We start from the raw sequence: 144,179 nt of genomic DNA, 5'->3' as shown, positions 1-144,179 counted from the left end.
GATACTGTTAGGACTGCAGGCAGATGATGAGGTCTCTGACCTTGTCATGGTTTGAAGTTAAACTAGCTGAACAGCAGGAGGAAAACTATTTGGAAGTGACATGGGTGGAGAAAGGAAGACACATGGGGAGTGAAAGAGACGGTAAAGAAATGGAAAAAGGACAAACCAGGTCTGTGAAGCATGTGTTTGGTGCTGCCCAAGGGTGGTGCTGGGCAGCCCTGTGCTTCATCACTCCAGGACAATTAATCAAGCCTGTTGTTTTGACCCATACCAGACAAGTTAAGCCTGCTTCAACAGCCAGGACTGGGGAGAGGAAATGCTTTTCCTGGCTGACTAGAGAACACCCGACATAAATCTTATTTCGCAGAATTGCCTGCTCATATAAAAAATTTATATAAGACCTAATTGCATTGATGCAGATTGACAGAGTTGTAATTGACACATACTGCTGGCAAATTTGATCCTTAAATTGCCAAATGTTAGGGATGAAGCATGCTTGACACACAGATGTATGTAGTTTCAAAACCACCTCTATTCTTTTTTTCTCTCTCATGTATCTGACACCTTATTCTTTCTCAGTATATCTTATTTTCCCTGCGTAGACCAGTTCTGTAGTCTTTCTTCATGCTCCCCTATATTCTAGCCAAGCTTCTCCCATGTAATTAACTAATCATATTTCTCTTTTGCTAGGGGTAAGGGCTTGTTCTCTGAGACTGCAATCTTGTAATTAAAGAAAGCTCACAATGCCAGTGTCAATCACGCTGCTCTGAAAATGGATAGCAATGACCTCAGTTATGTTCCATTATACAGCACCTTTCAGACTATGATCAGGAAAGTAATACTTTAGGGACATGAATCTGACTCAACCTGTAACTAAGGATTTAAGTGATGCTCAGACTTCTGCTCTTGACCCATTCTTTCCTGCACTTTACAAGATAATAACCATATATGAAGAATGTATGAAAGACTTGATTTTCTATTTTTTTCAAAACATTCTGTGCTAAAAATACCCCTTTACTGAACTTCACTTCTTCACTTCATTTTTGGTTTTGCTTATTAGTATTAAATATATATATATATATTAATCTTATTAAAGAGAGGTTTGGATTTGGTTTGGTTTGTTGATTTTTATTGTTTTCATGTTTTTGTTTTCTGTGTTTGACTTTATACATATCTTAGGAAAACAAGGTAACAGAATTCATTATAAAGTCTTCTCCAATTTTTTTGTTGTTATTCAGTATGCAATAGCTCAGATGACTTTCAGAAGAATTAAGACCACAGTACATTATGTAGTGTGGCCTAAGTTCATGCCATTTAACTTGAATCATAAAGTAAGCTTGTAGTTATTAGATAAATAAAGGCTATTGACAGGAAATTGAATATATAACCCAAATTAGTCAACATATTTTTCCTTATAAAATGAAAGAAGTAAGAGAAGAAGAGAAGTGGGATTTGTTATTTGGTAGTGCGTCTTTGATATAGGATGGATTGCTTTTTGGAATGTACGTTTTCTCTTTAAAAGATCATATAAGAAGGTAAGGTAACTAGTTTGGACATGATATCTAAATCTTACATGCTTGCAGTTAAGTATGATGATTTCTCCTCTTCAGCTGTACAGTGTAACAAGGACTTACTTAAGTCTTGGTGAATTGACACCAATATCCAATATTTTTAATATTACCAAGGTAGTATATTCATGACTGGTTGTCCTAGCATGACACTTTCTATGAGAAGATTTTCAGCTGCACATAACTTTATCAAAATCTAACATCTTAGGCAGACATTTCCTGCTCCAGATGACAATCTCCAGCTGATTCATTTTGAATAATTTCTGTCAGACATATCTAGATGTGTCTGAGAAGGATGCCACCGGTAAATTTCTAATGTTCTAATAATAGTGAAAAAGACTCTTGGTATTTGAGGAATCTTACTGCTTCCATACTTGGGAGCCGCAGGGACTTGCAGATGTGTTCTTACTGGTAAGATACCCACTGCTGGCAACTCTTACAGTGAAGAAAGAAAGAGGGAGGGAAGGAAGGAAGGAGAAGGAATGAAATAATCTGCCTGCAATGAGGTGTTGTATCTGGTAGGTGTCATTAGTGGCTCTAGTGCTTACATATATGACATTGTTCTTTCCAACTCTCTCTCCATAGTAGTTACTTATTATTCCTTAGTAGTTTCTTATTATGCCTATGCTTAAATCAGTTCACCATGTACAGTACTATTTAAGCTTTGCAGATTTTGGGTAATTTCATACCCTATTGCATATGCTTTGTACCAAGACTGAAAATAAATAGCATTTCCCAAATCTCAAGCAGATTGACTTGGCTGGAAGACCAGAAAATGTAGTTTTCCACTCACCACATGTGCCAAAGCATCCAATATAATTGCTGCATAGATGAAATCCCTATGGGAGGATGTCTGTCTCCATCTATACTCCATCCCTAATGACATTTATGTTCTACGTAATGGAGCACAGAGACTCGATCTGAGAGTTCCAGGTTTCAGGCACTAAAATGCAGTGGCGTGACCTGGGCTGGACTTTCAGACAGCTTTGCTATTAAAGTGGACGTGGACAGGGCATGGATTGGGCACTGGCAATCAGTGGCTCACTTTTCAATTGCTAGTGTTATGCTCAAAATCTTGTGGGCAGGAGAAGAAATAGTTTATATTTAAAGCCAAAACTTTGTTATTAGTATAACTGAAATCTCATCAGTTTAATCAAAGAATTTTTATTAGTCCAGATTTAACTACTGCAGGAAAAGGAGAAGAAAAAAAAAAAAAGGAAGAAAAGAAAAAAGAAAAAAAATGACTATAATACCATTACAGAAAAAAAAAACCTTCAATAATAACAAGACAGTTACAAGTGTTATACATACACCACCTAGCATCTAATCCTTTTACCTGTTGTTAAAGCCACCTCTCTGCTGTCACTCTAAGTCTTAAGGTCTACAGCTTCAGCCAAGGAGATGAGTAAGGCAAGCGATCAGTCCTTTCCCTGGGGGAGTACAATGTTGACGATGTTTGTTCCTCCTCACTCCAGGATCCAGTGGATGTCATTTTCGTTATGTTAGAAAAGATAAGATGAAATTCAAAATACATGGTGCATTTTATATATGTTAGATATGTTTTCTTTGTTCTTTTTACCACTCTTAAAGCTGGTTTTCTCCAGCTTTCAGATCAGCATTTCTTTTACTGACAGCTGGTAAGCTTTCCATAGCATTGGCATCTTCAGTGTGAGTCAGTGCCACTCTTGTTATCATCCCATGCTTCTGTGGTATAGTGCATCCTTTGCACCTGTTGTTGAGGCCCTTGAGATCATACCAAGCCTATGTTCCTGTACTTGAGACCATTTTGTTAAAATCACAATTATTTCATTCTACACTGAATAAATACTTCCTACTACTATCAGTGTAAAAAGTTTGGTTATACCATGCAACAATAAACACACGGAAAACAAAGCAGACGTAGGCAACTGGTCATCAGAAAACTTGCTGCTACAGCCAAGCAAGCTAAAAGAAAGCTTCAGACAGAGCAAGACAAGTTAAGACAAAAGTAAGTCTATACAAACCTGGCAGTATTGTATTTTCTGGGATAAATGGAGATAGATTAGCATGCTGCCTGCCAGGTTCAGCCTGCTCCATGTTCAGGCGTGGTTTAGGGAACAGTGTGGGCCAGCAACTGTTCCCAAAGACAATACAGATGCAGCCTCTTTGTTTTGGGGGGTTTCTATTTGGGTGGTTGTGTGAGTTTTCACCTATATGTGTGCCAACTCTGGCTCTAGGATCATAGAGTAGTTGATGTACAATTTTGTTTACAAAAAAAGACATACAGCCTCAGGCTATTTTTGTGATTTGGTTGGGTTTGTTTGTTTGTTTGCTTTTTATTTGTTGCACTGTGGTAGTAGATCTGTGTTGTGCTGTGGATATGCAATTTAGTCCTGCACCCTGTCATGCAGACATTTCAGAACAAAATGGTCATTCCACAGAGCTTTCTCAGAAAACAAAGCAAATAAAACCCTGACATTATCAAAAGATACTTTATCATGTATTTTCTGTTCCTCCCATACTGGGATGCATAAAGGAAAAAAAAAAAAAAAAAAAAGAAAAATATATTATTTCAGATGGACTGTCTTTTAATGTACTAAGTGATCCTTCCCCAACCAAAGTAAATTTTACCCTCAGAACTGTTGACTTTGACTCCCAGATTAAACAAGCCAGAGTTATGTAAATTTTCTTTATTGGTTTGTCCTCCAACTCCTGCATTTTTGGGACACACATTTTTGTCATTTGAGCATGGCACAATGATGACTAAGGCAGATAAATCCAAAGTTGCTACATCCATAAAACATTCCCAAAAATGGGAATTTGTTAGCTTGGGAGTAAAGACTGTCTAGTCACATTAGTGTGATGCTTTTGTGAAGTCACGCCTTGTTTCTTTGTGCTCTGTTTTGGGCATGCTTGCTTTGGGATGGACACCAGTTATGGTACAGCGGGGATATGGGCCTCCCTGAAAATCTTTAATCTGTTCTCCACAACAAATGCTACTTGAAAACGTTGCTTTTGAATATTTATTTTTCTGAATTGTATCAATTTCTTACCAGATACATTTATCATGTAATTTGATCTTCTATCAGTTCTGTTCTCTCTAAACACAATACAATTATAAGTGAAGACATGATTTTCTAAAGAAAGAGAGATGATTTCTTTTTTCCTTTTGTAAAAATCATGTAGAGATGGGATCTAAAATGCCTAACCCAGCTAGCTAACTTAAGTTGACTGGATTTTCTTTTAGAAGCCCTCAGAGGCACCTATCCTTTCCATTAACTGTATAGGAAACCATGGTACTTGCTTTAGAAGTAAAGGCCCATTAGACACTTGTATTAAGTATACTGAATATCATCCATAATTTTTTTTTTATAACTCATTCATACAATATAGGTGACAGGCTGCATTTTTAGTGATATGTTAAAGATGTTTTCTAAGTTTCCTCAGTATAGGTTCTATCTTCAGATGTTTAGGTGCTTACTAGAGCTTCTAGGATATAAGTCAATAATATATTTTTTTAATATTTTTGAAATTCATCAAAGTCCAAATATTTGACATGAGTCCTAGCATAGGACATCAACACAAAGTCTAGCTTATATCCTTTTATATTAAATCACTGTATACACTAAATATTTTTTGGTAAATATTAATTTTTTAGGTGATGGAAATAAGTGAAATTTTTGATGGAATTTCTTGATGAAAAAATTAGGATAGTTTAAGGTGGATGGAACACATTATTAATGTTTAAAATAATCTTCATCAATAAGAGAATTGGTTCAAAATCAGCAAAATAAATTCAACAAAAAGCTGATGTGAAATACCTTGCTTAGGAAGGAGAAATCAATTACACATACAAAATAGAGTAGCTGACTAGGCAATACAACTGCAAAATAAATAAATAAAAAGAGCCAAAAGGGGCTGCTGAATACATCAACAGAAAGATGTTGCAGAAAAGGCAAATCTCCTTCTGTAATATAGTAACAGTAATGTTGAAGGCAAGACAATTATTGCTCACTATCTTGTGCTAAGGGAGGTTGCACCTAGGGTACTATGTCCATTTCAAGAAGATGAAGATAAATTGGAGAGAATCCAAAGGAGACTGGAGGAATGATTAGAAGCTGGAAAACATCACCTCTGAGGAAAAGTTCTAAATAATTAGATTTGCTTATTCTAGAAAAGAGAGAATGGAGGTAAGAGAAAAAGAGGAGGGCTATGAGAGAGACATGTGAGAACAGCCTTTAAATATGCAAAAGGTTGCAGAGATCAATTGTTTTCCAAGTCCACTGAGTTTGTGATACAAAAAGTAATTTGCTTAATTTATGGGGGCGTGAGTCAGGAAATATGTTTTGTGTTAAATATTAGGAAATGTTTTCTAACTGTAGGAATAATTTTGTAGGTTTTTTTTTCTACTTTTTTTTTTTTTCCTTTTTTTTTTTCCCCACCTTCTGGAGAAAAACAACAAAACAGAGTTTCTTCAGGAAAGAGAAAAATCTGTTTTCAGAGAAGTTGGTTTCATTCTGTCCCAATCTTTCTCCTGAAAATGCAATCAAACCTTTGAAAATATGGAAAGAGATGACATGATTGATCACAGTACTAAATCACGGAATCACAGAATGGCTGAGGTTGGACAGTACATCTCTAGGCAATCTGTTCCAGGGCTTGGTCACCCACACCATGAAAAAGTGTTTCCTGATGTTCAGAAGGCACCTCCTGTGTTTCAGTTTGTGCCCTTTACCTTGTCACTTGACACCGCTGAAAAGAGTGTTCATGTTTCTCCTATACTGGGGAATTGAATATAGTACTCCAGGTGTGGTCTCACCAGCACTTTGTGGAAGGAAAGGATCACCTCCCTTGATCAGCTGGCAACAATTTGCCTCATGCAGCTCAGGATACCATTATCCTTCTTAACTGCAAGGGCACATTACTGACTTATGTTCAACTTGGTGTCCACCAGGACCCACAGGTTTTTTGCCAAGCTGCTTTCCATCTGTGTGGCCCCCAACATGTCTTGGTGCTGGGGTTGTTCCTCCCTAGGTGCAGGACTTTACATATCTCCTTGTTGAACTTCATGAGGTTCATGCTAGCCCACTTCTCCAACCTGTCCAAGTCCCTCAGGAATGCATCACTCACTAGCATATCGGCCACTCCTCCCAGTTTTTTGTTATCAGCAAGCTTGACTCTGCCCCGTTATCCAGATCATTAATAAAGATGTTAAACAGTAATGAACCCACTATTGCCCCTGGGGATTTATTTCTAGTTTATGGTCTCCAAATAGACCTTGTACCATCAATCACCACTCTGTAGGCATGGCCATTCAGCCAGTTTTCAGTCCACCTCATCGTCTGCCCACCCAGTCCATACGTTAACAGCTTGTCTATGAGGATATTACAGGATATTACAGTGTTTTACTGAAGTCCAGGTAGACAATATGCACTGTTTTCCTGTCATGCATCAGGTTGGTCATTTCACCATAGAAACTTATCATCTTAGTCAAGCATGACTTCCCCCTGGTGAATCCATGCTGACAAATCATGATTTTCTTGCCCTTTCATGTGGGTGAAAATAGTTTCCAGGATTAGCTGTTTTATCACCTTCCCAGGGAAGGCTTTGATCAAGTATTTATGAAGTTAGACAGTTTCCTATTTGGAAGTGATTTGAGGAAATGTGTCAGAACTTCCAATAAAAATTCCTGATGGAAATATATTTGATCCAGGTTACTTATACAATTGCTAAAAATTGTGAGCTACCTCATCTATTTTGAATGGAAATGTTTCTGGTTTTGGATGGAGGTGGGAGCATCTAAGAATCCAGCAACTGCATCGGGGGACTGGTAATCACATACCCCAAAGCCAAAGTATTAGCTCATTTGTGGATCCAAGTACTTATAGATTTTTGATTTCCTGCTAATGCTCAAAGCAAAGGGAGAGCCTTATCTGAACTGAGAGCTTCATAATTTGGGCTCCTAGATTCAATTTATTTTTAGTTAATTTAAATAATTATTATTTTTTGTTTTGTTTCACTTAGAAAGATCTCCAGTTTTTCTATAAAGGGAATGGATTGAGAAGGGGGAGTCAAAAGGAACACATGAATTTGTTGCATTTTTTTTTTTGTTTTGCAATATTTGTTGCATCAAATATTATTACTTTTATGCTCAAAGTTTAGTCTATATTGAAATGTTATGACTAATCAAAGGAAACTGCTCTTCTGCATCACTGAGTCTGTTAAATACTTCTAGTTGTAGAAAGCATTAATGTGTATGTTTAACTTTATCCAGTCAACATGTGTTTAAGAAATGGATTGTTCACTAGATGGTATTTCTGCATGACTTGTGGAGCACACTGAAATCCTCTCTCTGTTCTCACATGTCTTCTGCTTCTCTCAGAGGTCAAAACCAACATTTTCTTCAACTGTGAGCACATAGTCATGCTTACCTTGCTTTGTTCCACACGGTATTTCAATATGGAGGTGTATCTGCCCATTTTTGGTTTGATTAATGCTGTTACAAGATAGATCAAGAGCAAAAACATTTTGTAGGGGGTAGATGTTTTCTGAAATATAGGGAAAGTGGAGTTTGAAAAATGTTTACATCAGTACCAAAACACACAGTCATAGAATGGTTTGGATTGGAAGGGACCTTAAAGACCATCTAATTCTAACTCCCCTACCATGATGGTTCCATTAGACCAGGTTGCTCAAAGCCCCATCTAACCTGGCCTTAAACGCTTCCAGGGATCTGTTCTTACCTTTTGTAGTTGTTGTTGTTGTTTTCTGGACAAAGTATGTAATTGTTGGTCAGGGCCTTGGGCATTGATGGGCTTTACTGACCCCAACTAGCCTTGCATGGGATATCCCTAATTCCTGCCCATTGGGATCCCCTCCCCAATCCCCATAGGTTTAGGGGCTCCAATTTGGTTCACACCCTGTCCCTTTTAGCTCCTACTTGGGCTTTCTGGATGGATTGTTGCCGTGGCTCATCATTGGCCATGTCTAGGACCATTCGTGGACACTTTTACCAATGCATAGCTCTTCTTGCTGTGTTCAGACCCTGTGGGACTGTGCTTGAGGCCACAGTCCATTCTGGGTGTTTCCAGCCCTGTCCCTAAAGGAGCCCTGTCCCTAAGGGAGTACAGTTATGGTAGTTTGGCAGGGTTTTACTACATATACATTTTTCTTACGATTAATGAGTGTACATATGCCAGAAGTAAGTGCTAAATCCTTCCTTTTAGCTTTATACTTCATAAATCCTATACCTGAAACCTTTCACTATCAAGGTAATAATAATAATAAATAATAAATAAATAAATAAAACAGAAACTTTCTCTGAGTGGTCAGCTAGAAAATTCTCTGTAATAGGAGGGCAGAGATTTTAGTCTCCTCCAGGATACTCAGGACTGTCTCTTCCCTGGTCTTTAGCCAGGCTAGGATGGATAAAGAGCACAGTGTGTTTAGGTGAGCCTCAGAGTACAAGCCCTCTTAGCAAACACTTGTTTATCACACACTATGAGACATTCAGTTTACCCAAGAAGTCATCCAGACGTACACAAAAAAGCAATTTGCAGGGCCACCTGCACTTCTACTTAATAATTGCAAATCACCAGTGGTACTACCAATATTCAACTGCAAATCAACAGTTCTGCTACCAGACTTCTCAGTAGTCACTTGCATTGCTCTTGAAAAACGATTGTTGCCTTAGCTAACTGGGAACCTCTGGGATTAGGAGTATAAATATCACAACACAGCTGAAGAGAACGCTTGCTAGGACTTTCTGCACGTGAATTATTTGCAGAACAGGCATTGACTTGGGAATTAAGGATGCCGAAGAAGGCCTTTAACAACAGTCGTGTCTATTTAAACTGTCTTCCATATAGTATCTGAAATGTATTGATTTATTCAGCATAGCAAATAAGTTCTCTACCCATGGCCTGAAAACTACGCTTATGGAACAGGGCTTATAAGGGTGCCTTTTTATTACTTTGTGAATAGTTTTTAACTTTTTTCAGAGCTCTAATAATGTACATGTAATATACATATATATATATTTACTTAATATATGCTGTATGTTTCAGGTAAGAAACAAACTTTGTTGCTTAGAATCATTCAAACTGCTATTACCATATATGTGCTTCATCATGTATTCCTGATCCAAAGGTTCTTACTGAAATATCTCTTTTGGTGCTCCAAGACAATCCTTCAAAAATCCAAGAGATCATCCTTCATAACCAGCTTAATATTTGAATTATTTTCGAAAGTGAAATATATGTACTTCATTGAAGCTGGACAGAAGAAGCTTAGAATGTGGTCTAAAAAGATTGTAAAAAAATACAATAATTTTAATTGATCAGTAATTTAAAACATTCTCTTTGAGAAATAAGTAGCAATAATCATAGAAAAGAGCTACTTAACAACCTACTTTGCTCCCTGTATTTGCCTTGAAGGAAAGCCATTGAGTCCATTTTTCTCAATCTAGTGATGTTTTTATTTCTGCTTTTTGTGAGGTCCAATCTGAGAAATCAGGACCTGTTTTTAGATTTTTTGCACCTCCCTTGATACAGCGAAGAAATAGTATAGAGGGCTACATCTGAGCAAGTCAGTCTGTCTACTGTCACCAATGGAGAAACATAAATATTTTTAGGGTATAATTAATTGACCAAAAGTAGACATCTACTTTAGGATTAAATGAATTTTACCTTGGCAATACATAATTATCTCTATTGATTTTATAAGAGGAAGCTGATGTGTCTAATTTAGATAGGGATATTTATATTTGGTTAGGCAAGTTACACTTAGCATTGAAGGGAAAAGAAAGCATTTTTTTTTTCAATCCCAGAAGAACTGTGAGCTTTCAATATTTTTTTTCCCTTTGATGAATGGGTTAAAAAAGGATAAAAAAAATAAAAAATAAAATAAAAAGAATCAAAATTTCAGCAAATGTGCATATTTTAGGGAAAAGAAAAAAAAATACTAACCCAAATGACTTGTGTATTCCCCTTTTAATTATTCCTTTAAGAAAAAAATAAATATGATTTATATTAAAGAGAATTTGATCTTAGTCCAAACACAAAAATAATACAAAAGCAGAAAACGTAGGGAGTTAAAGATTCTTCATACTAGTCATTTCTGATATTAAAGTCATTTTCCTTTTGTTGGCAAGTTCATAGGCTATGCTCCTAGAGTAGAGGTAAATATTAAATTTAGTTTAAATCTGAACAAGCTTATTCAAAAGACTTGATCCAGTATTACTGTGGGAAGTAGATTGGCATGAAAAATAAATAACTATTTTTGGTAGTAACAGAATTTCCATTCATCTTTGCACATTGAAACCACAGCACTACCAACTTCACAAATGAAAATTCAAGAATCCAGAAATAATATGTAGTTATAGCTGCATAAAATTTACACATAAGGTCTTTCCATATAGTGCCACCTAAAACTCATAACTATCCTTCTCTTTTCTGTCACTGAGCAAGCCCTAACTTTGCTGCTCAGGGGAACATGTTGCAAATTGCTTCCATGTGGAGAAACCCCAAGCCCTCAGGACAGCTGCTGTGAGCTGGCCCATGTCCTCCCTGCCCAGTGCAAACACCCTCAAGAGGAAGCCAGTCACATTTGTGTGTCACACCACAGTTGGTCCTGGTGTCCTTTGGAGTTCTTGGTTTTCTTATTTCTCTTTTTGGTTAAAGGGAATGAATAAATAAATAAATAAAATTGATAAGGTTATGTCAGAGCTCACCCTAGCAGTGTTGTGCAGCATTGTATTTGGGGGCGTTCAAGGAAAGGTTGGACGTGGTGCTTAGGGACATGGTTTAGTGGGTGACATTGGTAGCAGGGTGATGGTTGGACCAGATGATCTCGAAGGTCTCTTCCAACCTTAATGATTCTATGATTCTATATGGTATGCCTCAAGCCCTGTTACAAAGGAGGAGGGAAGAAACTGAGGATGGGGTTGGCTCAGATGATTTTTAGAAGAATGTCATTGTTGGAGAAAAACAGGTGTGATACATCTCCATGTTGTCTATTTGGAGTGAGTATCATGGTGACTTTGTCTTGGTTTCTTCTCAGAAGAAGTAATTGGCTGGCTTCAGAAGGGAACCCAAGAGGGAACTGTCATGCATGGAAACTGGGTATTTGAGGAACTAGACATTTAAAGTCTAGTTTTTAGACTAGCAACCAAAAGTGACAACACCATATGTCACTTAGCTCCAAGTGACGCTGCATCAAAGCTATGCAGAAGCATTTCTGGGCTGGGATGGTTCCTGTGCACCTGAAGGCTCCCCTCGCTGCTCTCCCTAACCCTCACCTCACCCTAACTGCAAGCTCCCAGAGAACAAAACAGAAGATGGAGGAGGGCACTGTACTCGGAGGGGTGGCAAGATATGGTTCAGGCAGTGGTGTGTGTCAAATGAATCAGAGAAAGCTGGGCAACCAGAAGAGAAGGTCTGAGGGACAGGAGTCCTTTTCAGCTGTTGTGCTAGCGGGTGCATTGCTGACTGCTTTCTCATCCTTTCTGTTGGTTGCAGAATCAGCTGGAAGCAGGAACAAGGATAATCCAGAATATTTACTCCTGTGCCAGGCCCACTCATCCCAGAGAAATGCAGAAGGTGGTTGCACCTCAGCACCACACCTCTTTTGGTATTCTCTGTTGAGCACTACCTCAAGATAAAATAGAGATGAGAAAACAAATGAATGAATCAACTAAACCCATCAGACCTGAAACAGTGGAAATGTGAAGGTCAAATAGGAAATAGCAACACAAATACATTTTACTACAGAACTCCAATCATGATATTAAAAAGTCAAGTGAATGTGCAACAAATGTACAGCACACAAAACACAACCATGAGGTAACTTTATTTCTGAAAATAGACCAGGCTGAAGCACTCACATTTTTTAGCAATTTTCAGTTGAGTCGTGCAGAGGTGACTGACTGTGAAACTAATTATAGAAATCTGAAGAGCACTGACACCTGTGTGAAAATGAAATGTGGGTGACATTTTGTCAAAGTGGACAAAAAAGCTGAGATAATCTTCTGACTGATCTGAGTGGAAGAAGCAGCCTTTTCATTTTGGTGGGGGAAGATTAAACAAGCTTGATAAGAAACCAGAGATGAGATGCTATTTTCAACAAAACACACAGACATACACAGACAAACCTGAAAGTTTTAGAACATGCTCTTGACAAAACTGTTAGAATTTGCCCAGCAAAATGCTATACCATTGACTCTGTGGAGGACGAACAAAGCTCTAGCAGTGCTGAAGTTCTGCAAGGGAACACAGAATATTGCAGGAAAAAAAAAAAAAAAAAAAAAAAAGATCAAAGGCAGAAAATCTTGCAGAGTTCAAAGTCAGAATTCACACTAAATTGCATGTGGAGATGCAAATTACCTCAGATTTTGAAAAGATGCAAGAACTGCAGTAGATTACACTGCTTTGTGAGAGTTTGCAAGTGCAGGCAGAGTTCTCACAGCATGGTCAAAGAGGATGCCAGCAGTATCATTAGTTCAGATGTTTTTTTTCAAAGCAATAATGGACAGAACTGCAGCAGAAAATGGCTAATCTATCAACCAGAAAGTAAATGTATCTTTTATTAATCCTAAATTGGACATGGGGCACAGATTTATACTCTATCACTCTGTGCATGGTGGAGCGGGGAGGGGAGAGCTGTGTTCTGAGCAGTCGTCCTGTCCCATGTTTACAAAGATACATGCTACACTGGGCACTGTTAATGGAAGGCAATCATTCTTCCCCCCCCCCACAGCAGTACACCTTTGGATACACAAGCAGAGCCAAAATGCTATTAGAAAGAGTGCTTTTGGCACTGAGTAAAAAGCCACAAGCCTTATGATTAAAACTTTGCACTTAGGGAACTTACCTGCCAAAGGGAACATGTAAGCTAAATATATGGGTAAATAATGAACTGGAAAAAGTACAAGTTACACCGACTCCATGTGTGTGTGTGTGTATGATCATTTTTGAGTGGAAACAAGTTAAACCTCTGGTCTCATCAGGGAATCAAGTGACTGGGAATTCAGGGAATAAAAGCAATTGAGGATAAGTTAATTTCTAAGAAATAAATACTCAGCAGAATCAGGAACAAAACTGGCAGAGCTTAAATGTCCTATATTTAATGAGTTTAAAGGCTGATGACATGAGTGTATTTAATAGATTAATTATAACAACAATAATAATAAAGAAGTTACAGCCATTCATCTTCTGTATATACACTCCATATATTAATTTTTACAGTCCACATTTAACATTCCCATTCAGAGGCACTGGCTCTTATTTTTGTCTCTGATCTGTGGGTTGTAACTCTTCCTCAAATCCAAATTCACCTACTACATAAGTAGTTCGCAAATAGACTTACTGTCTGGGAGGATTAAGCTCTTAAAGAGCTGGAGAGTACCCTCCTCAGGTGGTATGTGGGCAGATTGTTCTTCACGGGATGTGGGTAGATCAGGCACAGGAAGGAAGGACAAGGGACACCCTGGTTCCCTTGCAGCTATTATTTTTTCTCTTTCTAAAGATGGGGTATACAGATTTTGAGCTCAAGCATGGTTCACGGGTCTTGATGTATTTATACCTGCTCTGAAGCTTACTCTTCAGCTCACAGCTTAGGGTTGTTTGCAGTTTATTCACATTGCAGTTTGGATTGCATTGAGAACCTGAAATGTTTCACAGGAAAAGGAAATGTGTTTTTGATGGAATTGTGTGGTTGTATAGATGAAGTTTGGAAGAAAAGCATAACTAATGTCTCTGAGGTCTCTGGAATGACTGTGCTACTTTTTTGAAGTAAAACAACCAAGATTGCAAATCCTTGTGAAACAGAAATAATGTGTTCAAGAGAAAAATGAAAAAAAAAAAATACAAAGGCATTACTAGACTTAATATCTAGGCATTACAATGGCAGACACAATTCAATAAATATAAATTTAAAGTCACGCACAAGGGAAAAATAATTTAATCTTTACATGTAGAATGAGGGACTCTGAGCTGATCATTACCACTCAGGAATTATATCTTGGTATTATAACAGATTTTTCTATGAAAATATCAGCTCCACTGTCCTTAGTGACAAATACCCAGCTGGAATAGTATGAATTATTAAGAATAGAATAGAGAGCAAAACAGAGAATTTATGATGACATATGAGATACTATCTAATGTCAATTATCAACATTAATAATATAATGTATGTTGACACTAGATAGTGTCACGTTCCTATATAGATCCTGCTCATAGCCTGGTTTGCTATCACCAAAATTATATAGCAAGGATCTACAAAATTAATGGAATGGCAACAAAGCTGCTAAAAAAGCATGGGGTTGCTAAGTAGGTAAGCTATAAAATTACTGAGCTTGGTCTTCTGCCTGTGAAAGACTTGTAAGGTCCGAGAGAAACCTGGGACTACTGTCTGTAAGGTTATGAACAGCACACAGAAGACGAGTTACTCACTACCTACTCCAAGGCAAAATCTGGGGAGGATTGGACATTAAACAAGGTAGCAAGTCACAGATTCTAGGTGGTTCTCAAGCAAATGCAGAGATGCAGTGGAAATTCCTATCACAATATGCTGAAAGTTGGAATGCTTCCAGTTCTGGTCAGTACTGAAAATAAAGCTGTGAGCTAGGTGGAGTTCGGTCTGATCCACAATTGGTGCTCTGTGGATTTTAATTTCTGCAGATAGATGGCAAGTAAAACCGAGGCCTTGGTAAGTTGTATTCACCACAATGCAATGTAAGAACATAGGGGTGGGATTCACCCGTTATGCTGTGTGGGTGTCATCATTTGAACAGTTTGTTTAGGTTCCTGTTATAGTCAGTGCAGAACTAGTCAATACGGCTTACGGAATTTAAGTTGTGATTCATCTGGTCAAAAATCATTGCCTGTTTTAAAAGGAGATGTGTTCCAAATGTGATAGATTGACTAGCTCTGACCTGATGGAAGCTGAGTGATATGTTCAGACAAAGAAACTCATATTGTAGATGACTCAGCCAGTCAGCTGAACTTTGAGACATCCTAGACTGGCAAACCACAAAGAAATGCATGCCTAACACAGCTAAGACAACTTGGTAGCATGAGTACATAAAGATATTCAAAAATAGAGTATGCAATTTCGTTCAAGAGAACAAAAGGTGTAATTACACAAATGTCTGTCTTGTCTTACAGACATCCAAAACTATGACAGTGAGAATAAAATGTAGTTCTTCTTAACCTTCCCAAAGCACAGTATTTTAGCACATACTTGTTACTATGATATAAGGTAACTTGAGTACCTATAGTTAGGGACATTTGGAATGGGAGGAAAGAGGAGTAATAACAAAACAACAACAAAATCCAATACTCTTGAATAAAGGAGTTTCAGCTTTGTTACGCCTGTAAGTTTGAGGGATAATGTAAGAGTTGATGAAAAGCACTCACTAAATTGGGAAGAAAAAAAAAACAAACGCCTGTTTATTGTTCCCCTTCCTGAAGTTCAGGAATATAAAGAATAAGTTGCCCATACCAGTGTGAAATTCCACTATTAAGGATTTTTCTCCCAGAAGACAGATGGGAAGATGACTGTGACGCTTTGCTGAGGGTTACATTATATATGGTTGATCAGACTGAATTGAAACATTGAAAAGAGCTAGTAGCTAGTAGTAGCAGCTAGCTACTTTTCATCCTCTCCAACACCTGGGTCTACTGAGCAACATTGTCCAAGTCCCTGCTCCCTGGGAATCCAGCAAGCAAACTTCACATACAAATAAATAGGTAGACAGACATAATACAAACTATATTATATAAATTAAAGCATAAGCCAAAGTACAAAATGTTTCCAAAAAAAATGAAATATCCTTTGGGAAAATGAAAGCAGAAGAGAATAACTTTAGATTTGATTATGGGAATTTGTGATGGTTCATTAGCAAGGGAGAAGTAAAGTTGTGTTAAAAAATATTCCTTTTTTTTTTTTTTTCCTTGAAAACTAAAGGTAATGTTGTTTCATATATTCAGGTCTTTAAAACAATACTGCAACAGAAGAGATCATCTGTTTTCAAATATTCTGGGAATGTTCAGATTAAGGATTTTTGCTTAGAACAATTCCCAGGTTTATGGTAAAACTGAAAGTTCAGACGAGGAAAGGATTTATTCCATTTGCCTGCCACTATGAGAGTGTTTTCACTGCCTAAGTCCTGATGGCCTTGCCATCTCAAAGGACTATCAGTTACGTCTGTGTACCTAGTGAAGTTAAGTCAACAGTTTACATACTAAATTAACAAAATGTTGGCAAGAGGAAAAGTTAATCTAGTGTTTTATCAACAACAATAACAACAAAAAGGTTGAAAACAAGAGAAGGATAGATTCAAGTCATGCATGCAGGATATTTTCCAAGTTGTCCTGTAAACTGTTATGAATCCCCCACCTTTTTCTTCCAGTCTTTTCATAGTAAAGACAGCCCTGCAAACTCCAGCTAAAGCCAGTTCTGTTGGTTGTTGTTATATTGTTGTTGTTGCCTGTATTTTACAATCACTGCTAATATTCTGAACTCAGAACTTTTCATTCTGTAGTTGTTTACGTCCTACTTTCAACATCATATTTGCATACAAATATGTGATTTGGAGGTTTTATCAGATTATATATAGATGTTATGCCTGCAATTGTTTTATGGTATAATCTACTAATCATATGGCGGTGTTTAATGCAACAGGAGTGCTGTGTTGTCCTCAGGAGTATTCTATTAGTTGCACTCATGGTAAAGGCATGTAATACCTGCTCTATTCAATTAGAAACTCCTTAATGTATCTTTCCATGAGAATATAGTCCTACTGGGTATTGATGCTGCTGAGGAGCATTCAAAATATTTTTAATATTATGCACAAGCATAACCTCCCACCACCACTGCCTCCATTGCCCTTACATAAGTCTGTAAAGGGACCATTAAAAATCCATTAAGCTTGTTAGTTAGCACAGCTTTCAGGGAATCTTGCAGCAAGTTTTGCTTTTTCAACACTTACAGGCTTCTATTAAACACAGCAATCTTTGAGCTATAAGGGTTTACTGGAATGGCCCATTAAGTGAGAGTTTTCTAGGGGGGATTATGTCTGGGAGAAAGAAGAAGATCAGAGTTATAATTATACAAAAGGGTTTTGGTTTCTGCATTTTGTTTTTAAAGTAAAAGTGATTTCTGTTATCTCAAGAAGCCCTAAAGCAAAAAGTTAAAGAGTAAAGGGATGGTGTCATGATTAAAGTATTTATTAGAGATTCAGGAAACTGGTTGCAATTGGTTGACTTGAGATTTCAGAAAAAAACAAAATCACTTAAGATGCAGTGCTGAATATCTCAAAACGTATGTCTATTTAAAGCAGAACTGTAGTTGTCAGGGTCTCTTAAAATCTTTTTTTCTTTTTTCACTTCAGAGTACAGAGAGTACAGAGTTAATAATAATTCATTTTTTTCTTGTCTATTTGGGTATTAACATTTTTAGGGTTGGGGCAGGCTTATTTCTGACCTCTAGTTTCTTATATGATTCTAAACAATTATTAATAAGGAAAAATCTTACCATCTGGAAAAAAAAACTTTTCACTTGCTTCATTGGTATTCACATAGAAGTCTATCTTAAAAAAATCATTGGACACTCATTTCAACAGCATATGCAGCTATTCTTGTTCTGTCTGGCCATTTAGTCTTGCATTTTTACAAGAGTTTTTTTCACTGGCAATCACTGCCCTTACATTGTGAAAGGAGATTCATAAAGACTCATTGCAAGCTATTGTGAAGATAGATTGGTTCCTCTGTATGAGGTCTAGCATTTGAATTGTTTGTTATTTCTGGGAAGGCATCAAATTCCTGAGAAGGCATCGAGCTGCTTATGGGAATATGTGGTACTTGACTGGAATAGTAAAGTTTCACTTTTTTGTTGTTGTTGTTTAGAGAATGATAGCTATCTTTAACTTTACTTTGCATAAAAATCTGGATAACAATTTCCAACTTTAAAAAGGAATACAATTATTTGAATACAGTGTTTTCAAATAGTTGAGTACTTCCATGTTTTGCAAAAGGAGCTTGAGATTTGGCGTACGTACAGTCCTGAGGTCAGGAAGATGCTTTTTACTCTCCTCATGTCCTCAATCCATTCAGGTTTGCTGAATCATAAGCTGCCAAAAATCACTATTCCCCATCTGTGCTTTCCTCACTAGAGCTTGCTAGATGCTGTCTGCTAAAATCCGTCAGCATGCTATCAGTCCTGCCCATGCACCAACCTAGCATCTTGTTTAAGTATGCCACAAAGATGAAGCTCCAGATGGGATCATGCAAAACTGGTTCCCTTCCAGCTGCTCTTTCCTCATTTAAACAATACCGTGGGTTCATACGGAAGGGAGATTGGGCAGATAATGACAAGAGCATAAGTTCAAGTTTTACTTTTTTTCATTAAGTTGCTTCTCTTAAATCTGTGCCTTTCTCACTTCTTATTATACCTCATCTAAAAGTTGCACAATCTGGAAAGTGATCTCTAAAGTGGAGAAGCCAGGATGAAGCAATGCTGTTCTGTCAAAAGAATTCGCCAAGTCTTAACAAGTCTTGAGTACTTTTCTGTGTTGTCTATGCAATGAGACTGTACATGCATATAAAACCTCAAGCGCAAATTTCAAACCTCAGGTTTGATCATCTTATTAAAAGGGACATTTTTTTTTAAGGCACAAAAGGCAGGCAGTGATTTATTATCTTTTCACATCCAATTGCCTGTAGGCAATTCAGATACCTAAAGAACATTCACAAGAGGCCAGATTTGTGCATGTAACATTAATTTTCATACGTACTGACTGTTGAATGCTTGATGTTGCAAATGTGGTAGCACTGATTGGAAGCCTCACCTAAAATGCAATATATTTCATATCTATCTGTGCCTGTAAATGTTTTTGAATATAATGTATTCCTCTGAATGGTGTCCTTTGCAAGGCAAGTATGTCTGTGTTGCCAACTGCCAGTATTTTTGTAGCAGCACAGCCACTCAGCAGACATGGTCTGTTCAGCTGAAGTGAAGCTGAACATAGAGGCACTAGGAATGAGAAGGAAATATTTGTAAGTTCAAGGGAATACTAAAGATGACTCAGGAATCTTTTCTATCCTTTCTCTTTGGCACTTCCATGAATATACAACCTGCTTACACAGGGACTTGCTTGTTTCTTGCTTTATTCAGTAAAAAGAAAGGAATCTATATTTATGGGAATGGTTTCATTTCCTATAGTATTCTATTGTGTGCTATACTGTTCTGCAAGCCTGATGGATCTGACAAACTGCAGTAATGGAAGCTGATAGTGATGAACAGTGGTAAAAACAAGAACCCCAAGACTGATCAGAAGAGGGTGCTGTAATTCTGGGAAGGTCTTTCATGTTCTGTGCCAGAATGCAAACAATGCCTCAGCAAGATTCTGGAGGATGCTGCCTTTCAGCACAGATGTAATATTAAGGACTTGGCTATCTGTAGTAGTAATTAAGAGACAATAGCACTTTTCACAGTAAGACAAAGATTTCCTGAATAAACCTGCATTTGGCCACTTGTGTTCTGCAGATAGAAGCTCCCCTACCAAATCAAATTATGGAATTCCTTCCTTTCCTACCCTGCAGCAAACTACTGTGTATTGCTGCTCTACAATACTGAACAGCTGTTCTTGTTCATCCTACAGGCAATTGCATGTGAAAAGATAATAAATCACTACATTCCTAATCTTGAAAACACGTATGCATATTTCAGTCATAGGAACCATGCTGGGTGAATCCACACTGCTAAATAAAAGACAGTAAGGGATCAAAGACAAGCACTGACCCCTGGTGATTTACATTGCTTAATTATTCTAATTCACTCCAAGAAAAATCCAAGATGTATTTGACTGTTGACTCCAGAGACTGCTCCTTCCAAGGCAATGAGGATGAAGCTGGATCAGATTTGATTTTGTCTGCCCTGTGTTGTCCTTCAGCACTGCTTCACGGCCACTGCACCTTCTAATATCCCTTGTCATGAAACATCCTAGAGGAGACTTTTATTTTGTACAATAAAAGCATCATGTTGCTGGGATGTAATACAAACTGCATGTTATTTCTGACAGCTTGTACTGCAAAGCACATAAAATCACAATGTTTTAAGGCTACATAGGCTCCACCTGTGCCCAGAGATAGTCTGGAGACAACTATCATGCAGTTTGGACACTGGCGATCTGTTCTAGAGTGAATAAATCCCAAGCAGTGTGGGAGTGAGTCAGCTTAGCTCTAACCTGTGACAGTATGGCTGCATCCAGAAGCACATTGGCTTCTTCTTGGCCCAAGGATCACTTTGTCTATACTGACAAAACTTAACTTACAAGTGAGTTAGACTCACTTATCCACATCCAAAAATTGTTTCAGAGTTCTAGTTCTCCCAGATAGGTTAAAATCCCTTTACAACTGTAGTTAGAAACTGACAATATGCATAAATGTGGGGTAGTGCCTCAGTCTATGCACTTTTATGAACAGAGGGACTATTAAAAGTTATGCCATCAATGGAATTTTTAATTCTGGGAGTAATATGTCTTAAAGGATTAAGAAAGGATGAGATCTGCTAAAATAAAATAATAATAATAATTAAAAACAAAGCAAACAAAAAAAACAGTAAAATATGGGTGCTTATCTTTAATTAATAAAATGTGAAAGGCAATATTTTCTAGTTCTGAAGCTTAGTGACACAACAGAACAGGACATGCACAATAAAATATCCTTATCCTCACTAGCATGATGACTCTATCCAAACTCACTGCTAGAATAACCCTACCTGTACCAAACCCAGTTCTTGCCCCAACATTGAACATGAGTCTGCTTGTTCATCCAGTCCAAAATTGGGCTGGGGTGGAGTAAAAATTTAACAGTATGGACAGTCATGTACTGTTGCATGGACCTGAGTGCATGGACTGTTGCATGGACCTCATCCTACATAATCTGCTGGTTTAGGTGTAATTTTATTTTTCTCTGTGTGTGTTTGTTTGTTTTTAAATAATATCATGTGCTGGTCAGCTAAACAAAAACATCCCTAGAAATTAGATTTTACAGATTTTTTTGTTTGTTTTGTATAATGTTAAGATTATATTCATATTTGAAATACAAAATAAGTTAATGAATATACTTTTTTCCTACTGTAATGTCTGTATTCCTTGCTCATCTACTTTCATACAATATAATCAGCAGAGATTGGCATCATACATCTTAGAAGAACCCATGAAAAGCTTTCCAGGAAAAAGCTACCTAAACCTCTGAAGGGGTGTGTTAGTTTGAAGCCTGGTCTTACCAGGAGTTTTTGACAGTTCAGAAACTGTTTATGCTGGTTTTTCTGGCACTGCTGCTGCTTGGCTGATTTAATATTTGCTGTTTTGCACAAGTCCAGGTAGATTATGTCAGTCGTTCTTCCTCTATCCACCAATTCTGTAACCCTGTCATAGGCCACCATATTTTTGTCAGGCACAATCTGCCTTTAGTGAAGCTATGTTGGCTGTCACCAGTCACCTTATTTTCCATGTGCCTTAACATAGTTTCCAAGAGGATCTTCTCCATGATCTTGCCAAGCACAGAGGTGAGACTGACTGACCTGTAGTATCTGCCTTAACACCTTTATTCAGATTAGGAGTGTGCTCACTGCACTTTGGTTCTCACTAAGGAAATCAGAAACTATACTCCTTTTAGATTAAAAAGCAGTGAGACCTGCTGTCTCACTCAGCAAACTATGCCTGGATGTCCTGCATTGCTAATGTAGGTATGTGGTAATGTAGGCTACCTGCTACTGTAGGCATAAGTAGAATAGGGTGATTGCAGGTGACTGGGGAATCTCTGGCAGAAAAGGTTTTCCTTGGGTGTGATAGGAAAAAGCCCACAGAGAGTTCAATTTAATAGCAGTTATTTTAGAAATCAAGCAGAAGGATCTTGCTTGACAGGCATTTTCTAAACATTCCAAGTTTCTTGAAAACTCATATATGTGGCTATTGGCTGGTTTTACTGAAGAGACCAGACTCTGAAGCTTCATGTCATTGAGGCAGCCGAGCAGGGAGATTGCCTCTAATCCCAGGGCTTTCAGAAACTGAAGCCCAGGTTCAGTCTCTCAGAGTGGATTGTCTTCATATTAAGAACCCTTGGACTATTCCTGTCTCTGAGAATTTTTGGGATTTGTTCTGAATCAGAACTAAACTAAGTTTTGAATATCGAAAACTGATGATATAATTAAATCCTCTGTGAAGCAGGACTGTCTTTCCCCTACCAATTCTGTTAAAAATGTGAATAGGAATAACGATTTTAATTCAGGTCAGAACTAGTTGCATTACTAGAGATGTGCAAAGAATAATAGCCTGCCTATAGCAAGTTCTGCTTGTGTTTCAGTTTCACAAGCATGTTATTCAAATACTAAATTTAAAAGATTCCCACTCCTCCAAAACAGTATAAAAATATCTGATAGTCAATTTAAGATATTCTTTTCACATCTCCTCACAAACACATGAGCTCCACAAAGCCTTTTGTCTCAGCTGGAAGATGCTTCTATTTGCTCTACCTCACGTTGAAGCTGATTGCCTCTCCAAAGTGTCTGATCTGTGTATATTAGAAAAATAATAGATTTGAAAGATGCTTATAATTCATTTAATTTCAATTCCTTTACTTTCTTTCATCCAATATTCTAGATAAACAAATAAATGAGGTAATCATTTCAGCGACTATATCATTTTCATTTTCTATTCAGTACACACAAAAGCCAAAGCTATTTTTCTTTAACACCATTTTTTTATCCTTGCAAATTGTAAAGCAGAAAGATCTAGTCAAGTCTTTTTTAACTTTTGCATCTATTCCAGAAAAACTTCACTACATTATGGGAAAAATAATACATGATGATCCAATGAAAGTATATTGTTTTCTAAATATGCATGCTCAAAAAAAAAAAATTAACTGATAACATTAATTCCCACCTTTGAAAAACTTAACTTCGGAGCCGGTTCAGTTTTCTGTTCTGCTTTGTACTTTTCTGTCAATGGAATATAGGATTTGTTTCAACCATGCACAATCAAATGTAAGATTTTTGACCAACATAGATTTCTGTGAGAACTTTAGGTTGCCTATAACACCTCTAATGGCTCAGGATTCTTTCCAACAGATTTTGTGGGCCTAGGGGAAAAAAAAAAAAAGATAAAACATTAGACTGATTAGATGATTCTAATGTCAGGCTACAATATTGATGCTATCTGTGTTACTAAATTTTTCAGACACTCCAATCATTACCACAGCTCCATTATGGGAGGGTTTTAAGCAAGCAGGAAAAAAGAAACAATTCCTGCCTCAGAGAGCTGATAAATCTTCCTGTCTCCCTCCCACACATACACTCTAATGTGGATTCAAATATGTGTTTCTCTGACGCTCAATGATAGTAATGATTAATGACTGTAAATAACATGTGAATTGTTTGCCACAGAGTTCTGAATTCTAATATACGAATTAAATCGCCTCTTCTTTCATAATTATCAATCAAAAAGGAAAAAAAGAAAATGAAAAAAAAAAGAGAAAAACCTCTCTATTTTATCTTATTTGGAATTTAGTTAGATTTAGGGGGTTAAATCTATTCAGTTTTAAAAGAAGAAGAAAACAGAGGATTTGATTGTTCGTGACATTTTGTTCAGAATCAATCATTGTCAGCTCAGGTTAGACTGATTTACTATGAGCCTGCCATAGAAAAGATTTGCCACAAATGGCAAGGCTCTGAGCTGTTTCCACCGCACTGAACATAATGATGGATTTATCATTGCAATCAAGATGGTAAAACAGCATGGTCCCCAGAGTCATGCACCAGGCAAATTGATCACAACAGCCCTGAAGTTATATAAGGGCTTTGTTTATCTGGTCTCAGTCTGCAAGAGTAGTAATCCAACTTAAGATAAGACTCTCTGATCTTTACAGAGGTTTGGACAGGTTTTATCTCCTAAACCAGTATATCGCAAATTTGTCTCAGCTGAGGAGTAAAACTACCCATTAAACATGCATATAAGTTTGCTTGTTTGTTTGTTTATTTAAAATAAAAGGTAGCCCAACATAAACAGAAATACCAAATATTATTATTGTGGTGTACAATAACCACTAATCTAACAGCATTGTCTCAATCTGTAATTGAATAAATATGCTGTAATTTCTTAGTGAGAATGTGAATAATACAGGAACAAGAGCATTTCTTCTAATGCATTACCTTTTTGTCACAGGCATTCTTTCTTAATTCCATCAAGAAATGGCAACAGCAACCTCCCAGGCCAAAATGAATGAAAGCTAAAGAGAAATATTGTCCGTCCTGCAGCAGCACTACAGAAAACGGCTTTTACCTACCAAGAGAAATGAAGTCAGTCTATAGTTTGCATTTCTGACCATGTGTTTCAAAAGGAAGAAAATATTATTATTTCTATTTTCCTGATGAAGAGACTGAGCTTTGGATAGAGGAAGTGATGCTATGGGGAAAGGTGAATCACGGAAGGCTCCTGAATGGTCATCATCTGGTAAGAAGCTAGACTGTTACCCCTGCAGACTACTGTTCATTTTCCTGTAATTTCTGGACCTATAGAAAAAGATCCAAAAATAAAACTGTTCAGCGGGATGATGATATATTTTTCGCTGAGGACTGGAATTTTCTTATTTGGAGGGATGATGCAGGAATACGAAATCTTCCAGAGCCTGGCTGGGGACACAGCCTTGTCAGAATTCTTCAATCTGTTTTTCCAATGTGGCAGAGACTGGAAAGAATTTGTAATTGTATCCTACATTCAGCAAAAGAACCCTTATGACTTTTTAATTTCACATAAATCTTGGCTGGATATGTTCTTTGTCATTGGCTTGGATATGGAAAATAAAATTTGAGTGTGAAAGTCAGGATTTGGCATATTTATAAAACAATGAAGAACTGGAGTGCATTCTACAGATTCCAAAGGTAGACTTAAGCAAGAGTCAGTTGTCAGGAACAGCTGTGAAATAATGTGATTTTTTCCCATACTGAAAATTCCATAAATTTTGTTATAAGCTCTCAGGAGCAGGGAATGTATTTTCCTATTTATCTGACATGATCTATGACAATATGAACCAATGAACAGAGATTAGTATCTATATCTTAAGGTTGAATTTAAATTAGGTTAATTAAATAGCTTTGTATTTTGAAGCGTAAGTGTATCTTTATAAAGTATGATTTCATAAATGCTAAAAAGATCTATTGCACATTATTGATTCATTTTGAGTACAAATGTGATATAAGCTACAGTTCATGGACAATAATGATTATAAAGTGGTTATATAGATTTAAAAATAAAATAGCACACCACCTAGAAAATAGAAAAGACTAATTCAGAGACCTACTGGATTCTTCAGAGATTAATTTTGTGAATTGAGAGGTACAGAGGGGCTGTTCTCTCTTTTCACCTAAATATTCTTTTCAAAGTACTCTCACACAGACACAGTTTGACACAAAATGCATTTAAGAAAATTTATTGTCAATTTAGCTTTCAAAGTGTGTGTAGAGAGACATATAGAAGGAATATGTAAAATGAAATTTTTATTGTGAGAAAGCAATGGCAAAAAAAAAAGTGTGAAAATTAATGGTTTTTACCCTAAACTTCCATCAGTAAGATATGATAGCATATTTCAAGCCCACACTAATATCTCTTCATCAGTATAATTTTAATGTGGTGGTTCTTCTCTTTCTTTAATGAAAAATATCAACAGTTCTCTGCTCAATCCTGAAATCCTGAAAATTTTCAGTAAGGTGTGTTTACTATTTTCCCAGGAGCCTTACAAATATAATGTGCTCTTAATGTTCATTAAAGCCAGCCTAGGTTGAGCTCATTTGTGAAGATCTAAATCCCTTCTAAGTGACTGTTTCTTTGAGAGAGATGGACTATTTCTGCCCTCAGCTGTTCTTCATCAGTGGGAACTGGCTGACCCCTATGTCCACCACAACTGACCTTGTGATGGCTGAAGGAGGCAGAGACAAATACATGGCCTGAAGAAAACATAGCTGTGGTGCTCCGCAGTTGTCAACTCAGAATTAAAGGAGGCTGTTTAAATTGTCTGGTACCGATTCTGATGTTTCATGAAGGTAACTTTCAGAGGAGAGCACTGGGGTAGTGAAAATACCCTATTCAGAACATATATTTCTGCATTAAGCCTGAGGGTAGCCTGGTATAGACAGTAATACCAGATATGGGAGCATAGCTATGTATAGGTCATCAAAATTACTTGCAGAATGACATTTCATTCTTTTGTGGTATTTTAACTGGCATCATTAAAGGTACTAATAGAACCAATTCCTGCACTGATTCCAGTCTTCTTCTTATTTGATTCTGTCCCTAACCTAAGTTCAAAGGTGGTGGAAGAGGTCACACACCTGATTCACAAAAAAAATATATCAGAGGAAGCCCTTCATAATTTCATTTCTTAGCCACATGATTTGTTGAATTATATGAGGGACTTGGAATTACCCCTGAAAGATTTAACACAAATAATTTCAGGAATCATACCAATGTTAGTTTCTCTGTAGCAAAGTATCCTGGGATATTGTAATTAACTGTGCATTTTAATACACACGCACATACAAAAAAAACATTTTGGGTGGATGGTCACCTATGTCTAAAGTTCACCCAAACAGCTCAGTATTCACCCTCCTCCTGTAAAACCAGGTGAGATGTAATGTCTTAGACTAGGATATAAGATCATAAAAAGGAAAAAATTGCATAAGGTAAATCAGCTGTTTTCCTTAAGCTTCTTATTTTAACTACCAGTGTTTTCTCCTGGATAATTTGTATCTACTGTTTTGACAAGACTCATCTAATGCATAGTGAAGAGCAAGGTTGAATGGAAAAGTGGTGTGGAAAGGCAGGAAAGTGATCATGAGAGGGTGCTACTCTAAAGTGTGCTGAGACAGATAAAAACTAATGCTATTGCAGACCTTTACGTGCAGACTGTTGTCTTAGCTGAGCAGATCAAGTCTATAACAATTATAATATACTTTTGCTGTTTTCTTTATCAACCATGGCTGTTACTTTGAAGCTTCTTATGTCCCCTATTTCTCTTTTCTCTTCTTGTCTCTTCTTTCTTTGGAGGTTAATGGGATGTAGCTCATCAGTGATCTCAGGTCAAACCATTTGGCCATCCCTATCTAGAAGTCATCTAATGAGTGAACTAGCTCTTGATGCTGGTAACTATAGGTCAATCTGATTTTGTATTAACTTGAAGAAGGTCAAATGGTCTCTAAATTTGATAAATATCCCATTTCTTGAACTGCTGATGGAGGGAATAGACAAGGTGAAAGTTAATACAATTCTGGACTTGTACAGACACACAAATAGGTACTACAGCTTAATTTGCACAGGAGATAACTTAGATTCAGCTTGTTCTCCAGAATTATTATTTTTTTTATTTCTGTATCCCAATTAAATTAGAACAAATAATTAATGGTAAAAAGTATATTTGGTAATTTTAGCCTCTTTCAGTATGTTAACATTCCCTGAACAGCCTGATATTTTTAAACTGCATCTATCATTATAATCTTTCTCAGTTGTGATTATCTAAATTTTAGTTTCCATTTATATATTTTTAATGGATTAATTATAAATAATTGAAATTAGAGAAATTTTATGTGATTCTAATAAGATAGACAAGTCTCATGACATGGTTTCTCTTTATGAAAAAGGAGAGAAATGCAGACATTTCTGGCTTAGATATGGAAATAGGAGTATGAAATAAAGTTTTTCTGATTTTTTTTTTGTTTGGCTTTATTTACAGCAGAGAAGGGGTTAAGATGTACTATACAGATATCAAATTACAGAATAAAATATCTATGAGAATTGTAGAGCAGGACTAAGGGTTTGGATTGACAAAGTACCTGGGAGACCACCAACAGGAAAAGCAAACCTAAAACAAAGGAAAAGAGAAAGAAATAAAGAACTTCAACAAAATACAGTGAAACAGAACACCCTAAGTTTTGGATCTGAGCAGAAACATGGAAAGTTTGTGGTTTCCTGTCTTCTGCAGTTAGAACCATCTGACTGAAGATGTGTCATCTCAGTCTCTTCATGTCATTCTGTGAAGTTGTTTTTTTTTTTTTCCTTTTGTTTTCTGCAAGTGTACTGCTAATATAATGCTAAAACTTGAAGGCTGGGCTAAAATGACCAGAAAGCTTTGAATTCAGCAGTATTGAATATATTTAGAGTTTTGGAGAAAGGTTTGTAAATATTTCAGTTTTCATTTTCCAGCTATATCAGGCAACTACAGGCTACAAGAATAACCTGCAGAATATATTGGGCAATCTTATACAAAAGGTTTCATTTCAGCAGATGCATACAAGGGAAATTATTCTGGGTTTACTCAAAATTTTTGTGATTCAGAGGCAGTGCCTGTAAAGTGTTTGAAGGTTGCTGTCAGGACAGAACCTTTCATACAAGCATTTAAGCTCCTTGGGAAATGAAATGTCCAGGTTGTGAAACATGAAGTGTAGTCAGCCAAAGATAAGAAGGAGATAGAAGTATTTTGAGCATATATTAGTAACACATAAGATTATTCATTATGACCTATTGATAATATATGTTCACTACTAGTGTCTCATTAACACTTGCCTGTTAATCTGGCTAACTTTAATGACAAGTTTTAAAAATGAATGGAAATTTTTTTACTTTAATATAACACTTATGCTTGCAAAGGCCATCTATATTTTTTTCAACAGTGTCATGAAACTCAATTTGTGGTGAGATTTAATCTGTATGGGGGAATTTTAAAGCCACGGATGCAGAATTTCAACTAGCTCAACAGTGGGCTTTGAAAAGTATGAAACTGGATGAAATCAGAAACATGATTATTGTTTCTGATTATTACTATTACCTGTATATATGATGTGGCATACAAATATATATTGCTATTGCAGGACTTGTAGAAAATAACAGAAATGATTTGATTATGCCAAGCAAAGCTTTTGATTAGAATGGTACTTAGTGACCAATGTCTGCCTTTTTATATGCTAAATTGGCATTAAATGGTGAAAAATATGATTTCTATCAGAACACCAGAATATTTTTATATTTTGTATGCTGCTGCTTCTTCTGTTTCTTTGAAGGTGCCTCCGGGGAAGTATTTTTAGATTCCAATTACCTACATTACCTGTGTGCCCCAACTGAATATGGCGACCTATGATGAATTATAATAACAAAAGATTGCAGGAGGGCTATAGTGTATCATGGACAAGATACTGTACAAGGAAAACTGGAAGACTGTGATAGAAAATGAGAACAGGATGTACCAGTGGATCACCTCTCATGAAACAGCACAGTGGAATCAAAATAGATCATACCGTGGGTGGAATAGAACTTTTTTTTTTTTCCAACCATTCATCTGAAATCCAAAATATTCCACCCAATTCTCTCTCCTGTCTTTCTCTTTCCTTTTCTTTTTTATTTTTATTTTCTCAGCTTTTTTTTTTGTCAGAAAAAAAAACAACACATTTTGAAGCTGATTACATTTCACATTTATTTGCATGAATTTCATCAAATGTGAATATTCAAGTTATATATATGTTGAATGATATTTTCAGCATGAAATGATATACAATTTGCCAAGCATGTATTTTGAAACAAATGGACAAAATTTGTAAGTTAAGAGAAAAATAAACTTGGTAATGCAATTTATGTTTTTTTTTTTCTTCTTTTTTTTTTTCTACTACACTCTGTTCTCTGTTTATCTGAACTTTATTGTTCTCTGCTCTTTTTTGTTCTCAGCTGTCCCCTGCATGCACAAGCAGTGGGTCTGTCTTCTCAAGAGACTTTCAGTGGTGTCTCTGAACAGTGTATTGCCTGAAGGTTTTAACTGAAAAATACCTGTTGCTACTTTTCAGTAGCAGAAAGGCTGAGTATTTTCAGTAACCATGAACATTTTGACAGTTTCTGAACAGATTGCCTAGTCCATGCAACTAATTTATCTTCTGTGAGTATTAAATATGATAGGAAATAAAAGAAGTTTCTGCTGCTCTCAAAAGGGAAAACAAACGAACAAACAAATACCTGCATGATTTTAAAATTCTCTCTGTGTTTTATTGCACATAGATCTTGGTAAGCTTGAGCTGACTTGAGATTGACCTTTGTGCTCACAAGCTAGAAGAATTACGTAACCACAATCAAATGGAGGTTGAGTAGAAAGGACAGCAACAAGCCCAGAATTGACTTGGAGCAAAGGGATAAGCAAGGAGAAAACTACTTCATAGCCAGTTCTTTAATTTTTCTGTCTTTCCTTCTGAAATTTCTTTAAAAAAAAAAAAAGTATAAAAAGAAAGCAATAGAAAAGTTATGCAACAGCGACAATAACTTAGCAATAAATACTACTCAGCTTTAGTATAGAATCATATAACAGCTAGAGTTGGAAGGGACATTAAAGACCACCTAGTTCCAACCCCTTCTGCCATGAGCAGGGATGCCACACACTAGATCAGGATACCCAAGGCCTCATCCATCTTGGTCTTGAACATCTCCAGGGATGGGGCATCCACAGCTTCTGTGAGCAACCTGTTACTCTGAGTGAAGAACTCCCTCCTAACATCTCTAAATCTCCCCTCTTTTAGTTTAAAACCATTCCCCCTTGTCCTGTCGTTGTCTGCCTGAGCAAAAAGTTGCTCTCCATCTTTTCTGTAAGTACCGTTTAAGTACTGAAAGGCTGCAATGAGGTCTCCCCGGAGCCTTCTCTTCTCCAGGCTGAACAGCCCCAGCTCTCTCAGCCTTTCTTCAGAGGATAAAATATGATATTATATTTTTATATAATTTTGATATTGATGATACTTGATATCCTGTATTTTATTGATTATTCTTCCAGTTTCCCAGCGTATAGCATACAGTCCCATGGGAACCATTACCAAACATGTATGATGCATGTATGTGTCATATGTACATGCAGCATGGTATCAGAAATTGTTTACTTGATACAAAAATTAATTTTTCATGGATATTTTAATGAATATGTTTCATGGCAATTAACAACACGATATAAGCACTTGTTTAAATCTACTCCTGTTCAACAAAACACTTAACTCTAGATACACCAGTACTTCAAGCAAAAGTTAGGCAAAATAAGAGGGATTTATGCAAATTAATATCACCAGTGTCTAGATCTATGAATCAAACACCTGTGGTGAGGAAGTGTTATGCACCCTAGATGGAACCCTGACGTAACAGGAATACATGACTTTTGGTACCTGGCTAGCTTGTTTGGATAGCTTGTTTAGCCCTACCCCTGATACTATGTCATGGACCAGAATTTTATCAATTTTATCAACCTAAATTCTTCATTTGATCTGTCTTTTAAACCCAAACGGAATCAAATTAACACTTTCCAAAATGATTAATTCCCAGGTCAAACCTAGTGTATGGATTCCTAACTTTTCATTCACTCACCTGAATTTGGTAAAACAAGGTGTAATATATAAATGTTGTGTTGGTCCTGACCTCAATTATTTGGCAGAGAAAAAGTGGACTGCTGAAGTTGAGCCTTATATACTAGTATTTTTTTCTCAACTTTTAGAAGGGAGAGGAGGATTTTCCCTGGGATCACAAATTATATTAAACAACACAATTTTAAATTGCATTCTAATCAACATTTTTTTTGTTTTTGTTTTTTTTTTTTCCTGTTGTTCTGGAATACATGATGCTCATTAATTGCTATTGTTTATTTTGAGCTGCATTTTGGAGAATACAGCACAAAATAGGCAACTTTGAGAAAACCTTTTGTTGGGACTATCAATAGTATGTTGAGTTAGTCTGCTAGTTATTACTCTGCAGTCTGCCTCAACAATAAATTTTCTTTGTCAATAATAGTGCACATCTTACTTAAGTCTCAGCTTTGCCGAGCTCCACTTTCTGCTATTTATTTTTTTCTATTGCTTTGTCTGCTCAATTAAGAGCCCTGTAGTATCACTGCTTTATCCATTTCTCAAATTTTGATGAGCCAAGATTCTAAAGGAGACATCTGGGCCAATAATGGTTTTACAGAGTCGTCCAGCCAGACCTTGGTAATGTATGCAAAGTCAGGAGCTTCATCAACAATCAAATCATGGATGGCAGTAACCTTTTTAGGCATTGACTTAACAATTAAACAGCATGAATCAACATGTTGGGTCTCTGTCAATCAACAACATGTGCGCTGCATAAGAGATGCCGGGTAAAGCTAATGGTGCTGACATTATATACGTCACATTCTCATCAGGACCTATCTCACTTTGTTGCAGTTCTGTTCCCCACCATTAGATTATAAGGTACAACATGTTTCTTCCTGAAAGCAACAGCTTTGATAAATTTTCATGACCTCATCAACTCACAGAATATGTACAGAGGTTTCAATGGATTTGTAAACAAGGCTTATTTTCAATATGTGTAAATGTTTATGCAGAATAGTTATGATGCTCTCTGAGACAGATTAGTTCTCTTCTGTTGTAATTTAAACAACTGAAGGGTAAGGTGACTTTCATTTTATAAAATTTTTAGATCTTCTGTATGTCAGGGTGTTTTTCTCTATTTTATCCCTGCCAATGAAAGACATGAACACAGAATTTTCCCTGTATTCAGGAGACAATATTTAGATTATGGTGAACTAAAATTTTAACATTTTAAGAATTTTGTAAGTAAAGTCACACGTTGCTCTGAATATGAGAGGTGTTCACTCCCTGAAAGAATGAAACAAAATGGAAAAAATATTGAAATCACTTAATTAAAACCAAATTCTGCTTTTCATTTTAGGTTTCTAGATAATATAGCACAATGTTCTGCTGCATGATTCTGCAAATAAATCTAAATAGTAATTTGCAATTTTTGGAAACCATAAGCTGAAGCTACACTTAAATTAGCTGTCACTTGAAATTTCAAGTTGCAGTAACTGGTTTATTCAAGATGCAGGGGGAGGGGGAATATATCTAGAGAATCAGTGCTATAGATTTATGATTAACACTACTTTTGGTGCTTGCTGAAATCACTTGTCTTCTTGGAGAAGGGAATGTAAGATACTTCATTCCAAAATACTTGTTGAATATTACGGAGTTTATTTAGCAGCAGATCTGCTCTTGAAAATATCTGAAGGACAAATTTTAATACAGACACCTAAGTTCTTTTTTATAGTTCTCTTTTGTATCCTTCATACATGATGGCATAGGTATTATTTAGATATTATTCATAGATATTGCAATAATTTATAGAATTTTATTAAACATCTCAAGTAGTTTGCAGGAGATCTTGGAGGAAGGTAAAAATGGCTCTCATTTTAATTCATTAGTAGTCAATATGGTACACTTAAGAAAAATAGAGTAGCTAGAGTAACAGAAAATATGCTGTTTTTTTCAAGGCTCATTCATTTTCATATGAAAATTCATATTCATTTTCAGCCACTCTTATCTACCAGAATTAGGAATGAGTTATAATTTAGTGAAGAAAAAAAAAAAAAAAAAAAAACTCATAGAAACTGTATTAAGGCAATAGTATTACATTTTAATTAGTAATTTCCCTAAAGTTACTGGAGTGAGGGCATCCCTCAAGTACCAACATCAACTGCTTCTGCTTAAGAGCCTTCCCAGCATAGTGGGCCTATGCAAATTTGTTAATACTACTCACATGATGTGAACGGTCAATCATTCCGGCAAAGTGCTGTTTATCTCAGGCAGTGAGAACTGAAAATGAATGTAGCTATCACTGAAGAACAGGGGTGGAGTTTCTGTTGGTCCTTTTAGAGTAATATATCCCTCATTGCTGATAGGAATTTCAAGGCGTCTGATAAAGAGGAAATGCCAAGTCCTGCACCTGGGAAAGAGTGATTCCGTGTACCGGGACAGACAGGGGGCCACCAGCTTAACAGCAGTTTGGCTAGTGGTGTCCACCAGAGGTCAGTACTGGGTCCAGTGCTATTCAACTTAGTCATCAGTGACCTAGATGAAGGGACAGAGGACACCGTCAGCAATTTTGCGGACAATACAAAGCTTGGTGGAGTGGCTGACACACCAGAGGCCTGTGTGGCCATTCAGAGGTACCTGGACAGGCTGGAGAGTTGGGTGGAGAGGAACTTCATGAAGTTCAACAAGGGCAAGTGCAGGGTCCTGCGCCTCGGGAGGAACGACCCCAGGAAGCAGTACAGGTTGGGAGCTCACTTGCTGGAGAGAAGCTTTGTGGAGAGGGACCTGGGGGTCATGGTGAAAAACAAGTTAACCATGAGCCGGCAATGTGCCCTTGTGTCCAAGAGGGCCAATGGGATCCTAGCCTGCATCAAGAGGAGTGTGGAGAGCAGGTTGAGAGAGGTGATCTTCCCCCTCTACTCAGCACTGGTGAGGCCACACCTGGAACATTGTGTGCAGTTCTGGGCTCCCCGGTACAAGAGGGACATAGAACTTCTAGAGAGGGTCCAGTATAGAGCCACAAAAATGATTAAGGGATTGGAGCATCTGACCTATGAGAAAAAGACTAAGCAAGCTGGGCCTGTTTAGGCTAGAGAAGAGGAGATTAAGAGAGGATCTTATCAACCTCTACAAATACCTGAGGGGACAATGTAAAATGGATAAGGCCAAAATCTTCTCAGTGGTGGCCAGTGATAGGACAAGGGGTAATGGATATAAACTGAACCACAGGAGGTTTCATTGCCATATGAGGAAGAACTTTACAGTTCAGGTGACAGAGCACTGGAACATGCTGTCCAGAGGGTTGTGGAGTCTCCTTTTTTGGAGATATTCAAAACCCGCCTGGGTGTGATCCTGTGTAACATGCTCCAGGTGACCCTGCTTGAGCAGGGGAGTTGGACTAGATGATCTCTGTTCCTTCCATCCTCAATCATTCTGTGATTCTGTGATCTGACATGCAAGGAGAAGCTGAGAAAACTGTACGCCTGGAACAGAGACGCCTGGGCGGGATCTTATCAATATATGTAAATGTCTGATGAGGAGAGTAAGGGAGATGAAGCCAGACTTTCCTCAGTGATGCCAGCAGAAAGGACAAAAGGCAAGAGGCACAAAATAAAATATAGAATTTTTTATTTAAACATAAGAAAAATACTTATTGCTGTTTAGGTGGTCAAACACTGGAAGAGGTTGCCCAGAGAGGCTGTGGAATCTTTATCCTTGGAGATACTCAACCCAACTCAATATGAAGCCCTGAGCAACTTATTTTAGTTGACTTTCCTTGAACATGGGGGTTGGTTTATACAATCCCCAGACATCTTTTCTAATTTCAGTGATTCTGCAGTCTCTAAAAGGCAACCTGATAAAGAAGTTATTACACATACGCACACACACACAACTCTTGAAGAGATGCATGTCAAGGATATCATTTTTACTAAAATGTCCCCTGCTAATCCTGAATATCAGCTTGAAAGCTTGGCAGAGTTGTTTCGCCGGCTCACATCTAAGTGAGTATTATGGTTCTGGCAAACTTTGATTATAACTGATCTTACAATTAACCTGAGAAGTCGAAATGAAGCTGAAGATGTTTCATAGAATATGATCTTCCTTAAAATGAGAGGACTAATGTAATTCTGCTTAAGTCTATGTACTTAATTAATATTGAAATTGCTGGTATTGCTATTATTTTCATTTTTAACAGTAACATCTAAAAGACCTGTCTGAGGCTGAATATGAGAACAACATAAGAACAACCAAAGCAGTATGAGAGTTTCTCACTTGAAGAACCTATAGACAAGAAAGTGAAGAGGTATAAAAAAAATAACCATAACAATAAAAACCAGCCAAAATATGATCAAAGTAATACATATATATATATATGTATATATATATGTGAAAATACTGGGCACAAATGCAAGGTGTCATAGTTTTATGCTGTATATATGTTGTTTTGACAGATTTAAAGATAATTAATGACGTTGGAATTGTACAGGATGTTTTGTTTTTGTTTTTTGTATTCTGATAACACAAATGCAAAGTGAAATATAAGTGTGTTTATTCATTTCTGTTGTTGTTTGTTTGTTTGTTTGTTTTCACACATGAAAACCTTACAAATTACCAACAGATGGATACCGGATTAGGGATCTGCACATCTGATTCCTGAAATTCTGATTTTTTTTAATTATTTTTTTTCTACAGCTGCAAGTCATCATATAGGAAAATGTTTGTGTTATTACTTGATATGTACTATTTAATATACTTCATATGAGAATGAAAGGACATCAAGTTGATTAAAAACTTAAAAATCTGACAGTCACGGTGATATTAAAAATAATTAATAAAATTGTGTAATCAATATGTAATGCAATTATAGATCACTTAAAAATCCAAATGAAAATAACTCCCTTCTGATTACATCCCTCATAGAATTTAATAGCGTCTACTATACTGACAACGTACCTATAAAACATAAGTTTTGTCCAACACAAAAGTCAGGAGAAAAGGATGTTTGGTACAACATTCTAAGAAAGAAAGTAGATTCTAACATATCTAACATACAAAGTTCAAGCACGAATCACAATTTTTTGAGGTTCACATCAACGGAGTTTGTTTTCGATCTTTATTTATTCCATCCTTCTCTGTGCTTTCTGTTTTTGATGCTCATATTTTAAGAATGCACCTATCTTTTGGAAAGTTGTGAAGTAGGACCTAGCAGTAGAGACTATGAAAACTTCATGCATGTGACTGGCTATGACCAGAGAGCTAACAGAAAGAACATGAAAAACTACTGGCCAGGGCATAAAAAATTGCTGAACATGACAGAAAGCAGTGTAAGGAGCTGCAAAAAGTTGAAGACAGCGTCATGAGGGATGGCTGGATTTTAGAGAAAGAATAAGAAATGGCTAAATTTCAGAAATAATTGGAGGTAAGCATTGGGAATCTTTTGGAGAATGCAACAGCAAGAGTATGCAGGAAACCTATCAATAATACCATAACAGCAAGCAAAGAAAAATAAGTCATTCACTGCTCCCCATTGCTTTTTTTTTTTTGTCTTTTTTTTTTTTTTAAAAAAAAAAGTATGTAAATAAACTGAGCAATTAAAAACTTAATGGAGGGCTGCATGATAGGCAATAGGAAAATGAATGGTAAAATGTAAAGCTGCTGGTTAGACTAAAATAAAGGATTCCAGCTGTTGAACAAGTGCGTTCTGTATATTTCATATGATGATAACATCTTACGTTTTATATTCTTCTTTGGATAATGAAAACTGGGAGGACAAATCTAGTGTTAAGTAATGCTCTATGGCTGGCCTAGGCTGAAGAAGTCCAGACCTGAAGGAGGAGAAGGAATCAACAAGAATCTGAGTTTAGTATTCATCCAGTGAAGGAACAAAATATGATACCAGAATCAAAAGATAAATATTGTTTTGGAGAAATAAAAATAAATCATACCTGGAAAGCAAATAATTTGTAATCAGAACATAGGTTGGAAGACTCTTGCTTAAAATATTCACTGATTAACTTGGAGAACATTGGAATTTATAAAAATCAAAGCCTGCTTATGGGTAATTCAAAAGCAGAAAGAGAGCCTAAATTTATCAAATAAATTGTTGGCTGTAAATAATTCTCCCAGCTCTTTCATCTGTACTTAATTGACTATCAATAATGCATAGAAATGCTGAGAGATTTAAAGAATCATGTAACAGGCATTCCATTATGTAATTAAAGATCATTAACAAAATTAATGACTTTTCTAATTCTTATATTGTTAACCAATCAGCATTGCTTTATGTCAGGAATATACTTTCAAACTTCCCTGTACCAATAAAAAAGATACGTCTTGCTTATCTAACTACTGCGGGTAATTCACATAAAAGATTTGACCTGAAGAAGCCTTGAAAAACCTTAATCAAAAGCCATATGACCAGGTAACACCTCACTAGACAACCAAGAAAAATAAAGATTGGCAAACCTAACATTTCTATATAGTCACTAGAAAGTTTATAGTGGTTAAAGGAAGAAAATCCTAATCATATTTGTGTATGTATAGAACACACAAAAGATGAGAAGACTGCTGCAGAGTAATTCTCTTGTAGGACTGCCAATAACATGGAAGTTACAGATATTAGCATCTGCCATGTGAAAATGCTGGTCACACAAGCTATATCTGCCAAAGACTGACAAAATTTGTGCTCTACTATATACAGCACAATTTTCCTTCAAGAATTTGTTTATATTGAGTCCCTCTCTTTTTATTCTTGATAGTCAGTGACTTGCGGGGGTGAGGGGAGGACCTTGACATTCTGTTTAAATAATAGACAAAATCACACATTAAAATCCTTTCTGTGAATATTCTAAAGACTCTTGATACCCCCTATGTCATTGTAGCTACCAGTTACTGGCTGCGTTGTTATGTAGAAAAGTTTTTCATACAATCATAGAATTATAGAATCATAGAATGATTTGGGCTGGGAGGGACCTTAAAGATCAGCTAATTCCAACTTCCTTGCCATGGGCAGGGACACCTCCCACTAGACCAGGTTGCTCAAAGCCCCATCCAACCTGCCCTTGAACACTTCCATCCCATGGGTTATCCACAGCTTCCCTGGGCAACCTGTTCCAGTGTCTCACCACTCTCACTGAAAAGAATTTCTTCCTTTTCTAAATCTACATAAATCCACCATTTTCTGGTTTAAAACCATTACTCCTTATCCTATCATTACACTGATAGTCCTTGATAGTCCCTCCCCAGCTTTCCTGTAGGCCCTATTTAGATACTGGAAAGGCTGCTATAAGTTCTCTGAAGAGCCTTCTCTTCTCCAGGCTGAACAACCCCATCTCCCTCAGCCTCTCGTCATAGGGATTGCATTTGTGCTTGGGATTGCCCTGGCCCAGATTCAGGACCTTGCACTTGGCTTTGTTGAACCTTATGAGGTTTGCACAGGCCCACCTCTCAAGCCTGTTCAGGTCCCTCTGGACAGCATCCCTTCCCTCCAGTGCGTCGACTGCACCACAAGGCTTGGTGTCATTGGCAAACTTGCTGAGGGTGCACTCAGTCCCACGGTTCATGTCACTGACAAAGATGTTAAACAGCACTGGTCACAGAATAACAGAAACACAGAATGTTAGGGATTGAAAGAGACCTTGCAAGATCATCTAGTCCAATCCCCCTAATTGGTCCCAATACTCAACCCTCAGGAACACCACTTGTTACTGATCTCCACGTGGACATTGAGCCATTGACCACAACTCTTTGGGTGTGACCATCCCGCCAATTCCTTAAGCAAAATAATGTAGAGATACTAAATGGTATTATATTTATTTTATTGTAAATTATTAAATATTTCAGATGCTTCCATCCAGGAAAAGGCTGATCAGTAGTTGGGATGGGGCTGCTCAACTGGTGAAAGCTCTGTTACTCCTCATTCCAGATGTAAAGGGTGGAATGGCACAAAAGACAGGAAAATACAGAAGAGATACCTTGCAAGTCAAGCACAGTAGTCATGGTTTGGCAGATTGATCTCTTAGACTGTGCAGTGGTTTAAGATGGAAGAGTTTTTTTCTTCCAATGGAATTACAGTGCTTGGCACAGGATGTTTTAGTCTGATGAGATGAAGAGCAATTTCACTTCAGTTAGAACAAAAATGAACACTGTTATTACCTCAAGGACAATTCTTCCTGTCCCCAAGCTACGCTAGGTATCTTTTCATCTTGTTGCAATGTGTAGCAAAGATGTACTTTACAGTCCTTTAGGTGTTGTCTTGTTGGTCTTGTGTGCATAATTTTCAGAGGAGGACTGAATCTTGGGAGCCACAAAATGTTGCATTTTACAGGAGATGTAACATGCTAGGCTATGTGTTTGTGAGTAGTTGTCTAGAACTGGAATCCATAGGTTCAATCATTTAGCAGTGATAAGAAAGCCTTTAACTCCGACATCAGTAAACATAATAAATATCCTCTAACTAATATAAGGAACTTTTCATCTACTCATGCTCAAGTGATTTATGAAGGAAGATAAATATCAGTATTTCTATTTTATAGATTGAGAAGCAGAAGAGCAGTGAGCTGAAATGATTTGTCGAAGGTCAGTGGGGCTGAACTGAAAGGAAAAGCCATCATTTCTAACTCCCATCTCCAAAGTATGAAATTTACAGCTTTGCAATTATTTTTGTCTAATATGTGTTTTGTACTCCTATCTTCATGTATACATACTGTTACAGAAATGCTTTTGCAATGGTGCCCACACATATTTTTAATAGCATTTCTTCATAATATGTATATTATAGAAAGAATAGCAAGCTTAAGACTTTTTTTTTTTTTTAAGTAATTCCATCATCTCCTTCAGCAGTTAGTCTGTGCTTTTTGTATACCATGTCATATTGTCTTAGTGACTGAACTCACAACCCTTTTGCCTAAGGAAGGTTTTGTTAGCCTTATGTTCTGATGATGTAACTATGTTTCTGTTGTTGTTGTTGTTGTTTTGTTCTCAAATTTCAATATAATGCTTAAAGCAGTTTGCATTACTTACATCTCCTGTGTAATTTGTTACTCACCAGTGAATCACCCTGACTTAGATATTACTTCTATAAACCACATTTTTAGTGGAAATTCCTCAGATATTACCAAAGAGAGAAAGAGAGAGAGAAAGGGAGAAAGAAAGAGAGAGAGAGAGAAATGAAAGAAAGAAAGAAAGAAAGAAAGAAAGAAAGAAAGAAAGAAAGAAAGAAAGAAAGAAAGAAAGAAGGAAAAAGAAAGAGAGAAAGAAAAGAAATATATTCACTGCAATGAGCGCAACATACATAAAAATTTGGCAGGGTGGTTAATTATACACACTAAATCTTATTTCAGAAAAGTGCTTAGTATTAAAAACATATTTAGATCCCCTTGGCTGCATCCTAACTTCTGTCTGTGTTGACGTATTTGACATTATTTGGCTCTAACAGCGGCCTTTTCACTGGAGATCTTGATGCTGCTTTTTAAATGTGAAGCAAATATCTAACTCCTACAGGTTGTCTATAAAATACACTCCAGCCTAAAGTTTGGTAAAACAACAATTTTTAAGCTTTATTGTAATTTTTAATCTTAAGGTGAGTTAGTTGGTCTTATTCAAAAAAAAAAGAAATAAAAAAAAAAATGTTTGAATATGCAATCATGGAGCTTTGTAAAAGCCCAAGAAAGTTTTCTCATATCAAAAGGAAATAAAAAGGAAATGCTGTGAGTTTTATATATATAGCACATATATATATATATATATATTTTTTTTTTCTAGATGTGGAGGAGTGGGAAAGAGTAAAGAATCAAAAGACAAGTGTGCATTTCCCTGCCATCAGGAATCAGTTAATGGTTCCCTTATACATACTACAAATGTTTACTGTTACTACTTAAGTAGATGATGATGATTCTACTAATTAAGCATGACAGTGTATTTTTTCCATCTATTGCAAGTGAAAACAAGGTTGCATGGATGCTTCTGTATTTACACTACTGCACTTCACAGTATCTTTCTCTGATCCAGGTGAAAAAAAAGGTCTGCTTTAAAGTGTTTTACACTGTAACCTTCTCAGTTGTGGCTTCTGTTTTGATTTCTTTAAATTCTCAATAGCTTACAAAATATTTTTAAGCCTTCAGAGAGCAATACCATCTAACATACATTATCCAAATGAACTGTATCTGAACAACTATAATCTGGGAAAAATGGTGTGAGTACCCACCCCAAGGATGCAGGATAAGACAAGTTCCATTGGGCCAGGATTATGCTGGATAAGAAAAATAGAGATGCTGCAAGTAAAGGAAGAAATCTAGTTGAGTGTGGCTGACAGACTCCTTGGGGAGAGGACAAGAAGAACAGAGTGACTTTCTCTCTGCTATTTTGTTGTTGAAAGCAAGATCTGCAGTGGTTACCTACAGCTTTTGATGCTACTAACCCTATGAGCATGGAAAGTTTGAAGAGTGAGTTTTTAACATCAGCTCTTTCCGAATAGACTTGAGTGGCTTTATTTCCAATGTAGCTAGAGACAGAAGCATTCTTTCCCTGGTTACTCTCACAAAAGACAAGACATCATGAACTGGCCTGATGTTTTTTTTTTTTTTTTTTCCTGAGTTTCATTACCACTAAATCTTTGATACCAGGAAGCAAGTAAGCCTTTAGAAAGGAGTGGAAAGATATAGATTGGTAGATATAGAGTCCTCTTAAAGCAGGGGCCAAAGATCAGAAATGTTTTTGGGTCTTGGGAAATAAGTGCTTATAAAAAGTGGCTGGTGTTTTTGATGAAAATTATTGAAAGTTGGTGCACAGATGAACAAGAAAACAGATTTTCCTTTAATGATGTCCCCAGATTCTTAAATTAAACCTGACAAATAAAAAGATCCTTCCTGTATTTCAAAAGATATCTCACATCCAGGTGCTGAAACACATTTCTTAAAGCCCTGGAAACAAGAGCTTAAAAATCCAGCATCAAAAAAAAGAAAAGTCTGTAATTCCTCCACAGATGTCTCATTCTCAAATATAGCATGAGAGCATTCATCTAATGCACAGCCTAGTTTTTCATGTCTAGCTCAGAGTGCTTGCAACAGCACAATGTAAGCATGATACAGCTTGGAACTAGTCATATAAGACCTCAAAGTTATAACATTCGCATTTCAAGTGGATTACTTTTGGACTTGGAAAGTAGATAAGGCGGTGAGTATACCTAAAGAAAATAGCTATGCTTGAAGAGGTAGCACAAATGCATATTGAAGAATTCTTTCAAAATTGGCAGCTGGATAACTTGTTGAGAAAGACCCTTAGGGCTAAAGTTTTTCCTAAGCCTTACTTTATTTTTATCTTAGTAGCACTTATTGACAGTAATGTTCCTAATGTGTGTCTTCACACAGTTATGGTTACTTCAATTACAGTTTAAGGAAACCAGAAAGATAGTATTGTAATATTCTTGCTACAGCAATGTGAAGCTGGCAGATCTAAACACACATATTTTGGCTCAAAAGCTAAGTACAAAAGGGGATGATTTATTTGTTTAAACCACTTAAATGATATCTAGTGTAATTTTAGAGATCCTCAAGTACTCAATGTGACCTTCAGAAAGGCACAGGTTTAAGTGTTGCATCATATCTACCAACCCAGTATAGAAATTTCGGAAATCTTAAAGTATCACATATTTTTAGGTGTCTGTGTTTGGACAAATTAATCCCATCCATCTACTGAAGGATAGTAAGGTATCACAGTATCACAGTATCACAGATTTCTAGGTTGGAAGAGACCTCAAGATCATCGAGTCCAACCTCCGACCTAACACTAAGTACTCCACTAAACCATATCGCTAAGCTCTACATCTAAACATCTTTTAAAGACCTCCAGGGATGGTGACTCCACCACCTCCCTGGGCAGCCCATTCCAATGCTTAATAACCCTTTCGGTAAAGAAGTACTTCCTAACATCCAACCTAAAACTCCCCTGTCGCAACTTTCGCCCATTCCCCCTCGTCCTGTCACCAGGCACGTAGGAGAACAGACCAACCCCCACCTCTTTACAGCCTCCTTTAAGGTAACTGTAGAGAGCGATAAGGTCGCCCCTGAGCCTCCTCTTCTCCAGGCTGAACAAGCCCAGCTCCCTCAGCCGCTCCTCGTAAGACTTGTTCTCCAGACCCCTCACCAGCTTGGTCGCCCTTCTCTGGACTCGCTCGAGCACGTCCATGTCCTTCCTGTAGCGAGGGGCCCAAAACTGAACACAGTACTCGAGGTGCGGCCTCACCAGAGCCGAGTACAGGGGCACAATCACTTCCCTAGACCTGCTGGCCACACTGCTTCTTATGCAGGCCAGGATGCTGTTGGCCTTCTTGGCCACCTGGGCACACTGCTGGCTCATATTCAGCCGACTATCAACCAATACTCCCAGGTCCCTCTCGGCCAGGCAGCTTTCCAGCCACTCATCTCCCAGCCTGTAGCTCTGCTTGGGGTTGTTGCGCCCCAGGTGCAGGACCCGGCACTTGGCCTTGCTGAACTTCATACAGTTGACCTCAGCCTATCGCTCCAGCCTATCCAGATCCTCCTGCAGAGCCTTCCTGCCCTCGAGCAGATCGACACACGCACTTAGCTTGGTGTCATCTGCAAACTTACTGAGGGTGCACTGGACGCCCTCATCCAGATCATCAATAAAGATATTAAAGAGGACCGGCCCCAGTACCGAGCCCTGGGGGACACCACTAGTGACCGGCCTCCAACCAGATTTGACTCCATTCACCACAACTCTCTGGGCCCGGCTATCCAGCCAGTTTCTAACCCAGCGAAGCGTACACCAGTCCAAGCCCCGAGCAGCCAGTTTCTTGAGGAGAATGTTGTGGGGAACTGTGTCAAAAGCCTTACTGAGGTCAAGGTAAACCACATCCACAGCCTTTCCCTCATCCACCAAGCGCGTCACTTGGTCATAGAAGGAGATCAGGTTCGTCAAGCAGGACCTGCCTTTCATAAACCCATGCTGACTGGGCCTGATCGCCTGGTTGCCCTGCAAGTGCCGCGTGATGACCCTCAAGATAATCTGCTCCATGAGCTTTCCTGGCACTGAGGTCAAACTGACAGGCCTATAGTTCTCCGGGTCTGCCCTGCGGCCCTTCTTATAGATGGGCGTCACATTGGCTAGCCGCCAGTCAACTGGGACCTCCCCCGATAGCCAGGACTGCCGATAAATGATGGAAAGCGGCTCGGCCAGCTCCTCCGCCAGTTCTTTCAGTACCCTCGGGTGCATCCCATCCGGCCCCATCGACTTGCGCACATCCAAGCTCCGTAGCAGGTCGCCAAACATTTCCTCATGGATAGCGAAGGCCACGTCCTGCTCCCCATCCCCTTCCACCAGCTCAAGGCACTGGGTATCCAGAGAACAACCGGTATTGCCGCTAAAGACTGAGGCAAAGGCGGCATTAAGCACCTCAGCCTTTTCCTCATCCTTAGTAACTAGGTTTCCCCTCGCATCCAGTAAAGGATGGAGATTCTCCTTAGTCCTCCGTTTCGCGTTGATATATTTGTAAAAGGATTTTTTGTTGTCTTTAACGGCAGTAGCCAGGTTGAGCTCCAGATGAGCTCAGGTAAGTTTGCCAAAGTTTACTTAAGATTTCTGGTAGACAACAAATTCATTTTGCATAGTTGTATGTAACAAATAAGTTTTTCTGAAGCTCTGAGCTTATCAGGTCAGTGGTAATACAGTTCCTTTGCAGCTATGCGGTAAATCTGGTGGGTCATACCGTATTTGATGCATTGTGTATAAACTGCCCAGCTGGTATGTTCATGCCCAGCTGGTTTTGCATTTGTTTAAGATATTTGCCTTTCTCTACAAAAGTTATGTATTGCATATGCTTGTATTTCTGTCTGGAGACTTTGGACTCGGGAGACTAGAAGACAGATCTTTAGTTTTAGTAATAACTAAACCAAAAGACATTCAATATCTTGACTTTATCCACAGTCCTAGATCCTTTGTTTCTAGGTCCCCAGCTCCAATGAGCAACGAGGATCACTGCATTTACACTCTCCTTATTTTTTTTCTTTTTCTCTTGATATAATTACAGAGGCTTCTTTTTTATGCTCTTGAAATATCCATCCCCCCAGGCTTTAGCAATATTTCGACATATCTCCTGCACAGCTTTTCCCTGCTTCTACCCTCTACGCATGACCTTTTATTTTATTTTATTTTATTTTATTTTATTTTATTTTATTTTATTTTATTTTATTTTATTTTATTTTATTTTATTTTATTTTATTTTATTTTATTTTATTTTATTTTATTTTATTTTAATTTACTTTAATTTTATTTTATTTTATTTTATTTATTTATTTTGATTTCATTTCATTTCTTTTTTTATTTACTTATTTCTTGCATTTGACTTCAGCCCAGAGTTTGCTGTTCACAGAATCACAAAATCATAGAATGGTTTAGGTTGGAAGGGACCTCTGGAGGTCATCAACCCCCTGCTCAAGCAGAGACACCCAGAGCAGGGTGCCCAGGACCATGTCCAGGCAGTTTTTGAAGATCTCCAAGGAGGACTGTGTGGAAGGCAACTTCCTGATTCATCTGGTTACTGAGCCTACAGGGGGAGTGCCCCACTAGACCTGCTGTTCACGAAGAGAGAAGGACTGGTAGGAGATGTGGTGGTCAGGAACTGTCTTGGGCAGTCACCACAAGATAGTAGAGTTCTCTATTCTTGGTGAAGTTAGGAGGGGGGTCAGTAAAACTGCTACTTTGGACTTCCAGAGGGCAGACTGTGAACTGTTCAGGATGCTGGTAGGGAGGGTCCTTTGGGAGTCAGTCCTGAAGGTCAGAGGTGTCCAAGAGGGCTGGATGCTCCTCAAGAAAGAAGTCTTAAAAGTGCAGGAAAAGGCTGTCCCTGTGTGCTGTCCCTGATGAGCCAGTGGGGAAGACGGGAATGGCTGAACAGGGAACTTTTGCTGAGTCTCTGGGAGAAGAGAGAAGAGAGTTTATGTTGAGTGGAAGAAGGGGCAGGTAACTCAGGGAGAGCACAGGGAAGTTGCCAGCATATGCAGAGAGAAAATCAGTCTGGGATGAGGAGCAGAAGAAACCCCCAAAGTTCATGTGGAAACAGTTAGAGACCTGCTGCTCCACCTGGACTTTCACAAGTCCATGGGGCCAAATGGGATCCACCCAAGGGTGCTGAGAGAGTTGGCGGATGTGATTGCTGGGCTGCTTTCCACCATCTATCAGTGGTCATGGTCATCCAGAGAGGTTCCGGATGACTGGAGACTTGCTAATGTGACATCCATCTATAAGAAGGGTGGCGTGGAAGACCTGGGGAACTACAGGCCTGTCAACCTGACCTCAGTGCCAGGAAAGGTGATGCAACAGGTCATCTTGAATGCAACTGAACAGTTTGTGTGGGACAACCGGGGGATCAGGCCCAGTCAGCATGGGTTCATGAAAGGCAAATCCTGCCTGACCGACCTCATCTTCTTCTATAACCAGGTGACCCAACTGGTGGATGAGGGAAATCCTGTTGATGTAGTCTACCTAGACTTCAGCAAGGCCTTTGACGTGGTCTCCCATAGTATTCTCCTGGAGAGGCTGGCAGCCCATGGCTAGACAGGTACACTCTTTGCTGGGTAAAAAACTGGCTGTTTTTTTACTGGCCATTTTTTACTTAGAGGAAGATATCCTTGAAGTTCGACTATCTATTCAGGCTCCTTTGCAATTCAGAACAGTTTTCCATGGAATTCTGCCAAGCAGATCCCTCAACAAGGTAAGATTGGGTCCCGAAGTCTATATAATTCAATTATTTGGCTTGCATTTTCTCTCTGCATTTGAAACTCGACAATCGCACAGTTACTGCTGCCAAAGTAACCTTCAGTCTTCACATCTTCATTGTTTGTGAGTAACAGATCCATAAGATTATCTGGTGAGTATTAGCACATTTATCACCTGCAGCAACAAGCAGTTTCAACACACTCCAAGGTTCTCCTGGACTGCCTCCACCCATCTGTTTTGCCCTTCCAGAAGACATTGGGAAGTTTAAGGTTCCCCATGAATACCAGAGCCTGCAATCATGAGGCTACTTCCAGTTGTCTAAAGAAGGCTTGGTACATTTCTTCATCTGTCTGTAGCAGGCACATACTGTGACAACAGCTGCGTTTTCCTGCCCTTTGTAACCCACAGATTTGTATCTGACCCCTAATTTGGCAAAACTGGAAACTGTAATGCATTCTGCCTATTCATTGGCTAATATATGTAAAAAATAACATAACTTAAGCCAGCATGGGTTGTTGTTATTCTATATTTATATTTATACACAGATAAGCAAGAATCAACATCTTCATTTGATCCTCTTATTCTCCTATTCACATATTTATACTAATGTTGCAAAGTTCTTGCCAGAACTTTTTTCTGCAATGAAAAAAAAAAAAAAAAGGGGGTATTTTTGTTAAAGAGACTGCAATGGAATAATTAGTGCCTCCTTACCTTGTGTATTGCTCTCTCAATGCAGGAGTTACACACAATTTAAAACATCAATAAGAAGTAAATTGTTGCAAATTACTATTCTTTCCTCAGTATCCAATAATTTGCTGGACCTAATAACAATGGTGTCAGAATGTAACCTTGGATCAGTTCTGTTCTGTAGTGAACCCATTAATTGTTTGCACAATACTAATCCTTTAAGAATACTCAACAAGACCATGCTAACTCCTTGAGATTTTTTTCTTGCCTCTGTTTATAGATGTGAGTGCTATATTTCTCCCAGTGTTAATGCTCTTGAACAGTAAGCTAAAGGAAAAGAAAAGAAAAGCAAATGTAGTCAACTAAAAGCTTGAGCTAAGTGAGCTATTATCACAACATTGATATAAAATTGACTATTCTGTTAATAATAAAACAATAAAAAAAGATGATGAAATTCTCCTTCAGTTCTTCTAACTTACTATTTCTCTATCACTGATATGAGAATTCCAAAGTAAGTGCACATATGTGTATTTCTCTGGGAGTCCTTGATTGATATATTGTATGAGTATATGTCTTCTTCCAAGATTAACTGATCTTTATTTTTGGAGATGGGTTGATTTCTCAGATTCAGGAATATATTTCTGCTCAAAAGCACATAGGAGAGAGAATTAGCAACTGCATCTGTACTGTTCAGGTAAATGTGCTAACCACAAAGTTAGAAATAGCATCTCCTTGTATAGTTCTGAGCCATGAAGGAGATCTGAGATATTTTAAATGATCTCACATTTGCTCTGAGCTAGATACATACACTCAGACAGCTACTGTGAAGCTGCTGATATGCAGTAGCATGTTACCCTGCAGTAACTCATTTGCGTTTTGAAGCCATGTGAGCCAACAGATTTAAATCAAGCTGCTATGACTGTAAATTGAGGGTTCTATCTACTGAACTTGTCAACCCCAGCTGGTGATATGTAGCTCACTTCTCAGGCAAGAGGTGAAGTGTTGTAATAGATTAGATATGATTTGTTGCCTTCTTCCTGGTTGTCCCACCCTCATTTCACAAACAAGAACATGGTGTTAAAGGAGGGAGAGAAGAAGGTGTTTCCTACCTCGCCCCATGTTAGGACATACCTATACATGGTAGGATCATGTTATGGATGGAAGCCTACTAGCTGGGCTATTGATTTGAAGAAGTGGCATTTGAGAAGAGAGTACCATTAATAGTCTCTTTTCTCGTGAGAATAAATAAATAAATAAATTTGGCTATTGGGATGAAGTTCTGGGGCAGTTATTATAATTTTGTGTATATGCAAGTCTTGTCACCCTTTGAGTAAAAAGAATGTCCATTGTCCTACTCACGGTGGAAAGTGGTTTGTAATTACTATTCTCCTCTGTTACTGCACTGGGCTAACTTGCACTTTCTGGACTGACAAGTAACCTTTTGTGGGAGAAGATGTTAAGTGAGGGAGAATGCCTAAGGAAGTTATAGGTCAGTCCCCAGTATGAGACTGGAACTAGACAGACTGTTTAATATTGGTTGTGGTCTGTTATCTGTGAGTAAATTAACATCTGTCAATTTTTACATTAAACACTGCTGCTTTTGGAAGAATGCTGTTCATTGGTGTTCTTTATTATGATGTGGTGGGTATGCTCTGCTCTTGTACAGTGTGATGGGTACATTCTGCTCCTGTACTTGGCATAAGTCTTGCTTAGGCTTGTGAGCCACAGCAGGCCTCAATGTGATTGTTTCTTGACTGGACAGCTTGTTAGCAACAGGGCCCCAGGCAGAGCTCATTCCCATGAAATCTCTCATAGGCAGTAGTGAAAGAACCTGAGCTTGACTAAAAATCAATCCTTTTATCTAATAAATATGGCATCTCATTTCCGTTCTCTCCATAATCAAAGAAGAGTCATCTTGACACCATTCCTCTGTTATCTACAGAGTGCAGCGAAGCCTGACTTTTTGCTTTACTCCCTTTAACATCACTTTTTAATACAATACAGGCCTTGAAAGAGCAGACCTCCCCTCTGATCACATCCGGTCCTGGTGATGTAGGTAATTGACAAGGACACAATTAATTGCTAAGGGGAGGGGAACTGCACAACCTGATTCCTAAACAAATTGGCAAAGACCCGAATTCTGGAAAATTACTGACCAAAAGACAATGGCCCCTCAATCCTATAAATAGCGACCCTGAGCAAGAACTCTTTGAGGACTCCAGGGACCACAGGGGACTGCAATCACAGTCTCCCCCTCAGCTGAGACACCTCTCAGGTTACCTCTGAGAGGATGTGCATCTCAGGACTGCCCCTTCAAGGAACAAGCTCATACGTTGACAAACGCTGATGAGGATGTAGGGTGAGTAATTCACTCTAGGAGGTATTTTGGAAGAACACCACTGGATTTAGAAACCCCCCAGGACTCTGCAGTAAGTCTTCGGTGAACCTTGCTATTCACGAATCCTTAACTAAGTCACTGCTTCTATTGTAGCAAATTTCTTTAGATCAATGTGTTAATTGACTAATACTTAGATAGTGATTAAGTGCTGTTAAAATCATATAACCTAACTTTGCTATTTGCTATAAAGGTATATAATAAATCGTTAATTGCTGCTACATTAGAGTTGTGTAAATCTAATTTGGTGACACATTAATTTTTTTTTTGGTTTGTGTGTGTGTGTGTTGTTTTTTAATTTAAATATACTATTATTATGAAGAAGTAGTTAATTTTATTTGTAATTGAAAGAAATGATAGCATTGTAACTTCACATTTAAAAAACACATTTTCAGAGAACAAAATACAATTGCTAATCAGACAGTATTGTTAAAGGTGTATCAAGACAGGTTTTATGAGCCTTGTCAAAACGTCCGACAAACCTCAGATCCAGTGAGGTGAATTACTTTTTTTTTTTCTTTTTTTTTTTCATTCTTTTTTTTTTTTTTTTATTACTAATACTACCGTGAGACTATGAAATGTAATAGCATTTGAAAGTGGAACATCTGACTGCATGGTCAGACCAAAGCAATGTTTCAACCAAACCTGGAAAATCTGTATTGACAGAAGTCCACCAAGTTAAAAAAATCTTCTCTAGTCTTTGATGTCATTACATACACACACCAGTCCAGGGAGTCAACTGTACAGGAAAGAGATTTTGCTGTTAAATTTGTGGGTTTTGGTGGGCAACAAGCTGAGTATGAGTCAGAAGCATGGCCTTGCAGCCATGAAGGTTAATTGCATATGCGGATATATTATGGGTATAGTATGACTGTAGCCAGCAGCTTGAGGGAAGTGTTGGCACACATGTATTTGTCTAGTATTCACATTGGAATGCTAGAGTGAGTCCAGAAAGGCTACCACCAAACAGATAAGGGGTCTGGAGCGCAGACCAAACAGATTAGGGGTCTGGAGCACATTAGGACAAGATGCAATGATCATAACTTCAAAATTAGAAAACTCCAATGAAATATAAAAAGATAATTTTTCTCCGTGAAGGTGGTCAAACACTCACACAAGTTGCTCAGAGACATATCTCAGTCTTTGGAGATATTAAAAATTTAATTGTGCAAGGCTCTGAGCAAGCAGATGTAACAACAAAATTGTTCTGATTTTGAGTTAGACCATAAGAACGTCGAAGGGCCCTCTCAACTTAAATGATTCTTTGAGTGTCTTAGTCTGTATACTTATAGTCAGGAAGGACTGTGTAGCTGGAGAAAAACATGAAAAAAACCACTCATATCATGAGTGTGGTAATAGAAATTTTTGAAATCTTTCTCAGGAAAAAGTGTAGCAAAACAGATGAAATGTAAGACCTTCCCTAATAGAAGAGAAAACCGCTGAACTTAGAAAAGAAAGGGTAAACTGTATATAAAAGGGAAAAATGTAGTCTATATTGCTCATGAGTCGGTAAGAATTTCAAACATTGTTTAAGTTAACTACCAACTGAGATTTATAGCAGAATGTGAAGGGATAAATAACATGACGTTTTTAAAGGAAGTAGTCAAATGAAGGAGTAGTGAAGAAATCCATATATTTTAAAAGGATTTTGAGTAGTGAAATATTGGACAACTTCAAGTGCATAAGAAAGTGTGCAGATACAGATACAGCTATGCTAAAAAAAGATAACCTGTCTTGTCAGAGAATATAGGAAGCAAAAAAAGTGTCATCTGATGCAAAACTTTTTGAGATCATTGATCATTGATAACAAAATAACTGCCAGCACTGCTACAAAAAAGGACTCCCTCGGTGAATCAAAATAAACTTAATCAGTGTGCATGTGTTAAATTCTGATATTTAGACAAGCTATGTGATGAAATGAAACTAATCATCAACAACTGCTGCTGCATACCAAACTCAGATGGCTCTCCATGGAAAAGCACTCTAGAGTCTGTTTGACCTTCATGAAGAAGTTCAAGTATTCTTGATAGATGTCGTCCCTTGTTGAACACCTCTGTGGCAAATGCTTTCTTGCACATCTGGTTTCCTTAGCTAAGATTTTTGACAAGCCATATTCCTCCCACTTGCTATTCCAGAATAACAAGGCAATGATATTGGATGTTAGTTGCAAGGCAGAGGGATTTCAGAGGAACAAATACTGGCTTCCAGAATGAATTACAGTTCCAGAACTGCAGTGTTTACAGGGCTTCTGTTGTTAGCCACAGTCTTCATCCTGAGAGATGCTATCAGGAAGGACATTGCCATATATTTAAATGCACTGAAAAGAAAGTTTTATATTTGCTTTTATGGACATAATGCTTATGCAGTTCCATGTGCAATCTGTTCTTTGACAAAGCAGAATCTTAGCATCGCTTGACAATATAAGTAAATCTCCTCAAAAACCGTAGTCTTCCTATGTAATATATTAGCAGTGAGGTCTGGATGAGTGTGAGAGAAATGTTTACTGAAGTATGTACTAAATTGCCATTACTTTCATTACTTCCTATCTCGTGCCCTTTACAAAATTAACTCTTTATCAATGAAATCAAAGCACACGAATTAGTTTGTAAATGTCAATGTTTTACCATTATGCCTGACAGCCATCAGGAGAAGAAAGCACAAGCCTCTCAGAAATAAGCTAGGCATAACTGCCAATTTTGCACTTTTTTAGTACAAAGAGCTCATTCATTGTCTGAAAAAGTTCCCTTTTGACATTATTTATTTATTTTCAAATTACCTTTTTATGACCTTTGCTCTGGGGGAAGCTCAGAGAATCAGGTTGTTGTGGTTTAACACTCAGGCAGCTAAGTACCATGCAGCCACTCGCTCACACCCCTTCACCAGCAAGAGGAAAAAAGAAAAAAAAAAAAAAAAGGAAAAAAAAAAAGGAAAAAAAAACTTGCAGGTTTGAGATAGGAGTAATTTAATGGCAGGAACAGCAAAGGCCACATTGAAGCAGAAGGAGAAAAATATTACCTACTTTCCATCAGCAAGCCATGTTCAGCCACTTGGGAAGTTGGATTCAGTATGCATAATGGTTACTCAGGAAAACAAATGATTTTTTAACAAGAGTCCTCCCCAGCTTTTATGGCTAAGCATGCCATCATATGGTACGGAATATCCTTCACTGAGTTTAGATCAGCTGTCCTGCTGATGTCCTTTCTCCACTTCTTGCCCATCCCCAACCTACTGGCATTTGTGATGGGGGAGGATCAGCGAGACAGCCTTGATACTGCGCCAGCACTGCTCAGCACCAGCCAAAACACTGGTGCACTGTTTTGCACTATGCATTGGTGCCATTCTAGCTACAAATGCAAAGCACATCTCCGTATGGGCTGCTGCGGGGAAAGCTAACTCCATCCCAGCCAGAGCCGATACACAGATTCCCAATGTGATCCAAAGAGCTAACACTCTTCTCAGGTGAAGGTCAGTTACAGAAACTGAGCCACGACAGAAGACCACAATTCCTTCAAAGCTAGTCATAGCCATCTTGCTCAGGAGCAAGGCTGGGCTATCTCAATTTCACAATTCCAGTACGGAGTCCTGATTATCAGCTGAAAGCACTTCCCCTTTTCTCTAATCCAGTTTCAAGTTTTTCTTGCCCTCCAGCTGTGGCAGTGTTGATACATTTGGCATATACTTTCTGAAGAAAAGTTTTCTTATATCAGTCCAACTAGCTGTTCTTGAAATCAGTTCCATACATTTCCAGTCTGCAGACAATTTAGTTCTGGAAAGGTTGCATAGAGAATCCGTGAAATCTCTGTCCCTGGAGGTTTTCAAGGCCTAACTGGAAAAAGTCTTGAAAAACATAACCTTAAAACAGTGTTGACCTTTCTCTGAGATATAGCTGGGACTAGAGACGAGTTCCTTGTACTACAGAGCAGGTACCTTCTAAATGAATGTTTCTGTAAATCCCATTTGGGGATCATCAGGGTCTACAGTAACAACATGAACCTCTTTTGATGTCAAAGGTACAAACTTTACTTATTGTCATTATTACCATTTTGCTAGGAACAAAACACTTTTTAGACGGTGTGCCTTTACCCAGCTTGTTAATGCTTACTAATACTAAGAAAGAAAATGATTAGGGATTTTGATTCAGACTTTTTAACTGTTCATAAAAGTTACTAAACATTGAAAAAAATATATTAAAAATTCGACCCTTTCACGATATCCCTGCTGTGAAGTGTTCCATCACTTACAACAAATGGTCATAACATGCCATGTTTGCTGAAACATGCTCTGGCTGCCAGCTGCCGCTAGTGCCTGTGAGTAGCACTTAGATATAGACTTGTGTTGAGTATTCTCTGCTGGTGGATAGAAACCAGCCTGGAGAAGCAGTGTCAAGAAATGTAATCCAACAAAAGAGCCTGAATCCTCACCCAGCCATAAATCAAATACCTGGCCTGCTAACAACCTGATTTAATCAAGACATTGTCTACCTGGACTTCAGTGGCCTTTGACACTGTCTCCCATAAGATCCTCATCAACAAGCTGTTGATGTATGAGCTGGATGGGGAGACAATGAAGTGGATAGAAAACTGGCTGCATGGCCTAGCCCAAAGAGTGATGATCATCTATGAAAAATCAACAAAGGGTGATTTTTCACAGATGGAAAATCTAGTTGGAGGCCAGAAACTAGCAGGTCAATAATGGATGCAGAATTGTTTAACATCTTCATTAATGATCTGGATGATGGGGTATGTTGTACCCTCAGCTGATCTGGAGATGACACAAAACTTGAGGGAGTGGCTGGTTCATCAAAGGGCCACACAGCCATCCAGAGAGACCTTGACAGGCTGGAGTGGTGGGGTGACAAAAATCTCATGAAGTTCAGCAAGAGAAATTGGAAAGTCCTGAACCTGAGGAGGAACAACCCCAAGCACCAGGACATGATGAGGGGCACCCAGCTGGAAAGCAGCTTAGAATAAGACCTGGAAGCCCTGGTGGAAAACAGGTTGAACATGAGGCAGCAATATGCCCTTGCTGCAAAGAAGGATAATGGTATTCATGACTGCCTGAAGCAAAAGTGTTGCCAGCTGGTCAAAGGAGGTGTTCCTTCCCTTCTACTCAGCACTGGTGAGGCCACACCTGGAGTACTGTGTCCAGTCCTGGGCTCCCCAGTATAGGAGAGACCTGCACATACTGGAGGGAATCCAACATAGTATCAAAAAGATGATGAAGGGGCTGGAGCATAGGCAGAGGTTGCCCAGAGAGATTGTGGAGTCTCCCTTCTTGGAGATCTTCAAAAGCCACCTGGACATGGGCACCCTGGTCTCTGGGTATCTCTGCTTGAGCATGGGTTGGACCAGATGGACCTAGAGATCCCTGCTAACCTCAACCATTCATGATTCTATATATACATATATATAATGTCACTGTATTTTATTTATATTTATTTTCATCACTTTAGCTAATTTCTACGTTCACTCCTCCCAAGTCAACCTGATAGTTCCCATAACAGCTATCTATCCCTTTTCTTTATCTATCTCTTCTCCTGAAATTAAAATAAAATAAAATAAATCTAACCAGACACTCCATTCATTTCCCTGTAGGAAGCTAAGAAATACGACTCCTGCTTTCATGCATTTTTTTTTAAAACCAGCTTAGTGTTATGCAGCCTATTTTACAGATTTTATAAATATTACATGTATTTAGACTCAATAACTGGCAGTTTCTTTCAGAATAAGAAACTGTATAAACCTTTCTAAAAAACCGTTTTTTGCCAGGAGGTTCAATAAGACTTTTGAAACCTAAAACAGGTCAACCTAAATAAAATATTATTTTATGCTGAGTTTCAGAGCTGGAGAGATGACACTTGGGAGAGTATCTGCATAGAGAACAGAAGAATTTAACATTTCTTCAGCCCAAAGTGTCATGATAGTGATATAATAATAACCATAAAATAAGATTTTGAATCTGATTGGACTTACAGATGCTGGGAATTTGATATTGTGTTTTACATTACAGAACTGAGGCCATCACCTTCTTTTATGCTAAGATTCAATATTTTAATAGATTATATATGAAAAAGCTGGTCTATAACATTTGCTTAGGTTTTCTTCATAAATGTACAGAAGTTGCTTCATGGTTAATTTAAAAAGCAATAAGAATATCAGTAAGAATTAAAAAAAAAAAAAGAGAGAGAGAAGGATTTTGTTGATCATCTTTGTATTCACTCTTCAACTAAAGGAAGACATAAGACTTCTTTAGGTGTTCTGTGCACTAAGAATTTTATGCTGTTCAAATTTTGCTTAAATATTTTGTTCCACAGTTGCTTTTGGATTATTTTTCATTTGCTAGATTCCCACTCCGCTGGATTAAGATAAAATTGCATAGCAGGCATAAGAGATTTTCCTCACAGCTTGACTTGAAGTATTGAGGATAAAAAAAAAAAAAAGGAAAAAGAAGAAAAAAAAAAAAAAAGAAAATTCCTTCACTCTTAAACAGTGGTGTGTATTTCTTATTTAATGTTTTAGCATAACTGCTGATGTGTTTAAATAGAATAATGAGACATTGTTATTAAGGAAAACAATTTTTTGCCTATTGTATGATTAGGTGTACTTCATCAAGACCAGTGCTGCAGGAATTGTTTGTAAATTCACAAAAGGCTTTCCTCTGGAGATGTAAAAATACTTATGAAACTCAGATGTCAAGGCTCAGGTGTGAATAATTGTATTATGTGGAACATAAAGTTGTGAAACAGAATTACTGTGAGTTCAATAAAGTAATGAACGAAACAGTGGGTGCCTTTTTCTTGGTCATGCTTTAGAACTAGAATTTGCTTTCATTTCTGAAATGCATATTACTCACGTGGCTTTACTTTACCAAAACATGAGTGGTTTGGAATGATTTATGCTACCTCAGTGTACTATATGGTTCCAGCTATAATTATCTAACTGTTTGGATGGGAGTTTTAATATTCTTTTAGAAATAAAATTAATTTTAAAAGGAGAACTAATCTATTCCAAACATTCCCCTCAAACATACATTTGAATGTGGGTGTAGCCTTCCACCCTTGATGAATTCAATGGAGCTGGTATAATTGCTACCCATTTAGAAACATTAGCATTGACAGTGATGATGGTATGCAAGGGATAACTTCACATTGCTTTGACTGACGACAGAGAGCCTGGGGTTGTACACTGGCTGTACAGTAATTTCCTTGATTTCTCATGTCTGTCATCCATTTAATTCAGCAATTTCAATTGTTTCATAACATCTGCTCATTCAAATATGCATTAAGGTTAATTACTTGGGAGCTAAACACCTTTTTTAAAATAAACTTAAGGCAAGATTTTTAAATATAGCAAAGTGATCAAAGTATAAATTGGTGGGATTCCAGAAACTCGAGGAATTAGACATATTTTAAAGTAATGAAGACCTCATTACTCATAATAGTTTGAAAAATTTACAGTTCAGACACATGTGAAAGTCCTGCAGTAACAACGTGCATGATTTTCACATATATTTGAACATACATGTGTATATATATATTCACATACATCTAAACACACACAGAGATACAAACATGTATTGTGTAGACATATAAGCCCATTTGATGCATACATACATAGGACTTAATTCTGTAAAGTTTGTTTGGTAATTACACAAATTAAAAAAATAATAATAAATAAAATCCTTAAGTCAGCACTATCATCAACAAAAAAACAGTAACTGGATTTAAAATTTTGTATTCAGATTTCTGGAATAATTATCATCTCACCTGGGCATTCTAACAAGTTAATCAGTAGCTGAATTGAAATTCTCATCAACACTGTATGTAATTTCATTGAGAGTATCTGCTAACTCAGATCAACTCAATTAATCTCTAGTGGAATGAAACAAAGAAGCAGATGGTAATGTGTTTCAGTCAACACCAACTTTTTATTCTGTATACATTTCTAAATACACTATTCCTAGGCATCAGTCCTAAGGCATTAAGAAATTGTCTTACTTTTAATTTAATGTTTTATATAGAGAGAAGCAAGGCACACTCAAATGCCATTCTGTCACCAATGATTACAGTTTTCTCAAATAAAACATTTCCCTTAGGCTCAGTTCTGCCTGATGCTTAGCCTGACACTCCCATTTGCTTCCACAGGAGCAGCAGGTGTATGCTGTGCAGGATGTGTTCTCCTGTCCTCTTATCTCTTTGTCTCCTTGTAACAAAAGACGTCATATCCAGTGGATTGCACTAATATCTAATTAATTGAACTAGAGATGCTAACAGCTAAGGATGTACTTAAAATCCTCTTTTCCGTGTCTCCTCAAAACTGCTGAGAATTTTGCATCCTAAACTGCGGTGTCTTCATTCTCATCTAGATATTCCAAAGACAGATCTCTCTAGCCACATACTCTTGAGAGCTGGAAGTGGGGTGTGGTAATCAAGGCATTTGGAAAGGTTGCTGAAATGTGAGTATTCAGAGAATCATAGAATAGAATCATAGAATCATAGAATCGTAGAATAGAATCATAGAGTCACTTAGGTTGGAAAATACCTCCGAGGTATCATGTCCAACCGTTAACTTAGCACTGCTAAGTCTACCCCTAAACCATGTTCCTAAGGACCACATCTACATATCTTTTGAATGTCTCCAGAGATGGTGACTCAATTACATCCCAGGGCAGTGTGTTCAAATGCCTCACAACCCTTTCAGTGAATAATTTTTCCTAACATCCAACCTAAACCTGTTTTGGTGCAACTTGAGGCCATACCATCTTGTCCTATCACTTCGTGCTTGGGAGAAGAGCCTGACCCCCACCTCTCTACAACCTCCTTTGAGGCAGCTGTAGAGAGCAATAAGGTCTCCTCTGAGCCTTCTCTTCTCTAGGCTAAATAGTCAGTTCCCTCAACAACTCCTCATAAGACTTGTTTCATAGGCACTTCACCAGCTTTGTTGCCCTTCTCGGAATACATACCAGTACCTCTATGTCTTTCTTGTAGTGAGGGGTCAAAAACTGAACACAGTACTCGAGGTGCAGCCTCACCAGAGCTGAGTACAGAGGGACAATCACTTCCCTGGTCCTGCTGGCCACGCTATTTCTGATACAAGTCAGGATGCTGTCAGCCTTCTTGACCACCTGAGCACACTGCTGGCTCATATTCAGCTGGCTATTGACCAACATCCACAGGTCCTTTTCCTCCAGGCAGCTTTCCAGACACTCTTTCCCCAGCCTGTAGCTGGGGTTGTTGTGCCTGAGGTGCAGGACCCGGCACTTAGCCTTGTTGAACTCCATGCAGTTGACCTTGGTCCATCAATCCAGCCTATCCAGGTCCCTTTGTAAACCATTCCTACTCTCAAACAGATCAACACTCATGCCCAATTTGGTGTCATATGCAAATTTTGGTGTCATATGCAAACTTACTGAGGGTTCACTTGAGGCACTCAATCCCCTCATCCAGACCATTGATAAAGATATTAAAGAGAACTGGTCCCACGACTAAGCCTTGGTGGACACCACTAGTGACCAGTCTCCAACTGAATTTAACTCTATTCTGCATGACACTTTGGGCCCTACCGCTCAGCCAGTTTTTTACTCAACAAAGCATACACCCATCCAAGACATGAGCAGCCAGTTTTTCTAGGAGAATGCTGTGGGAAATTGTGTCAAAAGCTTTACTGAAGTCTAGGTAGACCATATCCACAGTCTTTCCCTCATCCACTAAAAGGATCACTGAAGGAGATCAGGTTAGTAAAGCAGGACCTGCCTTTTATAAACCAGTGCTGACTGGGCCTGATCACCTGGTTGTTCTGTAAGTGCTGCGTGATGGCACTCCAGATAATCTGCTCCATGAGCTTCTCCGACACTGAAGTCAGACTGACAGGTCTCAGGTCCTCCTTCCTGCCCTTCTTGTAGATTGGTGTCACATTTGCTAGCCTCCACTCAACTGGGAGCTCCCCTGATAGCCAGGACTGCTGATAAATAATGGAAAGTGGTTTGGCAAGTACTTCCACCAGCTCCCTCAATACTCTCTGGAAGTCCAAAGTGGAAGTTCTGCTAACTCCCCTCCTTACTTTGCCAAGAATCAAAACCTCTATTAATACATGATGTCTATGCCCAAGATGGCCTCCAAACTTCACATCACCCACAAGTCCTTCTCTCTTCACAAGCAAGAGGTCTAGCGGGGCACCTTCCCTAGCTGGTTCACTCACCAGCTGTGTCAGGAAGTTATCTTCTACACACTCCAGAAACCTCCGAGATTCTCCTCTCTGTTGTATTGTATTTCTAATGCTACCATCAAAAAAAAAAAACAGTAACTGGATTTTAAAATTAGGTCACTGTGTGCAGAATGGAGAGAGGACATGGAATCCTCCATATTGTGTGTCCCTTTTGCCTGCTGGGCTTGTCTCAGGGAGGGTAGGGAGCGATTCTAGTAGTCTATCTCTGTCTCACACTTCCTGATACTCCTCAACCTGCTCACTAAGCTCTGTCACTAATCAGAGGAATGCCTCCACCTAAGCACACTTCCCACTGGCACGCACACTACTGGCACCCTGTGCTGGTGTAAGAGTTGGGCACACCCTGCAGACTGACACTTAGGTAGCAGCATGTTCTCCCCAGAGCTCTGTCTGGGAAGGGTGTCTCTCTGTGTTGGTTGCAGAGCTGAGTGAGGCTGTGGCCTTCTGCCAGGTGGATATCATCACTCCCTGGTTGAGCTGGCTGGGCTTTAACATCCTCCCTGCACCCTCCCAAATGAACTGCTGCACAAACTGCCATGCCATTCCCTGACTGACACGCCTGGTGGTTCGTGCTCGCCAGGGCCTACCTTTGTACATGTGAAGGACTGGCTGCCCTTGGCCCTGCCCAAGCCTCGCCAGCTGCTCTTGCGAGGTCTGCTGGCTCCTGGCAGCTCCCTCAGCTCCCTCGAGTTTTCTTGATGCAGGACCCCCCATGCACACCGCGATCCCCAGCTCAACTGCAGAACATGTCTGCTCCAGAGCTGATCACCTCATCTGCTCTCCTTGTTCATAATATTATTTATACATTACACATTTAATGATACCACCATTAAAACACAGAGAAATGGACCAGGAAGAAGGGTTGAAACCTATTATTTCCTGTTCCTAGCCACATGCCAAAACTATCAATCAAGGGCCCCACTCATGTACCAGTTTGTCATCCCAACTGCTTAACTCCAACATGGCAGCAGTCGTGTCAGAAGGATAGGACTGTGACCTGTTACGCTATAGCCTTGAATTCAAGGCAGCCTTTGAGCTGCTGGGAAACAGATTTAAACATGGTCACATTGGGAAATACATTAAATCCAGGTTTCCAACTTTTTAGTGTATGTTATGCCTAAAAGTGTAATTATATATATATAAATAAAAAAAATCTGGGCAGAAACCTTCTGTTTCTAATGAATTTTGGATACAACTGTAACTGTGTTTTGTGCAACAAATTTCCCTGTATGCTGGGTGTGATTACAAAACAGCTAGCTAGCAGATTGGTCCCATCAGGTGCGATAAACATATTAAAGTTCACTTTCTGAATACTGTCTGTTGTAAGGTCTTGAATATAGCTCAGCTTGGGCAAGCTATGAAGCAAAATCCAACAATATAAAGAAACAAATTACAACCAGAAGATGCTCAGCAATTTAAGCACCTTCAAAGTGAGGTGGCAGATAAATGAGGGTTTTTCTGTGTCAAAATTTGGGCGCCATACTTCATCTACATAAGCAGGCCTTTACAAGACCCATTTTCTTTAGTGCAGGCTAACTAGCCTCCACTAGTGGATGCTATGCTTTAGGCAGAACCTTCATCATTTTCAGATATACACAGAAGTCAGTAATATTTTAAGTTCCTAAAAGGCAGAAAGAGCAGTCAAGACTTGGGCACACAGAGAAGGCATGACATATATATAGTAATAGTACATCGCCATCACAGGAGGAAAACAGACCACTTCTGTAAGTCAGAATTTGTGTTAAGGGTTTTGCCAACATGACTATGTCAGGAAGTAAGAGATGTATTTTTCACTCTGCAGGCAGTCCCAGCCAGAAAAAGACAATACTGCAATACTCCTCCCTCCATAAAAACAAACAAGGAAACAACAAAAAAAGCACTTATCCTGTCTTGCCATTGCAGTTTTTTTGCAGACTTTCTACTTTGTTTTCATGAATCCTGTGTTGATTTAGCTGCCGATTTCTCTGTTTTCAATTTATGTATCTCTTGTTCTTGATCCATTTTTCATCTGTTTGGCCCTCTCTTTACCATCTCACTTTTTTCTCTGACCTCATTCCTCATGAGACATTCTTTTGCCAATCAGTATGTTATGCATTCTTATTTTGCTTGCTTTGTACTCCATTTTCCTGCTTTCTTTTTCTTTGCATTTCCTTCTATTCATGTTTTTCCTGCCCATTGGCTTATGAAGAAATATATTGTGGAAAGAAGTTATATGCATGATATTTCTCAGAAAACACAACTACATTTACAGTAACGGAAAACACATCGACCTGTAATATCAAATTGTGGGTGGATTTAATTTAATTCAAACTAAATTAATACGTTTATAGAGTGCCATATGTGTGCCAGATACTTTACAAGCATGAAAGACAGAGTGTATGCACTGAAAATATTACAACTGAGTATTCTCAATTTTATAGATAAATAGATTTATGCTAGATAGCAGTTTTCAAGCAGTATAGATAAAGTTGGTGAGAAGATCAGAGTAGGAAAGCTCATAAAGAAGAGAACTTTAATCCAGTATTTGAAGGAGAAAAGAGATTGGTTGATCTAGGTCAGGATTTTGAAGGATAAAGCCCATGTCATAACACTGGCATATCTATATAGTCCCATATCAGCCTGGATCCTATGCTTGAATTATATATACGCGCATATATATATATATATGTTATATTTATATGTTTTTTTTTTTTTATCTATTTCACTTGTACTTCACTATAAACACAGAAGTTTTTGACTATGTATGTATGGTTTTGTCAAGCTTTTGTGTGAAAAACTGTCCACAGACTTTGATGGTACTCTCAGAGATATGCACTTACTGGATTGAATTACCTTCCCTGGTGACACACCGATGTTTTAGTTGTTGCAGAGCAATGCTTACACTAAGCTAAGGACTTTTCAGCTTCTCATACTACCTTGCCAGTGAGGAGGCTTTGGGTGCACAAGAAGCTGGGAGAGGAGAGAACCAGAACAGCTGACTCAAACTGGCCAAAGGGATATCCCAAACCATGTGGCATCATGCTGAACAATAAATATGGGGTTGTTGTCTGGGGTAGGGGGGCTGCTTGGGCTGGGCATCGTTCAGTGGGTGGGGAGAGACTGCATTGTGCATCACTTGCTTTGTAAATTCTGTCATCATCATCATCATCATTACTATTCCCTTCCTTTTCTGTCCTATTAAACAGTCTTTATTTCAAACCACTGTGTGGGAAGTGGAGTCAATGAAAAGCTGTGTGGTGCTTAGCAGCTTGCTGGGTTAAACCACAACAACAGTACTGCATACAAAGGGAAAAACACTTCCCTAGTCCTGCTGGACACACTATTTCTGATGCAGGCCAGAGGGTTTCCAAAAGAAAGAAAGAAAAAAAAATCAACCAGAAGAAATCTTTGTAAACACTACCTAATATTCTGATCAGATCTTAGTGCTGCCTTTGTTTTGAATCTAATTTGAAAACTTCTCCACTTAGTCCTAATTTTATTTCTAACATTTCCAGATGTTATCCTTAATTCATTCTTAAAATTTTGGACCTCTTGCTCAAGCTTTCTTTGCTCACCTCTTCACTAATAGTATTTCCTAGTTTCTGACCTTGAATTCCTGCACAAACCAATTTATTTAAGTATTCTGGTTGTAAAACCATTGTCCTTGTTTGATCTGTTCATGTCACTGATTCTTTTTGCCATGTCACTGTCCCTCTCTGCTCATGAAGTTGGCAGTCAGTATATGAATACCCAAAGGAGACATTCCTATCAGTTTAGAAACTGACACCCTTTTCCTGTCTCATAAATAATGTAGGTTAATGAAAATATGTATGGTGAATTACTTAACCAGAGACATTTTAAAATGCTTTTTAGATAGAGAACCCACTAAGGAATGTGTATGAAATGAGTATTTGGTTTCTTCTTTTGAAAAAGTACTGTAAGATTCAAGATTAAACTCAGCATAAAATGAGATTATTACTCAGTTTAAAATAAAACCCCTTTGTGTCATGGCCAGTGCAAACTTTGATAAATCTTCTCCTGCACGCACAGAATTTTTTCTTTGTCAGTTATGTTGTTCTTGATAATCTGCCATTTAGTATCTAATAACATACTTTTTCTTTAATCAGTCTAAGTGACCTGAGTGGCTTATTCTAATTATATATTCATGCATTGATTTAGTTTACATAAAGACTGTTGATTCATAAAGTTTGGAAGCAGTAGTCTGCAAAATTCCAGTACAAATAAAAAACTTTTTTGGAATGAATAAGTATCAGGATTCATTGATCAAGTATCAAAATTTTATATTTATTGTGTTGGATCACAGGAATTTATGCACCAGATCAGACTGGATCATAATCTACCTTGCTTGTTGCTTTTTAAACAGTGGTCAGAGACAGAGGTTTCAAAACAGGATTAAAACAAACAAACAAACAAAAAACTGCAATAAAAAGAGTTGGTATAAAATTTTCCCAAGGAAGGGAACCTTTCTAAACCTTGTCATTTAGAAATCATCTTAACCACTAAGTAAGAATGTTTATATATCTTCCAAAATGTTTTATTTGGTATATATAAACTTACTTATTTCATCTATGTAATGAAAATTAGTTATTTTTATTATACAAATAACCTTTTATTGTTATTTGTAGAAAGTCAATTTCTTATTTTTGCTGCTGAGAATAATATTGTTATTCATTAGTACCTAGCACTATGTCTAACACTAGCAATGTCAGTATGTGATGGATATCTCTGACAACTAAAAGTTAGATTGAGACCATTATTTAATCAAACATCTCACCAGGTGAGCATAAACCACTTCTGATTTTTGCTCAGTGATTACATACTACCTTGTTTATTTGGATTGGTAACTATGATTTGCTGTTCCATGGGGGATTGCTCTTGAATAGCTGATGAACAAATCCAATCAAAGCACTTTGATTAAATCCTGTCTAATTCTGGAATCTTCTTGATCAGCTTTGTATTATTTTTGTGAAGAAGAACAAGTACTATTTTGGAGGGGAGAGAAAGAAAACTGACCATCCCCTTAAAGAAATATTTTTCCCATGTGTAACAACTGTGGAATGACTTACAGCTTTTTAATAGTCTTTTAAAGACTGTCTGGAGACTTAGTAAAAAGCTTCCATGCCCAGTAGATAACAAAATGCTGTATTAATTTTAGTGCCAGACCTTAATTAAAAAGAAAACCATAAAATGTATAAATGGGCACTATATAGAATGATACAGCTTTGTGGAACCATTTCAGACTCTTCATCACAGAGATTACAGAAATTAATAAAAGAACACAATTTGTGTAATAGTGTACTGGACAAAAAGTACTCAATACATTTCTATCCCTTTTGAACAAGCAGTTGTTGTTTAGCGTGCATGGTTCTGTCTTTCCAGGTAAACTTCCATCAGGGATAGTCCCCAACAAGCAAGCCTGTTGTTAAGGCTGTGTCTGCAAATGAATTGTCTATAAACAAACTCAGCATCTGGCAGACATTCCAAGGTGAAAGCCAAACAGATGGCTAATTTAATATAATCTAAGTGACTTTGGATCAGATAAAGCAATTGAATTAACAACACTTTAAATGAACGTATACCACACATTCTCACTATGCTGTTATAACAGGCACCTTTTTATATCTTGAAAATCATTTCTAATTGAAGTTTCATATGGTGAATGCTTATATCTGTAAGATGTACAGTCAAACATCATGAAAAAATGTCATTGTAAGTACAAGCAATCAGTATTATAATCTTTGACTCAGATATAGTTATTTTCTTCAGAACTCTCCAGACAAATGTTGAATCAAGGAATATAGAATTGATACCATATGAATCCTTAAATGCATATGCAGGGAACGTAAATTAACCTTGAGAATTAAAGTGTTTTGTTTGTGTTTTATTATTACTATTATTACTGATGTAACTGTGTTTTTATTAAATAAAAACAAACAGACTTTGAGTTACGTGTTGTTGTTTGTTTTTTAATTATTACTGTTAGTTGTTAGTATTCATCACATTTTTTGGATATCAGTATAATTTGGACTATGGCAAAGGAAAACATGTTTTTCTTTTACTTAGTTTCTTACTTATTTTGTTTGCTACATCTCCATTGAGAGGGTGAAACAATTCATGAATAGTGAGATGTACTGTTGACAGCAAAAGTTAAATGCTTAAAGTTATTTTTATCTATTTTTTCTATATATATGCAAGTTAATTCTTTGTTTATTTTATGACACATTTTCCAGCAACACTCTGTGTTTCATATATGCTAGATAGGTAAAAATCAGGTGTAACAGAATTTGTGCTGCAAAAATGGAAGATCTTAGACAAAGTGGTTCTTAAGCTTCTTCCATTTCACTCTCACTTGTACACAACTCTGAAATAACTGCCAAACTCATGGTTGCATTATGTTCCAGAGTTAGACACGAGATCTATAGGAGACAAATTAAATACTGCGCTGCAATTCCGCATGATGTAAGTTCTTTCCTTGTACTCAAGACTTTTGTGAGCATAAGCTTAGATTCCTGGGCAAATGATCATTTGCTGTTTTTTAGCAGCACCTACCCATCAATGTGAATTTAAAATAATGGGTAAATTCACGAACACATTTCTAAAACTCAGATGTTAGTAGCTATAAGCGATTGATTTGATTATCCAAGGAGTGTATTTCAGTTTTATATTTTTACCTTCCTATATACCATAACCTATTTTTTTTCCTAGTATTCTAGCATAGGTTATGTCTTACAGCTATTTCCCTTCTAACAAAATTATCTCAAAAACTCATACACTCGCTTTTCTTTTCAGAAACCTTTTTTTTTTTTTTTTTTTTTCTTTTTCATGTATGGCTTATCAGCATTCATTCTTTGTAAGAGGGCAGAGGAGTCTAAAGCAGATAGAATTTTGTAAATTTCAGTGGTCAATAATCAGTAAAAGAAGTGAAAAGTCTTACAGACTTGCTCCTGTTGGCTCTCTTTGTTACAGTATCCAATACGTATCTGTCTTATATGAGTATTACAGCATTTCTCTTGTGGAAGAGAATTTTTTTTTTAAGCTATTCAATAACTGTCTCACAAGGTAAATATATATGTAATGGACATACAGTGGACACATAAGCACAAATACTTCTATTTGATTGAGATATGGACAAATACACAAGTACATGCCTGGATCTCCCATTAAACCCTATCAAAAGATACTATTTCCTTGTCAACAGAAAGATGTAAACTCTTGTCAAATTCTGAAATGTGGAAGCTGTCTACTGAAAGTTTTCAAGCCTTAGGTATAAACCTATGTAGATTGCAGTTAAAAGGAAGAGCAACTTTTAAAATATTAAAAAATAAAATAATAATGAAAACAACAAGAAGAAATAAATTGTTATTTTTCCTCACTTCAAACATTCCAACCTCAGGAAATTCAGATAAGATCTTTTACCAAGTAGACTTCCAGCCACTTATTAGTGGAAAGTAAGAAATGATCTTAACCTTGCATTTTAAAATATAATGTAATGGCTATATGACTATGAGGAAGATATTCTTTTTAATTCTTGAGCATATTTATCTAGGTAGGTTAAGATTTTTATTATTATTTTTTTTTTCTCCTTCACCAAAGGCAATTGTTTCACTCTCAATCCTGTTATGGGCAAAATAGAACACAAAGCCAAGAGTTTACTGTAGATTAGAAATCTATGTAAAACACAACAAATATTTTTATTAGTCCTGCTGCAAAGATAAGAACACTTCTAGTCCATATTCTAATTATAAAAAAGTATCATTAATAGTAGAGCTTTTTTAATATGTGAACTTCCTAGTATGCCTCTTTCCACTGGTGTCATTCCCACCCTTCCTCTGCTCCAGTAGGTCTGAAGACTAAGCTTGGCTGGTCCTCAGGAAAACAGAAGTGGGAGTTGTAATGAGCTGTCAGTGTCCTGAGTTCTCCACAGGGAGGAACATAATGCTGATGGTAGTTTCTTCCTCAGTCTTAAGTCCACCTGGAATTATTTTTAGATACTTTCCATCACTTGTTTAGCTGCTTTTTCATCATTTTTCCTAGTTCCATGTCTTCCTTCTTAACCTTAAAACCGGGTTTGCCTGACTTACCAAATTAGTATTTTCCCTCAGAGAACAGTGATTTGCTGTCATGATCTCTTACCATATTCTGGGATTTCTAAAGTTTTCTAAAGATACCTCTTCTAAATTATTAAATATATTATTATCATATATCTCTATATAATATAGATTATATATTATTATGTTAATGTACATTGTTATATATTTATCATACATTATTATTTTAATACATTAATATATTATTTGTATATCATGTATTGTATTATTAAATATAATACTATATACAATGCATACTAGCTGCTTGTTTTTGCTTTCTATTAATGAGTAATAGGTGTTACATCACACTGTAGCACAGAATGAAATTAAAGCTAAAACAAATTTAGGCAACAGTCACTTGACCGCTACAGAAGTGCTATCACCGCTAAAAGAAGTTAAATTCATCTCAGTCCAGGATACAACCAGAAAAGTCCTGAGACCCAGCACTCTCATGTCAGTACAAAATTTTGGGCCTTCTACTAGTAACTTTATGGCATTAAAGTCATATTTGTTAAGCTATGCAGTCTTTGGTCTTCTGTATACATGAAAATCATTGGAGTTAATAGAATAGACTAATGAAAATCAGTTGTAGAAGAAACATGGGGATTGGTGGAGCTATGTCTGAAGTCACAATCACTTCATTAAGGAGCTTAAAGTTTATTAATAGTTGATAGATCATTAAAATGTTCTAATTATACATAATTATTAATATTATAGCTTGATTACTACCTAATCATCTTAAATGTGGGTTATGCATATTACACAAGTTAGAAATATGTAAATTTGAAGAATACAGGACTCTACTACAGACCATAGGAGTTTACAACACAGAAAGAGGGTGACATAAGTACTAAATTATTATACAATAGAATAGCATTTCTAATTAATTATATTAATATATTAGCAGATGCACTTTCTTATACAAATATCTGTATATGAGCAATATGGAAAGAAGAAGGGAATTTTCTGATCTAATATGAACTTTAAGTTAGAAAGTCAGTATGATCTAGTCATTTCTTAATCCCCTATAGTAAATGAAAAGGGAAAAATAAATTTCAGAAAGTAATTCACTCAGTGTTTAAGTCAGATGAGATGAACAGCCACCTCATAGCTTGTGCTTGTGTGTGAGAACATCCAATACTGCATTTATCTACCATTTCTTGATAGCACTGGAACGTAATCCATAAACTAATACAATCAGCTAAGGTCTCATAGAAGCAAGAATACGGTTATATTGGAACAACAGTCTGTGAAATATCCTCAGTGCCTTTGACCTAGAGAAGAAGACAATTCAGGCTTATTTGTGAAGAAAAGAGTTTGGGGAGATTTACTCAGATCTTTGCTAAAAACTCAATGCAACAAACAAGATAGACATGCCAGAAATGTTAATTCAAGTTTTGCTGTTGTGGGTAAAATTAAGGATTTGGAGTATTGGGGAAAAAAAAAAAAAAAAAAAAGGCAAACTTAATGAGTTTAGGATCAAAATTTGCTAAAGTTGCTGATGCAACTTCCAGGAAAATATATATATATATATATACATATATTTGCTAAAAGTGAAACTAAGTGCTAAAAACAAACAAATATCACCAGCAGAAGAAACAAAGGCATCAAAGGCATCTAACAAAAAGGAAAAAAGGATACCACTGAGAAGACATTAGTTTTGTTAACAAAAAACAAATCAAGTAAATGGATTCTCAAATAAAAGTGACAGCTATCAGAATAGGAAAAACACACACACACAAAAGAGAAACAAACAAGAACGCAAAACCAAAAAAATGCACACAGAAAACCAAACAAATTGTATATTGAACAGTCTCCAGTCTGGCTGAGACCCCATCCACAAAGAGATTTAGAGATTTAAAAGCACAATTTTGAATTATCATATAAAAAAGACCTGAAAGCTAACCTCTTAGTACATACATAGCTTACACAATGTATGAAGCTCTTCTAAGTTGCTTTCTGCAGTAAATAAAGATTTCATATGACTTTTAACTGTTCTTTAATATGGGGACCATCTCTGCCATATGACATGTAAACAGCAGAATACAGTAAGGGGAAAAGAAAGATGTTAAGTATCACTAGCTCAAAGGATTTTAACATGATGGTAAAATTGCTGCCCAGAAATTGAAGGATTAGGTCTGAGATCATTTTTGAAACACAAGTGTGTTATTAAGATATGTGTTAATCTTTATTCAAGTTATTTGTCCTCAAAAGGCTACCGTTACACCTCCTTAGAGCGCTGCTTCCACAGCTCCGATGCTGGGGAACAGCAGGCGGGCAACATCCTCATTAAGCACAATTAATATAATCTAGAATTATTGTGACATATGGGAAAATAAAGAGTAGAACTTACATCAACTCTCTTTAAGAGGTCACTTAATAATGAAAACTTTAAAGGCCATTGTTGATACTTTTTTTTTTTTTCTCCCAGTACCTAGTTCATTAAGTTAATGTGGTTTTAGTTACAAAATTTTATCATAAGGATTTGGATATTTCTCTTTCATAAGTAAAGGAAGTTCAAACTCTAGAAAGTTCTCATACGATCTCCCTCTATAAAAAGTTTGCCTTGTTCAGCATCTAGAAAACTGGGAAAGATATGTATGGTCTCTTAATAGGCACCCAACTTTTTGAATGAACACATTTTAGCACAGCGCTATGTGTTTTAGCACATTCTTATACTACACATTTTAGCACAGTTACTTCTCCCCTGTCCTTTCACTATCTGTCCATGCAAGGAATTAATCTACCATGCTGTTACATGAGAAAAAAATGGAGAAGTGTTGTATTCTCCTGTTAAGATTTCTCCATAGGTAAAGAAAACTAGTGATCCAACTCAGACTGCCTAAATCCCACTTCTTACTTTTCATATTAGACAGACATCTCAATGTGCCTGAAGTTATCCATAGGAAAGAAAACATTAAACACATTTAGACTATAAATATGAGTTTTACTACACGGTGACTTGGGCTCCATATTCTTTTTCATCTCCTTTACACCACTTAGATGGTGCTTGAAACTTATAATAACTATCAGTAATAGTTATTCGTTGTTATTGATGAATATTAGAATTAAAGATTGACAATCAAAGGAACATTTTGGGGGTGGGGAGAAGGAAGAGAAAGAAGGTTCATAAATCCTATATTATCTTCATTATCCTTATTGTATCTCTCTTAATCCTTTCCAGTGATTGGTCCTCTAAGTGGAAAGGAGAACATATTTTTTAGCAAACATTTTTTGTTTATTTTATAAAGTGCAAATCTAGGGTGACTAAAAAATTCTCATTTTCATTTCGAAAAAAAAGACTACCAAAAAAAAAAAGAGAGAGAGATAAAAAGTAATTTTAAAATCCCTTTTGTTATATGGTAGGGTAGGGTCAAATTTTCTCCACACATTCTCAGTATTCATCCTTAGCCCTCTGGAAAGGCTAGTAAGCATAACTGGTCACTGAAGAACACTTGCCTCCTATTAGCATATGGATTTCTTTCTCTGCAAGGTGCCAGTACCAGCACTGGATGTAGAGTCTTCACTTTGTATACCAACCCACTTCCAGTGGATCAGTACATTTTGTTAAGCAAATCATTTATTAAGTGACCTTTTCTTCTTCATTAGGAAGTAGACTGAAATAAAGAGCTATTAAATCAGCTCCCACTTAGCTTGTGAGCTCTGCCAAGCTTTGTCTAAAGCACAGAAGGAAGGAGAAGCAAAGAGGAAGGTTTTTTTCCTGCTGAGCGGATTTTCTCAAGGTCTAAACACTTCAGTTTAAAAGCAATAAAAATTCAATTATATGTTCAAAATTATAGGATTTTTTTCCAGTAGCTCCTTCTGTGATTAATTACTGTAATGGTTTCAAAATAGCTGTTATTGCAGGACCATCTTATGTTCCAAAGCTTATAGATCCCTGCTTACTGTGAGACTGAACTCATAAAAATACAACCATTTTCTAAAAAGTAAGGAGGGAGGGAAAATCAGGGGGTTATTTTTATCTGCTACAGGGAGGTGTGATTATGTGAGTCAATTCATTGCTACCTGAAGGGAGTCACATCAAAATTAAGACTTTCTACTAAAGCACACAATTAAAGTTCATTGCAATTGTTGTAGGCAAACTAGCATTTGCTAGAAAAAGTACATGCTACAAACAGATGCACCACTGGAAATAGAAACAGAAAATTTCCTCCTTAGGACCATTCTGCTTTATTAAATCTGACAACTTCCACTTGAGCGCAGTGTCCTTAGCTAAAAAAAAAGTAATAATAAAAAAAATAAAAAAGGTTTCTTATTTGGTTTGAGCAATTCCCACATAACATGCAAGTTAGAAGAAAGATGACTTGCAATTTTACTCACTGGCCAGAAAAACAAACAAACAAAACAAAACAAAACAAAACAAAAAATAGGAAAAGCAACCAACCAAACCTCTGCACTCCTTAAAAAAAAAAAAAAACAGCAGTATTCTTGATGGTGAGAGATAAAGAAAAAAATACCTCCTTCACTTCTGTTTCCTTGCTTTCTGCAATTTTTGAGAGAATAATATTAAAAACAGGGTTTAAAAGCTTCTCTTTATTAGTAGACCTAAAATAAAGCATTTTTAAATCTCCCACAGTGAGAGAAAATACTCAAGTTTGAATTTTCCCAATCAATATGTTAGCTCTGCATTCTTACAGGCCGCATAAGTCATTTGTGTTAGTATGAAATGAAATTCTCCTTAAATATCTAGTTATATTGTATGGCATCAATCAGGGATATAATCCATAATAAAATATACTCTAGCTTTTTCCTTTCATGCCATGAGTAACTTTACATGTCATTTCCTCCAGATAAAGTTATGTCTGCTCTCTCAGTTCAGACATATAACACCTATTACTGCTAATGGAAGTCGTGCATAAGAACATAAAAACCACTATCCCCCCTACTGTTAGCTCTTTTTTGTATCTCTGTGTTAATGACATTTGTAGGGAGACAGAAGACAAGAAAACCTGAAACTGCAGTGGTAAGAGGCACGTATCCAAATTGGTTCTTTTAAAATGAATGAGCTTCAGTCATAGGACATTTTGGAAGAAAGTGACGAATAGCCTCCACCATTCCATCCATAGTTTTGGGTGAAATTGTAAAACAAACTCTGTTGAACATATTGCAATAATGGGACTAGTTAATAATTCATTATTTGGATTACAATAGCACCTGGAAACTTATTGTGTTAGACACTGCACAAATACATAGTGAAAGTCATTTCCTGTATAATTTCAACAGACAGGAGAGGTGAAATAACTTTCAGGAGCAGGTCAGTGGCAAAACCAAGAAATGACTCAGAATTGGGACTGTAAAACCAAGGACCTATCCATTATATCACATTGTATTTTAAGTGAATTTTCAGTCTCTTTAATGTTTATTCAGTTATCGTGTAAATCAGAAAGGTGTAAATGATGTTTCTTTGTTATAAGCTAGCCACTGAGCTCCTTTTTACCTAAGGACATGAATATTTTAACATAACTCCATAATTATATCTTCTGAGCTAAGGATGATTGGCATCTTAGCTTCTTCTGAAATTGAAGTCCTACCACAGTTGAGAGGTCCACAGAAAAATATTTTAAGGAAGCATAAGGAAACCTTAACTGTTCAGATTTATATTGATTGCTGGAGTTAACAGCAATCCCTCAGATTCATCTTTTCAATAGTATACTGATTTGATTTGGTCCTTACATTTTGGTTTTAAATAAAGATTCTATTACTCCTTCTTCTGATGATTGTTTATTACTGGGTACTGGCATTCACATGAAAGGATTTACCCCCTTCCCACTCATCACTGAGGTCAATTCCTGTAGCTTGAGCAGGTCCTTCCCTGTTCTTTATTCAGATGCTGCTGTCCTGCAGCTCTTCATCTGGGCAAATTTGGAAGCCCCTTGTTGCATTTCTTGCAGATCCAACTCTTGAGGATACCTGTGTGGCTGACATTCATGCAACAAGTGAAAGAAGACACAAGGAGGAAAACAGAAGAAGTTCAGATTTTCAGTAGGCTGAATGACTCTGGGGCTTTTCCTTCTTCTGTTAATCATATACAAAGAGCAAGGCAACAACCCTTTCCTCAGCTACCAGTTATTGTCCCTTAAGACTACACATAGCAAAGCAGGATAACCCAGATCTTCGTATATCTGCATCTGAGCTGCCATGATGAGGCTTCTAATTGCAAATAGAGCTCATAACAGAGAGTGATTTAATATCCATTATTACTTTATCCCAACCAAACCAGAATGCTTCCTATAAAAACTGCATCTGGATTACATCCTCTCTTTTCACTATTAATTTATAGAAGGCTTTTCTAGACAGGAAGCACTGAAGTAGGGAAGATGTTGACAATATAGAAAAAAGTGAGGGAGGAAAGGCCTGAGTAAAGCATAAAGGCAATCCAAAGTATGTATATAGTGGTTTTACTCAGCTGGGCAGCTAATCTCCACCACAACTGCTCACTCCCCCTCCTCAAAGGGAAAGGGAGAGAAAATACAATGAAAAAGGCTTAAGGACTGAGATTAGGGCAGGGAGATTACTCAATTTTCACCACAGGCAAAAGAAACTCAGCATAGGGAGAGTAATGCAATTTATTACTTATTACTAACAAGATAGATCAGTGAGAAAACAAAAAACAAACTAAAAACACCTTCCCCCCCAACTGCCCTCCTTATGCACTGACCTTGGGGGCTGCAAGGCTTCAACAGCTCGTTCTCCCAGCTGCTGTTGTGCAGCACTTTTTTTTTGTGCAGCATTTTTTTTTTCCTTTTCTTAAATCTGCTGCCACAGAAGTGCAAACAACGTTACTTGTTGGCTCAGCTCAGGCCAGCAGCACGTCCATCTGAAGCTGGCTGAAAGTGGGTCTTACCTAACATGTGGCAGCTGTTGGGCTGTGCTCACAGAGATCACCCTTGCAACCTCCCCACTACCAAAACCTTGCCAGGTAAACTCAATACAATGTTGAGAATCAAAATAGGGAACAAATTCTTCTATCTTTTTGGTCTTTCTCCTTTCTTCCATGATGCCTCGTTGTCCTCCTGGAATGTATCACAGATGAATGTAGTTTTCTTGAGGCCTAGGGTTCCTGTTTTTCTCTTCAAAAACCTCTCTGTCCTAGTTTTAAGTGGTGTCATCAGCTATTAGTTATCACAAACTCTTTCAGTTACTGTCCTGGTTTCAGTTAGGACAGAGTTAATTTTCCTCCTAGTAGCTGGTAGGGTGCTATGTTTTGGATTAGGATGAGAAGAGCGCTGATAACATGCTGATGTTTTAATTGCTGCAGAGCAGTGTTTACACCAGGCCAAGGACTTTTCGGCTTCTCGCTCTGTCCTGCCAGCGAGCAGGCTGGGGGTGCAGCAGGAGCTGGGAGGGGACAGACCCAGGACAGCTGACCCAAACTGGCCAAAGGGGTATTCCATACCATCTGACGTCATGCTAAACAATATATAGGGGTGGCTGGCCGGGGTGGGGGGGGCCAGCTGCTCGGGGATAGGCTGGGCATCGGTCAGCGGGTGGTGAGCAATTGCATTGTGCATCACTTGTTTCGTACACATTATTATTAGTAATACTATTATCATTATCATTATTATTATTATTATTATTGTTATTATTATTTTCCTGTCTTAATAAACTGTCTTTATCTCAACTCACAGGCTTCACTTTCCCATTTCTCTCCCCCATCCGAGAGAGAGAGGGGGGAGGGTGAGCGAACGGCTGTGTGGTGTTTAGCTGCCGGCCGGGTTAAACCACAACAGTTACTTAGATACAGGCAATTACAATTCAGGGAGAATTTTTCTCATCTCTTTATGTAAGAACTCATATGCTGTTTGTAGGCCAAAAATAATTATTTTTTCCATACTCTTTCTCAACACTTCAATAATTTGTTATTCACTTTTCCTATCCTTTTATTATGTCTCCAGTTTCTCTTGCCCACTTGTCAACCATTCGTGTAATTAAATGTCCCTGTAACTGTATGCAAAAAATTTTGGCTTCCTGCAAGTAAAAAAAAAAAAAAAAAAAAAACGGTTTCTGACTGATTGAAAGTTCAGGACAAGACAGGTAAAATTCCAGAGAGAGGTCTTGAGCACCTGTATCAGCTCTGCCTTGTTTTCAGTCTAGTTTGTGTAGTCTTTGACAGATGAAAGAAACTGCAGTACCTTAGGTGTACTATCTGTTTTTCTTAACTTGTGTCTGTCCACTGGATCTGATGACAAGTTTTGAAACATTTACTTTCTTGAAGTTTGATAGTCAAAACATTGAGGCTGGAAGAGCAGCTGAAACTGTTTCTGCTAAGAAGAAAATCGAGATAAACAGAAAATGGAAGAGAGTTTTCGTATGGGATTTGGTGATGTAAAAAATCTAGCTTCAGTTATTCCTTGGCAATTTAGAAAAAAAAAAAAAAGGTAAATATTTTTCAAAAGAATGCTTAGGATGCAGCATCTATCAAAACACTTCATTTTAATATTTGATTTCTTTAAAATCATGATGGAAAAGAACCTATAAAAAAAAAGTCAAAGCATGCCTACTTCAGGCACGGCAGCAAATTAGCATATACAATTTTGTTATCCTCAAAATAATTTTTCCTTCTGCTTTTATTTAAAACAGATTTCCAGGTACTTTATCCCAGATCTTCTCAAGAGTGGTCAGCAGAGGATAGGGAAGGCACCTTCACTCACATTTCTTATTTTAATTTTGGCCTACTCTCAATATTGCAATTAAATAACAATATATATTTTGGTTGGGCTTTTCTTGCATATTTACTGAGAAAACTTACTGTTTAGTAATGGTTGAAAGATAACATGTCTTTGACAGAATGTCCTAAGAAATTTGTTTTCAAAGGCAGACAAAAGTAAAAGCCAGAGAATTATAGGCCAATCTACTTTAGTTCATTGCTGAGTTAATACAAATGCAACAAATAAACTGTGAGCACCTAGATCATAGCAGGATGCTAAGTAGCAGACAACAGGGATTTTTGAAAAAAACAGCAACAACAACAAACACCACAACACCAGAACATGTTAAATGAACTTAATTTCTTTCATCTTGCAACGTGACAGTCAACCTAGTGGGTTGTCAAGAAAGAGTAGACTGCAAATTCTTGAACTTCAGAGAGACATGGTATGTGATGATGCTCCTGTAAACATATCAGAATTACATGCTCTGTCTAATAGGATGGTACAAATACCATATAGATGCTGCAAAACAAGTAGAAAAAAAAATGTATTTACACAATTAATTCCAATCTTTAATTTGTCAAACTGCTCTGATAAATAGAATAGGGTACTTGGAATCTGCCATAAATCCAGTGTTATTTAAGATTTTCATAATGACTCAGATGGTAGAATGAAAATGCCAGTAAGTTTGTTACATTTCCAGACACAGTAAACTTGGATGGACTGTCTACATAATAGAATGTGAAAGGAACTTTAGTCCAGCGTGCTGTTACAAAGAAGGTAATAGAGAGAAATGTGCATTGACTTTGGGTGAATGAGGAAAGAGAATGCAATTGTTTGGATCAGAACCTGAATCCAGCTGTGAATTTTGTTTCCTCAGACATTTAATGATCTTTTCCAACAGTGAATGAAATCTGAGCTCTTTTGAAAGCTGTGTCTGGGCCTGAATTTTGCAGTTTAAATCTTTTATCTAATTTAAATGGATATGCTATGACATACGGAAGTGGGAGCTAGCTCCCTGACACTGTGAAATGGAGAACACAAATGTTTAGAAATCAGATTTAAAATACATGATTAAAAATACATCTTTCCTCTACCACTAGAAAACTGAAGAGAGATAAGGTCATGGACTATGCAGGATATTATGTTCACTTCATCACAGTAACACTAAATAGTTTAACACGATGATGTCTCACCGTGGGAAGAATCATTATCTCTGTAATACTTCTTAGAAATCATCTGTCATTGTTGTGGACTTTCAGCACTGAAATAGTGAATGTCAAGGTAAAAATGGGAATATTCCCCTTTCAAACCATTTGTCTTACAAGACAAGAAAAGGAGCAGACTGGAGTAGCCCTGACCCAGTGAAGATTTAATTTATGGGGCCTGTTCTTGAAAACAGTGGTACAACTAGCTGACTTTCAGGCCACCTCATGATATATTGCAGTATTTCATGTTGTCATGTGTCACATGTTTTTTAATAATTTTGTAATGTATTCACTTTTGATGGTGACAAGAGTTTATGTATGTCTTGATTTTTTTGTAAAATACTGTGCCATGAACCATAAATCATATATAACTCCAAGTTACTTGAAGCTTAAAATATATTAAAAAGTTATAAGGAAGCACATTTGTATTGGTCACTATGATTTCAACTTTCAGAGGGTTCCTTCAACACCTACATGCAGGTTGAAAGGATTTGAAAACTGCAAAAGGTAACTCTCTTTAAAGTAGCAGATGCTCCCTTGTTTTTAGCTTTCAGTATTTACAAGTCAGATAATATTGTAAGCTTTCACCTGAAAACATAAATATCTTTCATACCTGGAAACCTGTCCAAGAGCATCTAATCTTCAGGTTCCTTGTGCAGTACAGCACATGCTGTTCTCTTAGAAATACACAAACAAATACAGAGCAAAGAATCATGTCTTTGCATGTAGTTCAATATTTACCACTCCCTTCCAAATAATTTATTAAGATGTAGCTGAAATTAAGGAGGTACAATAAAAATAGGTGGAGTTCTGGAAAGTCCTCCAAAAAAAACCTTTATTTTGGACACATAAAAACCAGCATAAGTCAGAGGTAGGGAAAAGAATATAAGTAAGCTAGATGTTCCTGTATACCTTTAATGTGGGGCCTGATGTTTCTTCTTGAAGCATTTGGCGTGTATACCAGGACAGATGACCTCAGAACATTCACTTTGAAAATACGTGTTACCTATGTATTCACTGCCATGCTTCATACACCTTAAATCAAAGGAGTACACTTTAGGTAGTGAGATTTACAAATAGTAAGTCTAGCAGGCATGTCTTTACATACACTAATTCATGTAGTATTTGCTAAAATTGTGGTGTTTTATCCTAAACTGCACTAGGAATATTGCAGTAACTGGAAAGGAGAGTAATGATCTTGCTTTAAGATCCAAGTATATTTAGCACTTCAAAGACAAGGTACCAACAAGACATGATTTTAGCACTACATCCTTCTAATTCTAGACTGCTTGTATTAAAACTTCCTTCCACATAAATCAAAGAAATCCCCAGGAGCTCTAACTTTCAACAATCTGTCTAGGGGAAAGGAAGATAGGTTTCCTCCCTGGAGAGGTGTCTAGGGTGGATGAACCCTACAAATATCACAGTCAATCACTGCTGCTCAAATCTCACAAAGAGTGCTGTCTTACAATGTCTCCTGAGGGATGCAAATAAAAGATTTAGGCAGAAAAGCTTATTTCCAAAAATGCGGGTGTTCCTCTGAGTACCAAGTAAGTTCATGCAGTTGATTATCACAGAAACAGATTCACTTTCACTTTCTCCACCCACCTTTTCCCAGGCCTTGAGCACCATTTTCAGGTGACATACCAAACACTACCAATCTTCAGGAGTCAAATTTGTACACAGCAGCATGTGGATAATTATGTTTAAGAGTCCCTGCCCTGTAAAAAGTAGGGTATATGGATGGATGGCTGACTGCTAATTTGGGTAGCTCTGAGACAAACACAATATGTATGTTTGTGCTGAAAGTGTCATACACTTCAGAACAGCATATTGTGGTGTGACATGTGCATCCAGATGTGAACATTTAAAATAGACTGAACCCTTTTTTTTCCTTGAAAAGTTGATATTCTGAAAGCTATGATTAAAGAAATATAGTTGTCAGGAACAAAAAGCTGTAATAATAATAATGCCAAGGACAAAGAGTAGGTTAGAAATTTTGCCAGGAAAAGCCAGCTCTGCAAAATTGCTTTTCTGTGCACAGTCAAATGGAAAGTTGTGTACAACTGCCTGCACAGTTGTGTTTTGTTTTGTTTTGCTTTTCCCCACTGTAACTACAATAGAAAATGTTCTAACATACAGGGCACCCCACCATTTTAGATAGATGCACATAAACTTTTTATTCTGTCATCATTTATATAAATTATTTTTACTAATGATTTGCAATTTTAAGATTCTGTTATGTTATTTCCTCAAGCAGAGGTCAGGCTGTACTTAGAGAATTTGTGCCACCACTTATTTTTAGTCACCTTTATTTTGGGAATAGGGTATGTCAATTGATAGGTAAAATCATCCTGTACCCATACTTTCAAGGCCCCTGTCATCACATTACGTATGTAGTAAGAGAGCTGTTACACCATCCAAATTGAACAGGACAGTTTTCAGCAGATTTTTTTTTTTTTATCTTGTCTTGAAAACAATTCTTTAGCACTTAATAAATCACAAAGGTTTTGTTTGTTTGTTTGTTTGTTTGTTTGTTTGTTTTTGCCAGTTCCTACCATTAGATGCACCACTGAACCTTCAGTCTCATCCTGTCTGTCTGGTATGCTATTTCTACTTCTCTTAAAGAGATTTTTTTATTTTAGTACTAACTGATGAATCACGACTGAAACATAGAATAAATCCAAAGCATTTGTCTCATTTATGGCTGGCAAACAACCTCAACAAGATTTTTAGATTGTGTATAATTAACTTGGGTTATAGATGGTAAAATAACAGTTCATTAACATGGAGGTTTGTTCCCCCCTCCCCATAGTTTTAAGCATTGGTGTAAAGGGAGTCAGAGCCTGTTCTGAGCCTGCAGGGCAGGATTATAAAAGTCATAAGCAATCCTAGCAAAAACTTTAGTTTAGGTCCTTTAGGCTGGTGTATATTGGTAGTGATGCTGCACTATGAATGTTAATGAAAAATTAGATTTTCTTGAGTTCCTTAACATTGTTTTATTTTATTCAGTATAACTATGAATTCAGGTGGTTAAAACTGTAAGTACAGTATGAATCCTTATTTCTTACTAGCTAGGTATTCTGTCTGAAACAACTGAATACCTTGATTTCAGCAAGGCTTTCGACATTGTCTCCCATATCATCCTCATAGGCAAGCTCAGGAAGTGTGGGATGGATGAGTGGAAAGTGAGGTGGGTTGAGAACCGGCCAAGGGATCATAGGGCCCTGTACGATCTCCTGTGAGAGGCGAATGCGTAGATCACAGAATCATAGAATTGTAGGGGTTGGAAGGGACCTCCAGAGATCATCGGGTCCAACCCCCAGAGAGCTGTGCTGCCATTCAGAGGAATCTGGACAGGCTGGAGCCTTGGGTTATGAGAAACTTCATGAAGTTCAACAAAGCCAAATGCAGGATCCTGCACCTAGGGTGGAATGCACTAGCACAGGCTGGGAGCTGACCTGCTGGAAAGCAGCTTTGCAGAGAAGGACCTCAGAGACCAGGTGGACATCAGGTTAACCATGAGCCAGAATTGTTCTGTTGTAGCCAAGGCCAATGGTACTCTGGGGTGCATTAGGAAGAGTGTTACCAGCAGGCCGAGGGAGGGGATCTTGCCCCTCTGCTCAGCCCTGGTGAGGCCTCATGTGGAGCACTGTGTCCAGTTCTGGGCTCCCCAGTACAAAAGGGACATGGAGCTCCTGGAGAGAGTCCAGCAGAGGGCTACGAAGATGATTAGAGGACTGGAGCGTCTCCCATATGAGGAGATGCTGAGAGAGCTGGGCCTGTTTAGCTTGGAGAAGAGAAGACGGAGAGGGGATTTTATCAATATGTATAAATATCTGAAGGGAGGGTGTCAAGAGGATGGAACCAGACTCTTTTCAGTTGTGCCCAGCAACCAGATGAGAGGCAATGGGCACAAACTGACACACAGGTAGTTCAAGCTGAGTATGAGCAGAAAGTTCTTTACTGTGAGGGTCACAGAACACTGGAACAGGTTGCCCGGAGAAGTTGTAGAGTCTTCTTCTTTGGAGACATTCAAAACCCACCCAGATGTGTCCTGGGACACGTCCTGTGCAAAGTGTGCTAGGTGACCCTTCTTGGCAGGGACACTGGACTAGACGATCTCCAGAGCTTTTCTTCCAACCTCAACCATTCTTTGAGTCCGTGAATTAGTGCTAATCTGATTTACACCTGGAATGTATTTGGCCCTGACAGACCCGAACAAACTCTACCAGAGTTACTGTAAAGCCACCTTGGGTATCAGCAGAGACTGTTTAGTCTTGGACACCTGTAGCCTCCTTCATACAGTTATCATCAGTTTTCAAGACTTAGCTGTCAGAATGTTTTTTTATTTTTATTTTTTTTTCTTATTTCAGTCATAAAGGATATAGACAGATCTATTAGAACTCTCAGATGTGGAGTTGACTGACTTTGGTCTAAGTCTAAGAACAAGCATTTTTGAGTTAACTGGTAGGATTTCACCATATTGATGCTTATACACCTGGAAAAAAAAAGTTCAAAGGCTATCTCAGAAAAAAAAAAAAAAAACAAACTTACATTAAATGTATATGTCTCAGTTTGCAATATGTCAGATGTCAGACAAGCTCACCTAAATAGTACCTTCCCATTGAAAAGTTATCAATCTACGGGGTGATAAAGTCATTGAAAGTATACTAAAATTTGCAGAGGATCTGGGCTCTTCATAGAGAGTAGAGACAGAATAAAAATTTTCCACAGTTACCAAACATTGTTCACTTGCTTTGCTGACTGTTACAGTATTGATACTTGGTATTTCTTTCATCCAAAGGACTCAGGTAATTTAATAAATACATGACCTTGTTAGACATAATTGTTGTTAATGCCCTTCATAAATAGAACACATTCCCCCCCCCCCTTTTTTTTTTTTTCCTTTAGGTTGCTGGTTACATATTTTCCAGAGCTGGAAAATGGAATGGAATTCCATCTTCATTCTTCTTATTGACTCCCAGTACCATGACTTCCATTAAATAATGCTTATGACTCTCAGAGTTGGACATTTCAGGAATTACTTTTAAATAAAGTCCTTTGAAATAGTAAATATTTAATTTCCTTAGAAACCAATAATTGCAACTGGAATATAGGAATACCATGTCTTCAAGGAAGACAAGTCAAAATTTAGAATGTAACCTAATTTTCAACAAACAAAATAGCTTTTTGCCTGCATCCCAGAGAGAATATCAACTGAAGTCAATAGCATATCAGACAGATAAAATGGCTTAACTAAACCTTCCTTGCTGCTTTTCATACAATTCTAAGATAGCTCACATTATTAACCATTCATTGATAAAGGAAACCAGTTTTAAGCAGATAACATCTCTAATGATGGACCTAAAAGCTAGATTTAACACAAGTAAAGCAATTTTATTGAGTCCTGTAATGCATCTAGTTTAGCTAAAGTTGACAAGCTGTTTCTGAAAGTTTAATATTATTAAATGCATCCTTATTTCTAAAATCATAAAGCTAAAAATGTCGCCAAAGACTGCACACATGCATCTGAACAAAATAAAACAATAAAGAAAACAAAACTGGTAGCTTCCAGAGAAAAACAGACTTCATATCCCCTCAAAATGATTGAAATAAATTAAAAATGATTGAGTTTAATTACCATGAGATTAAGTGAGTTGTTGATGTTAATTTATATTTATATTTTACTAGTGAATTTTCATAGAAAAAACACAAACTATTGCTGCCAAAGGTGATCTCCATGGAGTAAGTATCTGAATTCTGTGGTTCCCAGGAAAGGTTATGAAACAGATATCTTCAATGTCATCACACAGTACATATGGGATAATTGAGTGATCAGAAGTAGACAACATGGGTTTGATCTCTCTCTGTGACGAGATGGCCTGCTTAGTAGATGAGGGAAAGGCTATGGATGTTGTTTACTTGGATTTTAGTAAAGCATTTGGCAGTTTCCCACAGTATTCTCCTGGAGAAACTGGCTGCTCGTGGCTTGGCCGTGTATATGGTTCGTTGCGTGAAGAACTGGCTGACTCAAAGAGTAATAGTGAATCCAATTGGTGGCTGGTCACCAGTGGCATTCCCCGGGGCACAGCCTTTGGGCCAGTTTTGTTTAACATTTTTAACAATGATCTGGATAATGGGGTCCTGTGCACCCTCAGCAAGCTTGCAGACAACACAAGTTAGGCAGGACTGTTGATCTGCTTGAGGGCAGGAAGACTGCAGAGGGATCTGCAGAGGGCTGAATCGAATTGCATGACATTCAATGAGTGTAAATGCTAGGTCCAGCTCTTGGGTCATAACAAACCCATGCAGAGATAGGCTCAGGGAAGAGTGAGTGGAAAGTTGCCTGGCAGAAAAGAACCTAGGGGTGCCAGTCAACAGCTGGCTGGTCATGAGCCAGCAGTGTGCCCAGGTGGCCAAGAAGGCCAGTGGCACCCTGGCCTGCATCAGAAATAGCGTGGCCAGCAGGACAAGGGAATTGATTATTTTTTTTGCATTGTACACAGCACTGTTGAGACCACACCTTTAATATTGTGTTCAGCTTTGGGCTCCTCACTAAAAGCAAGATATTGAGTCTTTTGACTGTGTGCAGAGAAGAGCAACAAGGCTGGTGAAGAGACTAGAAAATAAGACTTATAAGGAGTGACTGAGGGAACTGGGGTTATTTACTCTGGAGAAGAGGATGCTGAGAGGAAACCTTATTGCTTTCTACAACTACCTGAAAGGAGGTTGCAGCCAGGAGTGTGTTGGTCCCTTTTCTCAGGTAGCAACTGATAGGATATGAGTAAACAATCTCAAGTTGCTCTAAGGGAGGTTTGGATGGAATATCAGGAAGAATTTCTTTACAGAGAGGGTGGTCAACCTTTGAAATGGGCTGTCCTGGGAACTGGTAGAGTCCCCATCCCTGGAGGTATCTAAGAAATGTGTGGACATGGCACTAACGGAAACGATTTAGTGCTGGGACTCAGTAGGTCAGCTTGATGGTTGGACTTGATGAACTTGAAGGTCTTTTCTAACCTAAGTGATTCTATGATTCTATGGTTATCTCAGGAGATCATGACTTAAAGCCTCTAAAACATACTTAAGATTTAATGTGAGTACTTTTCTTTTATTAAGTAGGCCTACTTCAGCAACTAGGCAAAAACTTTTGCTTTGCTACTTCAGGAACCAAAACAGTCAAGAATGTTCATGAAGGTGACAGAAACTGGCTTTTGACAAACATGTACTTCTATCTGGGGTTTGGGGAAATTAACTGTATTAAAATAATTGTTTCGGGCATCATTTCTATCTTATTGATTTGTAATGAAATGTCCATCTGTGTTTATAAACAGAGCATGATCCATACTCTGTGCAGCCTCCTTCATGAATCTCCAATATCTCCTGTGTATGGGTATTTCTGTGAGAGTTAAGTCTAATTGAATGATAATTTGCCATAGCATTACAAATTGTAGTTTAACTAGAATTATGTGGAACTTTATATAAAACCCAATCAGACAGTAAAACAGATTTTTAGCCTTAAAGCAGAGGTCATCTTCCCATGGAATTGTAATGAGATAGTCTGAATACCTCAGAGGAAAGAAGTGTATTTAACCCTTACATTGCAAACAGGGACTTACCAACTGTAGTCTTTCAGAATTACCTAATAAAAGGATATTACGTTCACATCAGAAACCAATTTGATCTGATGCCAATTAACACAATTAATCATGATGAACAACTGAAAAACAGCTTTCCAATGACCTTTCAGAAAAAGAAGAGTACTTTTCCACAATGTGTCACAAGGGCAGAAAAAGCATGTAATAGTGAATAAGATGACTCCAGAATCAGAGTGTAACTGGTTACAGAGGTTTTTGTCAGAGAAGTTACATGAAGAATAATCCTACAGTTGTAGCACTGAACAACAATCCTGGAATTTTGGATTTAATTCCTGGTTTTTGATGGTGGTGGTGTTTTTTGTTTTTGTTGTTGTTGCTGTTTTTCCTGTGGATCTAATGAAAGGGCAAAACAAACTGTATATCTGTGCTGTCACTTAGGAATACATCTGACCTAAATCTGAATCCTCTGCATGTAGATGTTATTTATTCAGAATGCTAAGCTTATATGTGGATTTATGCTGAGCTCTGTAATCTATTTCAAGTGAAAATTTGACTTACTTTCAATGTCTCTGTGAGAACATGATTCTCCTTAATGTTTTCTAATTCTTCTATTCAGATTGACAGCTTGATAAACTGTGCAAATATTTTTAAAATGCTCAGTTTGTCTTTGAGAAATAAACTGTTACAGGATCACGTAATCACAGAATGGTTGAGTGTGGAAGGGACCTCTGGAGGCCATCTGGTCCAACCCCCTGCTCTAGCACGAACACTTAGGGCTCCTTGCTCAGGACCATGTCCAGGTGGTATCTGAAGATCTCCAAGGAGTGAGACTCCACAGTCTGTCTGGGCAACCTATTCCAATGCTCCACTACTTCCAGAATACAGAAGTGCATCCTGATGTTTAGACAGAACTTCTTGTGGTCCAATTTGTGCCCATTGCCTCTTGTCCTTTAACTGGGCACCACGGAAAAAAGCCTAGCTCCATCCCCTTGCACCCTCTCTTCAGCTATTTATAGACATTGATAAGAACCTTCCTGAGCCTGCTCTTCTTTAGGCAGAAGCATCCCAGCTCAGCCTTTCCTCATAGCAGAGGTGATCCAATCCCTTCATCATCTTCTTTGCCCTACTTTGGACAGTATTTCCATGTGCACTGGGGAGCCCAGGACTGGACACAGCACTCCTGGTGTGGCCTCACCAATGCTGAGGAGAACGATCACCCTCCTCAACCTGCTAGCTACTCTTCTGCTCTTCTCCTTATGTAGCACTGTTAACTTTCTTTACGGCAAAGGCACATATAGGAATGTGTGGCATGAGACTTTATGGAAATGGCACTGTATCTTTGCAGTGCTATTGAAACAATGACCATGGTTAACATAAATAACCTTCTCAAATGCTAGAACTCTTGGCAAAATATCTGGTTTGAATCTTAGTTCTTCTAAAAATGGAACAGGGAGGCTAAGCAATGTCTAAAGGAGCTATGAATAATTATAAGCATCCATCCCATGCCTGCTTTAAATTTATTCAAATCAGCTTTTAAGGTCCTGGGCTGGGTTATATTTGGTTTTGTCAGAATCATTAGTAGACAAATGCAGAGCATTACAGGAAAAAGACTCCGTTCTGTCTGTGTGCTCTGCATGTCGGAGCCGTGGAATGCTTTTCTCTTTTTTAGCCTGCAGACCTTTCTTGTGTTTGAGTAGATAAATGTAAATTGGAGATTGAGCAAATAACGTTAGATATTTTAATGCAGGCAGATATGGCTGCTGCTGGATAAGAGCTTATGCTTCTATTATGTTCTAAATTTGAATAACTTGGTAGAGCAAAATTCTTTTAGAGTTCTTAGCAAAAATAAAATCAGGAGAAAGTCTGAACAGCTCTGAATTTATGACCAGTAATTTATCATAAAACTTAAATGGACCCTACAGAGAATACTTTTTTTTTTTTCCTTTCCTTTGAAAGAGGGCATTCCAGTGAATGCGCTGAAGCCTTGAAACATGCAAATTCATTAAAATGCACTTTTGCTGTCCTGAGTGTTGGAAGGCAGACACCCACCCAATGGCAGCCCATACTCTGCAGACTTTCTTACCTTCTGAACTTTAAGTGTAAAAAAACCACCCTCTCACATGCTTCAGAATAAATAAACAGATGATATATCACACTGCAGTGGAGAGCCAGAGCTGAATAAAGTATTTCAGGTCCAGGAACTGGCTGACTAGCACACTGGGAAACTCATTATGAGCTAATTTATCCAGTTTCTTACCCTGGCTAAGCTCAGCACTTCTTAGGCTAGATTACTTTCATTATTTAAAGCTACCTAATGTATTGTCATCTCATGTATCTTTTCAATAGACCACAATGCATGATGTAGCCATACCACAAGTGGCTATTACAGGTAGTGTATTGAAAACTCCTCCTTAGATATGATTGTAATTACGCAGCTATTTCATGGGACCTCCTCCAAGGTGTTCACAGTGGCAGCTTCACTTCCACAGTGATTATCAGACAGCAGTGGGTACTTCACTGAACAGAATATACAACTGTCTCTGAGCACTGGGAGGTGCCTGATGCCCAGGGCTGACTACTCCGGTGCTCTCCACCTGCCCTGCTCTTTCCTGGGGTGGTGGACAGGTAATGGTCCTACCCTGGCACCCTGGGGATTTCAGACTCCTGGTCTACAGGGAGTTACTGGCTCTCACTGAGCCATGACAGTTTTGAGAATTAGGGCTTTAAATTAAACCTGACAAGTTTTGCGGATGTGGTATTTTTAGCAAAAGGAAAATCTTCATGTTTCATGGAGGTTGCAAAGTGGTTCTCAACAGTGTATACACGCTGTCCATTTGTCTTTGCATAACACTGCTTTTTGGCATTCAAATTTAATGCCCCTTTATGTATTTCTTCATGGATTTTTAGCCTCCTACATTTGTATTTATTCTTCCAGTGTTCGTTCTATCTGTACTGCCCAGAGAAAATCTGAAATATAATAAACTGATTGACAGCATGAATTGAAGATTAGGTATACATTCCCCTGAGCAACTATGTTGCTTTCTTGAGCACACAGTCAAACCTAGTTTGAAGCTTCAAATGGCGATGTTCTCAACAAGTACATATGAGAGCAATAGAAGAATATTTCATATAATGAAGGAAACACTGGACAGGGATGAAGATTAACAGAACAGGAAATATAGGTACCTTGTTATTAATCAGAAGGGAAGCGTCTGTACTGGGCGTATGTGGCAAGGTGGTTTTTTTTTTTTTTTTGGAGGGGAGGGAAGGGGGGAGGAAAAGGGGGAGGGAAGCAGTGCAGAAAAGGTGGGCTTCAAGGGTGGTCTCTGTGAGCAGTTGCCCCATGTTAGATTAGTGCCAGCTCCAGCAGGCTCCAGAAAGGAATCACCGCTGGTCAGAGCTGAGACAGGGAGCGACGGTGGTTGGGCCTCTGGGAGAAGAGATTTAAGAAAGAGGGAAAAATAAATGCCAGGCAATGGCAGCTGGGAGAGAGGAGTGAGAAAATGTGAGAGAACCAGCCCTGCAGACACCCAGGTCAGTGCAGAAGGAGGGCATTAGGTGCCCCAGGCATGCAGCACAAGTTCCCCTGCAGCCTGTGGAGAGGCCCCTGGTGGAGCAGGCTGTCCCCCTGCAGCCCATGGGTCCCACACGGAGCAGATCTCCACGCTGCAGCCCCCCCGTGGAGGAGCCCCCGGTGGAGCAGGTGGATGTGGCCTGGAGGAGGCTGCGGCCCATGGAGAGCCCCCGCAGGAGCAGGCCCCGGGCCGGAGCTGCAGCCCGTGGAGAGGAGCCCACGCAGGAGCAGGGGGTCTGGGGGGAGCTGCCGCCCGTGGGGGACCCGTGCTGGAGCAGTTTGCTCCTGGGGGATGGCCCCGTGGTACGGAGCCGTGTGGGAGCAGTTCTTGAAGAGCTGCTGCCTGTGGGCAGCCCCCGCAGGCTCAGTTCGGGAAGGACGGCATCCCGTGGGAGGGACCCCACGGGGAGCAGGGGCAGAGAGCGACCGTGAAGGAGTGGCAGAGGCAAAGCTTTTTGGACTGGCAGCAACCTCTATTCCCCCTTCCTCTGTGCCACTCATGGGGAGGAGGTAGAAGAGGGTGGATGGGTGGAAGGTGTTTTTAGTTTGCTGTTAGTCACTGTTCTAGTCCCCTAGTGATAGGCAATAGGTTATATTAATCTCTCTATACTGAGTCTCTTTTGCCCATAAACATATGGTAATTAGTGAGTGATCTACCTGTCCTTGAGCCCATGAGCTTTTTCTTCAACATATATTCTCCCCCTGTTCTTTTGAGGAGGGGGCGTGAGAGAGCAGCATGGTGGAGTACATCTGACCATCAGAGTGAAACCAGCACAGCATCTAAAAATTATCTTACTGCTAATGATCTATGTAAAGAAATTTTAACAGGGCAAGGCAAAATATCTCAGGTTATGTTTCTTTGTTGAGCAGAGCGAAGGCCAATTTGCTACTGGAGGATTTGGGGGGTTATGAATGCACTCCTAAAACTTCATTTGTTTAATTTAAAGGTTGTGTGACCTTTGATTGCAGACTTACTGCTTCTATGAATTGACAGTTTTACTGCTTCTGTCCTTGAAAAAATCACTATAATTTCACAAAATGCATGTATACATAAAGGAATGGATTCTTCTTTTCACAGGCAGGAATTCAAAGGGATGTAATTCCCTCAGCCTGCTCTTAGTTAAGTAAACTTTTACTTTACTGTACTACAAATAAGAGGAGAACCAACTCCGTATACCTGGTGAATTACAGTACTAAAATAACATAATGCAGCTTAGTTTGTGTGCTGAAGAATGCCACTTCTTTATAACCTGCGCTCACTGTTTTTTCTTGCTCTCTCTTTACCAAATGTACAAGAGACTGCTGCTGTTAGCAGCCCATGAGTCCATAGATTTTTCTTGTCTGGTATTTATTGTAAAGCTTATAAAACTTTATAGGCACCATTTACTACTTTTTTTTTCTTTTTTTTTTTTTTTTTAATAGGTATTACAATGAATACCAAAAAGATATAGACTGGAATTACATACTTTGTGGGAATCAAAGTGCTATGCCTGTTTCTCACAAATGTCCCTTGGGTAGAATTTCTATAAGCAACTGCTGGAATAAGGTACCCATTTTCTGTTGATTTTTCATTAAATACTTAACAGATGTAGTGTTCTAAAACCTTGTTTCTATCTTTTATGAAAAAGTAAATCTAATGAGTATAGCATAATGCAGTGAATTTCCCAATTTAAGTCCATGCAAAAGTATTGGTTCAAAAAAAAAAAAATCACAGTAAGTGGTCCTTTAAAAAAAAAAACATATAATTTGCACCTTTACCTGTCATACAAGCTGTTTTCAGTTAATGCTTTATAGGTACTTTGTGTTCTTCATTAACTTGAGAAAAATGGGAACTATTAGTATAGTGGCAAGTGCATGCAGATTTTACAAAGTATTCATTTTTTAATTTTAAAGAGAAATTGGTGTTACAGAGTTAGGTCTATTCTTAGTGCCACTTTTCAGTGAGAAGGTTTACAAGAAATGTGATTCTTTAAACAGAAGACATACATATATACCTTCCACCCCTATAAACAACAAACAAACTAAACCCAACAACTCTACAAGAAAAAAAAAAAAAAAAAACTCAAGCAATGCACAACCCCCTAGTAGCGCACCCTGATTTTAACCTAAAAGGTAACATTTTGCAGGGTCTCTATTATGCTGACTAATTCCAGGACTTTGTGCGTAGTGCAGCAGAAATATGACATAGCTTGTGCAGATCTATTAGAACTAGTTTGAAGTTGGGATCATAAGGACATTGAACTTGCCCCCCAAAATAAGTGAAAGTACAGTGAACCAATTCTGTGTGCTCTGTAGTCACAGATGTCCTGCCAGCAATTCTCACAAGCAACAGGATTAAAAGCTAGTTCAGGTACATTCTGCATCCAGCAGCAAAGTCAGACCCTCTAGTATGCTTTGCCCATCATTTCTTCAAACAGACTTTGTGAGCTATGAGCCTGAGATTTTATGTAGACCCAAGTCATTAACTGCTTTGCACTACAGAAAGATTGAATGACTCAGACAAAGAAGCAGCATTTAATCCACACAATACACTTAATAACTCTCCCAGTGTGGTCACTGCATGGTATTTTTAATTATTTCCGAGGACAGTTTCACTCTGAATGCTTATGCAATGATAACCCTTATGTGCTTGCCATTTTCACTTCTCCTAATAGGTATAACAATCTTTTATTTAAACTATAATAGAATAAATTATATATAGCAGTAGAACCAGGCGTACCTATACCAACCATTATTTGTCCAGAATAAGTTAGAAGCTACCACAGGCAAATGCATTCTTAGGGTTCACACCAATAATCGACAGAAGATGAACTACTCTGCTTAGCTATAGCTTTTCTCTTCATCATGTGATGACACTTCATTCTACTAATGCCCACACAGGGAGCTTGGAAGAAATAGTTACTGCACTTTAAATTTAGAGTTCACAGTTCTGTACACTAATAAAACATGCCAAGCTTCCTGTGGTTGTGAAATCCTCTCCCTCTTGCCTCTTCATGTGTAGAAACATAGAGCTGGAGAGACTACAGCACTGTGCTGCTGGTAGCCCTTGTGTCAGATGACAGGATGCCCTCCTCCAAGAAGCTCTGCTCCTTAGATGCAGTCTTGAGCTGTAATTCCTCACATCACTCACTACAATCTCATCATGTTACCTGTCACACTGCTGCCTCAGACTGAGAAAAAAAGAAAAAAGAAAAAAAAAAAAAAAACACTTGGGAGGTCAGCCCAACTTGCCAGGTACCTAAGCCAAAGATTTTTCTTTAAAATCCAGGAGTGCTTGATGGCATATTTTTGGAGAAAGCCTTCCATACTCAGGCAAAGGGTAAATCATTGTTCTGCTTGTCTTCCCTTACTGGAAGTAAAGAACACTGTTGCTTTGCTTTCTGCAGATTTAAAAGTGACTTGTCAGCTCTCATTGCTGTTTTCCAGCGCAATATGGGTAATGAAGTTACTGAGAAAAAAACAAGCTAGACTTATGACTAAAACTTACTGATATCATTTAGAGGTGAAATTTTGAATAACATCTCAATGCTAGCAAAAAGCTTAGTTGCAGTTCCCAAGGGAAAAGAAAAAAAAAAAAAAGCTGGGTAAAAACCTTTTAGTTTTCTCCCCTATAGCTGCATCCATACTAGAGTGCTTGCTGGCATTAGCTGTACTGAGAGATATATCTATTCCAGTAAACCTTTTACTAGTGTAGGATAGACCTCAATTTCACTCTGCTGAAGCTCAAGAAATCAATGACCACCTGCAAAGACAGGCACTGGAAATAATCACTGAGAATTATGTTAAATCCTTCTGGAGTTATGAGATTATGGGAAAAGCTCAGCCTGCATTAAAATATGCATATGCTCCAGCTCTTTTGGTTGTAGTAAGACAGCAAAAAGCACAATGTAGTGAGTAAAAGGAAATCTAAAATGGTCTGAAAAAGAAAGGAAGCAATGGTGCTTCCTTCTTTTTTCAACTCTTTCTGTTACTACAGTAAGAGAGTAACATAATGGTACAAACAAGAAGTTAAGAGTCTGGAATATTACCCTGATCCTAACCCTCACCCCCTCAGCATCACCTGGCATACAGACAGCACTCAACAAAACCATTATTAGTTCATTATAGGGACAATTACTTCTGTTTGAGCTGTTTTCCAAAGCTCACTTTCCTGCATAGAGAAAAAGTATGAGTACATATAAAATCATAGAACAGATTCATGGAATGGTTTGGGTTGGAAGGGACTTAAAGATCATCTAATTACACCCCCTTGCGATAGGCATGGATACCTTCTACTAGACTGGGTTGTCCTAAATACACACACACAGACACACACATACATATATGCTTGTGTTAAAGGAAAATATATCATACTTGATCGCACTGCCTGAGATTGGTGGGGCTGCTGCTGCTCCATGTCCTCAGGTCCAACCAGTAACAAGAAAGAAGATGTGCTCCCAATAGGCACAGGTGAATACTACATATATACAGATATGTCTACGTGTGTATATATAAATATGTACACATGGCTGGCCACACAGATCACAGACACTCAGAGAATCCATGCAAACACAAACACCAACAGCCGCATCCTGCTTCCCTTTCTGTCTAGGCAGAGTGGAAGTCTGCTATAGCTATATATGTGAGGATATATATATACACACACATATATATATACATATATATATACATATATATATACATATATGCATATATATGCATATACACATACACATGCACAACATATATTCCGGTATGGGCTTTTAATGGGCTAATGGGGCCGAAGAGTAGCACAGAGACATATTACTTGGGCTTTCTTTCACTCCTGCTGTTGTCTCTGTGAATTCTTGTGGGTACACAGACGAACTTTACCACATAACCTAACAATATGTAAATAGCATGTATGAATGCATTGTATTTAGACTGGAAGAGCAGTAATCTAATCAGTACTTGATTTCAGTTGTGGCATATATGGCCTTCCTGTGCTTCTAGTTAAAAAAGTCGTAATTTTAAATCACTCAGATTCTTAAGCACTTGGATTTGGGATATTTTGAATGAAGGGTTATTTAGAGATAATTTTAGGTAGCTAGACAGTGGCAGAATAGCCAGTAATGACAGTAATGAGCATAACACAAAGTAATGAGGAGTCCTGTGAGAATAATGTAGGACAGAGGGCCTGATCTCTGCCCTTCTCATAAGTGAAAGAGGTCAGGTTTTCTGAGCCTCAGAGGCAGCTTCAGCACTGAGCTGATTTGGGTGATTTCTAGGATGAACTGTGATGCAGATCTGTGACCTTAAGGAATTACCAAAATAGTACCAAGTCACCCACTGTCCAGTGAATATTTAAGATTTTTTTTAGACAAAGTACAAATTCTGGTCAATGCTATGAACTAATGAAATTGTGGCATTTTTGAAGTTTCTTCCTGACAGAGTACACACTTAACTTACAGCATCTCATCTTTTTCTCATGCACTTGGTACAACAGTGAAAGATTGTGCTTAGTGACAGGTTAAGTTACACTTACTGGACAATAATTATACCACTGAGGGTTTTGAAGGGAAAGAAAACCAATTCTTTTTTAGCTTTTTGTAGGAGACTTCTATTTGGAGAATAGAAAATGATCAGGCACAGAAGAAATATGTTAAGGGTTTGAAGAGGAAGGGGAAGGAAGGGGAGGGGGCCTATAAACCAGGGAAACTTCTCAAAGACATACAAGTGTTGTGTAGGAGTGGAAAATAAATATGAACAGACTTTCAAAGCAGGAGTACATCCATAGAAACTTTTATTCCAGCCCAAGAAGACTGACAAAACTCAGTAAGTAAATTATATGCAGGGCTTATTGTTATTTGTGTTTATATGTTTTGGTTTAGTTTTGTTTGCTTTATTTATTTATTTATTTAATGGCAATGATGTCAAAATCTGGGAAAAACTTGGTAGAGAAAGGGAAGGTTTCATTGTTATGTATCACAGATCAGTAAAAATCCCGAGACTGCAATGGGAAAGTGAATGGTGAATGCCAGGGCCCTAAGGTGGCCAGATGAGCCCTGCTCAGAAAGAAGCAAGGAGAACAGAGGATCCGTGTTTTGGTGTAGATAACAGCTAGCCTACAGCACACCAAGTCTGTCTAACCAGGTTGAAGGGCAGCAGATAAGCAAATAATTATGCACACAAGAAACAGTGCAACAACATCTGCCATTTTCTGGTTTTCATGTTCCTGTCACCTCCCTTATCTGGGCTAAGAGGTAAAAGGCATGACTTCCATGCAGCACACGTGTGCACGGGTATTTTTAATGTAGAGCTGGCCATGTCTGCAGGCCTTCTGCTGCTCCTGTCCCCTCTCCCTGGATGAATAAAGCAATGGACTGAGTAAGCTGATTGTGGAAACTGTATCATTGGTGGGTTTAAGAAGAAAGTTTATTCAAACATCTGTGAGGAATAGTGGAATATCTATCAGTTTAGCAAAAGACAGTAGATTTTAAAAAAGCATGTTTTTAATTCTTCTTCTTCTAATCACTAGTGTTAATAATCCTGTGAATAGGTCGGTGACAGCTACTGCTGAAAGAAAAGTGCAAGAAAAAAGAGGGGAAGGAAATATATAGAAAAGAAAGAATGTAGTTATAAGTGAAGGCAAAAAGAAAGGTGCCAGGGAGAAACAAGACACAGGCACAGCTCATGGAACAACTCACTATTGTCCAATTAAGAACAGGGAAACAGAATGAGGGAGGGGCAGGAATGTCGTGGGCAAAGCCTACGGATGGAAAACTGCTAACTTAAATGAATACAGTTATGCCAATAGCTGAGCATGGGCTGTTTATTAAGGGTTAATGAAGAACACTTTGCAAGCCGCATTGTAGTAATTCTATTTAAAGCACTCGCTTTTTCTTCTGTCTATTCTGTCGCCTACTGAAAATCACACAACTATGTTCTCAAATACTATTATGAAAAAAGCAATCAACTCAATTGTCTGGGGTGTAATGATGCTGACTACCTCCTCCCAGCATTCAGAGAGAGAGAGAAGGAAAATAAGATAAATAACCTGGGACAAAAACACAAATCATTAGAATTTTTAATAAGCCTTCACCAACGGAAAGCTGAATGCTGTTAGTTATATCTGCCAACTATTTCTCATGGTCCAGTGGACAGCACACTGCACAGGGAGCTAGGAGATTTCTTCTCTTTCAGCTCTGACACTCTTGCTGCATAAGAGCTTAAACAAGTCACATGAGCTTCAGCTTCGCAGTAGTACAATGGAGATCATTAAGTAACATATAAATAGTGCTGGTGGTGCAGTATTCTGGGATAAAATACACTGAAATTGAGAGCAAACTTTTTTTGTTCTAGTTCAGACAGGAATAGTGACCCTCCCAGATGAAGTGTTGTGACCTCATGTAAGACATGGGGTCATGAACCTGAGGGAAATTCAATTGCAGTCGTGGGGTTGTAAGTCTAGAAATAGAAAGAGACAAGTATTTCTGGCAAGAGGTTGCAGGAAACTGAACTAGAAGTCATTACCATCAAGACTGCAGCTAGAACTTTCAATCTGCACAGAGTCCCAGAGAAAACCTACAGGAAACCATAGTTTGAAAGACTTTTATTGCCTCTGTTTCTGGACCATTCTTAGTGCCAGTTCTCTGATCTCTTCAATTAGATTTTTTTTTTTTTTTTCTTGGCAGTCCAGGACCAGAATTTAGTTCTCTTTAGGCTGTGCTGGAGATCTAAAGCAGCTGTTAAACCTGTCACAGACAAACTATGAAAGATTACCTGGATAGAAGGAAAAGTATCCAATTGCAAAAGCTGAAAAAACAAAACAAATAAAAAAAACTCACCACAGTCTAAATCAAAGACATAGTCAGATCTGGAGCAATAAAATAATCATTGCACTAAAAATAATCCTTGCAAAAAATTTCAACTAATGACATTGTGTCTAAGCTATGTTTAATGGTTTCCTTTTTATGTTTGCCTAGATAATACATATCCTACACAACCTGGTCCTCCTTACTAAAATCTTTACAAGATGAGGTGCATGCAGAATTTGAGTTGGGTCTGTCTTCTGGCTATAAGCAACAGAAAAGTCCAAAATGCCTTTCTTCCTATCTGCTTATTTGTCCTTTCACAGATCATGCCTCATTATTTACAGAGGTTTGGTCCTATAGCTGGTTTTACGTTGCTTGGAAAGAAAGTAATCTTGATATCATGCCATGCCAAGATAACAATACAGAAACAGAAATGAGTGTTTCACTCAGATCAACGGTGTGCCTCTGTGTCCAACAGTGGCAAACAAAGGAAGAGTGCATGAACCTTGCTGCTCTCTGCGTCTATTCCCTTTGTACTCCCATGAATTTTTAATCACTTGCTTAATCAGTTTGTGTGTGCGCTGATACAGTTTGCTACCACTCTATTCCTTTGGCAGTGAGTTCTAAAAGTTTTCAGTCCTGCAAAGTTAGGGTTTCATGTTTTCACCTTAAAAGTATCAAAGTGCAGATTTTTAGACATATGATGAAACTCTCGGTCTGTTCCTCTCACAAACCAATGCCTTTGGTTTGTGGACTCATCCATGGTCAGATCTAAACAGCTTTCTGCACAGCTATACTGACTGTTTTAGCGTTTTTTGTCCGTTTGTTTGTTTGTTTGTTTTCCAGAGGAGGATACAGCCTGCAGATCAGACTCTGTGGGTACACTGTGCCAAGAGTAGAGGACAATGCTAAAGAAAATGGTTGGCTCCATCCCTTCCATAAGAAAACCGAGGAGGAACAGAACATATACTTAACAGGGACAATTTCACCTGACTGATTCAGAGCAATTCATTTCAATTACTCTGATCAACAGATAAATAGCACATCTGGTAGTGTCTGCAAACTAATCATTAGCAGGTGTGAATTGGTGTCTGCAGGCATGTATTTCCTACTGTGTGGCCCTTTGTTCACTTCAGGACACTTCTTAATTAGAGACAAGTCTGAACCACAAGCCTTTAGATGTGGGTATATTCTTTGAACACCCTAAAAATCAACACTTTGTTCATGAGGTTGTTATTTAGAGTGAAGATCTCCGGAAAAAAAAAATCAGTTTCATGATTCAGAGTAAAGCATTCATTGCCCAGTTCTGGCTTACTGGCATTAGTTTTGGATTTTAGCTTCCATTTACAGAAATAATGGCACATATGATCATATGCCTGTGGTACTTGTGATAGAAATGACATCCATTACTATTATTAAGGTCACATAAGAGTTTGCATTGCAAATGTAGGACCTGCTGCCACTGTTGCTGATGATGACAGTTGTCATTTAGGTATGTAAGGGGAAGAGACATTAGAGACTTCAGGGACATCTATCAGAACTGGGTGGAGGAAAGCAAATAATATATGACCTGTCAAAGATTTGTTATCACTGCATTAGCAGGCTTAAATCTAGATTTTTCTTTCCTTTTAGACCCAACCCTTATCAGACCTACTGCAATTAAATTCCTTATCTTGGTTTTAGAACAATGTCTCAAGATGGTTTAGTCATACACCTTCTATTGGAACCTGTAAGGCTAAATTTGCTAACTTACTTTGAAAATGGCTGTTTGTATATTAATTCTTTAGAATTACACAATTTAAATAAACCATAAGTCACTAGAAAATGAGTTTCTGAGCTTCCACTTATGAGGATGTGAGCTTTAATATGAACTAAGAATATGGTTTCTATTAGAATTTGTGATTTAAGAGGATCTTAGGGGAAAAATGTATGTAAATGTTATCCTTTCATACCAACTCACAAAGTTGGTATTGCAAAGTACCACCTCTGTGGAAGAACTCTTTGTGAATATCGGTGGGTGTCATTCTGACAATAGACAGCTGGTGGAGACTCAGTTTAGGTTGCAGCTAATCCCAGTATAATCAGGAAAGATTAAACCTTATTTTGCTATTTAACTCTTTTTTGATTCATTTCTAACATGGTAAAGCAAATTTGTAATTTGGAATTCAGGAGACGTTAATTGATTACTGCAGTTTCTATTTACTTTGACTATAGAAATGTAAACAGAAAACCTTAAATGGACAAGCAAAGGCAGTTCAGAGATCAACATTTAAGGAGAAGACTAAACTGCACAAATAAAAGAGATGAAAAAATAGTAAGAAGTATTTTTGCATGTAGAATAGGTTAAGCAAAGTATTTATAAAGTCTGAGAAGAAAATCCTCTAAGATAACCTACCAGCTAAATGTTGTAAGTATTTTTTTCTCAGTGAGGCAACATCAGAAATTAGATCAAAAAGCTATAAGGCAAGAGAAACAACCAAAAGACAGAAAGTCCACAATAACTGTAAAGATCAAAACAGCAGAAGGTAAGAAAAGAAAGACTGGGGAGTAGATGAGGCTTAGTAAAGATCCTTTTTGGGTGGGAAAAATGGTGAAAATATTATTTTATTAGAAGAGCTAGAAGTGCTGAAATGCTTTTTTGTTGTTGTTGTTGTTTCATTAACATGACTGGAAAACCTCACAAAGCTTTGGGTCTGCTTCTTTCTAGTATCAAACTATTAGTATGGCATCTGGTAAACCATCACCTTTCCCCAGATTCCCATGCATGGTTTGGGAATTATCACAGCCAAAGTTTAATTCTCAATAAGCGATTTGGATATGGCCCCTTTGTTTTAAAACGTTTGAGAGTATCAGGTTATACAGACCTGTCCATTTGGCCTCAGGGCTGGGAAGGAAGTGCTTCCATGTTTTGTTTATGATATATATGTAGCCACAAGCAACTCCATGCTCATTGTAAGGTGTACAGTGCTGCTGACGTGAGCAGGAATGCCATGCTGTTGTGTGGGCTATCAGACAATTATGATCATATTTTCTCAACCACACAAAATGAGTACAAAACTGCCTTTTTCTTTTTTTTTTTTTTAATATATATATACTTACTTTTCACTGCTGTAAGCGTATGCTCAATTTTCAGCAAAAATTGGAATGTTATCTTATGATCCCATGATATAGTGCAAAGAGAGATGGAGTATAGAGGAATGCTAGAAGAAAAGTGTTCATTTGAGGTTTTTTATTTTTCTAAGTCCTTCTTCTTGGAACATTTTGGACATAGACTCAAGTACACATGTTCAATTTAAAAAGCTGAAAAATATGATATAATAGCAAATTACTGAAGCTTCAGCACTACACATATGTGAAACCCCAGGAAGTCAATAGCAGTACAGAGCCATAAATTTGTATGAAATTCAGAGCAAGAGGGAAAAACACTGTCTTTCAGTAAAGTTTGCAAAAATAAGAAGCTATTAATGCTGATGGATCAAAACTCATCAATTTAGTGAAAGATCACCAAAAAAAAGTTTTATTTTTCTTGTTTTTAAGCATATTCAGGTTAACTACATTGCAGAGTTCAGAGTAATGGACTGAGAACACAAAAATAGAAATTTCTTCTTCCTCCAAAGAAGAAAGCATACTTAGAAGAATGCCAGAATAACACAGAAAACAGATCTCCATCGAGCAAACTGAAGAATCTTCCAGCATGCAAAGACTAAAGATGCAGTTCGCGTGCTGTGAAAAAGCCTTTTCCCCAGGTTCTAAATTTTGCCCTCAATTATCTGTAGAATGAAATAGAATGTGTGTACAAGGCAGAGCACATTGTGCTCCGCAAGGAAGAGAGTCAGTAATGGGTGGGAAACTACATGATCTAATCTGCAGACTGCACATTTTCAAATGCCACAGTCACAATTATGTTGAATCCAAAGCAAAATTGAAACTCTTCCTGTTCCTGCAAATCCCATCCTATCAGCCTCTATCTGGATTTGCTTGAGGGACCTTCTAAATAAATAATAATAATAAATAAAGGATCTAGGTTAAGTTATATATGTATTTCTAAATCAGGTATCGTTATTTTGAAACGAAATGGGGGCTTATGGCATGGACACTCTTTTGTTAAAGTTAATGTACCTTGAAATCTTTTGACTCAGCACAGCAGACTGTCAAAGGTGCTTAAAAAAATAGCCCAATATTCTCCAAAGCTCTTTCTGCAAGAGGGGTCTTGTGTGAAATGATAACAGCCACAACCCCAATATTGTTTACAGAAATACAGCTTTTCACTGCAGAGGGATCACAGTGAAACTTGAGGGGAAAAGGAATATTAAATGAGACAAAGACTTCAGTTCATGATACTTGAAAGTTAATAAATCTTCAAAACTGAGTCTACATATTGCATTTTTTCCTGAATTCATTCAAATAGAGGTCATAGTCTTGATGAGTTCATTTTAAGGCATCCTTCTTCCAGTTCAAGACAAATGGTTCCTTCTTGATTTGCAGATAGAGTTATTTTCCTGTCCCCAAGATTTGTGCTCCCAGATGCAGGGCTGCCAGCCTGCAGTCCCCCCTTTATCCTCTCTTTCCGTGACCTAACTCAGTAGCTCAATCGTGTACTTCTGGGAAGTAGAATATTTAGGTTTGGATGTCCTTATAATGAAATGATAACTTCTGGATTATTACACAGTGCTGCAGGTCTTCCCCATCACAACAGCTCCTCCTGGGCTACTGTTGTGGAGTGGAAACAAATACCATCATTGCACTGTCTGCTTTTCAAAGCATTATTAGTTTGCATTAATGAATGTACAGACAGACTAGGCTACACCAGGGATGGAAGTACACATGTGGTGTATCTCTGAATGAATAAGGTACCTCTCTGGATCACAGTGGTGCTTAGCACCTAGTTCTTCAGTCTAGGACGTGACTATGTGGGTATCTGTAGATTTTTGTTGTCCAAGACAAAGGTATTGACAGAACTTTTGAGTATTGTTCTGCAACGATGATTGGTGAAGTTCTTTTCCTTAGCTCTTTCCTGCTCTACTCTATGCTAGTGAGGCCTCACCTGGAGTACTGTGTGGTTTTGGGCACCACAATATAAGAAGGATATAAAACTATTAGAAAGTGTCCAAAGGAAGGCAACAAAGATGGTGAAAAGTACAGGAAAGTTGTTTTGTTTTGTTTTTAGTTCTTTTAAAATTATTATTTTTTTCCTTCTTCAGCTTAGAGAAGAGAAGGCTGAGGGATGAAATCACAGACACCTCACTGTGAGCAGTGATAGGACCCAAGGAAAGAGCATGAAGCTGCACTGGGGGAGGTTCAGATTGAATATTACGAAAAGGTTCTTCACTAAGAGGGTGGTCGGGGCAGTGGACAAGGATCCCCTGGGAAGTGGTCATGGCACCGAGCCTGACGGAGTTCAAGAAGTGTTTGGTCAACACACTCAGACATAAGTTCTGATTTTTGGGTGGTCCTGTGTGGAGCCATAAGTTAGACTTGATGATTCCTTTAAGAGGAAATTCTTCACTCAGAGGGTGGTGAGGCACTGGAACAGGTTGCCAATAGAAGCTGTGGATGCACGATTCCTGGAGGTGTTCAAGACCAGGCTGGATGAGGCCCTGAGCAACCTGATCTAGTGGGTGGCATCCCTTCCCATGGCAGGGGGGTTGGAACTAGATGGTCTTTAAGATCCCTTCCAACCCAAGCTTCTATGATTCTATGATCCTTGTTGGTCCCTTTCAGCTAGGGATGTTCTATGATTCTATGTTTCTGTGATTAATGTTTACATTCCACCTAAGTAATGTGCGAGGTTGGAAAACAGATGGTCTGAATTTTCTCCTTTATCTCTTTATGCTTCAGTTTACCTTAGACTGGTGGTGATAACATTGTTGAGAGGAGAAGCATATACTACATTACAATTATGCAACTGCTATGAAAATGTACCAGATAGTGTAGTTCATGGATATATTAAAAGCATAAAAACTGTGAGAAACCTTTATGGTATTATTCCTGCAGATATGTTCATATTGTAGGAAAACACAGAAACTAGAAGATTGACCTTGATGTATGAAGCGCTCTATGAACACCAGTCAAAAGTATGCTGTATAAAAACACATGTAGCATGTTCAGAAGACAACAAACAGCAAGAAGATAAAGAACATTATAGGAAAAAAGGAAATAATACCAATATGCAAAAATCGTAGTATTATTGCAACTTATTTACACAAAGTGTTTTTATAAATATGTTTAAAGATAAGTTTGGAGAGAGGATGTGAAAAAAAACAGTGATGTTACTTCAGAGTATTTTGCCCAAGCGTGAACAACATGAAAGTAACTGCTTCAGAAGGAATCAAGTGGATGATAGAGGATATTATCAGCAGCTGATTAGAAGCAAGAGACAACCTCTGGTTTCTGAAGGAGAGATAAAGTGGGATTAGGTTATGAACACAAAGCAAATAACATGAATTCGATAGTGGAGTCACAAGCAAACTGTAAACAGGGCAGCACATGATCAAATGGTAGGGAAATGCTGTACACAGTATCATTTCTTGGTAGAGCAAGACTATGTTGTGTGCTCAGTAAGCAGGGTGCTCAGCAAGCAGATCAGAGATGGCTATGTGGATGGGCAGGTAATTGTTACTCATGCAGAAAGAATATGAGACAAGCAGGGATAGGTTAAATTTAGTAAAACAAATGTGGAATCCATGTTAGAAGTTCAAGTGATTGGGAAGAATGGTGGTTATGTCCACAAGATTGAAAATGGATAGCAGTGATGTGGCTAGGGCTAAGGAAGTATTTCAGTCATGCTCAGTTTGAATGGTTCAGTGAGTGGTATCACTGGTGTGGTATCTAAAGGGATTAGTTAATGATACTGGGACAAGTGTTGCCATCAAAACAGAGCTGTTTCTTAAGGGCATCTTGCAAATAGCGAGGTTTTAAGGAAATGGAAAAGAAACGGGGGGTGGGGGGGGTGGGGGGGGGGCAGGGGGCAGCCCTAGGTCTGACTTTAAGCTAACATTTTCTGAATGTCCTAAAATTAGGAATGCTGATAGGATGGCCTGGAGAAATAGGATTACAGTAAGAATCTAAGAATAGAGTTAATGCTTAACCAAATAATCTGTCTATTTCAGTTTCCAGACTCCAACAGTGACTATAATCGATGACTAGGAAAAACTAGTTTATATGTAATATTTCTGAGCAGTCATTCAGCCTCTGGCTGTTTTCCACTTAGTGGGTGACCTGAGCCCACTGTGGTTTATGTATGCAGTAATCCATAGTAGATTTTATTATTTATTTATTTATTTATTTATTCATGAGTATTTGTTTCATCTCCCCTGGAATCCTTGTCAACTTTTGCATATTTGGAATCTTTTAGTGAAGGATTCCACAAGTTCCTCTTTTGCTTGAAGAACCACATCCTTCAGTTGCTGTAAATCTGGCTCACACTGACCTGAGGTGACTGCACATGGTGGGGGTAATGAGAGTCAACATCTCCACTCAGTCCAGTCTGCTACCAAATTACAGTCCATCAACCATAATTACAATTATATCAGCTCCTATGGGACTTTGGTATTTTTATAGGCATCGTTAATTTTAACATGCTATCTCTGCCCTGGTAGGTTTATATTAATTAGAATGGTATTCATTTCCTCAGTTTCATCCTCCTGCGAAGCACCAAACCTGTTCATGTTGTCCATGGCCTCACAGTATGCATTTACTATACATAGGTCAGGAATTGTAAATGTTTACATCTGGTGCCACAACCTCCTTTTTGGTCCACGGATCAGCTTCAGACAGCAGCCATCAAAGACTGCACTACTTCCTTAGAGGTCAAGTGGATTTCCATCACTAGAGTTGATATGTATATATATTTATTCCCTAGTAGTTATGCAGATGTTCATTAGAAAATTGTAGGTTTAATAGCATTCAGTTTAAAATTTCTTTAGGCAAATGTTTGTTTTTTGTTTGTTTCTTTGTTTGTTCTCATTTGTTCATATCCTAGCACAACTGTTTCCTAATTCACCTGTGCAGATTGTTGGTGTCCCACTATGACACAGAAATAGTTATTGGATAAAATTCAGTGGCATAGTATCAGACTATTTGAAATCTTAGAATAAATGTGGTCAGTTCATTACTAGAGTCTTGATTTCATGCTGATGAGTCTACAGCCTTGGTTATGGTCCTTGGTTATTAACATTGTTTATTTACGATGGAGTATTTCAGATGTGTGAAAAGGAATTGGGTAACTAACCTTCAGTGATGGACAGTTGTCTAATTGACCTTTAAGCCTTTAAAAATCTCTCTCAAAACTAGTGAAGGCTTCAAAACCTTTACCTAAGTATGGAAAATTCCAAACAAATACTAATTAGTTAAACATCCAGGATTGTTCTTACCCAACAGGATATATTGCAACACACACAATGTACGTTTGAGCTGATGAACTCTTTCTCCCACCCAGGAACCAGTAATGATTTCACATTAGTAAGGCTAATTGACATCATGTTTACTTGCTGCAAACACTGATAGATGAACAAACACATTTCAATTCCTAAAACGACCTTCTGTGTTTAAAATAGCTTTAAGAGGTTAGAAAGGCATATTTTTTAACTTTTTTTTTTCTGGTCATGGAAATGAGGCTCAGGCAATTACTAAGTAAACTTCTGAATTTTACGGGTGTTATCAATTACTGGGCCCCCAAAAGATTTGAATCTATAAAAGGTTCCAAATGGAACGTACGGATTCCAGTCCTTAGAGGTTGCGTTAGACCTTCCTATGTTCTCTGGTTCTTTGTGCTTTATCTCAAGTTCTAGTTCTTGGTTACTGTTATTAACTCAAATTCTATACCTAAATATAATATATATAATTATAGATAGATTATATAGATAGATATATAGAATCATGTATAATATAAATTTCTATACCTAAAGGACAGTTCCATTCATGTGTTTTTTTTTAACAGAAAATGAGCTGACTCCTTGCTTTTCCATGATGCATATTCAATAATATTTTACACACCTGATTCACCTTGCAGATAGTTTAGCACTGATCTTCTGCATTTGTGGACCTTAGGATAGATATGTATACAGACTTCCTGATCTATTTATTTTTTTGCTTATATCTGCTTACAGAGCTTGAGTAGGATACATTTTGACATCTTAATTAAAAGACTGCAGGTTTTCAAGTCTGATATCATCCTTTCTAGTTACTGTTTTGTTTTTGTCACCTTCTAATATTTTGCCCAGCTCCCATACTCTAATCGCTATAGCTTGTCCTTCTCATTTGATATTAGATCTTCAGATTTATAAGGACCATCCTAAACTTCTTACAGATTTCTGTCCTCTTTCCAAGAATGTTGTTCTGTTTGTAGGTTATTATTTCACCCTTTGTTACTTACACAACTGATGTTTTTTCTTACCTCATTTAAATGCCTCGTAGTTCTTTTTACAGTGTGGTGAATTTCTCTACATTTCTGTCTGGTCTCATACTCTTTTGTTCAATCACGTATTTCTTCTAGTGTTTTTGCTTATCCTTCTTACATTTCTTCTGTTATATTTGTATCTGCAATACAGTTATATTACCACAGCCTTTTATTGCAGTGTAATACAATAATACATAACGTTGCTTTTCTTTTTTCTTTTTTTTTTTCTTTTTTTTCATAAGAAAACCTAGCTACACAGACTGAACGTCATTTATTAGCACAGAGTTCCTGTAAAATGTCCCTCGTCTCCAGCTCAGGAGAGACTTTAAAATGCAATAGTGAGTATTTTCCTCTTTTTTTTTTTTCTTTTTTTTTTTCTTTTCTTCTGTCCATGGCTTGCTGTTTTCAAGTTAGATCTTTTCCTACATCCCTCACTGCTTTACATGGGCCTGTTTTCTTTTCCCAGTGTAAGCAAGACAAATAGTTTGAATTGAGGTGATATTCAGGCTAGCAAATGACATCACCCTCCTTTGTGCTAAGTGTTGTTGCGGTATCTTGTACAGGAAGATTTCAAGTCAGAGGTAGACTACAGAGAATATTAAGGATATATATAACCCTGCCTATGCACAGATTTCTCTTCTTTTCCATAGCAAAATGGAATAAGTGAAATTTCCTAAAGTTGAAGTGTACTTTGACACTTGACTGAATTGGGACATGAATTATTTATTTAAGGTGAATTTTTTTTTACTAAGAGGTAGGTGTATAAATCAGAGATAGTTTTCTAGATTTTCATTATAATCAAATGAGATCTAGTCAATAGGATCAATGGAATACAGGGTGCAATTCATCTGAGTGAGTGTAAATAAATGTCTGTTTCAGTATGAGATGAATTGCCCCCAAGGCTTCATTGATACTATTGAGTAGATCCCTACTGATCTTAAAGAAAGTCTAGACAAATAAGTCAGGTGGAGAGACCTTCATTTAAGGCAGAATTCCTGTGAAAGAGGTAGGAATTGAATGCCTGTCATTAGACTTCAGCCTTTATCCCCTAATCAAATAGATTATGTTTTAATTTCTGCATAATAATCAGTCCTCGTTCTCTGCAAATTGTATGGATGCTTTCAGAAGACTGAAATGGAATAAATACTGAGCAGAATATCTATGCCTGTGTCTGCTCAACAGGATAACAATAACATTCCCATCACTGATTCTAAAGGATGTCATTGAGCACTCCAGGGTGCTCTTTTGAGATATCCACAGATCTAGAATAAGACAAACGTTGTTAGACCTTTGCTTCCATTTTTTATCGTTGTTATTATTTCCAACGCTGTCATATGCTCAAAAGTTACATTACAATCAGTTAATGATTTAATGGAAATAAGTAAGACAATTCCCTTAGAGCTAGTAAAGCCCCAGGATTAGAAAGATTTTTCTCAGGTTATTATAAAATCTCCCAACACCTACCGGGCCCAATTTCATACCTCTTCAAAGAATCAGTTAAAACACAACCAATAAAGGAAAAATTGAAAGAGGTTTTTAATCACTTTGTTTGTCCTTAAAATCATACAAAATATTCTCATAATGACATCAGCTCAGGGAAAAATAACACAAAAGCAAATCTTTTAAATCTTTTTATTTAAAGATATTTTGAGTGCACACAGAAACAGAATTACTGTGCAGATGTTTCTCATTTAGTTACAATCAGCATATTTTACCTATAAATCCCAATTTCCACACACAATAAAGGATTCCCTCATTGTAAGAGTAGTGTGAATGACTTGATGATATGATGCTGACAAGACTTAACCTCTTCTGAAATTCTTGCCGTCTGAGCAGGGAAGAAGGGCTGTGATTGCAGCAGTAAGTGGCATTTAGTCAAGGTTTTCAAAACTAAGAGGATGCCCATTTTGGTTTTGCACATTTAGTAGGGAGCTCAGTGCACTCTTCAGGAGCTCAGTGTCTGTCAGGGCTCCACTTTCTTTTCTTGGTGGACAAGACTACAGCAGCATCCAGTTTATTTCACAGAGGGATGATATAATCAGTCCTGCAAGACTGATTCCTTTATTTGTCCTTTGTTTTGTACCTCCTTTTCTTTCTTGTGCATGGAGGTACTTACCCTAAAAAAAAAAAACAACAAAAACTAGCCATTAACTGAAGATGGCTGAGTGCCAAACTGGAAACCAGTGCGACCGAAGGCAAAATATAAAACCAGTTGCTAATTTGTGGTTAGACATTGAGTATGTTTCTTGCATTTTCACTGCATAATATTTGTGAATAGCAAAAAGTACAGAAGTTTGTTCTTTATCTTCATTTACCATTTTTTAAAATATAGCTGAATCCACCATATAGTTACAGCTACTTTAGTTTGTTAGAGAGTATGAAATCAACATGCTATATATTTCTTCCTAGCACTCCCTCTTAAGTACTGGGTTATTTTAGATTAAGTTTGCCAAATCAGTCTCATGCTGTGACCTCTGAAACCCTGAAGAAATGTCTTGTGTATCCTATCTGCTTGAATTAAACACCGAGCTTCTTTAAAACATGCATTTTAATTAGTTTTAGAGCTAAAAATGCCACCTGTGCTGAATGGTGATGCTGAGGGAATTCCATTAGTATTCCAGAATTTCTTTGAAAGCTCTCTTTTTTTTTCCATGTGACAGATGGTAAAAGACGGTACATGAACCAAGTGAAATAAATAATGCAAATAAGTGTGGATTTGGGGCCTGTGGATGTCCCTGTTTTCTGACCAAATTGTAATAAAAGCTGTATGTGTCAATATATTAAGAAAAAAATCATTTAATTATTTTATGTCTTCTAGCTATTCCCAAATAGTGAACTTCAGTTGCCCTCTACAAATGAGGTTGATTTTTACCATACAAGAACAAGCATGAACTTTATGTCGTGGTTTGGCAGTCATTAAATATTTCAGAGACATCCTTGCAAAGACACCACACGCTTCTGTCAACAAGGAAGAAAACTCATGTTGCTTTTTCAAAGCTTAGATGGAGAATGTCTCAGTTCTGGAACGAAGGAAGGTAGAGATCAGACAGGAAAAGAACCACGTAGTAGATTGTTTGTTTCATGTCTCCAATGCTACATAGATCTCAAATTCTCCATTATTCTGAAATAGAAATTGGTACTGAAGTTATTGTAACAGTATGTTTCCAGTCATGCAGCACTATCCAGGTATTAGCAATTTATTGGAAAGGCAGTATCATTTACGCATCCGCTGTTCCATTTCTAATTGCCTGACACTTATTTAGTATTGAATGGAAGGACACAGTAGAGATCATTGGAGCAAAACTCCTTTTCTACTTTGCCCCACAAGCTTGCCTGGCTTTCTGAGATATCTGTGAGACAGACACTCACTTTCTCTCTGCTACTATTAGAATTGAGAAACCCAAGATCCGGAAAGGCACCAATTACTGTGTTTTATGGGAATATATGTTTTTCATTTTTAAGGTGATAGAGGGCAAGGAAAGTCTTTTCCTTTTCATATACTTGACTGCCCTTCTCTTATTAATCAGAAAACTTCTTGGCTTAAGCACAGCTTCAAATATATATTTTTAAGGTGCCTTATTCTTATCGATTCTTTTGTGATTTGGAGTCCTTGAGTCCATTAACATAAGAGCCAGCATTGCACTCTAGTGTACCTAGCTCTGTGCTTCATCATCTCTTTCAAATCTCATTCAAAATGTGAGACTGACATGGACTAAGATCCATGTGGTTAGTATTGTATATACCTTCCATTAAAACTGGATTTCATGGGTAATGTCTGCCTTGAACATACCAGATCAATTTTAATAACGTTATTTCCAGAGTCTGCCAGGGAGAAGAAAGTAGGGTAGGGAAAATCAATAAACTCTACAAAAAGAAAAAGAAAATATATAATTAATATATTAAAAAGCTTCAGGTATCTGCTAAGGGCTTATTAATCCATTTGATTTCAAAACATCTAGTATGAACTTTGGTTGGAGAAAGAAATCAAAAACCTGAGACCAGGCAGTAGTAAGCATGGTTTCATGTACATGACTTGCACTACGACTTCCCATCTGGGGTGTTTACCTGCTCAGACTGTGTTTGTCCTAAGTAGTTCAAATCCATTTGACTGTTATTTTCTCCAGCTCTGCCATGAAAGTTTCCCCTAATTAACTGGAAAAGTGCGTAATGATGAGGGTTGAAGAGATGAGTGATGTTTGTGACAACAGCATCAGTACAGACTTTGTATTAAAGAGAGAATGAAGGGTAAAACAACATTTAAATTTGAAATATGTATTCACTATAGTAGATTTCATTCTCATTTAGTGTTTTAATCTATTTTACATTATCTGAAGTCAGTAATGTCTTTGCAAATTGTTGTTTCTAGAATTTCAAACCATTTTTTCCTTGGCTTGATCACACTCTGCCATGCTTCATTCACAAGGTCAGGCCATGAAAACTGCGTCAATTAATTATCTTATATATAACCTTATTAACATAAGAAGACACAGGCTGCAACTCATTTATTAAAAATATGTATACAAATATACTGTATTATGCTACACTGGAATGCAAAGTTCCTTCTCACTTAGAATATTGTGTATAAAAACTAAAATAAAACACAGTAACAAACTACTAGTAAATTAAGCCATTAGAAATGTGTTCAATTGATCTTCTGATATCCAAGTACATTGTGCACCTTTTAATTAGGCTGCAGAATAAATTTATGTGTGTGTGTGTGTGTGTGTGTGTGTTAAGTAAAAGTATTTGGACTTTGTAAGGCAGATATTGTTATCTTTTCAGCAAGTTTTACAAACTGTTATCTTCCACCCATCCTTTCTGTAATCAAAACAGAAATATATATATATATATAATTGCCAATTAATATGTTCAAACAATTCTCCTGGACTCCAGACCACTACATCTAAATGAAAACTCAAGGCTGTGCATGCTGTCGTTTCTCCAAAAGATAGTAAGTATAGTATCTGGGTATGCACTCTTGGTTACATCCAAAAGCCAACCATGTATTCATGTACTTCCAACAGCATCGGTTCTGCCTTGTCCTCTGTTAATGAGCTGTCTTATAACCTTACTAAACACTTTTGTGTGATTTTCTGCTGACCAGTCATTTCCCCTGATTACTGCCAGATCCACTGTTTTGTTTCTATGTGTCTGGATATGAGAAAAGACATAAGGTGCCCTTTTATTTCTGAATTGTTTGTCCACATTATAAAAAATAAACAGAGAACCAACTGGGAGAACAGGATAAAGCATTACTTAATTTGATAGATTGTTAATCTATTACGGATCGTTCTTCAAAATAGTTTTCTACTTTTTCAACCTTCTAGGAAAAAGTTTAAACTTTTCAAATATTTTGGTAAATACAATCATTTCTCCTTCTGAATAGTTTAATGTTAAAATTTCTGCAAAAGGTACTTTCACCTTGAAGTGAACTTTTGATCCCCTTCAGCATAGTTCTCTGTTTTACAGGGATGAGCAGAATGAGTGAGACATGACAAATCACTATGAGAGTAGCTTTTTATAAATTGGTGACTGTGTAAATGTCAATCTGTAAATGTTTGTTTTTATAGCAGAAACAGTCTCACTTGATTTCGCCCCATCAAATGCAAGTACTTCAAAATTCCACAGGGAAAGCAAAGACATTGCTTATAGCTCATTTCTTTCTTTAAATGTGCTTTAGATATTCAAGCTTTGCAAGTGTCTTTGTTCTTGCATTTTTTGTAAAGACAAATTTCCTGAGGGATATGCCAATAGTAATTGCTGGTGCATCTACACTATAGATTGAAAATGCACATTATTATTTTGCCTGAATTGTTGATAATAATGCAAAATAGTAAAAAAAAAAAAAAAAAAAAAAAAAAAAAGGCGGGGGGGGAGTAGGTCTTTTTTGTTTCTAAAATCAGTTAATTTCCCATTGTATCAGGGATTGAATCTAACAAAATCTATGATTTGAATCTAACAACCAGAGAAGGCAGTATCAAACATTAGTTAAAGTGCTATTCCTGTTGTTGTATCCTGGGAATTAAGGTGAGTGACAGAAATTTTTCTCTCTTCCGTAGACCAACTGTGTGATCCCAGTCAAGTATTTCTCTGCTTCTATCCCCAATACATCAATATATATGTACAATAACAGAAAGATGCACAGTTTCTGTTAAATAGACTTTCACTCAAATATAGGAGACGTCTTGATTAATAAAACTATCAGCTCCCAAAGGTAAACTGAAGAGAAGCATAATTTTTGGCTTCAGATGACATCTAAAACTGTCAAAGAATACAACCTGGAGAAAATGACTAAATGCTTAAATTCTCTAAGGCATGTCTGACATGATAAAGTGTTGAACAGACATGAAAAATACGGTAGTTGTTATGCAAATGTATGGTGTGTTGTTTTTTTCACTTTTTTTCTGAGATGAGACAATTTCACTTTATTTGAAGCTTAGTTTTGTCTGTATAGCTCATACAGTAGCATTTAATTATTTATTAAATATTTTAATCTGTCTAGCAAAATGACTCCCAATATATTTTTAATTAAGCTTATATAGTGAACACAGAAAGAAAGCTATATTTAAAGAAAGAGTAGATCCATGATAGAAGAAAGGTGAGAATTTCTGAATGCAGTGGTTAGTTAGAATTGTCAGTTTAGGAAAAGGCATTGAAATACTCTGGTAACCAACAGCTCTATAAATCCAGGGCATATTTTTCATGTTGAGAGTTAACACAATGAATAGCTATAATGAAGTTTGTCTCAGGTTTAATAAAACTTCTTTAGACTTAGATTTAGAATTTCATTGTTTTTCTGTGATATTGCTGGTTTGTTCTAGAGAAAAATGGTGTTCCACTTTTCACTATGGGTTTGTTCGTGAAAGTAAGGGATACAACAAAACCCAGGAAAGTACCAAGAGACAGGCAGAAAAACTTCAAATCATTCAGAATATAATTCCTATGAAAGGCAGCTTATTATATTTCATGGTATAAAACTAACAAGCCTACAAATGTTGTAAGGGAATGAAGTGTTCTGTGCCTTCAGATTATCCAGAATGAATATGTGATTCAAGATATACTTGATACTGCTCTGCCACAGATATTTCTCTGTTGTCTCGAAAATGCTTGTCTTTGCAGTCAAAAATTTGATTAATCCATTTAACCATTCCTATTTTTTCCTATTGCATTATGTGCAATCTTTCATGTCCTATGGGAAAAACTTTTCTATCTTCTAGAGGAAAAGGATGAAATTGTAGTATAAGGAATATCCAAAAGGGTGGGGCGGGGGGTGTGGAACAAACCTCTTATACTTACAGTCAGGCAGTCCTTTAAATAGAAATACCTTTGGGGGGGGGGGGGGGGGGCGGGTTGAGGGTTTACACATTTTACTAGACTGGTTGATTAAGCTAAAAAGTGGGGAAGCTTCAAGCAATTTCTGAGGTAAAACCAATTATTCCTTGTTTAGCTTAATTCTATAAAGCAGTCAGACAATTTGAGAGAAAAAGCAGTCACAAGCTTCTGAAAGAGAAATGGGTGCCTTAGAAGAAAGTCTCTTTTGCCCTTTGAGAAGCTGATATTGTGGGGCAGATCAAAAGGTTTTGAGTAGTTTTGTGATAGCTGAGGCAGTCAGAAGCTAGTGGTACTGTACTGGTGGGTGGAGATGACTCATGACATAATGAATTCCACTGTTCATGGAGCAACTTTATTTTTAAGTACTTACTGCTGTCGTCCTTCTCAATTAAGCTCACTGGAACAAAATCAAGGAAGTCAACAGTGTTTCCAAGTTTTCCACATGACATTTGTTGTATGTGGAGAGGAGACTTGAGGATTTTGTGCTAGACATTAGTCAGGATATGGCTGAATCTTGAGAAAGACAGCAGAGCTGATTCAGACACTGACTTCTTGATGCTTGATCCTTTTAATGGTCAGCGGAGAAGGATATAGTCTGTTGCAATGTTCTGACCTATGCATGTCATAGCTAGCTACTTCTTCTGAAAAAGCCCATGAGAAAGTTACTCTAAAAAAAAATGGTACCAGAGTCATTTGTATTGGAAGACACAGTCACTTAACTTTATGCTAAACTTGAAGCTCTGATTATGCTACTTTACAACTTAAAAAGAAGAGCTAGGCCAACAGTGACCCTATCCATGCTTAAGCTCTTTCTATAGAAGACCACCGTTAGAGGATTTTTTTCTAGCCCCAACAGGACATGAGGGAGGAATGTTCAGGAAGTTCTGTTCAAGACCAATTACATCACAAGAAAAATATGGCAAACTTTAGAGGTTCTTTGCTCATACAATAAATATGTGTGTATATATTTATATACTGGGTCATAAGTAAAAAAAAAAATGCTGACCCAATCCAGCATGTAAAACTGCTAGGTGAAATAGTTTCACATCATCTACTATAAACTACCACTGAATCCCATGTTTGCAAAAAGTTGGTATTATTAATTTAACTGCAAAAATGTTGATGGAAAATATATTCCTTGTGATAGCTTCTTATCGGAGAATAAATGCCTCATTAATCTTAGACATCTCATGCTAAGAATATTATTGAAGTTAGACAGAATGATGAGTAACATTGTAGGGAGCACAGATTGCTACATGCAGGAATGCTTTTGCCCATTAGTCTCCCTCCATACAGTACAAGTCACTTCTTTTGTTTCTAAGGCTGCGGGCGGGAGCATGCTGATCTACCCCTGCTCCACAGCTTCTGATTTAATTAAAACAAGACAGATGGAGTGCTGTTCATTAGTCCATATTCACCTGCTTTTCCTTTGTCATCTCGGAGAAGTGGAGGAAGAAAGGGAAAGAGTCTGGAAACCAACATTAAACATTATGGTCAAGAGTAAGTCTAAACACATAACACCAGTGGTATTCCCCAATATTCTCTGTCTGCTCATTAGCTGTGTTTTCACCTTTTAATTTAATGAAATCATGACAAAGCTGAGTATGTGTAAGGTGGATGTTACAATTTTACATTGTTTTGTTGTGAAGAGGGTTGTGTATATATATATATATATATATAATGTATAACAGAAGAAAATAATAACAGAATACCTGTTGCTCCAAGATGTTTTAAAACTGTGAATGCTGTAAGTATAACTGATGTTTTACCATCAAGGATAAGAAAAAGGGAGTCTTGTTTGCAAGTTCTCAATGGGTGAGATAAGGAAGGCTGCTTCCTTATATTGTCCATTGAATGTTTTCTGAATTTTGAAGCCTCGTCTGAAACAAGGATTTATGTACTTGATTGGTGGTTTTACTGGGAGTGAAGAGAAGCAGTCTTTCACAGTAAGGTTTATAATCTCACTGTTTCAATGATGCATGCCTGGCAGTGTAACTATGAACAGCAGTTCCCAGCTCAGTAAAATACATGTTTCTTTAAGCTTCATTTTCAAAGAGTGACTTCAATCATGTGGTCATATGACTTGAGGACTTATTGGTACATCACAGTCCCAAAATCTATCTACTTATAAATAATCTCACTACACTGTGGAGGTCCACTAAGCCTCTCATGCCTACAGGCCTGTCAAGTAGACTGATATAAATCCAATGGAGGATGGCTGAAGCCATCTTTATAAGCTAGAAGTAAACAGGAGGCTTTAGAGCAGATTAACAAGAGCTGGCTCTCATGTTTGAGTCCATCATCTTTTGATATTCTAGACACTTGGATCCAGCCTTGCCAATTGACATTGAGAGTCTGGATCTTGTGCAAGTCTGTGCTTATGCTTTAGGTGAATGTTAGTCACAAATTTAAAAGCTGGACTGTTTTGAATATAAATCACAAAGTGTGTACAAAGTGAGTAAGAATGGAACATTCAGAGGTGGGAAGTGTTTGCTCTTAGGTAATATTTCAGTACCTACAAGTCTAAATGTATAACTTTCCATAACTCTGAGGAGGAAAAGTGAGATCAGCGTGATGAAAGATACAATTTTCCAATTTCTTGAAATATCTTTGAAGGTCTGCTTACCACAAAACACATCTATTCCTTATGAATATTGATACAATGACTGTTTGTAAAGTAATAAGCATTTCAAAAGTATTTTTCCCATATATATGTATTTCAGTCAGTTCAGCTAAAATCTTCTTCTGTAGCCAACACAAATTATAATATTTTACTTTATTGGAAATAGTATTTCAATATGTATATGGAGTTGCTAAATGGGAACTAGAACAGCAGAAACAAACAAGCAAGCAATGGAGTAAGGGTAGAAACTACAAATTTCAGTTTTGTAGTGGGAGGAGAATTAACACAGGCTTTTATTCATTATCAGACTTTCACAAGATCTTCCATCAGAAACTTTTTAAACTAGAGGACTAAGCTATTTTGTTACTGTGAGAGGCACTGCAATCTTTTTTGTTTGTTTCAATCCATTTTCACCATTGGAACAAATTAAATCCTGGGCTGGCAAAAAGTTAGACTTTCATCAGTATACACACTCGTCTTACATTCAGTTTGGTTGTCAACTAGCTGGTTTATATGAATGTTCTAACAGCTATGTAGAGATATATGGAAAAGAAATACTGAACAGTCTCAAGCATCAATAAATAAACAAGCAAGCGAACAAACAAATAAAAACCCCATAGTATAAGAAAATATGAAAGTGAGGACATGCATGCATCTTTCTGCTGACCAAATTACTCAGATTACTTTTGAGGCCATATGGTGTTCATTGTGAGTTTTTATTTTCAAGTATGGTTTTATAGACTCAAGACCAATGGAGTCCTTATCCTGAGGCGAATGCTTTTGAATACAAAAGCAACGAAATATAGATTATAATAATATATGATCTGGCATTATGCCACACTGAGTGGAAAGTTCTGACTTTCTGGAAAGTTCTCGGAAAAGTTATTCTGATTTCCTAAATTTACACACCTTTACATCCCTGATGGGATGATATTTCAGATTAGAGCCTTAAATTTATATGTTTACAAGTAGGCATATTATAACTTCCATCAAAGTCAATAGATTGAAATTAATCTGTACAGTTTGGTGTGATTTCCACCTATCTGCTTTTAAACTTCAGGGCTATCCTGGAAGATAATTTTCCAAAGAGAAATACTTTTCTTTAAAGTTGAATATAAACCATGCCACATGACGTAACATACAGTTAAAAATAGGTTTTTAGAGTGATACTTCAAGACAGTCTCATTTGTAGAGCAATAGTATATTTTACTTGGTAAAAAAATGTTTTTATTCAACATCTCAGGTTAGTGGACATTGATATACATATAATAAGTACTAAAGCTATAACTCAGAAAGCACTTCATCTTTGCCTGCCTTGCTACTGGCACCATTGTCTTTAGTATAATGACCAAAGTTGATCACATTTATTGTCAAATTTTTGAGAACCTTGCCATGGTTTCCCTCCCCCGCTTTTTTTTTTCTTTCTTTTTTTTTTTTTTCCTGTATAAATTATGAGACTTCGGTGATTAGATATGGAAATCATATGGCATCTGTTCAAATCATGGAGCTGATAAAATAGAATATGTCTTATCAGGTAGATGTTAAAACACTCCTACAATTCACAGTCTGACTGCTCTGACATTCACCTCTGGTTGAATAACAAAAGGACCAAAAGAAGAAACAGTAAGCAAAGAAAGCAGAAAAAGCCTAATTATTGTTTTCAGCAATACAATTATCTTCTTTAATTGCCAGTCCTCAGTGATTTAAGCAAGCTTCATGAATCTTCAAGGAGATAAACGTAAGCTATTTCTGTAACAGTTAAGTGAATCTGAGAACAGGGGGCTCAATACATTCAATGGGTATTTTTCCCCAAATCCAAAACAGACACCAATCACCTTATTCAAATCAACGAAGAGTAAAACCATATTCACTGTTTGCGTGTTTAATGACAATTTTAGTGAAATCTGTGTATCATATTAAGGCTGTCTCATAATCTTTTCATTTCACTTTCTGCTCAAAATTGTTGGCTTACACAAATCTTTCAGAACAAAAATCAAGCTAATTCAATGGATAGATGCTTCCTGGTGTCTTTGTCTACCGCCCCTTGAGATTCAGTGTGGAGGTTTGTCAGTCCTAGATTTTGACGTGTATCTTGATAACTTCCTAATTTACCAGAAGCTAACGTTTCCAGACTATTAGTGTTCAATATATATAAAGTGTATTATCAAAAGAATGTGCTGCGTTCTTTATTAGACTTGTAACACATTCATAAACTCATTTTAAACTAAACAGTTTTTGTTGATCTTCCTTTTGCAGGTGTACCTGCTCATACCTCCCCAATATGTGTCCTTGTTTACAATCTTACAGCCAGCTTGTTGAAAACACATTTTCTGCTGTTGTGGCTTCATGGAAGCAAGTGGAATTTTTGTTGTTTCACTCACTACTTCATTTTCAGGCAGAAATATATCTTGCTTGTGCGCCTTTCTGTGCACCAGATCTAACCAGACATTTATTTAATTATTTATTTATTAAAAGTTTAGTCCCCTGCTTTATTGGCTTTTCATGAACTTTGGATATACTAGATACAACTTCTTCCTTATCCCAAATCATTTCATCATTTTTTGACATCCAGTTTAATTAACCCACAGGCATTTGGATCTGGCACTTTGTCATAAAATGTAATCTGTCAACTTTGGGCTAGGTTTTGGGTTGGGATATTCATCAAACTTATTATAAAACACTCATTTCCTCCCTCCTCCCTCCTCCCTCCTCCCCCTTCATTTCAGATAAGACATAAATTAATAGATTGCAAGGCCAGAGACAACCATTGCAATCACCTTATGCAACCTCTCACATAAAACAGGCCAATGAATGTTGTCCAGAGTATTATCCATGCATTTATTCTAAGTATGCCTCTATCCAACTGCCTCTGGAATAAACAAGTTTCATTTTTTCTCTCATGACTGTTTTTTTTTTGTTGGTGGTGGTCATGGTTTTTTTTGTTTGTTTGTTTGTTTTCTTTTTCAAGATAAACTGCAAGCTTTTTGGATTGTATATCCTGTTCAGGAATGATTTTCTATTTTTATCCAATCCAGAGTAATTGTGCTCCTTTCTTATTCAGTGGCTATGAATCAGGAATATATAAATGAGAATTGGCAAGCTGTGACCCCTTTTTGATTATGAGTATGAACTATGCAATTAATCATATTTCATTTTAATAGCACTGTTTATTTTCTTTCACAATCTCTGAAAAACAAGCTTTCTTTGCAGTTCCTGTTTTCAGCATGAAATCATGACCAAAACTACCAGCCTCATGAAACATCATAACTCTGTTATGCTCATGATGAAATCTATAGACGTGAATAAGATTAAGGGTAGAAAATTTTCTAGTAATGGATTCATATGGTAATGAAGGTGTTAAAGCTAAAAGGTTTTTAAAATATGTGTACTCTGACAGGAGTGGGTAACATGCTGAATCACTTACAATGATGAATATTTAAAAATAGGGCACAGATGTCTAATTTAAATACAGAAATTTTCTTGGCATCTTACTAGTTGTTACTACATTTTTTTAACATGTATTTTATTCACACATTCAAATTTACTTGCTCTGATTTGCTTTGTCAACTGCAGGAGGCTGACTGATAATCCACACTTTGAAAGCTGCCAATGCCTCTCAAACAAATGTGAAATTTAAGTTTGCAGTGTGGACTTCAAAATTGTTCAAAACTTTTAGTTGCTTTGTGATTAAGTTTGGTGGGTGAAAGTGCTTTTCTGATAGATGAGAAAGATGAGTTAGAGGGTGAAATCCTGGCGCCTTTGATATCATGACAGACCTCCCATTGACTGTAATGGGGCCAGAAGTTCACCTGCTGTTATCTGCTTAGCTATCTGTCTGTACATTTTTAATGTACTCAGCAAAGTGGAATCTGAACACTAGTTTAAAGCTAGGATATGGAAATACCTCTTCTTCCTAAGTGACTCAATTGATTCTGAAGCTTGCAAGATGTGAGGAGCTGCTAATCCTTTTTAAAGCAGCTTCAAATAATACATTATACAGAATATTGTTCAAGTAACCTGTTTATATTGTGTTTAATGTTACTTTATGGCTTGAGTTTAAAATCAATTTCTATCCCCCCCCCCCCCCCAAAAAAAAAAAAGACAGGAATGAATTTTTGACGAAGTAAGGTTTCTTGTGCAAGATTTTCATTCTAGTTGAGATACTTCATAAGAAAAGATTAAATGACCTTCAGCTGAGTTTTTGTTGTGTTTGTTTTTTTTTTCAGATTTTTGTAATAGAGCATTTTTGACAAAATAACTCAGATAGTTAAACAGCAAATGGAAATCAGCTTTTAGAATAGTTGCTCTCTCTCAAAAAAAAAAAAATCAACAACAACAACAAAAGAAACCAGCAACCACATTCATACAGTGCTTTTAAATTTTTAAAAGAACAACAATGAAACCTGGAGTTTTTCATCTAGCAATAGCAGTTGGTATACTTAGGATCTAGTTATGCTTATGGATTTAAAAACAATATAGTGAGTCTATTCTTTCTTAAGATACCATAACAAAGCTGATGAAGTTTTCTCTAAAGATGCTATCAATTCCTTTTTTTCATCATCATCCAAATATTAAATACGCTATTTAGTAGGTCTATTATGGTAAAACATATGAAGTCTCTTTTTATTCCTAGTGTATGCAGCTATTATTATATCCATTTCTCTAGCAGATTAAGCTAAATTGTATTTAACTCATCAATACAATACAGGAGCCATTATGGGAAATTCAGTACCTTGGATCATGGAACAACTAAGAATAGATGACATATAAATAGATGATCTTTCTTTTTTTTCTTTTTTCTTTATTTTTTTTAAAGGACTATAATCTATGAGTCTTCATTTATTCCATGCCTTTTGATTTATGAAAAAGGTATAGTTTTATTTTCTCTAAAATGTGTTTGTGTCCCTTCATTGAACATCACTGGCATATATATAAGTATTAATAAAATAGTTCTGTGAATGCCTCAGAGAATTCCTTGGGAAAGAAGCTGCTGAAATTATATGTGAGGGTGTTAATATCAAACATCAAGTATGTTCGTGATCTGTCGGCAATGGCAGACCTAGTTAAATATGATGGGTGTGCTAAGCCTCCTTCATGAAGGTTAGTGCAAAGGAGGACTTTAATGGATTTTTTTGTATTAGATAATATGAGTTACAAACGAAGACATTTCCTTCTGTCGTCCATATTTCACCATCTTCATAAGATGTAATGTGTTCTCAAATATGAACTGTCCCTGAGCTTGTCTGAGCACTTGATGCACGCGAATAGTTACTGACCTTGCTCTGACAACTGTTTTCTTTCCGTTACTCTCAACCACCTCCTTTCTAACATTTCAGAAGATGGTTTTCTGCATAAACTTCTGCAGATGGTTCCAACTCTGGTGATTATTATTTGTGAAGCTCCATTTGTGAGCTTACTGCCCTGATCTTAATACACATGCAATTCAAGTTAGGCTGCAAAGCTGGGCCTTACTTAACTGATAATCCTTGTAAAATGACTCCTCTTGATGCCTATCAAGTGATATTCATTAATATAAGTAATGAATGTAGAAAATATAATGTGTATTGAAGTTATACACTCATTAATTAAATCTCAACATATAAAATGGACTATGAACTATTAATTTTGATGCCATTATGAGTTTGTAGTTGATATTGCAAACAAAATGCTGAAATACGTCTTCCAACAGGGAAACAAGGAACATTACTTCTGTTTATGAACTTTGTCTACTTAATTTGTTTATGGAATTGCATTCTAAAAACTAGCAATTGTAAAATGAATAAATTAACTATATTTTTTATTGAAAAAAATAACATCAGGTAACATAGTGCGTAGTATTTATTGTTTAAAAGTTAATAAGATGCAGAAAGATAGAAAGCAATTATGATTTTAGAGGTAGTAAAATTATTATAGCAAAACTATGCCTGTGGATAGGAGTTTCCAGTACTGGAGTAAAATATGTGTCATATGAGATAATTGTGACCTGCTAACAAGGTCACAAAAAAAAAAAAAAGTCATCACTTCAACTTCTTATTGCAATATTATTGGTATAAATGTCTTGCAATGCATAAATAAAATAGTAAGCTTACCTTGATAACCAGGAACATTTTGTATTTCATTTCAGAATTTATTTCCATGGGGTATTATAATATTTAAGGATATTTATATTGGATATATTTATATGGGGATATTTTTTCTTTATTACAGATTTTTGTAAAATACTATAAATTGACAGGGATAAAATCCATTAGTATAACTCATTATTTTTTAAATTTTAATTTATTTACACTGAGAATACCTCTTCCTCAGATGATTAACTTCACTGTTAATAATAATAATTCTTCTTTGCTCTTCCTTTATTAAGACAGTTAATTCAATTTTGTATGGGGATGAACACCATCATATGAACTGAAAAATAAATGAGGGATGTGGTACTGAAACATAGTACTGGGGGCTACAGTTGGGATCAATTAATCTGTATTTTGTATTAGATGTGGTATAAAATGTGCACTATTCTTCATATGTGCTATTAAATAAGACAGGTGTTTTCCAGTATAAAGTGGACATAACTAACACAGAAAATGTAGGTGAATGTGGTTGCCAAATCTGTAAAGCCTAATATTTAATTAATGTTAACGGATATCTTTAATTACTTCTGTATTTCCCTACAGAAAAAAAAAAAATTGAAATATTGATGTGTAACTAAAGAAAATATTCCACTTCTTGTTGTTGTTGTTTATTGTTGTTGTTATGAGGCTTTGAACTGCTTTAGTTCTATGATGTTAAGTAAAGATAATCACAAAACCAACCCAATAAACCCTAGCTGTACTGTAAAATCAATAACCTGAAAAGAGATTAGGTAGGTTATGTGACTGGGTTACATGTTTTTACATATAAATTGCAGGCTACTTATTAAAAATAAAAAAAATTGACAATTTACATTTGCTATGATTTGATTCACTTTTAACTGATTTCTTTGAGATACTGTGAAGCTTTCTGTGGGTTGACAACACAAGGTTTCTGACTCACAACGTGAACATGGGAAACAAAGCTTTCTGTCACAGTCATCTATCTGTAATGTTATTCTGTACAGATTTCTTCATGAATTATATATAGGTTAAAAGAGTTTGCCATAAATAGTGGGTTCACAGAAAGGACAGGATGAACATTTGAACTCATTGGTAAAAAGTGGAAACCATTTTTCCTTTCTCCATTCAACTTGCAGTCACCCATCTAATACAGCCGGCTACAAATGTAACATTAGTTCAACATTAAAATTCCATAAGCCTTTTTCTTAGTTTCTCCAACAGGTCTCAAGTATTGTACAGATAGGAACTACAAGGCTGCCTCTGCAGGTCTTGCCAAGCATTGAGTGGAAGTGGATAGCACCATGCCTTTTCTTGACTTATGTAAGTCAGATAAACAAACAAACAACAACAAAAGAAATAGAATTGTTTAACAATGTGAGAAGTATTTAACCTTGTGAGGGTTCTGTCCATCCATTTCCCCTCCCTCCCCAACCTTTTTGTTGTTGTTGTTGTTCATTTGCTTATAAAAATTAAAAAGGAAATGAGAATGATGGAAAGAGGAAAAAACAAAGTGCTACAAAGAATGTCCAAAGACATGAATGGCCAACAATAGTGTGAAATGGTAATTAATCATTCAGTTAGTAGATAAGCAATCTGTGTGGGAGTGAGAAAGGGAGTTAATTTTGGTATTATTTCCAGTGCCATCGGATATTAGGAGGAACACCACTAAAGTTCATTGAGTCATGTGAACATAAAAGGAAATTGGATGTGTACATTTTCTCTCCAAAAACTGTTTATATGAACACATTATGTATGCATATTTATTAAAATGTGCATGCATTATGTACGCAAAGATTGAGAAACAGAAAGCATTGTAACCTTCCAGACAAGTCAGGGAAAATTAGTACTCCCGATTCTGCTGAAAATAATGCTGCACAATAGACTTCTCAGACAAATAATGCTGGGTTTAACACTGGATAATGCCAATATGTTGAGAAAATGAGTAAAAATGTCAGTTTTCTAATGAGGATGCAGATATGAACTAATAAAAACCTCCTAATGAAACAATTGTTTGAAGAAACCAAGCTTGGTTAAAAATATAAAATCAAACCATGTTAAGGTGCTTATAATGAGATAGCATTTGTTAATTCTTCTGGCTTAAGCTCTCTGAAGAATAGGAAGTGGGAAAAGATTGTTTTCAGGGATGATTAATTAATCTGTTTGAAGAGAATAGACATATTTTCTTACAATATTTTGATACTAATGCATGTAAATGTATCTGAAATGAACTGTGAAAAGATGAAGAGTGATTACATTCTTTTCCTGTAGTTTCCTAAATCTTGCCTTTGAGGACTTTGCCTCTGTTCTGCCTCCTAAATTGTGTATTTTTTTCTGTCAGTTTGCATTGCTGAACTTACTTTGCTAGTTCCAGAAATCCCAAATTCACTGCTTATTCAGAATCATTTACAGCACTTTTACATTCTGTGATCTCTCAGTCACGGCAATTTTAAATAGCTAGTTGCTTGTCTCAGGTTTCAGAAAACAGAGAAAAATTGTTTTGTTATCATTTTGTTTCAAGGATAGTCTCTGTAAGCATTTTTATGTGTATATAACTGCTCAACTGGGTAGCAGACTTCAGGGGAGTTGTCCCTATGACTTATTGTACTGATAAGATTCAGTTTTGTCTTGTCTATTTATACAAAATGTTTATTTGTCAATAAATAAATAAATAATAAAGAACATATTTCAGAATATGCTGGAATCAGATCTGTTTCAAGAATGTATGAAAAACATTATGAACGTTGCCATCACTGCTGCTCATTGGAAAGCTTGAAGCACTTCTGCATTTTTGGGGGTTGAAAGTCATAGAGCACATTATAAACATTTAGCTAAAACATTTGAGAGAATTTTGCTGACTTTTATATTTGTGATGGCACTATCCAGTGAAAACAAACTATTTTGACAAATTTTGACTAACTCTACATGTCATTTCTCAAAGCATCTGAGAAAGAATATACAGGTGCCTGACTATTGCTCCGATTTCCTCCTCCTATTATATTATATACATATTTATATCTTGGGTAGAATGAGCATTTTGTATTTCTGATATTGTGCTTGATTTTATAATGTGTGAGATATTAATTTTATATTAGCATGATATTGAATATTAAAAGTATAACAGGGGGCAAGAGAATTGAAGTTAAATATTTCTATAGTTACAAGAATATTTTCTCAACAGAATGATGATATATCTTATTAAATACCATAAGTGAATAAATTTTGTTAAAATTTTTGTAGAATGTGGAGGTTATTTGTACGTGTATTTCATTCCTTTAATTTAATTCTTGCTGTTTGAAACTATTTCTGCATCACTTGTGCAAATCTCTACTTCATTTAACTCAGATGTAACTTAGCCCTTACTTTTTACAGTCATTTAATGTGCAAACCATGATGAAAATGCCAACATTTATTGATTTATTACTGAATATAGCTTCTAGCAAAATTTTGAACTTCACATTAAGCATTTATTTTTTGATTTATTTTTTTTTCTTGGAAAATTATCTTCTTGTCACATTCTATCTGGCACTACTTTAAAGCACAGAGAACTCTAGGAGCAAGGAAAATACAGCTGTGTTGTCTTTTTCTTTCTCTTTTTTTTTTTTTTTCTTTCTCCCTTTCTATGCATGGTACATACACCAAGATTTATTTTACATTAATTTGGGACCATTTATCAAGCAAGAGCAAAGTTTTTCATACACATTAAAATTTTAAAAGCTTTGTAGTAAGTCAGTAGGTTTATGCTCTTATGTTTAAATGACAGCATATAATTCACAGGAAAATAGCATGATGTGTCAAGCTACTCTAAGCAAAAGGACTTCGCACAACATTGTGTTCTTTTTTTCTCAGCAAGAAACTTGTCGGACCCCTGAGACTCCTTAATTATATTGTCTCTAATCTACAGGAGTGGCTGTTGTTGTTCCTGTTGTGATTTTTTTTAAGTAGAGATTACTTGCCAGGTAGGTTTATAAATATCCCCAGTGTCTCAGTCCTCTATGAAACACACATAGATCTTTAGGCAAGATGTTTAACATTACTGTGCTTCTTTAGCTATTACAATGGTGCATGCCAGCTACAGAAAAAAAATGCTAGAAAGAGCTCAGCGATCTAGCTATAGCAGAATCCTCGTTCACTGGTTTCACAACAGCTTCATGAGGCTGAGCACCAGCCAGACAGCCCCAACTGATATAGAATAGGTAGGGCATTGAATGTATTAACAGCATACATTTCAGGAAGAGAACCCTGATGGCCTGTTACCTACTACTTTAGAGAAATGATGCTAGTAAAAACAGAATACTCTTATCAAAGGGAAAAGTAGTCAAAGAAATGCTTTAAAATTCAGGGAGAATTCCCCCTAAGACTTGACTTGGGGTATTGGCTTTCATTGGGCACCTCTCTACTCTTAACTCTAACAGTGAGGGCATATGCAGTGAGGGTAACGATGCTGGCTTAGCCTCTCTTTCAAAGCAAGAGGAACAATATATTCCCAAAAAATGTTTGTGGCCCTAACGAGTACGGTAGAGAACCTTTCTAGTAGGCTAGGTAGTCTCAGGGTTTGGTGCACTTTTAGGAGGAATTCATCACAGCAGTTATAGGTAATATTTCGTCTCACCTAAATTCCACCACAGAAAAGATAAGTATCTACTTAAGCTAATCATCTAATTCCTGTTTTCAGGTGAGGCTGTCTCCTTGAGAGGATGAGTCACTCTAACTACTTTTGGACCCTGTATTAGCTTGGGAATAGTTCCTCAAAGCAGTATAGTTTCTTCCTCCTAAAGGAAACCAGACAGTTAGTTTAAGTAAGGCAATCTGGAGAGTTTTGCTCTGCAAAGCACGTCAGAGACTTTGCTCCTCTTTCAGCTTTATTTAGCCTGGCATTGTTGGGAAAATTTTTCTATCTTTGTTCTTTTCTGCTTTTGTTAGAAGTTTTTTTCTTTTATGCATGAAGTCTGGTATACTTTCTAGAAACTTGCTGATGTGTAGGATTTGATATTGTTATTCCCCGTTTGTGATAGGTACAATGGTTTTATTTTATAGTCAAAATGCTAATGACATTGCAAATGATAATTGAAAAAAAATCATTGTATGTCAGCGCAGGAGTATAGAAAGTTTCTGTAAGAGCAATGATTTGGTGTTTTCTTTTTTATTATTATTATTATTATTATTATCTGGCTAACAGTTTTCATGTCTACTAGCATGATGCAGAAAGGCAAACAAAGCAGATTTACTGCAACTTATAAAGCTCACTGACTTGCAAGCAAGTGGAAATGGTTATGAGGGTAGAAGATAAATCCAGAAACTCGGGGAGAAAACAAGGGTTAAGAGGTGTATCCTAGCACCCCTGTGAACTTTGAGAAGTTAAAAAGAAGTTGAAGGGAGCTAAGATAGAGGATTATGAAAAGCAGAGTTTGACCAAAGAGAACTGGTATCAGAAAGGAGTGCAATGCTTCACTATTTTGTAATTCTTTGTGACTGTTACAGCCAGAACAGGCCATGGCATTGTGCTTAGATTAGAGTGCTTAGATTACCAGTAAACTCCTGACAGAGTGACAAAGGTTATGATGGTGCTGAGCCATGACATAAATGTAGGACTGGATAACCAGGTAATGAAACTGGTTAAAAAGGGGGGTTAAAAAGCTATGAATTAAAAAAAAAAAAAAAAAAAAAAAAAGACATCAGGTATAAAGAAATTAAAGATTCCGTCTTCTGTCTTTGCTTCATGTGAGTGACATAGGGATAATGCTTGGTGGAAGCAGTACTTTCAAGCCAGCAGTGTCTTAATGCTTGGAAAAGGGAGCAATGGGGGACAGGACCACCAGATTAAAAGACAACTGACAATGAAATTCACTGCAGATGAATAAAGAATCATATGCCTCAGTGCAAAGAATGCAAAAGAGACACATTTACAGTGCTGTAGCAAAGGCTATGCTTTAAGGTTAAGGCCTCTAGCAGAGGCTGGATCTTTTGCAATGCAGCCATGTAGCTGAGCATTGCATAGTGGCTCTGATTTCCATACTTATGATCCCAGTATAAGATTGATAGGTAGTAGGGATAAGTCTCAGAGGGAACTTCTACATTCTCTGTCTTGCATCTCTTTTCAACACCCATGCTCTCCCCATAATAATTTAGTTTTATTATATGTATTTTTCTTCATTTGTAGCCAGAACATGTATTCTAAAGGAGATTTAACCTGAATGACAAAATTTAAAATATATTAAAGAGCTGGTTATGCACTTGATCACAGAATTATAGAACGGTAGAATCACTTAGGTGGGAAAAGACCTCCAAGATCATCAAGTCCAACCATTAATGAAGCACTGTTTAATAAAAAGTAAAATTTTCTAATCAGAGTTGGAGTTGGATGGACTATAGCTAAAACAGTCTGATGATAAAAGGTTTGCATGGATTCTGTCTTTTGTCTTTTATGTCCATACAAGTAGCTGCAGGGCAGATGACTGTTTCAAAATAAAATTTCAAGAGTACAAAACCATGCACAGACAATAGAAATAACAACTGTTAAAAAGTGTTGCACGTGTGCACTGTTCTTGATAAATATTTCTAGCTCCACTTTCTTTTCTTTTTTCCCTCCAAAAGCAATTGGATGCAAAGAACTGATGTTTCACAGCCATTCCCATATCCCAATGATGTTAATTCAAATACAGTATTGTGTTCTAACAAAAAATTAAGATGATTTGGTTTCATAGAATCATAGTTCCATAGAATCGCAGTATCTTTTTTTTTTTTAACCATATAGAAAGTTAGTATCCTAAGTTTGCAGTGAGTGTATGTGATCATTTAAGAACATACAAAGATAACACCAGTATATAACAGAAAACAGCATTCTGGAAATACACAGCTTCTGAACATTACCCTTGTTGTTTAATTTTGTTTTCTTCACTTATTTTAGAGTCTGTTAGTTTAGAGAAGCAAAACACTTCTAAAACTGATATAGATATTTTTTTTAATACATGTATTTTCCTCAACTTGAGTGTCGTAATGAAAAGACAGCAACAAAAACATCTAACCAAAAAATCCCACCATTATGCTCAGTAAGTGTTTACAACAGTGTAAAACAATCTCTCTTCAAACTGGGTGAGCTCCAGCTCCTATAAGCTATTAACTGTGCAGCTTTAATGGAACAATATTAAACATGACAAGAACTCATCTGAGAGCAGTAGCAAAAGAGAAGGGTCTGTGTGAGTTGTCCTCCCACTGAACTTAGAGCTCCTAAGCAAACAGAAAATGTCATTAACTTACAGCTACGAGGGTGCCAATTTGTTGGCAGAGGAAATATTTTGAGACTGCTGTCACTTTCTTAGAGTATTAAAAAACTTCATAATCCCAAGTTAAGTTATCACGTGTATATTGATATCTGTTTTCTTTAAGAAGCTGCCAAATTAAGTTTTCTGTGTGCAGGGTACCAAGAAGGATCCAGTTCATTTTAGTCTTATCTCCTGAGTTTAATCCCTGACTTCTGTGGAGGAGGGATGTATGTAGCTTTTAGATCCCACTTAAAAATAACTTCCATGTTTTTTATTATAAACATTAGTTATGAGCATACAATTATTTGGATCAATACTGAAACCAAATTGTCAGCTGTGAATGTACCTTGCTGTTCCCCAGAATAAGTGTTTATGGAAATTTTTAGCACTTATCAATGAATTGGATGTTGGCCAATATAGTGGCAAAAAGAAAAAAAAAAAAAGTGAGGTATGAAAATGCTTGCAGTTCCCCAGTTCTTTCATTTTAAGATCAGAAGAGTGTTGCTGAAGCATCTTGCCACCTAAGTTGTTCAGATGATCCTAATACTCCTTTCCTGCACAAGGCATGGGTGAGTTGTTGAAATCCACTGACCTGAAATCTACTGAAGGACAGGGAACCTGAAGGACACTGACCAGCTTGGTGCTCCCCTTAAATGAGACATACTTTACAATAAATTGAGCCACTTGCAGTGAGAAGCTTTGTGTGTCATCACCATTTAAAACTGTTATACATTGCTTTGCCTTTCCCCATCAAAGACATGGTAGTAATTTGAAACGAGGTCTATGTGCATTCCAGTCCTGAGTGTGTAAAAAATGCCTCATTGTGCCAGCCACTACCACTCTGCAGTCCAAATAGGATTTCCATATTTGCCTTCTTGCTAGTCTAAACCCTTAGCTCATCTACATGCTAGCTGAGCTGCCCACAGAATTGTTTATAAAGAATGCAAAGAAAAACAAAAGATGTTTAGGCTGTTTGATTCTGGAATAAAAAATGTAGTAATTTTGGAAGATAAAAGTACAAGTCTTAAAAGGCATAATTTTAATGAACTTGTCCATTAGTGAGCCTCCTGATTTGCAAAAATAACCCTGCTCATGTGAATATCCAGTCTCCTAAATGCATGTTTTGACTTAGTGGTCCACTTGATGCACTTGGCATATTACACTTTAAGTATGTTGTTTTGGACCAGTGACAATTCCTCCTGCAGCCCAAAAGAAAGATGCACTTAGAGGAAATGTTGGCAAAGGACCAGCTACTACAAAGAAATGGCAATTTCTTGTCAAAGACACAGCACAGGTCTATTCTCATTTCCTGGTAAATGAAAGTGTTCTTGCTGTGACCTGTAAACATATTACGCAGACTTCTTCAATTCTGTTGGATGCAAGACTAACCCACACTTGATAAAAAATGCTGTATTTTGGCACTGCGAGAGGAGCAATTGTTGAGTTGGTCCTCAACTTCTTATTGCTGCCATACATGCACAGATGCTAGTAAGAGTGGATAGTCTGGGATTTATTTTACTGTATTGGTTATTTTCCCACTTATATTTTACAGTCTGTTTTAGTTTTCTTGCCTTACTTTTTTTGATATAATTTCTGGGCTGTCTCACTATATCCTGCAATAAATTTTGCCTATAGACAAGAACAAAGTAAGAACAGAAGAAGAAAAAAGAAGAGTAGATACCTTATGGTATTGCCTGGTCTAAGTACATGGATACTCTTCACAAGCCTCTGTCAGGAGATACAACGGTTCCCTAGAGGTAGAGGGAGAAATGCTTTCCATTTAACTTAGTGAATGTAAATCACAAGTGTATTATTATTATTATTAGTAGTAGTAATAGTAATTATTATTTTATTATTATTTATTTGTGACTCTCCAAATCAGATTTTTATTTATCTTTTATTTACTTTGCTCTTGCAAGTGTTTTGAAAGGAATGCTTCCAGTCTTTGCCTGTGACAGTCCACCTCCCTAGGGTAATTCTCAGTTGCTCCAAATCAAAGTAACTCCTTTGTTTTTAGTGCAGATCCACCACATTCTCACGGTAAAGGATATGTTCGATCAGTCCCAGAACAGCTTTCTTTAATTTAAATAAAATTAAACAGTTTTCCATGGTTAATCTTATATACTCAAAATTGATGTAATTCTTGTACATGATAGCCTTTCATATAACATATGTGGTGTCAGATTAATTTATACCTTCTTGAATAGTTTTTTTAAACTGTGGTGATGAAGTAAGGTGAAAATAAAAATTATACTAATTGTATTGCAGCACAATCCCGCTGAATGAGTGTATTCTTTTTTGTATACTGGACCCATATACACCAAAAAGAAAGCCTTTATCTGTAGGGGTATTCAGAAGCCTACTGAATGTGGCAAAGAAGTGTACATAAACATGACAATTTCACTCAAATTATGTTTTCTGGGTGCCTAAACTTCCTTCTTATCTGGGTTGTAAGTAAATAAGAATTACTGTGAGATGTAATTCAAAAGGAAATACACGGTCTTTCAAACAGTCATGAGATTTCAAGAGCAATGTGAGGAAAGGTCTATTGGTGAAGGTCCTAGCTAAGGAAAGGTCTGTAGGTCAAGGTCCATATCTTGTTAGGGCATTCAGGAGGTTTTTTCTTTCAATATTGTGCAAGGATTTATTTATCAAGATTATGAAATAGTATTTTTTTAGGAGGGATTTAAAAACAACATGGCATGTGGGAAGGCTGAAGAAGCTGTTTATTTTGTGTTGTGCTTCAAAAAGTTAATTCTTGAAAAGTGTTTTGTGTCCAGATAAGAATGTGTATGTACATACAATGTTTCACAAAGAAGAGAAATTAAAGTAGGTAATACATTAGCAATTTGTAAAATGTAAGAGGTATTTTTATGAAATTAAAAAAATGAGAATGGTGTCTCTTTTTTCTAAATGTCTTTCCAAATTATGAAAATTATTAATATCTTTACAAATTATGTTAGTGTAGACTGACGTGGTTTTACGGGCCTTTGGGTTTTGTTTGTAGGTGATTGATGTGTATGTGTGTTGGTGACTTTGTTGTTGATCTTATTGTTTGTTTTGTTTTGTGGGGAGGTATTTGTTTGTTTGTTTATTGGCAGCCTTTCATAGTGACTCAGAAAAAGAGCTGGAAATCAAACATAGTCTTCTTAAGTAAGGCCAGATATTATAGCTACATTAGCATGCAATTTCTAACAAAAATTAAACTGTTTTTAACTTTCATATTCCTATTTCCTGAAACACTGATCTAAAGCCACTATATTTGATGGGAATACTATTTGATAGGAATGCTTGGATCAAGATCCAGAATTGTGACGGTTTCTGTGTTGTCTTTGAAATTCTGTTGTGATCATCCAACTAGTCAGGAAACCTAGAAATGTATTATGCCTTTAACCTCAAACTAACTTGACTCTCAAGAGGAGTAGCCAATCATATCTCTTAAGTGCATCTCTAGGAACAGGTGTAAGTAAAGACTCCATATGGTATTTTTGATACAGACTTTGTCTTTTATGGGAAACTGTGGTTCTTCAGAGTTCACATAAGAATTTGAAGAATTTCAAAGAGAAATGCACCTAAAATGTATTTCAAAGGGAATGTATTTCAAATTCAAGAAGTCTTTTCTGAAATAAAATAAAATAAATAAAATAAAATAAAATAAAATAAAATAAAATAAAATAAAATAAAATAAAATAAAATAAAATAAAATAAATAAAATAAAATAAATCCTGCATGCATATTAGGAAAAGCCATGTGATTTAACAGATAGTCTTTGTTCAGTTTTCTGCTTTCCAAACTTATCTTGGGGAAGTCTAGCGTACTTCCAACTACGTGAGTTAAATTTTGGGAAAGAACTAAGGACAATCAGGACATCTACAATTAGATCTCTTCCACATCACTGGAGTAGCAGGAAGAGTGAAATCAGCCTAAAGGCTCTGCCTAACCTCTCTGACCACATAACTCAGCTGAATTTAGATATACCACTTTTGGGGGTGCTTATTGAGCATATATGGACGTAAACTTAGAAGTCATAATGATGACTGTTCATAAAAAACAAAGTTTGTAGTATACCCATATACACAGTGACTTTCTGCCTATTATTATTCTCCCTTTATTTAAAATATATTTTATCATATTTATTAAGAAAGTTGAAAATATTTTAGAAGTCAGTTATCACGTCTTGCCATTTTCATCACAACTGCCACAGAAATCAGTACCAATCAGTCTGTAAGAAGAGATATTGACAAACACTTCTTGTGTAGTATATCCCCCAGTGGGCATGAACAAAAAAAATAAAATCTTTTTCTGTTGAGCTGTATTAGGAAGTATTGGTAGTTCTTGTGAGTCCAAGGAATAGCCTAAAGACCTAGCCTTAAATTTTATATGTAGTCTGAAAGCTTTACCAGGTTGTAGAGTTGTTCTAAACATCAGAGCTAGCATCCTCACACCACTATAGAGAATTACAGTTATATGAACACCATCACTCTAGATTTTGGCTAAGAGATTTGGGTAATATATTTTACCTGCCATATTTCTTCCTTTTTTATTTTTTATTTTTTTCTCCATATGCTGTGAAAAAGCAAATAAATTAAACTTTAAGGATTTTGCTTAATGGATCTAGTTTGGGACAGCACTGTCCTTTTATTTTCTTCATGTATTAAACTCTACTGTGGTTCCAGAAATACCCTACATATTTTCAGGCCAACAAGTTTTGTATTTTTTGGCTCTTCCTCTTGATTCTCTTTTGTGAAAAGCAACAAAATATAGTTTCTGATGCAAACTCCATTTCCTCAACGATGGAGCAACTCTCTTTGCTTCTAAATGTTAGAATAGTGAGACATGATGCAAGATGATGACTTTAAGACATATGTATAGACATTTTATTTTGCTGCCTCCAGCCCAGCTCTGAAAATCTACAGCTTGTGTTGTCAGGCCTTCTTGGTTTAGCAGTTCTGACATTCCTGCTACTAAGCAAATTCATCACAATAGCAATGTTCACTCAAACTGATGATATGACTGGCTGAACATAGCTCAGAGCTTAAGTGTGTTTTTCATTTAAGAAAAGGTATATTTAGAATGAGAGGTCTTTATGTGTGCAAGTGCACGTGTGTGCATGTATGAGAGAGAAAGAAGGTACACTGCTGTGCAAAAATACAGAACGGATAAAATGCATTGATTATGCATATTGCATATACTCCCTTTAAACAGCAAATCCTGAAATTAGAGATCTGGGTGGGATTAAGCTGGAAAAAGAACAGATGGGACTGTTGATGTGACTGCCAGAGCCTTGGGCAGAAGGCAGTGAAAAATAATTCTATTTTTTTCCCTAAATTAAGAAAGCTAAACTGGTGATCAGTTGTATATTTTTGGGCAGATGGGATGACTTGGAGAAAATGGTTGGCAGACTTAGTCACAAGAGAGCCAGAGTAAGATAAGGACTTTTTAGGGTACATCAGGGGATCCTGAACTTCAGACCATGCAGCTGTGCATGTTTTCATAAAGACAATAGTACATGGAGGAGAACCATTTTCTCACAATATGTGAGAATCATACCAGTTCTGTTTATCATGTTGTACAACTAATGACCTGAGTATGCTGAAGCAATATGTCTGCTTGAACCTGGAACTGCAAATGCTTTTGCATGTATGTTAGTCTGAATATTTCTACTACAATTAATGGTATAATAAACTAATGGTTTTTTTGTTTGTTTGTTTTCCCTTTTTCTCACCCTATCCCACACTTAACTATTTTCCCAGCTCTTTCACTTCACATTCATGGTCACTCTCTTCTTTTCCTTGCTATGAAATATCTTCCATTAATTTGCAAACACTTAAATATGGCCAATATCTTACTTTGTTGTTAAAGAAGCAGAGGGAGGATGTCAAAATCCTTATTCTCAATGATAAAAAATACTAGCATGCACTACAATGATAATAGCAAACATTGTAATGTTGTTGCACTGACATTTTAACATCCATCCTGAAATATACATCCTTAACTTAGGTATGATGGGCTGAAATAAATCCAAAAGAATGGGTACTCTACTGAGGATTTTTTCAAGAACTTTCTATTATTTCTGTTCAGATTAAAGGTCATTGTATAGAACATATATTTTGCTTTATTTTAATATTTCTTATTGGATTGAATGCATATCTTATAAACAAGTAAAAAGGGTTCAATTTACAGTGTGTATGGAAGGATTATTTCAATATGAAAGGCTGCAAGACTGATTAAATCTCAGCTATTCAAATTTCATTATTTGTTTTGCAGGGAATCTGTTACATGTTGAAAAATGATAGCAACAAAAGTCTTGGAGTGGTAATATATCTCATGGTACGATCAGTACCGTTTCTCTTGTTTGAATGTCACCATACCTTTAAATGTTGGCAAAAGACCTCAGAAGATAGAATACAATATGACTGAAAAGTGATTCTTTCCCACTGTTTTTTTTTTTTTTTTTTCCTGTAGTCTGTAGCATTTCTACCAGTCATATCCAATCTACTTTTGCAAAGGAAGCTTTGTATTCTTGAAAGAATACCTTTTAGACTTGCTCTAAAGTATTTGAAAGACAAGTTGACATCTTTTAACCAATAAATGGAATAGCTTTTCATATAAATAATGTTAAAATTTTAAAGTACTTGTTGGAAAGATTAATCATGGGATCAGATTGCCTCACCTATAAAAGGGAGGTCATTAAGGACTGTGGGATCAGGGATGCTCTGAAGCTCATTTTGAATTGTTCCCAGACATGAAGGGTCAAAGAAGAAGATTCAAAGGTTTCTGGAGTTGGACTCGGGTAAAATCTTTCAGCATTAAATAAACCTGATCAGCTGGTGGGACATATGCCATAACATACAGTGCTGTTATACACATCAGTATATATATATATATTTAAATTCACGATACTGTTCTGCTGGTCTTCTTGTGATTGCAGGTCTCCTGCTAAAGCCATGTTCTAAGTTTGGATGCTTTCTTCAGTACAGCAACAGCCATAGACAACTACACCATCCTGCATGTCACTGCCTAAGCCCAAGGAGATTTAAGTAAGAGTAATGTCACGCATGCTGGACATAATGTACTTTTCAGCACCCATCTTCTGTGTTAACTCTAGGAATACAAGGAAATAACTAGTGTGGAAAAATAGTCACTATCATAATCACATCTGATTTCTCTGTCAATTTAAGAGTGTGGCAGCTATAAGTAGCTGGCCACAAGCTGACATCCTTGAGTAGCCAGCTGAGACACCACCTACTGTGTTTCAGGTACTGTACAAATGTTGTTTACATCAGAAAACTTTGTAGGAATTGTTAATACTGGTACTTCTGGAATTCAATGACAAAACTTTGTCAGCTGGTGTGACAGTTTAATGAAGATAAAGGGGACTTCAAAAGCTTGTAGTACAAAGAAACATCCTATTTGGGGAAAATAATGAATGGATACCTTTCTTGGCTAGGAAACAGAGAAAAGATGAATCACTTCTCACTATTGCAGAATGTCACAATGGTATTTTGGCCAAACTGTCTTTGAGGGATGTCCTCATAAAATAAACCTTTTATTCTGATGTTCATAGCAACCAAAAACATCTGGAACAGTGGCTAGAGGTTTGAAATTTGGAGTCTAAAACTAGGACATTTAAATCCACAAGAAGGTATCTAAACAATGATTGACTCAATATCTGAATTTTCCAGCAGAAGTAGTCATCAGAAGTCCATCTTTTGCTAGATTTCAAGTGAAAGAAGACAAAAGGTAGCCAAACAAGTCAACTGTTTAGGTCAATATAGTTAATGAGAAGAAAACAAATGATACTATCATATTGATATTCTTTTGCAATAGTGAGGTGGGTACTTTTTTATCATTTAATTTCACACATTCTGAGCTATATAGGATGTTCATTCATGTCATGCCGTATATACAGTATGGCCTCCCTTTTTGAAAATTTTTTTTTGTTTTTTGTTTTCCTCTGAATTTCTGCACAAATAAGTCAGCTGGACATGTTCTATACATTTATCATTAACCAATGCCTCTCTACTGTTTCTGCCTGACAGAGACCAGGATACTGGCTTCACATTGCACCTTAGCACAGTTCTCACTTGCAGCAGTAGATCATGGGATTGTTAGGAATACTTTCCGTGCTCCACTGTTAAGTTCAGACACTACCTATGTGAGTCTTTGGTGTGCCAGACACCTATGTCCAAGCTGGCATCCTGGCAAGTGTCTTTACAGAATCACAGAATGGTTAAAGTTGGAAGGGATCTCTGGTTCCACTTGGTCCAACCCCCCCTAGTCCAGCAGGGACCCCCAAAGCAGGTTGCCTAGAACCATGTCCAGGCAGCTTTTGATGATCTTCAAGGAGGGAGACTCCACAACTACACTGAGCAACCTTTGACAGTGCTTTAGACAGAACCTCTTGTGTTCCAATTTGTGCCCACTGTCTCTTGTCCTGGCACTGGGTGCCACTAAAAACAGCATGCCTCTGTCTTCTTTACACCCTTCCTCTAAGTATATATGTTGATAAGATCCTGATCCCCTGTGAGCTTTCTCTTCTCCAGGCTGAACAGTCTGTCTTAAAGGTCTAAGACTTGACAGGAAGATGTAGGATAGTGATTGCCCGATTTCATGCCATTTTCATATTCATTCATAAATCAAGACTGGACTTTCTGTAATATTGGTAACTCTATACATATTAATGAGAAATACAGTGTAGCATTGCATCCCAAAATTTTTCCTATGGTAAATCTGAGTAAGACGATCATTTCCTTTTTTTAAATATGAAACAAATTTAGGAAATTTATTAAATGAGATATTATGAAATATTAACAGAATGTATTGGGTTTAGACTGTATTAACAGAATATATCAGATTAAATATTCGGAAGAAATTCTTTACTATGAGGGTGGTGAGGCACTGGAACAGGCTGCCCAGAGAAGCTGTGGATTCCCCATCCCAGGAAGTGCTCAAGGACAGGTTGGATGGGTTTTTGGGCAGCCTGGTCTGGTGGGAGGTGTCCCTGCCCTTGGCAGGGGGTTTGGAACTAGGTCCCTTCCAATTCAAACCTTTTTGTAATTCCCTGATTCCAATATAGCAAGGTTTTAGTAATGGGGCATGGAGAACCTGCAGGGGTGGCCTCTGTGAGCAGAGCCCAACAGCTGCCCCATGTCAGATCAGAGCCAGCTCCAGACAGCTCCAAAAGGACCCGCTGCTGGCCAGAGCCAAGCCAGGGAGCAACGCTGGGTGAGGCTCTGGAAGAGCAAATTGAAGAAATAAAAAAATACTGTTGCATAACAGCAGCTGGGAGAGTGAGAAGGGTGAGAACCAGCCCTGCAGCCCCCAAGGTCAGTGCGGAAGGAGGGCAGGAGGTGCTCCATGCACACAGTAGCAGTTCCCCTGCAGCCTGTGGAGAGGCCCCTGGTGGAGCAGGCTGTCCCCCTGCAGCCCATGGGTCCCATGGCGGAGCAGATCTCCACGCTGCAGGTGGTGGAGCAGCTTGAGGGATCAGTCTGCAGTTGGAAGATTGTACGCTGTGGAAAGGAAATTCTGGAGCAGTTCTTGAGGAACTGCAGCCTATGGCAAGGACCCACATTGGAGCAGTTTGTGAAGGCTTGTGTCCCGTGGACTTCCCATGGGACTTCACCCCACAAAGGAGCAGGGAAAAGATGTGAGGAAGGAGCAGCAGAGATGAAGTACTGACCACAACCCCCATTCGCTATCTCCCGGCACAAATGGGGGAAGAGGGGTGGTGGTAAAGGTAGGTAAAAGGGTCAGAAGTGGAATCTGGGAAGAAGGAGGTGGGGAATAGTTGGTTTTAGTTTTGTTTTCATTTCTCATTATCCTTCCCTATTTTAAACTGGAAATATATTAAACTAATCATCCCCAAGCTGAGTATGTTTTGGCAATGACAGTAATTGGTGAGTTATCTCCCTGTCCTTATTTCGACCCATGAGCTTTTCATCTTACATTTCCCCTGTCCTGCTGAGGAAGGGGGTGAGCAAAAACAGCTTGGTGAGCACCTGGCAGCAAAACAAGATAAATCCACAACAAAGAATCAAACCTACTATGGGGTTTCCTGAATACTCATACTTCATTTGCATGAGGCACTTTTTTGTGACTCTTTGAGAAATTGTGTTGGCCTTTGGTAAAATGGAATTGAGTTTTCAGCATAACACTTTATATGAAGCTATTTGTACGACATATAACAGTTTTTATTTTTTTCTGTAGTAATTAATTGTTTATACCTATTGTTTTTGATTAGATTTTACATTATTTTTTTTGAAAAGTAATAAGCAATGTCTGATAACAGAAATGAATGAGAGATATCTAAAGCCATAGACAAAATGATGTTTACAGCATCTGTAATGCCCCAAATGCTATATCACTTTTACTTAGATCATTTTCATGGAAAAATACTCATCATATTGCTACTATACCTTTGTCACCATCTTATTACCCAGGTCTCAGAAAAATAAATAATGCAAGAATCCCATTCATCATGAATGGACTTTGTTCACAATAACAATAATAACAATAATAATTATGCATAATGGTAGCTATTGAAAAAAAAAACACCCACTATTTGAACAGTTTAATCACACTCAACCCACCACCCACCTCTAGCTATGTTACTCGTTTACACTGTAGCTCTTTTTAGGACTATAATTCTCAGACCAAGATGCATTTAGAATAAGGAGACATCATCAATTTATAAATGGCATTCCACATTCAATATTTGACCTGTTACTGAGGTAAGGTTGTCGAGCTTGCAGTGGACTTCACATATATTGTGTTTTCATCATATTACTATGATGAAAAAGAAGTGCACTTTCATACTGTAAATTTTGCTTCTTCTTCTTGTTACTCAGTTTATCATTAGAAAAATATAGTTGATTTTTTTACTAGTGATTAATCCTAACAGCAACCTTCAGGCATGATTCCGATCATTCTTTCAGTCATGGAACGTTTATAGTTACTTGTGATTTAAGTGGTTTAAGTGAAGAAAATATAAAGACCAATTTCTTTTTGTGCTTGCACTTTGAAAAGGACATTTGCATTCTCTCTTATGATTTTGATGAACTAGAATTGACATGAGTTTTAACTGTGACTGAGATCACAGAGATCTTTCCACATTTTATGAAAACATCCTCATTTTCTTTGTATATTTTTGTTCATTTTATCAGTTTGGACTGTGTCACATGGTCCCAGTCACATATAAGAACATCATTATACTCAGTCCTTGCAGAAGAGAGTAGTTGTCCAATCTGTTTCCACTCTAACACTGGAACACATTCTTTAAGATGCTCCTACTCAGATAGCCCTTATTCCAAGAGCTGATGCCATTAATTTATTTTCAGAGAAATTCCTGTACTCTGTCTGTAAAGCTTATTTTTCTTTCTAATATACATGACTCTGAGTGACAGTAGACAGTTATAAGTAACAGAATCTGCTTTCATTTCATCCTGCTCATTGTTTATGTTCAGTCCTCTGATCATTATTTTCTTGCTCACCTCTTCCAGACAAGCTCACAAATTCTTTGCAAGTTTTGTGTGTGTGTGTTTTGTTTGTTGTTGTTTTTTGTTTCACTTTGATTTCGTTTTTATAGCTATATATAGACTACTGTTAAAGGAACTCATAGGTTGGATTCATGTGACCAAATTTTTGCCAGATTACAGTTTTATACATACTAGATACATTGCCAGGCTCCCTCATTAACCAGTAGAGGAAAATAGGTGATGTGAATCCTCATAGCCTAAAACGAATTTCTGAAGGTACTTGTCCCTTTACTGCAGAAAGAATTTTGATGAATGGTTTTAACCAGACACTAATTTTTATCTGTCCACAGATGAGTACGATAAATCCCACCTTGTAAACTTAATTGAGGTTGCAGAAAATGCAAGCACTGAAGTATATAAGATCTTAAATAGCATTACTAATGTACTCTGTTGATCCGAGTCATGCTGTCCTGACCACGACTAATGACACAATGCTGACTTGTCCTCCCATCATCTAAATGAGTTATAAATAAATCTCTTAACTTGTATTTCTGCGAAACTGCTTCACACGGTTCACATACCAGTTTTACTAACTTCTGAAGACACAATCTGGGCTGAATCTTACAGTTCTGTTTTATGCATGTGAACTTTTTGGTCTTACAACATCAATTAAAAATTCACTGAGCTCTAAATACTGCTAAATTAATCAGAATATAAAATTGAATAAATATTGGCTCATGCAGAGACAGATGCTGCTGTGCCAGATAATGTTCTTCATGAAGAGATGAATTAATGCATGTTTCTTCCTTCCAAAATTATTCTTATGCTCTTTATCTTTCTTGCAGGTACCATTAATTTTAATTAAGAGAATTGTAAGGGCAAAAAGCAAGATGAAGGCCACAATGGTAAAGCTCTATCACTGTCATCCAAGCCAATATATAGACCCATTTGGGTATGCCCACTGGCCAAGAAAAATGATCAATGTACTTGGTCAGATATATGTGTTATTTGCAGAGAAAACTAATTCAGAATATACTCATAGCTAATGGAATGCAGCTGGTCTAGAGCCAGCCCTCACATTTTAGCAGGAAGTACCATTCAAAGGCTTGAAGCAGAACAGATTTATCAAAGTCCACACCTAATGACAGGGTAGAATTTGGATTCATACTGTCTCAATCTCCTTAGTGCTTGTCAAAGATACACCAGGCAGTTGAGAATGACTGGGAATCATTAACTGTTTCTCTGTTCAAAAAGTACGATAGATTATACTGTAGTCATTACTGATTTTGAAAATCTTGTCTGGAATTGAACAGCATGTTGGGAAAAAAAAAAAAAAGAGAGAGAGAAAGAAGAAAAATAAGGAAAAAAAAAAAGAAAGGAAGAAAAAAGACCAAACGCAGCACATTCTAAGCAAGAACTTCTTAGCATAAGACACTCAGCCAAAAAAAAAAAAAAAAAAGAAAATGTTTGCAAAGAGATGGATATATTTTACAGATTAGCTCATATACTCAGCTGCAAAGCACCTTGACTGAAGTCAGCAGAACTGTATCCATTTGTCCCAGTTTATACATCTGATCCAATCTTCCATCGGAGAGCACAGGGAGCGTGCAGACAGTGTTGTTGAGATCAGCAGCAGTTTTGTCCATCTAAGCAGCACGTCAGCATAGCCTCCCAGAAAGTTGTACGAGCACAATTAACAGATTGGACTTGAAAATCACACTGTTTCTGTGATAAGTGCCCCTTCGCAGGGTGCAAGTTGTTCCGCATCTCCAAACCTTTTTGCTGCTTTTTCTTTTGCAGAGGGAGAATCCTCCACAGTGTGTGACTTAGTGGTAAACTGCTGCTGCCAAATGCACACAAGCTATTTAATGCCTCACTGCTGAGATTTGGGATTTCTTGATGTTCATCTCAAATGTAAAATATATCTGAATCATAATCTCAGAGAGGTTAAAGATTTCAGCAGGGGAAAAAAATGGTATTTTGTCATCCTGTCATCTGAAATTGTTTTACATTTCACACTACAAAGTAAAAATATAAAGGGATCATCACCTAGGTGATAAACTGCCAGTTTCCAGACAAACATTTTAACTGATTTACACCTG

The sequence above is a fragment of the Anser brachyrhynchus genome (genome assembly GCF_964034855.1).
Source record: "Anser brachyrhynchus genome assembly, chromosome: 3".
NCBI classification, from domain to species: Eukaryota; Metazoa; Chordata; class Aves; order Anseriformes; family Anatidae; genus Anser; species Anser brachyrhynchus.
This window is presented reverse-complemented; position numbering follows the sequence as displayed.